The 144,179-nt window shown below is 36.0% G+C and overlaps 3 protein-coding genes across 5 annotated transcripts in view; 1 reads left to right on the forward strand and 2 right to left on the reverse strand.

Annotated features, from left to right (window-relative positions):
* Positions 1-18,676: 18,676 nt before the first annotated feature.
* LOC141437771 (uncharacterized) lies at positions 18,677-89,698 on the reverse strand. 2 transcript variants are annotated; one of them, XM_074101272.1, is made up of 5 exons: positions 89,511-89,698; positions 22,389-22,520; positions 21,287-21,503; positions 20,652-20,841; positions 18,677-19,560 (listed from the first exon to the last, which is right to left on the reverse strand). In XM_074101272.1, the coding sequence occupies exons 1-5, from the start codon at positions 89,524-89,526 to the stop codon at positions 19,453-19,455; spliced, it is 663 nt and encodes a 220-aa protein (XP_073957373.1). In that variant the 5' UTR covers positions 89,527-89,698; the 3' UTR covers positions 18,677-19,452. The 2 variants fall into 2 exon arrangements, with proteins under 2 accessions (XP_073957373.1, XP_073957372.1); XM_074101271.1 differs by lacking the exon at positions 89,511-89,698 and adding an exon at positions 23,338-23,805.
* Positions 34,611-47,689, forward strand: LOC141438383 (xanthine dehydrogenase-like). Its single transcript, XM_074102242.1, has 15 exons — positions 34,611-34,653; positions 35,757-35,926; positions 36,421-36,581; positions 36,660-37,075; positions 37,385-37,608; positions 39,489-39,779; positions 39,881-40,174; positions 42,244-42,743; positions 43,142-43,325; positions 43,720-43,915; positions 44,004-44,773; positions 44,975-45,167; positions 45,360-45,473; positions 47,520-47,570; positions 47,682-47,689. Exons 1-15 carry the CDS (start codon positions 34,611-34,613, stop codon positions 47,687-47,689), a joined length of 3,615 nt encoding a protein of 1,204 aa, XP_073958343.1.
* Positions 89,699-142,116: 52,418 nt separating the features above from the next.
* The window catches only part of LOC141438438 (uncharacterized), a 49,945-nt gene continuing 47,882 nt past the window's right edge, over positions 142,117-144,179 (reverse strand). For both annotated transcript variants that reach the window (XM_074102306.1, XM_074102307.1), the window contains one exon: positions 142,117-144,179. This exon is cut by the window's right edge and continues 775 nt beyond it. The gene's annotated coding sequence lies outside the window, so the exon portion shown is untranslated.

Consider the following 144,179-nt stretch of genomic DNA (forward strand, 5'->3'; position numbering starts at 1 on the left):
TTTGAGATATTGAACTTGAAAGTGACAAAGTCGGGGGTTTTCCAACTTTTTGTTGGTTAGGTTAGGTTAGGTTATGTATGGGCTTAAATAGTGATGTAAGTGGAGTTTCGCTAAGAAGGTTTGGGGAGCTCAGGCTGGGGCCTGGGGCTGTTTTGTGCCGTGGACATTACCCGCCGTGTTTGAGGCTGTCGTGTTACTCTAATTGGCGGACGTCTGGATTGTTGCATCATCTCGTTAGTCATGTTATGTCGCTGCTGGCATTGTCTTGTGTGCACTACGCTGCTGGCACACCTGCTTGCTTTAGTTTGAATATTATTAATTAGGTAGCTTTCTGCTCAACAACTTCGTGATTAACGCTGGTTTTGATATACCTATGTTTCCTTGTATTGTAAAATAAATAAAGTCGATACTGTAATATATTTGTTCATAGCATTGTAGGTAAGTAAAATAGGTATGCAAAATAATAAATGGCAACATTCACGTTCGTATTTGTAACTACAAGAATTGTCCATTTCAAATGTAAATAAACTGGATGGAACCTCACTCGGATATATGTATATATTATTTTCTGGGTATACATTTTACTAGTTTGATTCAGTTTACACAAATTCAATGGAATTGCAGCTGGACATGTGTGGCTCCTACCTTAAATTATTCTTAAATTATTTTATACGAAATAGAAAAAGCTCGTCTGTTATCGCCGGAATTGCTACCCATATATTTTACTTCCAAAGAAAGAAAATGGACACTGTGTTACCGGCAAACATACTACACATATTACTTAAGCTTTTATAGATTTATTTATTGTCAGATAGTTCTTTTCACTCAAGGTAAGCGACTGAGATTATGTCAATGTTTAATTATGTCCATTTACGTACGTTTTTGCCTCAATTTTTTTTATGTTGTTGATATAAAGTGAGATGTCATATTTGTCTTCTAGCTGATTAGCACTATTTGAAATTACCACGAACCGGAGGACGTGCTGTTGACAGGCCTCCCACTAGATGGTGAATCGACAACATTGCGAGAGTTGCGGGCAACCGATGGTTGCAGCTGGCAAGTTTTTGATAATTGTGGCGTTATGATTGGTTATTTGTCTTTTTGTATTTTTTATTTCAACTCCAAACTTGTTACTTTTACGGTCATCCCGTAAAACCATATCAAAAATACAAACTGAGACATGGATTCACAGAAGAACCAGAAAAAGAGACCAGCGCTGGGAATCGAACTCGGGTTCTCCGCATTCCGTTCTGCGTGCCATACCCCTACACTACCACTGGACAGGAGTACAGACACGAATTTCTCCTATACACCCATATCTCAGGTTGCTTATTTCTACTACGCTACTTAAGCAGCAGCACGCAGCACGGAATGCTGAGGACCTGGGTTCGATTCCCAGCGCTGGTCTCTTTTTCTGGTTTTTCTGTGAATCCATATCTCAGTTTGTATTTTCGACATTGTGGCGTTGTAAGGTGTAGCATTTGTTTAACAGTGGAAATCATCCTTACTATGAAGAAGATGATAATGATTTAAATTTTGCTTTAAGCTTATTAATTAATTTTGACTGACGTGGCGTATAACTTTTTACGAACCCCCGAGTACTCCGCTTAGTAACCAACACGCCGATCATAATGACGATATTTATGTGTTCGTAACCAAAATCGTCTCAGAAGCTTAGGCAGCGTATTTACCTAAACAGGTGTAAAATGGATGGTTATGCGGCGAAATTACCATAATGTTTGTTGTCGAAATATTCGCTCGCGAAACGGAATATGTAATGAGCGGGCTAGCGGGAGCAGCAGATTTCGCGCGGCTATACCGGTTGATGTTCTTTAAAGGTAATCCAGTAATTTTATGCAGTGATAAATTTAATTTGTACTTTGTTTGCGGAGTGGTATAAAGCCTACTGCTTTCGGAGTATAAAAGTTTTTAAGAGCCAAGTGCGATCCCGCATTAAGCGCTTCTTGCAAATGAAGATAACAGAATATTGGTGGACTAGCTTTTTGGTATATGTAAATTTAAAACTTTTAGTTTTACGGACTTATTCTCAACTTGGGTGAAAATTCGTTTTAAATTAAGTTAATTTCAAGTTATAAGCAAGATTTTAGTTAGTTTGAGTCACACACTAATAAATGAGCACACGTGAACTGCCTGCTTGATTGCCAGCTGGTCGATAAAAATAAAACATGGACAAAGTGAATTAGTATTCTACTCGTAGGTAGTCAGCGTTAGAAGTAGATGAGCGTTGTGGAGCTCAGAATAATCTGCCTACGTGTGTATTTCTACCGCTACGGTAATAAGAGGGTGTGTAGGTCGTTTTGAGCCCTCACGGTCATCAACTTCTGCTGCTGACTTTACATAATTACGTAGCGTATGCAATTAGTATTTTGTTGACTTTCACCCAGTGCTTGAGTTCATATATAAAAAAAAATGGCCCAGTGCCTTGAACGCTACTGTGATTTCATATAATGTTGCTATGAACCATTATATTTGCGTTTATGCGTTTAAGTTACTGTTTGAAAGTAAAGTTTATTTGTAGGTATTATGCGTTTGAGGCACTGAGCGAAGTCCGTTACCACACGGAAGTTAGAATAAAATACCTGCAGCCTGCAGTAAAATTCATTAATAAATGTAGTAACGTTAAGCATATAACTAACTAGACACTATCAGTGACATGTTTTGCAGTATTTAGTAGTCCTTAGACACTATATGGCAGCATGTTAATGAAGACATGTAGAACGGAGGCTGGAGCTCATATTGTACCACAGTGCAAGGTTAGTTCAAGTCGCTGCCTTCTGGATTTATCATTAGTTGCATCCCTTTCTATCTGACTCGGTGGAAAAGTGATACTACTAGTATGAACGATGAGGGGTAAAATAATGAACGTACCAGCCATCCTGGCGGCAATCCAGCCCCGCAGTGCACGCCTCAGTGGTCTCAGCCTGATTAAGTACTTAATTGCTAAATTCAATACGAAAATCATATTATGAATGCGGAAAGTACACTGTCGAGTAAAAGGAGAGTCGATGCTGCACTGCAGTTACGGAAGTGACTACATGTACTTATGTAAAAATCTCAAGAGGCCCTTTTTGCATTTAGTAGGTGGGCGAATAATTTATTCATCTCAGCAGCTCAAACAAGCAGGTTTTGCTATGAAGAATCAGTGAGCAAAATCGCATTTTGCTCACTCCGTGAGACAAAGTAGCTTTTTAATTATTTTTTTTAAATTATGAGGACAGTGCTGGGTCCACTCACTGAATGCCAAATATTTGAAGTTGACTTTGATCTGTCAGTTTCACTTCAATATGAAAAAAGCGAGAGATAGGATCAAATCGATACTAAGTTCGATTTTCAAATTCTGTAGGCCTAAAAAAAATAAACAAACGTTCGGATACACATATAACCGCAAAATTACAAAACGTAGTAGTAGTAGGTACTTATATAGAGCATTATTAGAGGGATTTAGTACAGCACTTTTTGCTCGAAGCTTGTACGGTGCTTTTCTCAAATATAAACTAAAAAACTACAAAGATAAATTAGCAAATAAAACGAGCATAAATGAACGAATATCCCGCTCAATTTTACTTTTTTCTTAGTTTTTTTTTACTTTTTAGTTAAGCAAGAAGCATTATACCAACCTAATAAAAAAAACTGTGTTGACCTTTAGCATTAAAAATATGTCAATAATGAAGTAATTATAATAAGGACAAATTGAAGAAAAACACGAGGTTAAATTAAAAAAACATAGTGAATTATATGACAGCGAAACATTTCCGAAATTTTACAATTTTCCCACTCTTATAATAAAGTATGCAACCTCGTTGTGCGAAAGCCGCTGCTCTGTTTTTTTTTAATTAATTCGTTCCGTATACTGCCTTAGTCTTAAAGTTGGATCAAATATTTGTCAAATTGAATAAATTTGAAAGTAATCTATTTATATTCATATAACGTTTTAAACTTTCGTGATTCTCACTCATAGTCAAAATACCACAAACGGGACTTATCACGCTATTATTACACAAGTAATATTTACCTCGACGTTTCGGCAACGTTACAGTTGCCGTGGTCACGAGTAGACTGAAGTGTGGGGTGTCAAGTCTGCCTAGCAGCGCGAGTTCTTCGAACTACCCGCACTTGATCACTAATAGTGCCGGCACTCGTATCACGAAGTACCCGCACTTGGTCACTTTTATTAGTCACCCTATCACACCGACACACAACACTAACAACGTCCGATCGTCCCTCCGAACATTCATCCCGACGCCGACACTTATTAATAACAGGATTCCACGAAGATGAAAGCTTATACCCGTCGTCCCGGTTGAAATTCTTATGCTTTTTTATTTCAACCGCTTCACGTACCATTCTTGAGTAAAAATGACGTTCCGTGGACAATAGCTGAGAGGGTCAAGGAACACATTGCAGCTGTTAAAAATCGCCAGGTAAACAAGTCAGCCATAGCCGAGCATTTGTTGGAGTCAGGGCCAAACCACTGGATTGAGCTTCACAATCCCAAAATTCTGTCCACGGAACGTCACTACGCAATCGATATTCCTAGCTCTGTACCGGGCACATAGTGATATGACGAAAAAAAAAAAAGAATGACGAGCGAAGCGAGGAGTTGTTAGTATGAATTGTGACCACAACGCACGAGCCGAGCAAGCGAAGCGAGCGTGCCGCGGCAGCAGCCGACGGAGTGCCAGGACCGATATGGCGGCGTTTCATGATATACCTAGGAATATCATGATCTGCCTAAACTGGCCAAATCATGAAATGGCGAGGATTCATGATATGCTGGGATTCGTGATATGGTGAGTTTTGAACGATATGGCGGATGTCCCTTAAATAAAATGGCGCAATTTCACGATATGCCTAGGAATTTCGTGGGCGAATTTTACGATCGGCCGCCGACATCTGCACTGCAAGCGATTATGATTTTCGGCTGGTTGGACGAATTCCCGGTGGTCTAGTCAGTATTGTCATACTAATTAACCGGCTTCGAAAAAAAGGAGGTTCTCAGTTTGACATGTACGAGTATGTTTGTCCGCGATTATCTCGCGTTTCGGTGAACCGATTCTGTTGCGGTTTTCAGAAAAGTATTTGTTATATTTAGGTGAAGGTATTTTAATCGACTTCAGAAAAAAGGAGATTTTCAGTGACCTGTATGTACCTATGTATGTTTGTCCGCGATTATCTCGCGTTTCACTAACCGATTTTAATGCGGTTTTCAGAAAAGTATTTGTTACATTTAGGAGGTTTGGCATTTTAACCGACTTTAATAAACGGAACTCTGTTATAAAACAATGTATCTAAGCGTGTTTGGGCTTAATGGAATCGTTGTGTGATGTACTTTGGCAACAAAACACTAAAAAGTAAGAAATAAATATTTTTATAGCAGGAGTGGAACTACTATTTCTTGCAAAATTACATGCTCACTTGCAAGCTTGCTTAGATGGTTGCTTGCATGCTTGCTTGCATGATTTCTTGCATGCTTGCTTGCACTATTTCTTGCACATTTGGGAGTATGATTGCTTGATTTGTTATTTGCGTGCTTGCTTGCCTTCTGGCTTGCACGCTTGCTTGCATGCTTGCCTGTATGCTTGCTTGCATGCTTGAATGCGTGCTTGCTGGCACTATTTCTTGCAAAATTACTTGCTCACTTGCAAGCTTGCTTAGATGGTTACTTGCATGCTTTGGTCACTGATGGCAAATCTACCTTATAAGACACCGCTGCGTTTGCTTTTCTCTTGATCAATTCCAGTCAGCAATTACCCAAACAGATCGTTCATCAGTAAATCGCCGTATCTGCCAATGGGTTGTGTTCTCACAGTATATATAATCTAGTTCCTATGTACCGTCGGCAGATGGCGCTAGTAGGCATCAATTGTTAGAAGCAAAGCCCAGATTTGCATAACACGGGCCGGATCATCGGCTCTGATTGTTTCGATGCCAGTTACAGCCCACGTAATTTGTAGGGATTGCGATGAATAAACGGCGTAGATTTACAAAACGATTTATTTCGATTTTCGGGTAGCATCAACTTAAATACTGAAACTTAAATGTTAAGCATATAAACAATACCATGTGTTAAAATGGTAGTATTTTTTGCTCTATCGTATTTCTAATCAATAATATTTTTAGAAATTAATCAAAATTATGATACTGTATAAGTACTGTAACAGTATGTTTAAAACTTCGAACAAAATTAATACAAAACTGACACAGTAATTGAATAAAAACAGGCGTGATGTTTGTGTGTGCGTGCGTGTGTGTGTGTGTGTGTGTGTGTGTGTGTGTGCGTGCGTGTGTGTGTGTGTGTGTGAAAAGACCAATCAACCTACCTACTTAAGTAACTTGAAAAACTTCTTAAATAAAATTTGATAAAATATAATATTATTTTGTATAAATATTTTATTACATCATGGAGATACTCGTAATAATATATATGGGTACGAAAATAATAACATTATGTAGGTACTTTAGAAAACATCTTTATTGAAAATAAAATTTTAAATAAGATAGTCAAGCTACGCATTAAACCATACATGCGTAAATTATTGAAAACACCAGACAAATTTAACGCAGCCAGTGGCGATATTAAAAAGCAGCGTCATTGAATCAATGAAAAAATGTTGCGTCGGTACATAACGCCGATAATACATCACCTCTTTGTTGGATAAAAATGCGTTAATATTTCGCGAGGAATTTCATTACTGCGATCCTTGTTGGCTTTCAAATAAATAGGCGTTTTATTGCCTTTCTTTCGGCCCCGCTGTTCGATACTCTACATCGGGTTAAGATTATATAACATCGGTGCAGTAGATGTTAATCAACAGATCTGATCAAGATGGGGAGACAGAACCCACACGATCCTTAGCTTTTTTTATATACCTTTTGGAGCTCACGATGGCTAACATAATTTTATTTTACTTATATTCCGACCCCAATAGTGAGTATATATACTTATCTTATACCTTTATCTTAGGGGATAATTGAAGGACTTTATAACATATTTTTTTATACATTCCGGAAGTTTATTATACCTAGGTACTCGTGCTTGTCTAAATCCACAAGTTTAATACTTAGACGGTTCCTTTGCAAACACTAGATACTTAAATATGAACTTTCTAAATATCTCTTGAAACAAAAAACTACGATTATTAAAAAAAAACTGCGAAATATTTGAAAATAGTGGTCCGTTTTGTATGCCACGGGTAGCGCCCCGAGCAGCTAGGGTGCTATTATGAGTAAAAAGGTTTCCGCGCCACTGCACATCCTGGCCCGGAAGATTTTTATACATCACCGGGTTTGTCAGGAATTGCATATTATAACAATACTACTTTTACCTTCTTCATTTATTAATAGTATAGGTACCTACTACAAACTGCATAGGGGCGACCCCAGACTTACTTTTGAGATTTATTGAAACGAGTATTCTGTTAATTTTCTTTTGTACAATAAAGAGTTTACATACATACATACGAGTTTACATCAAGGTTTTTGAGCAATAGTCTTATCATTTTCGAAATGTGTGCCTTTAATCGCAGAATAAGTAGGTAGTAGTGCGTAGTAAAGTAAAACAACAAAAACGGTTGTTCTGTTCTGAATTTTACAATAGGAGCCTGGGAATAGAAAACAACAGCTGGTTAGTTCCTCTGCTTTGCCTATTAATTTCGTAAATAAACGTGTGAAATATAAAACATGCTCGCAACCCATAGAATTTGTACTCGAGGGAGTGGCAGAAGAGGGGCGTAAATGAGAAATGCAAATAGGTTGTTGAGCTCTCCTCGCAGCGAATAAGCCTATGAACGCTTGACAAATAGTATTATCCCACGATTGCGCTGTCTTCGAGGGAAACATAAGATTAATAAACCAGCAATATCCACGTCATTTGCCAGGACACACGAAATCCTGTACTATTGGTTCAAGAGTTATGCCACCTATAAGAACTTAGATTCTTCGTTTCCTGACCCGTCGCGTGGTTACAGCCCTACTCGATTAAGATTATATCTTGAATAGTTTGAAACTGATAGCAATAGTTTTGAAATTGATTGATACATATCGATGTAAATACACGCAGGCGCTTATGTATGCAGGTAGATACGAGTATCGTACCATGTTAAGGAGATTACGTGCTACGGCTTGTTTTACAAATATTTCTCAATGGAATTTAACCTAGTAAAGATTCTTTAAAAATAATTGAAATAAAAGTAGTGTAAGTTTCAGAAGATTACTTGAATTTTTTGCTCCTTCGTTGAGCGGGTCAGGCAGCCGGTGCAGGGCAGGCAACCTGAACCACCAGAACTGTATCGCCATCGCAATTCCCCATTATGTTGGTTCATAGTTTTAAATGGTACGTACTCGTATTACCGTTTTGTCACCAAATTAGTTTTAAATATTATTCATTATAAATATGTATTTTATGTTACTCTGTAAGGTATTTATTGTATGGGCCAAGTTTACCTACAGAAATAAAGTATTATAATTATTGTTATTATAGTTAGTAGCAAAATAGTAAATAGCATGCACCTATTTACATCAGTATTTAACAGTTGCTAATTATTTACGGTTCATTACATTATACATACTTATGTATTTGCAACGGGATGTAAATCATAATTATCTTCGTCATAATCTTGAGATCATAATGGATGCAACTTTTGCGAAATATCAGGAAGTAGGTAATCATGATCTGCATCCTGTAACATATAGACGGGTTCCTTAATTAAAGTGTTTCAACTGACGTTTCCGTATGTTACGAAAAAAGGCTTACAATATGTAAATGTTAACTAAAAAATCCACTCACTACCACCACGTGCGGCGTGGTATGTATGGTCTCAGAACTGAAATTGATTTTAGTTCAAGTACAATTAATTCTTTGATTTTCGTAACACACAGGAAGGCCGTTGAAACGCTTCAGAGCCCTATTATGACATATGAAAAAATCATTTATTTAAATTCCGAAAAAAAGCCGTGGTGGCCTAGTGGTTTGACCTATCGCCTCTCAAGCAGAGGGTCGTGGGTTCAAACCCCGGCTCGCACCTCTGAGTTTTTCGAAATTTATGTGGCGGAGTTACATTTGAAATTTACCACGAGTTTTGCGGTGAAGGAAAACATCGTGAGGAAACCTGCACAAACCTGCGAATCAATTCAATGGTGTGTGTGAAGTTCCCAATCCGCACTGGGCCCGCGTGGGAACTATGGCCCAAGCCCTCTCATTCTGAGGGGAGGCCTGTGCCCTGCAGTGGGACGTATATAGGCTGGGATGATGATGATGATGATGCTTTCGATCCTCACAATTCAGAAGAGGGTAAATTACGGCCTAGATTTATGCTAAGTCTCAATCTACCAGAATTAAAGGGTAATAATGTTTTGCCCACAAACCGTAATGCGACCGGGTGCTAGCACTCGGGATGATATTTCAAAACTAAACAAAGATATCGTAGCTTCTTTTGTTCTTTCAGCTGAACAAAGCTCAAATGACCCCTTCACCGTCGGCCACTCCTTTGTTATCAGAGCCCTTCTCTCAAATTGTCGAAGAAGATTAATTACTGCCATGCAAATGAATAGGACTAATTTGAAGCGCAAAAAATGACATATTTAGGTTCTGTTTACTAAAGGGTTGGAGGGTTAAAGGGATTTAAAGGGATCTGCTATGCATTTATTGCCACCCGAGTTTTAATACCTTGGAAATAATTTCATAAATTAAATTTATTTCCTTGTAAGGAGTTAAAATTACAAATACGAGTGATGCGCATATTAACTATGGCAAGATACGAACAGATTCCTGCTTTGCTTTAAATTAACCAAGAGGCACACCACTACAAAGTACAAAGTTGCCCATAATATTAAGGAGCCGCCTTTCATCTCCAAATGTTGATAGTTTAAAGTTTTGCGTGTAATAATTATAAACATGAAGGCAAATATACGAGGGCGCGGTGAAACTGTTTTGCTTGTGCGGCAGTAAACTTGCGTTAACTATTAATAGCTAATTGCAAACAATCAAAGAGCTTACGAAAGTCATGTTAGGCGACACCTATGTTACGAATGTTATAAAAGAAGCTGGTTTCTAATTGGAAGTTACTGTTTCCTGATATCTGTTTTTAGTGTTTAGTAACTCAAAAGAAACCCATCCCTTTTAGGATAATTTTTGTTACTACCCCTTTGCGTCTATGTGTCAAGATTCTTTAGCAGAGGTACTCGTATCAGGTTGAAATAAATACTAAAGCACGCATATGGTCTGCGAGAGTTATTGAAACTGTAAAAACCAGCCAGGCCTGACTCAGATCTGCGACCGAAGGTCGTTTACATTAAATGATGAACCCAAGAAGGAAAGTCTCACAGAATACAAACTCACAGTTATTTATTTCTAATGAATGAGAATAAGCACTAAAATAACTTCGGTTCCACAAAAATGCTATTAAGTTCAAACTTATATTTTACTGACTTTTAATACGAAACCGTCAGCGCGTGAATCCGACTCCCATCGGCTTGTTTTTATATATGGTACCCAGGCAGTACCGCAGTAACTTGCATTGCCTTCAAATTATTCTGATTATAATTATGTTCCATGTGAAGAATTTGAGACGAGAGCCGAGCCCGTGGGTGCCCAGGAATGGCATGACGATAGGCGGGGTTATACACTCTGCAGACACCGGTTTAATTTAACGCCATTTACGCGAGGACCCACCATGGAGACGCTCACCGTTTGACGGCCAATTATGACGGGTACGTTTCGACACCGAAAACATACAGCGCTTATACTCATACGAAGCAAATTCCAAATTCCCCTGACACATCTCTTTGAAACAAAGACGAGCTCTCTTTATTGTATTAAGGGATTTGATGAACACTCGCTATGAAATGTACGTCAAGCGTGCTTCGAGTAGGTACTTGGAAGAATTGGTCTTTATTGGCCAGATATGAACGAGTGGATGCGATAAATGATCGAATCAACGACATAAAATCTGTAGAGTGCGTGTGCGTATAAGAACCATTTTCTAAAAATCTTCTTTTGTTGAGAAAACTTAATACCAGGCGGATTTTCAGTGACGATTAAGCGATGATAAGATGTAAAATGTGTGAAATGTTTTTTTTTTATTGTAGAAATAAAGAAGATTGATTTATTTGCCAACATTTACAATACAGGATACTTAGGCACACAGTATACAAATAAACAATAAACTAATTCAGAATCTCAACACAATGTGTTTGTTGTTTGTAGACGTATGTAAAAAAATCAATGGCATTAGGCAGCATACTTTCCTTAATGGCATAGTATACATTTCTGAGAAGATTTAATTACTGAGAAAGCTCATTCATAATCGATATTAATAATTATTTAAATGATTGACCCTTCTTGGTCAGAAGTGAACCAAGCAACTTTCTTAGGTACCTACCTAAGTATTGAGATTAACTTTAAACGCTAACTTAAAGGCACGTACTTATAGGTACTATATCTTATACTATGATGACATCAAGTTTGCATGATCACTAAATAAATCGGAATACAGGTAGCCTAGAATTCTTGAAAAGAAATAATATCGGATCTAGTTTTTAATGTGTGCGAAACGTAGTGATGTTTGACTTCTCTTGTCAAATACGGAACGAGGAACGATCACTTGGAAAACGTAAACTTAATCATCGAAAACCAACAGTAGGTTGTGTTGGCGATGCGAGCGCCGGCCATATCCAGTCCTAGTCACGGCGATGTGTTTGAGCTTCCCTGTATTTGCGATTCCGGTAGCGTCCAGGTCCTACACTACGAAGTGTAAAATTCGAACTTCGTATCTTGCCGTCCCGCTGACGCTTATATTATTTAAGACGAGAGTGAGAGGGACGACACGATACGAACTTTTTATTTTCGAATTTCGTAGTAACCTCCCAGGTCCGACCGTTGCATCTCACTGTGCTGGTTTTTTTTCCTCTGATATTTTAACGAGGCTTTAGCACACCAAATGTGACTATATGTCAGCCTCAGTGCTCAGTGCTGGTTTAATATCGGTACCTGCGTTGCTTTAGATCTGAATAACCAAATTTAGTGTCAGCACCTACCGTAAAGGGGTGGTGTTCCCTTCTTTCGCAGACAGAAATTTCGCAGAATTTCGTTTCGCAGAAAATGTTTGATAATATATTTGGTCCTTGTATTTTTCCTTAGAATATTATTGTTTCATCGACTATTTACTTGAATGAAACATATTTATTAGAAAATCAATTCAATGAATTTTATAATCTCTTTTTTTATTTAATAAACTTATCAAACAATAGAATCATTTTTAAACATGCATATCAGTTGATATTTAAGCAGAGTTCTGCTTCTAATAAAGTTTTCATATTATTTAATACTATTATTATAAATTAAAACTTCACAATGCCTGTATAATATAAAACAAAATAAAGGTAACTAAAACTACATACAAACTGGAAATTATAAATAAAAAAGTTGCCCAAAATATCACTGCCAGGTGGTAAGGTGCCCAGAAGGCTGGCAGCATTACCACGCTGTATGGCAATGCTTAATCTTTGTGCTAAGAAAAAGCCAGCCCTCTGGTCACCCGAAGCCGTAATCAATTTGGACGACAATGATTTATAAATATTAAAAGCACTCAAACCCCAAGAACCCATGGTTTCTACCCCAAACGGCTCAAAAATGTAGGCACTACTTTAACTAAATCGATCACAATTTGTTAAAGTACATGGTGCAGACGGCTCAACTGCGGCGTAGGAATTACTCCGTATCACGCTTGCTGCCACAAGGTTCCATTCTGGGCCCAGTGTTGTATAGTCTTTATAGTGCGGATATCGTAAATAACATAAAAAATTGCAAATTTCATATCTATGCGGATGACATAACTTTTTATATCATTCAAGCCAGAAGATGTTCAACGTGCAGTGGACGATTTAAACGAAGACCTGCATCGTATTGATACCTGGCTGGTATGAAAGTCTAGTGGAACCCTTCAAAATCTAAATTGAAGTTTTAGGCTCAAAAACAAGTTAACCGTATTACTCGGCAAATCTCGCATGAAATATTTCGGGCAAAAGCGTGGAGATGGTTTCGGAAGCCGCAACTTAGGACTCCTGAGGGATAGCGCGATACGAAAACCACATCTTGGAAACTGTTCAACTGCTTCTATAAATTTAACAGTATTTTACAATGCGTAACTATCTTAAGAGTTGATTCCGTGTGAAATTGCGATACACTTATCCTGGAAACTTAACTATGCGGATACAGTTAGGCAAGTGCTTGTTATGTCTACTAAAAAATTAAACGGCTACAAAATGCAACGTGCATTTATTGGTGCCAATATACCGTATTGATCATAATCAATCCGCAATTCTTTGAATTGATGAATTCTAGAAACTGTTCACATTGAAACTTGCAACGTAATATACATCTAAACTTTTTGTCACTGAAGTTAATCTAAGGTATTTTACAGTTATGTGATCCAGTAAAACACTTTCCAGCGCGAACTGGGAAGAAAATTGTTTTAATTCCATTTCCTATGAAATGGTTCTAAGCAAAAAGGTAAATTATGAGACAGCAAAAAGACCGTTTAAACAAGTTTCTTATAAAGTTCTATATTTCTTGCAAGCGAAATGGAGAAAACGACAACAATATGAAATGCATGAAAAAAATTGAAACTTTTTAAGTGGCTCGGTAGCCGTAGAAGCAAGCAGGCGAGGCTGTGTCACAGTGGCCGTTCGGCCCCCTTGCATACAAATCAGACCAGTGGCTGACTTTGAATAAAACTTTACGAAATTAACTATGATCGCGTTTTAATGCTCGCCGCGCGGCCGCGCCTCTATCGTTTTGTGGAAGGCGCTTTAAGAATTAAACAGTGCTTTATATCTGCACCATCTCTCCACAACTACTTTTTGAATCAATTTAGAGTAAAAAGTTGTCACAAGTTTACAACTGTCTAGTATTTAATTAGAGCTCGGAAAAATTTGAAACACAATTTCTTAAAATACATTATCGGCACCGGTATCCCACTAATACTGAAAATGCGAAAGTTCATGTCTATTTTAAACCACTGAACTGATTTACAATACAATACAATACAACAGACTCTTTATTGTACACCAGAAATAGTAAGCGATACAGAAAACAGATACACAGAGAGAAAATATAGATGAATATAGATGATGCGATTAAGATGAAATTCGGTAAGTATACAGATAGCTTCAGTCCCACATACACACACACATATCACATCGGATAGTTTTTCTCCCGGAAAATTACAGTCCCACATACACACACGATAGTGATAATAATTTGGCGGAAAATTACGGGCAACATCTAGTTGGTACCTACCTAATAAATTTAAGAAATCCCTCTTGCATGTAGGTGGTTAGGTAGTATTTAGGTGTCCTGAGGAAACTTGACGTCCCTAACTAGAAAGATGACTTGAGTTTTATATTATTTCTGTGAAAAAGGAGTTTTACTTAATTACTCATAATAACCTTACAAATAAAACAAACTATAATAGGTATTTTTACCTTTATTCTCCGTTGACCGTTACCAAACGAACACTACATATACGTCTGTGCGACTCTTATATATTTTTTTTCTTCTTTTTTTTTATTCCACTGGATAGCAAACGAGCAAGTGGGTCACCTGATGGTAAAAGATCACCACCACCCATAAACATCTGCTATACCAGGGGGATTGCAGATGCGTTGCCAACCTAGAGGCCTAAGATGGGATACCTCAAGTGCCAGTAATTTCACCGGCTGTCTTACTCTCCACGCCGAAACACAACAGTGCAAGCACTGCTGCTTCACGGCAGGATTAGCGAGCAAGATGGTGGTAGCAATCCGGGCGGACCTTGCACAAGGTCCTACCACCTGCAAAAATATGTAGAGTAAAACGACCTCATCTTCTTCCTCATAAAATACGGACTAATTATTACAAACACCAAATACAATGATAACCGTTTCGAACTCTGTACGGGTTCATTCTCAAAGCTACTAACACCCGAGCATACACCGTTGCCGAACAAAAATAAAGTAAGTACGAGTACACGGTTGGTAGCGGAGAAGCAAGGTAATTCATTAATATCTATAGGTAGTAAAGCTACTCCTGAAATAATCTAAATATTATCTATATTAGCGTTTATCACGAACATACAGTAAGCATCCCTTTCGTATATGCCTACTAGTTAAACAGGGTTATAAATGCTTTAGCTTAGACAGTTATTGGAAATGTGCAAATTATGTTACTTTTCATACAAAAAAATATTTTTCGGTATGTCTAAAAGCGTTTAAGTATTTTGTGGCAAAACCATGTTTTATCTGACAAAACTTAGCGGTAGCGGGGCACACAGCAGACCATTAAGTAGACTTACTGTAAATAGCTTTAATTTAAGCATAGCTAGGATTTACCGTGGAAAATAAATTGTTTCTTGGAAGTGAAATGTTACATGGAACTAATTTTATCTCGAGTTTTCTTTCAGGCACTGTCAAGTCAAGACTGCCGTGACTTTGTTATTTTATTTCCCTAATCGCGAGATGGGTAGCGCGAGTCCGTTGTAACTGGAAAATACCGCTCGTCAAAATTTTACGTACATTTTCATGTCTGTCTGGCCTAGAATATTTCGACATGTTGAATTTCTTTTCAAAAGTTTTTAAAAAACTATATGGGACCATTTTAATCAAGGACTACCTAAACGTAAAAGTATCTTCTTTGTGTGGCAAATATTACATTACAAAACATTACTTAATACAAAATTACAAACCATTACATATTCCGTTGTTTACGTCATTCTCTTAATCCTTTTTAGGGTTCTGTACCCAAAGGGTGCCAACGGGACCCTATTACTGAGACTCCGCTGACTGTCTGTCTGTCTGTCTGTCTGTCTGTCCGTCCGTCTGTCACAGGGCTCTATCTCTGAAGCCAAAAAAATTTGATACTTTAAATTTTCGCAGATTATGTATTACCGTGGCCGCTATAACAACAAATACTATAACAAAAAAGTAAAACCGACTCCAAGAAAATAAAAAAAATTATCAAAAAATGGAACCGACTACAAACCCCTTGGAAATGTTTTTCTAGGTACACGTACTAGCTCGAAGTCGGTGTCTCAGCACGAGCCAGCAGGAGTGGGACAATAGTCGTCTACCTACCTTTTTTACATACTATGGGTTTCAATCCCTCCTGCTGAGTCGTGCTGAGTCACCGACTTCGAGCTAGTATGTAGTACGTACCTAGAAAAATATTTTCAAGGGTTTTGTAGTCGGTTCCATTTTTTGTTATTTTTTTTATTTTTTTGTAGTCGGTTTTAATTTTTTGTTTAAAAAATTTCTTTATTTCTCACTTTTTAGTGATTTGTAGCCAAAGTACATCTCACAACGATTCCATTAAGCCCAAACACGACTTAGTTGCTTTGTTTTATAACAGAGTTCCGTTGCCTACCTTCTGGCTTCAGCATCAGATCAGTTCGAAAGAATCATTAACTTAAAGCTCCTTATTAATCGCTTATCTAGGTATATTAATCATGATCGTTTATAGACGAGCGAGCATTACTTAGCTTCGATGAGTTCCATTGGTCATCACGGTCTTCTTCATCAGGTCCAGGTTACCAAATGATATTTTCTGAATGTAAATGCTCATCTTAATGCTGAAAATGCCAAAATCGCCATAGATGTGCCTATAAAATTTGAGGTTTTCCCTCGATTTCCCTAGGATTCCATCATCAGATCTTGACTTGGTGACAATGGGACCACCTCAGAAGAATACCCTTTTGATTAAAAAAATAATTTTGAAAATCGGTCCACAATTGACTGAGTAATCGGTGAACATACATAAAAAAAATACAAACATTGGAACATAAAACCTCCTCCTTTTTTGAAGTCGGTTAAAAAATAAAATAAAATTACAAATTAAAGGGGGTCGTCATACAAGAATCGTGTTTTTTTCAGCGTTTTTTGGTTGCTAGGCGTTATTAGCGTTATTGTCGTTTGACCTTTAAGTATGCGATTTAAATGATGTTTTATAAAAGCTTCGATAATATAATATACAGACTGTCTGATTGTGTGGTTTATTCGTTTTTGTGCAAAATTAATAAAGCAATTTATGAACCACAAACATCAATGAAGCCAACTTTGTAAAGCGCTCGCCAAATCCACACGGTATTAATCACTATGTTTACCTATTGTTTTTTACACTAAAAAAATCATACTAAGTATTTAACACTACTTACAAGGTTTATAATACAGCTTAAAATGTATTCACACTAATCGAGCTTCTTATTATTTAACTACACAACATACGAAGTCCGCCGAATTTGCCGCGAATGAATCGCGCTGACAGACAGCCTTTTTTTTTGAGCAGGGCGCGGCGTGGCGGGCAATGGTTTCAGAAGCAAACAGCCAGAACCAAAGAGGATGAGAATTCAAATTGTTTTATATTCGAAATACTTGCACAAGTTTAGTGCTTACATTTCGGCTATATTTTTAGAAGCTTTTCTTTAGCTTGCCCTGTTTGTTTATTTATTTATTTGTTGTTTGTTTGGGTCAAATCTTGGAAGCTAAATTTGACCCACTTCCAGTGGTCCGATCGACTTGAAATTATGCATACTTAGTGACATCTTGCTAGTCCTGCCAGGATCGTCTCTGCAGGAGGGAACTCCTCAATAGTTAATAGTACCGACTTTAAATTTGGTACAGATATTTAGCTTAGACGACAATGCAAGTATAGTCAACAAAACGTACATTCGACAAAAAAGCTTGTATTAAAAATTACATTTTTAACAAAAATTTATTACTTAAGCATCATTATATTTATTTGCAGTGTAATGTAACTATGTTTGCTCGGGTGGAATCTTTCAACTCAAATTTGAAGTGGATATCTTCAACCGATTGAGCTGAAATTTTACACGCATGTATAAATCCGATGACAATGCAATATTATTATAATATTGATCTGATGATCTGATGTTGATGATAGTTGATCTGATGATAAAGCTAGCGGGTGACCATAGGAACTCTGTGATAAACGAAACGACCGCATCGAGTTTGAACTCGTTTGTCGTCTTTGGTAACCAGGGGCATAAAGTACAGTCAGCAAAAAAAAAACTTATATTAGAAGAATTTTAAGAAAAACTTTTACTGAACTGTTTACGGAACCCTTCATATACGAGTCCGACTCGCACTTGAGCAATTTTATTTATTCGTCGCCTAAACCACTTAGCTAATAATTGTGATGAATATCTATTGGCATAAAAATAGATGGCTCTTGATAAAGGACATAGGATAAAAATTGTACCTATTGCAAAAAATTGTGTACATAGAACAGTTTTTTCGGGATAGCGATAACTAAATTTAATACATACGAAGTTGCGGGCTACTAGAATGAAATAAATATCGAAAAACTTCAAAAGATCGGCAATTCACCTCACACGTGGGGTTTACAAACGCGCAGAGTACATAGTATGAGTCAATCGCGTTTCCTGTATTATCCAAACAGGACACTGGAAATAGTCAACAGAGGGTTGCTTACCCTTTCTGGCACTATACTTAGTTAGGAACAGAGATGTCTAACGGATGGAAAGTATTCCTCTGTATTGGGACCGACACAAAACTTGTTACGCATGCCGCAATTTATTTGCAAAATAAAAATAAAATTAAAATACAGTAATTGGTTTAACATAAATATAATATTACAGGTCTGTGGTCTAATTTATACTTACCTAGGTGTAATATACTCAACGCACCGTCGCCGACTGACTGACTGACTGCTTGACAACACGCTATCAATGGACCACTGGAGCTACAGACTAAAAATTCGGTAGACATATATTTATTAGGCTTTGAGTGGGTAGGTATTATAAAGGGATCTTTTTACTCGCATGGAATAATATTTTTATGCTTCCACGGGGGCAAATTGCGGGAATAATACAGTACCAGCACCGATACCTGACACAATAAAACGTAAAATATATCTGATACGGTTCTATTTTTGCACGCAACCGCTGTGGAAGATATCAATGCGGGTGTCTGTACGTATACATAATTACTATGCGTTTCAAGTAACATTAGGAGTGAATTGTAATCAAGTTCAAACAATCTTTGTATATTTAATATGATACTTTCCTATTTACTATAAGTAAATAGGTAAGTTTTTAATTTCTAAAAACCCTGTGTCTAGCGCACGCACCTTCGTTCATGCCACACAGGCGTATCTACAAAATTAATGTATGCTCAAAAACAAAATTAAATACAATACTTAAAAAAGGCGAAAATACTAAATAAATACAAACTAAGTAAGTAGCAAAATTTGATACTGACAGGAAGTAAAGTTGTCAGCAAAACCAACCCCAATTTGGAACTCTTAGTATGGGTTTTCGCATGAAAATCAAACAATTCTAATAAATGCTACATTATTTATGATTAAAATTATAATATTAAAAAATAACTACAGATCATAAAATACTCATAAACTTGTTACTGCTAGTCGGTGTTAGCGACGAGGTCCAATTTAGAAGATTTGAGGTATACTGCTTGTTCTCCCATGTACTGGCTGTGACGGATGCCAAACGATGGAGTCGGGATCGGGTTCTGCATTCAAACATATTGTTAAATTAAGGAACGCTTCGTGATATACGAATAGCTTAGTTGGAAAAACAAGAGATGCGACGGTCATTAACTTTACCTACCTCGAACATAATATAACTTTAACAATAAACAGATTCAACATAACAGGCTATGTTAAGGGCTAAAATATCTCGCATAGGAGCGATCGATCACTAAATTGGAGTGAGTTTGTGTGCCGCGCAAATATTTGCTATTCATGACAATGTTCGTGCAAAAAGATTAATAAGTTTATTAATGATGAAGTAACGCTCACTGAAATATATAAAGTTATGGCCTACTCCAAACTTCATGACGTAGCGTTAAAAATGTCTTGGAATTCCGCCAAGACGACTCATGTTAGGAACATGCCTTAATGTTAAGGATTATGGATTTATGGTAAACAATATTCCTCAAAAACGTGATGTAAAGTACGTGCCAAGTCTCGATTGAGATGATTTGCTAATAAAAAAGTAATGAAATCTTGCAAACAGCCAAGCCTAGGAGATAGATGTAACACAAGGAGTACATTTGACTAATAAAGTTAGTAAAGGAGTAAATACAAGGGTACAGGTTGACAACGAGAATATAATATGGTCAAAAGCGATGAATACTTGACGGCTCACTTTATTCTGCCCACTGCATCATTGCTCCGCCACCTTTGTGTTTTTTTCCTAAAGCCCGTCCCTTTTTTTAGTTCATCATCATCATTATGTATGTCCACCTGCAGGGCACAAGCCACCTCTCAGAATGGGAAGAACTGGGCCGTAGTTCCTACTTACTAAAAGCTGACCAGGAATATAAAAAACCTGACGCGAGGGCAGCACTTCTACGTTTTATATTGCAACATTCTTTACACTTACTATACGATACCTGTTCTACACGGCGAGGTTTTTTATGATTCTGGTCAGCCTTTAAGTAAGTTGTTACTATAGCTATTTTTTTCTGAGCGTTCTACTGTTACTGCAGCTTTTAGGGGTAAAAGCCTTCAACGCTCGCAAGAAGGTGTTTTCACCCAAGTTGAGAATCTATGCTGTAAATAGAAACCAACTTGTTTTCGTTGTTCTATAGTGTATTACCTTTTTAACACAGTATCGGTTGGGTGGAGGAACTGTTGGTGGTTTCGGAGTCTTGAACGGGTGACCGAAGGTGTAAGCTGGTTTTGTTCTTTTCACATAATTGAAATTAGGTTCATGCTCGCCAGGACCGGGCAAGTCTTGTGGTTTGATGTCTCTTGCCATGTAGCCAAGAGTGTATGCAGGGGCTTTTCTGTGGTAAAAAGGAAAGTATATAATAATCGCAGATGACTGATTAACAGAGTATTAAATAATAGAGCCGCGAGAAATTATTATAATAATATGGTCGATAAGAATTGAGTAATCAATTTGATAAAGTTTTTTTAAGGAATGAAGTTTCACTGGTAGTACCGAGACAGGTCAGAATACCACGAAATTTAAAATTAAAATATAGACAAATATTTCACAACAGAAATATGTTACACTTTTGTATCGGTTTTTAATTTAGCTCAATATTTTCGCTGTATTGTAAAACATCAATTTGTTGAAACATATTTTAATATCCCTGGATAGATATATTTTTTAAAATGAAAGCCCAGAGATATACTAAACAGTGTAATCGTGTATGGGGTGTCGTGTGTGTCGTGTATCGTGTGTGTGGGTGTAAGTCGTGTTAGAGTTCCCTGTTTTAAACGTACTTGCTCATCATAGGTGGCAAGTACATGTTGGGCGGGGGCGTCCACTGGTCCCAGGCCTGGTAGGGCGGGCGCGCGGGTGGGCGGCAGCTGTAGGCGGGCGGGCGCTTGTAGCGCGGCCCAGTACGCGGCGCGTACGCAGCCGGCCCCGGCTTGCGCCCGCGGTCGCCCGGCGTTTCGAACTGACACGCCACTACCCCGTGGGTTACTTTGAATTGACCTGTTGATAGATGTACAATACTACACAATTCAATGAGACACCACAATAGTAAGCGATATGTAGGCACAGAAAACGGGCACATGGAAAGAAAATTACAGAGTAACCAATACCTACACAATAGGATATATACCTGAGGCTATATTGTGCAACTGACTCGGAATCACAAATGTTTTCACCACTTCTTTCGACCAAACGGTATGAAGATAGAAATGGAAGGTTGTAAATAGGATAGCGAGCACCCGAGTATTACACAAAACAACTTCAGGTTTTTTTTTAATGCTCCATAATGGTAACACTTCTATTTGCAAGTCGTGTTTGTGGTTCACATAACGCGACAAATCGGGCGGAACGCGAAAACGACACACAATATACTGGATTGTTACTAGAATAAAAAACGTAGCTAATAGAATTTGTATGAAAATAGAGTGTGTGTCTGTGTATATTAATTATAATTACAGATGTTGTTCATGTAGGAGACCAAATATTTGTGTAAATTCGACATGCTATATACAATAACCATTTCTTATTTATTTATAATCGTCACAAAACTCTTCTATTTCATTTTACTATACCTATGTTGTTGACTGGTTAATAAACTAAACAAATCCGAATTCCCACAAAAACGGCTAAGAAATTTGTCCAAATTTCGTAAACGGATAATTAAGTAAAGCGATGACAGTTGTTTAGAGGCGTAACATTTTTCCCTCTTTCTTTTTTATCTTTTTACGTCTTTTATTTAACAGAAAATTTCTTTCCGACCCTGATTTAGCGGTGCCGAGAGTTTTGTAAACGTAAAAACCTGCAGAAGTAGGTGTTCTTTTGTATAATGAACAAAGTTGAAGATTAAAGACTTTAAAAACACTGCGAGTTCTTATTATTTTTTACCTTTTCTGCCCATTCCTCGGATGTTGAAAATCGGTGCGTATGGCTTGGCAACGGGTTTGGCAAACGTGGCCGGCGTGACGTGACCGAAAGTGTAGGCCGGAGCACGCTTGATTTTCCCGAAGCCCTTGCCACCTGGAGCGATTGAAGGCCATTCAAATATACGGCTTTCTAGTAGGTAGCAAGCGTATCTTCAAAGGAGATCTTAACCTAAAACGACTACAAGTAGCGGTTTCCATAAAAACATTACATTTACTGCAGCCCATTCTTCTTTATGTTTGACATACGTAGGTATCGCCAAAAACCCAAGCACATAATACAATGTAAGTTCATTGCCATCAGGGAATTAATTATGTGCCTTGCCTATGAATATGAAGCCATTATTTGTAATTTAGCAGTAAGCCGTGAGCTGGGTAGAAGGGCCGGACACCCGTCTGTCTGGTTCACCGCACGGTTCGCTGGGGCACTCGGGATTGACGGGTTTTATGAATATATTGTCTGATTATGCATATTGGCTTGCACTAAAGTAGGCACAGCACTTAGTTTCAGACCAAAGCGATAAAGCCATTAGTAGGGGCCATCACTATCATCTCACTACTAAATTGGTTTTAAGCCCGTTTGCTGCACTAAAAGTCGAGCAAGTTGCATTACATTGCGAGGCTGTAAAGCGAACGAGTACGAAGTGGTTTATCGAGTGCCGCAACGTAATGTAACTTGCACGATTTTTAATGTAGGTCTAAACTGACCTGTCTAAACCATTGACATCTATGTACCTTACGGCAATTTACATAGATGACGATGACTTGAACTAAAGAACGTAAACAAGCATGTATGACTTGTATGACGTCAGTATTCTGTGACGCGATTGTGGGCGATTTGCACTAGTTAATCAATAACATAACTGAAAGTTTTTTTTAACTGTACCAATGATATTAGGTATAATTTATCTTACAAAATATCTCCGGCAAGTCATATTTCTGTGGGCCAGGTTCGCGGGCGACCCCAGAGGACGGCACGCGCGGCTCTGTCGGCTTGGCCGGCAATTGCTTCACTAACTTGGCTCTGCACTCCCAACCCCACGGCATCACTTATTACTTAGCGTCCACGTATATAAATAAAATGAGAATTGTGTTCGAAAAGATGTTTCCTGTAGTAAAATATCAATAATACATTTGACAATGACGGTAAATGTGACAGCCATGACTTTTTACAAAACTGTCGTTAATGTTTTTCCATATAGTTTTCTCTTCTTTGACTTGATTTTTAATGGAAGTAAGTTGTAACAGTAAAGTGTTGTTTGTTAGAATGTAACGGTTGATTTTTTACACACTCCTATAGCAGAATTTAGTAGCGGGAAAAGGCTACTTTTAACGGTAGGTACGGTGCTAGAGACAACATTAAAAATGAACTTTAAATTTATGCTAACGGACGTACCTACACATTATTATGTTCCACTTAATATGTGTGTATATTTATCACACACATGCTACATTACCACATGATTACCACCAAGATTTCAAAGATCTTTTCAGTGTTCCCGTCGCACGAACAACCTGCAATCTAATTTCGCAAAATGGCTTATCTCAGCGCGATTCGTCGTTTAAGTTTATTGGGCAGCTGGCGCTCCACGTCCCGGTGTGGTCTCCGTCTGAAAAGAAAGTAGGCCAGCGTATTGTAGGTGCTACGAGCCTATACGGGCTTCTCGAATACGCATCTCGTGATAACAGTCGAGATAAAAATGGCATGGAAAAAGAGTCTGCGGCAAGGGAAGGAAGTCGCGCGCCATGAGTTCCGTATTATTGGTACACATAATATCCTCTTAAGACTAGTGTCAAATTAAACGTAATTATAAGAATTTGAAATTTAATATCAATCAGGAAAGGTTGACATTTGTATTGACATATCCCCTTTTGTAAACTGGACGATGGACCATAAAAATATTTAACAAAAACATGTAAAATTTTGTATTTATCTTCGGTATTTCTGTAAAAATGTTGCCTGGAAGACCGATTAAGCCATAAGGCCGCCTTCCTGTTTTCTGTATCGCTTACTATTTCTGGTGTACAATAAAGAGTAATAGTTTTGTATTGTATTGTATTGTATTTATGCTGGAAGTGAGCGACATAAAAGGATTTTTCTGCTCTAGTACATAGGTAAAACGTTTATCTAAGAACAAGGCAATCAAGCGCCAGCAGCAACTAACAATTAAATTTTATAAAATATTATATCAAAGTCCAGTTTGTGTTACATAGCGACTGAAAATGAGTTGTACACAAATAGGACTAAAATTACGGCGACTGAAAATACGAGACTCACAATTCAAAAAAATACGCTCGTCTGAGTTCACCCTTAAATATATACAGACAAAGGGCGTGTAAAATGGTTAAAATCCTATTTGAACGGATTCTTAAAAATCAGGAGGGCAAATAAAAACTGGTAGGGAATTTGAACGGTGCAGGAAATTGAGCTGCACCGGATATCGTCGCACCGGAACGGCGTGCGACGGAGGAATGGCTTCCGGTCGAGGTGGGCGACCTTCATTATTCCCTCATTCTCTCACATTTCTATTCCATCCAATATAACGTTGTTTATATTTTAAATCACAGTTTAGATTTTTTTACGTAATAAAAAGCAGGCACAAATTTTGCAGAGGTATGTAGGTCTCGCTACGTAGACGTACGTACTTCGTAGTAGAAGGAAATTGCTTCATCAATTTAAAAAATTCTTTCACCTGCAAAAAGGTAAGTAACATGTTAAGGTAACATGGGTTACTTTTACTCGCGGGAAAATGGACAGTACTCGGGGGACGCAGACAATGCTGCGGCCATACTTAGTAGTGCATGTTTTCGTATTCGGTAGAGTTAAGTACTCAATTCGTTCTGTTTCAGCGTGAGAACTACAGCCTTTTACCTTTCATGATAAGAGGCGACGTGTGCTGAAAAGTCTAACTTATAATTATGTATATTATCAGGGGGGTGTCACTAGGCCATTCCGCCGCCGAGCTACAAGTACATACCGGGCCTCCCCAACGTTGAGGCGATTCAGTGCGACTCAACGCGTGCGAGTGAACACGAGTTATGCGATAGACAGAGAAGCATAAAGTAGGCACGATTCTTATGCCTAAATGTCACTTTTGTACGGCAGTGAAGCTTCTGTACTTGTACTATTACTTATTCTGTGATATTATACGCTATAACATGGAAAGCACAGGGATAAGTACTAAATGTGCCTCAAATTGTGTCACACTTTTAAAATGTAGGGCACACACTGAACTTGAAATATTAAAAAGCGGGACAACGCGGCCTGCGTGGTGAGCATTCATTATTCAGCTTGTTCTTGGGATAGATAGCACCGCGGAATCTTCATAAGTATACGAGATATAATCTGTCTGACAATGATGACAAAACATACCTAAAGCATCTTTTGTCTATTATCGAAAAATGAAACTCCACTACGTTTATTAAAAATGAATGAAAACGATGAAATAAGAAACAGTTTTCTCAATTTCAGACGAGACATAACAGCGTAATTGTCCTCTTTCATCGCTGTGGAACATGCAAGTTGTTATTCTATTTCTGAATTTTATTCTCGGCTAAGTTTAGCACGGCAAAACACTAATAGGTTTTTTATTTATTTACCTACTTGCCTATAGACTGATGAAAAATCATGATTTACGGACAAAAATACCCTTTTAATGTCACAAAAACACTTTAATAAGTAGGTAGCTACTAAACTGACACTAACAAGCATCAATTAACCCTATTATTTCCAAATAAGCTATGAATTACATTGACGATACAGCGTTATTTGTTGTGTTTGCTCCGCGCATGGAATATGAAAGAAGTGGAATGCTATACACGTAATTAATTTCGTGATGCAGGGATCCACTGTTGATATCTCGTGATCTCTTTTCTTCTCTCCCGACTAAGCCCACGTAATCATTAACCGATTCTCAAAGCTTCTTTATCGGCGTTAAGAGAACTGAATTCTAACAGAAAACTATGTAACTACCTACCTTTACATGTTTACTATTAGTATATTAGGTGTTTTAAACTTAATTGGGATTATTTGAGAATGTGCTTTTTTATGATGATTGAAAAACTTTTACATGCATTGATCGCTGTTCAAAGTGTACAGTGTAAAAGGCGTCTTTACATTTAAATCTAACCTTTTACAAGGCGGTTAATTCAAAGAAACCCAACAATCTCTAGAAATATTCCAGATCAAGTTACTTTAAAACACCTTATGAACAAGAAACAAAAATCTTTTGACTGCACAATAACTAAATATTAACTAACAGTAGGTCAATAATAGTTTTGCAGGAAATAATTCGGTGCCACTTACCTTTCAAATATATTTTGTTGTCTCTCGTAATTGTAATACAGCCAAATTGTTAACTTAAAAGGTTCTAACATTTTGTATGAGTAAATAGATGGGACGTGTGATGCCTCGTTGACTTTCGGCAGGCTTTGGTTCACTAAATTTTATTACATCTTTTGTTATAAGAACCCTCAAGGAGTAAACTTGAAATTTGGGGTCAATATTTAATTTCTAAAAATTTAAATACCATCTAAAAACAAAGCCCTGTTTTTCATAAATATGTAAAAGGTTACTTGCCCGAATTTCATGTGCTATAATATTCAACCGCCATAATATTGTTTCTTATATATTCATTTGCACTACTCATTGTTTACCATATTAATCAAATGACAGAATCTTTGTTTCACATAATATTAATTTCAATAATTTTATTTTTCCTAATCATTGTAAGCCATAAGTCTTACATGCCATAATGCCATTTGCCATCTATGTAAATGGTGAGTATCGACACGATATACTGATAAATCCCATACGTCAAACAAGCCTTTGAATTAGGTAAATTTTACCCACATAGGTTAGGTTTGGTTAGAATTGCGACATTTGATTTGTGCGAGCGAGCGAAGCGAACGAGCAAGACGGTTCGGAGCAGAAGCGCCTCGGATAGGTTAGGTTCAGAAGGTTTAGCCTTCGATGTTAGGTATTTTTTATAGCAGCCCGGATAATAAAGATAAGAGATAGATTAGTAATAGAAAAAACCAATTCGTATCATTATGACATCTAATTTTAAATAATTTATTGAATCAAGCGTTACTTTGCGGAGGTCCATATCAATGAACTAAAATAATTTCCTTGCTCACCCGCGACCTTACAATAGCTAAGCTTATGCAAAATATGCGTGTTCATGCAGTTCCTCCACCTCCACACTGTAAGAACACACACAAATCACATAAACCCATCTATCACCACCACCACACTACACTGACGCGTTTCGAACTCAAACAGAGCTCATCTTCAGAGTGACACAACCGTTACTAATGACCAGGTAAAACCGACCTAACCCCCCGAACCGTTATTAATGAGCAGGTAAATTTAGTTTCATCTCCCTTGCTACGGCTTGGATCTAATTTCAGCAATGGTAGTTAATAAAACATGCCTTGACAGTAAATAAATAAAAATCAAGGTAGTTTTGAAGGACGGCTAAAAAATTTATTAATAATTTGTGGGTAGTTTTGTTTTGTTTCATAAAACGTATGTGGGTACTTGGGGAGTTACAGTGACAAGTTAAAACGGTGGTTGTGGTTCGTTAGTCTAACAACTGGTAGCATGGTGTACGGTTGTGTCACTCTGAAGATGAGCTCTGTTTGAGTTCGAAACGCGTCAGTGTAGTGTGGTGGTGGTGATAGATGGGTTTATGTGATTTGTGTGTGTTCTTACAGTGTGGAGGTGGAGGAACTGCATGAACACGCATATTTTGCATAAGCTTAGCTATTGTAAGGTCGCGGGTGAGCAAGGAAATTATTTTAGTACATCTAATTTTCTAGTAAACGAAACATTCGGGCAAATGAAGTTTCGGGCATATGAACTTCGGAAAAATGAAATTATAGCATATAACTTTCGGGCAAACAATACATAACCAAAGGTAAGCTCATTAATCAATGACTTTGATATTGCAAAGAATCGGGCCTTCACTTCTAAAAAATGTATGAAACCCGTGGGAATCTAAAGAATCGGCAACAAATAAGTCCCTTAAAAAAATAAGATCTCGAAAAAATATTAAAAGTCGGGACGAAACAATAATGCAGAGCGTTCAAGTTGAAAATCAATGGAAAGGGTCCTCTCAGTACCGCATAAGCTCTTTGAAAAAAGTTGCCAGTTTGAATTGACTTTCCCTGTTCGGGCCGAAGTTTTGGTATGCCTCAGTTGGTCGTATCGCGGGTGACCCATTTCAAAAGTCATTGTTAAGTCGACATGTAGTCTCCTCGACGTATACACCTTTACATAAAAGAGGATCTGTCGTTACTCACAAACTTTACTGTTACATGGACATATCAGACCTTTTGAATTGTTAAAATTGTTTCTTTGCATGGAAGACCTTTATTGGGTATTTATTTGCTCACCGGGATAGCCTGAGGCTTCTGCGAAAGTTCAAATAGTTCTAACTCAGAATGTTTAAGGTCGTGACAACATCGTGGCAACACCTTTTATTGACACTTCCAGTCCGGGGTTAGATTGCGAATTTAAGATAAACATTAGAACCTAGGTACTATCTCATTTTATTTGGATTTAATACGGATTAAAAAGTATTTTTGTAGGTATTCTAAAAATTTAAGCAAAGTAGCATAATAAAGTACCTACAAGTAAAGAGTATTACCGATTTTGTGTTGAAATTCAATTCACTATTGCTATTTGATTGCCTTTTATTACGCCGCTGGGCCTTGATGATTATAGCAGATTTACAAATTATAAACATTGCATGAAAAACCTTTTTTAGAGTCTCGTGGCCAAAATGGCAAAACGGAACCCGAAACTATAAGGGTTCCGTTTTGCCATTTTGGCTACGAAACTCGAAAAAAGGTTTTTCGTGCAATGTTGTCCATGTCTGTCCTGTCCGTCCACCCGCGACTTGTCTCAGAGACAGTTTTAGTGTTAGAAAGCTGTAATTATACTCGGATATATGTAGCAGCTATGCCGACAAAACGATAAAAAAAATGAAAAAAATCATTTAAGGGTATACCTACCTTCCATAGACGTTAAGTGAGGGGTGATTTTTTTGCTCATGTAACCCTATAGTGTGGGGTATCGTTGGATAGGTCTTTTAAAATCATTGCGAGATTGTAAAGACAATGTGTTCGCGAAATATTCAACTTTTAAGTACTTATTTTCATTAAAATCGACCCCCTCTAAAAGCTAAATTACTGGTTTTATATTTTGAAAAATTCATTGTACGTTTATCAAACTTACAAGGAGAACTATAACGGTTAAGTCTGATTTAGCATTATTAGTAGTTTAAAAGTAAATAGCAGCCTAAGGTATAAAATATGGTTGTACCTTGTTTTGCCTAACTTTTTGCCTATTTTCAGTTTGCGTAATGTTAGATAAACTAATATTACTTAACTTAATGTGTCATTTTACCTAATTTTCATTTTGTATAAACTCATTTCATATAACGTTCGACTGATATAATTATTTTTTGTCCAACATACATGTAGCATAATTTCATTTTGTATAAACTTATTTCGTATAATGTTTGACTGACATATTTATATTTTGTCCAACATACATATCGCATAATTTTATTTATTTTAACTTCGGTTAATCCGAATACATTATGATAACGTTTGTTAATTATAAAAAGTTTAGTATTATTAAACAAAGTCGGTTCTGGCGCTACGCCGGCCGCTACCGCGGCACGCTCGCTTTGCTCGCTCGGCTTGCGCACTGTAGGGTCGCAGTTCTACCTAACGCTCCTCCTCGCTTCTCTCGTCGTCGTACCTATTCCCTGTATGTTTAGTATTGTTATTTGCTTGAACCAAATAAATAAAATAGTAGAATATATGGATCAATTTATTTCAATTTTAACCTACCTAATTGACCTTATTTTATAATAAACATTTAGGCACCAAAATTAGGCGTAACGTTAGTAAGCAAAACAAATATTATGATAATTCAATATTAATCAATCCAATGTTAGTTAAAACGACATTCGGCTATATGATGATTAGTTTAAATGAGGATCGACAAAGTGAGTTTTCGATAGAATAATATTCAACAAAACAAGAGTTATGCAAATGATATTAGTTAACACGTTATTCGGCTATATGATGATTAGTTAAAATAAGAATCGACAAAGTCAGTTATCGATAGAATAATATTCGACAAAACAAGAGTTATACAAATGATCATTTAGTAAAATATTGTGTACAATAAATACTATCTAACATCCAAGACTAAAACTATTTATAAACTAAACTATGTTACAAAATAAAAACGTCATCCAAATTTTCTGCCTCAGGCATTGACCCCAAGACAATAGCAGCATTACCTCAGAACTGTTATTCGAAAAATGAAAATGAAAATTCAACAAAATAAAAATTATGAATAATGAAATTATACAAATTGACTTTAGACAAACTATTCATTATAGTAAAAGTAGTTAGACAAAGTGAAATTAGGTAAAAAAAATTAGACAAGTCAAGGGAATACCGTAAAATATATCTAAACTTGCAAGATTCCCCACAAAATACAAAATTCTTAGAAAAATATTATTTGATTTCTTCGTACGGAACCCTTATATTGGGCGTGTCCGACAAGCTCTTGGCTGGTTTTTTTTGTTTGTTGCGAGCTATATCTACCATCTCATTTCATGCATTCTTGTATAGTTAATTTTGTTTATTTAACACTGTAAAAGAAGGGGTAAATATATCAATAACCAGCAGTTGCCCGCGACTCCGTCTGCGTAGAACTATGAAAAATAGTTTACGTCATCTCAGACCTACTTCTCGGACTTACTCGAACTTACTTCTTTTCTTTCTTCATGAAAATCGTAAATAAAAAAAAACGGTCAAAACTATGTGTGATACTTAAAGCCCGCTGATAATTTATTCGACCTTTCATGAATGCTTGAGGAACTTCAAGGAGCAAGTAAACACACCTGAACACGTTATTAGGGTCCTTATGTACAGCTCAAACATAAACAATAATCCTTAATTATAACCATTAAAAGATTAGGATCACAGTTTGTCGCAGTAAATGAGAGAATAGGTACACAATATTGGATTACATTATTTATTTTGATTATTCAGCTATCGCCACTCTGGATGACACAGAATTGTACTTTGATTCCTGACGGCCAACTATTCGCGATCCAATTTTAGAATTTTTAAGTATATTCGTATTACTTTTCATGCTGGCACAAGCGAATTTCTGTTAGCTCACTTAGTATCGCGCGATTTCTAATAATGTCTTCGTCCACGTATCCGTGAAACTTAAAAATATTTCATCAATAATTTGAATAAAAAAACATACCTTCTATCCGTATTTCAAATAAAAGCAGTGTAAAGTTTACTTAACAAGTAACAAGTATCAATTTGACATACTAGTTTTTCTCAAAGCATTTACGAAGTGCGACAAAGATTGTGTGACTGGTCAGTGTTCGAAACCTTTCCAATATTCCCAGACCGCGGACCACGCTTCATGTCTGATAAAGTAATCATCTCTTTGTGGGTGTTAATCCACAGTTAGACGAAGGTGCTTGTCTCCGTATGGTGTCATGTCATACCTACAGCTATATGTTTGTTTCCCTGCACGTAATCCGTATATTAATATTCATTGTCACTGAAACATCTCGGTTTGAACAACCTAATGGGAAAGGTTCTTGCGTATTTTGCTGACTTGACATGGTGCTGCGGATTTTAATTGAAATACTTTCAAACATTACAGCGTAATAATTTTTGCTGTTGGAAAACACGCGGCGAAAGCGAATTTAGTTGATTTTTCTTAGAGGGTTTTACACCATCTAAAATTTAGCAAACCCTAAAAACTAGAGTACCTATAGCTTATGATATGATGTAGCGGGAAAAATAGTATTGCACTTAAATATCTGTATACAAAAACGGTGGAAGACATAAACTCTCCTTTAGGGCTCCGTCGCAATTGAGTAAAAGGTGTCTAAATCGAATACGTATCAGAATTATTAGTGTTGCAGGCTTTATCTCTGAATATTTCAGAGTGAATTTGTTTATTTTCGTTAAAAAAAAACAAGTATTTTGCGGGTTTCATCTGGATTTGGATTACTTTTACGACCTAACATCATTTTGAATTACTTGTTAGCCTGTAACTTTATTTACGCCTAAAACTATACAAAAACAATCCAGAAAAAAAGGTTCCATAAATAAATTATTTTACGACAAATAAAAAGTATATAAAACGATACATTATTGCATTCGAAATTCGGATAAACAATCGATAACCATTATTCCTTTTAGAAAATTACAAAAAATAAAAAGAAGTACTCTTAGGTTGCCTTAACTAACTAAATTTGGCTAACTAAACTCAAACATTGTGATGCACGAACAGAAGAAGCAAAAAATGTTCCAGCGAGCTGAGTAAACAAAGAAATGCATTTAAACTGTAAGGCGAGAGCTCGTAATGATCTTTACACAGCTCTCAAAAACCGAGGGTAGACACCTAACCTTTTAACAATAGAGATAAAATTCTTTTATTGTCCGCCTCTCGCCTCGTGTATTCAAAGACACTCATTAATTAATTAAAAGCCTGATAAAAGCGAGGCCAAGTTTCATGTTTGTGTTATTCTTTCACGATTTGAAATTAATTGCAATGAAACAAAACGAGGACATTTCAAAAATCAACCGAGTGCGAGTCGTAGGTACTTCTTATAAAGTTCAAAGCAAGCAACAAATTACTATTTTATATATATTATACCATATTATTTCTACGAAAAACAAAGTTATTTTTTTCGCCTATTTATTTGTACTAACTGGTAATCAATCTTAATTAATACACCCACAGCAGTTATTTAAATGTTTTTTTTACTTTATAAAATGTTAGTTTCTGACAATATTGCCATAATTTCAACCTTTAAATTTCGTAAGCACTGGTGATTTCAAGGACTATAAATTGAAACAATTAAACGAGTTAATTTTGAAACTGTGGTTTTAAACCTGCAGCATTCTGACTACTCTCATTCTCCTCTAACACAATCGAGTAATTTTTATACTAAGTATCTAGACTACTATAGTTTTCTTATAGTGCTACTGCATTATTGAAGCTTGGCAGTCAACTCCTTAAATTTCGTCCTATCTATAGCCAGTATAAATAGATATTCTACTGCAATGTCCTTTGCTTTTATCACATTCATACAAGCTATAAGGAAATAATTCGCAACATAGTAACGAAATACTATGTAGCATATTATTTCCTTCAATCAATGCTAAATGAATTGACTTACCTTCCAATGATAGAAAATAAAGTTGGTAATAGTCTGATATAAGTCGACAGTAATTCTAGGGAAAACAAATTACTTTTCGATATTTTCCACTTTAATAAAATCATTTTAGTGTTCCCGGGCAGGGCGATCAGCGGATCCTTATTACTGACGCTTTACTGTTCGTCTGTTTGTCTTTTTGTCTGTCTGTCTGTCATAAGGCTGTGTCTCGAGAACCGTAAAAGATGAAATTTACAAATTTGTATTTTTTTGTCGCTACAACCATACTCCATACATGAAACATGTATTTTTATTTTATAACCAAAGATTAAAGTCCCTAAGACCAACTCAGGCTTGACTGGTTTTCATTGTTTGTTGAGGTAGGTAAATATAATGCATATAGGTACGAGTATATTTATCTCTATGAGTATTATTATTCCGAGTTGTATTTTTAACCGTTAAAGAAAAAGAATGAGAACAAAAAAAAAATGGGGGTCCTATACAAGAAGCGTATTGTTATCTAAGTGCTGTACAAGAGTACTGTACTTTATGAACTCAAACGGGTAACTAGTCAGTTTGATTTTTTAACTCCAACTCACATACATGGCTGTTTTTTATTAAATTTACGCCAAAACAAAAACTAATTGTTAAAACATTATTAGGAAATATCATCTAGCTGGAAATTACTCAGAAAACCTAATTTTAGATTTAAAAATTTTATAAAAAAAAATAGGGAACCCTAATTGATTAAGTATTAGGTAATGGATTAAGGGAATGACTTAATTGATAATAGTACATGGACGTAAACTAGTGAAGTTAATTCGGATAATTGCGCCAATCATTTTTTTCCTGTTATTAAATATTTTTACCTAATTAATGATTTTTAGCGCCCACCACTTACATGTATATATTTACTGGTGTTGTTAACGCGCTTCTTAGCACGTTTGTGATATGTTTTTAAAATGAATAGAGTGCTCTTCACTATCAACGGAAAACAATATAGTGGTGTGTATTGATACAAATTTGCAGACCTGTTTATTTATTATGTATTGTAAAGTTTTGCTTGTGTTTGGCCAAAAACCATCAACGTCAGTGATAAATATAAAGACTAAAAGTAACTTGTGTTTTTCTGACATACCTATGCTTAAAAATAGTTTATGAAGAGATTAGTTTTTAGTACGGCGAGGGTGGATAGACACGTCGAGAGGAAAATGGGTTTAATGCTCGAGTTCTACACTTTGTTTTTCACTTCGATTGCGAGGAGATGAAATAACAACAAAGAAAAAATTATTCACTTACCTACCTACCTTTTATTTTTCATGCATTGCTAATACAATTATGAATATTTAGTTATATTAATTTATTTTATTAATTTTTGGTTTCATACAAGTTAAAAATTATTAAAAAAAATATATAGAAACATATTTGTTTGTGGCTGTTAACACCTAATTGCCTTGGTCTTAGACGAAGATTTTACTTTATGCACTAGAGCATAAAAACTCATTCCATGTCGCCAAGATCCAGCATAAACACAAACTTTACGAGCATGAGAAGTGAAAAAGTATTTCTTTTGCATCACTCGCCTGAAAAAAAATATTTAATTGTGACCATCCAACTAAAGCAGCGAGTTATTTCAGATTAAAATGTGGACGTAGTATAACGCCGCGAAAAACATAATACCGTAAGACGTAATTGGCAAAGTTGGCATAAGTACCTCTCTTTTTAAAGTTTTTTTAAAACTTGAAAAATGTGACATTTTCAATTTTTTTTGTTGTACCGTTTACTTTTTCGAATTCTTTCATCGATTCATCGTGGTTGTATTTCTATGCGCGAGAGCAAGTACCTATATTGATAAGTAAATACTTATCAATATACTTAGTATTGATATAGATAGTTATTACTTGCGCGCATAGAAATTCGACCACGGTGAATCAGTACCCGGTACCTAATTTATACTTATGCGTTTAAGAGTTCTAAAAATATTGAAAAAGCATAGAAATCTGTCATTGTCATTGCTGTTGTGCCATTAAGCGATTATGGTACCGCATAGACGTCGTAGACTTAATTTTAGTTTTACTTTTGATGCTTACTGCTTCCTTTTGTATCAGCCGGACATGAGTTATCGGTTGACACAACGTTGACCGAGTTCATCCGACGGTATGCGGAGCTGCGCGGGACCAAGTACATGTGCCTGGAGGGCGGCTGCGGCGCGTGCGTGGTTAATGTGCGCGCGCGCCGCCCTCCTACGGGCGAACTTGTCACCTTCTCCGTCAACTCGGTAAGTTATCATTATCTCATTATCATCTATATACGACCCACTGCTGGGCAAGGGCCTCCTCTTAGAACGAGAGGGCTTGCGGCCGTAGTTCCCACGCGAGCCCAAGTGCAGATCGGGAACTTCACACAAACCATTTTTTGTGCAGGTTTCCTCAAGATGTTTTCCTTCGCCATAAAACTCATGGTAGATTTCAAATGTAATTTCTCAGAAAAACACAGAGGCGCGAGCTCGGGATCGAACCTACGACCCTCTGCTCGAGAGGCCATAGTATTAGGTCAAACCACTAGACTACCACGGTTTTATAAGTAATGTTTTCCTAAAATAGAAGTATTTACTGACTTCAAATGTGAAACTTAAACACTTCCACTTCCACCCACACAGACTCCCACTTAAAACCAAATACAGATGAAAGAGGAATCAAATTAAATGATTACTACAAAAGTTATTCATTGCCTTAATCAGGTTTCACATATTGTATCTCGTCACATTTCCAGTGCTTAGTAGCAGTTTTATCTTGTGAAGACTGGGATATTACTACAGTTGAAGGGATCGGCAGTAGAAACAAAGGCTACAATATTATCCAAAAGCGGCTCAACAACTACTTCGGCTCTCAATGCGGCTACTGCAGCCCTGGTTTTGTTATGAGCATGTACAGGTCAGTTCAAATGGCAGCTAGTGAATTTATAGCTACAAGAAAAAAACATTTTTGGCTTAAAGTACATTTTATTTCCAGTTTAGTGCAAAGTAATGAACACCATCTGACTGAAAAGCAAGTTGAAAAATCATTTGGTAGCAATCTCTGTCGATGTACGGGATACCGGCCAATTCTTGAGGCTTTCAAATCGTTTGCGGTAGATCCGGATCCAAAAGTAATAAATAAAATAAAAGATATTGAAGATGTCGATAATTTGGTATGTCCTAAATCAGGAAAGAAATGCGGCGGCATTTGTGAGAGTACCAGCAATTATACTGATTGGTATGTCGTTAATACAGTAACGACGAGCTCAGACGTTGCTTTTCCTAAGAAAATATCACTCTCTGATGGCAGATTCTGGTATGCAGTGAATACTATCAAATCTATTTTTGAATCTCTTGACCAATTAAATGGTTATGGCAATTATATGTTAATTTGTGGTAATACGTCTAGAGGTAAGGAAGGTTCCCTATCATTTATCTGAATTTCATATGTAATAACGTATCGTATTCCATAATTTTCCGTTGTCAAAGTGAAATAAGTATTTTTGGAAGAATTTTACTAAACTTATCAAACCTGCTGCATTTAATATATATGTGAGATAACATTTCGAAAAATCCTGAATACGGCACGGTACCATATTTTATGACAATTTCGTTATGACAAATGAAATTATGAAGAACATATTGGAGACGGATAAGGATTGCTCAGTTGATCACTAATGTCATGATTATTATTCTCTAATGTGTCGTATCATTTTCCAGGGGCATATCCTATAAAATTTTACCCTAAGTTGTTGATAGACATAAACAACGTGACTGAGTTGCGCTCTCACTATGTGGACGTGAATTTAGTGCTTGGAGCTAATATGACTCTGACGGATACTATAAACCTTTTTAATGAATTGAGTAAATCAAATGAAGATTTCTGGTACTTAAACATTTTAAGAAGACATTTGGAACAAGTGGCTCATATTCCGGTTCGAAATGTGAGTTCACATTTTGAATAATAAATAATGTTTAGTTAAAAATAATAGCTCTAAAATTGACATATTCACTTTTTTAACTTTTAATTTATTAGCATCAAATTGCAAAGTACAATTTTACCTATGAGGAGTAGCTAAATATTGAACATATGTAAAAAAGAAAAAAAAGAAAGAAATTCTTCATTGATTAAACAGCGTAGAATTATAAACGGTTCGGCTATCCTGATTTGGTTGCTTGTATGTCTTGTATGTGAATATGTCGTCAACATAAACGTCGGAGCCGTGTAGCTAGGTGCTCATCAATATTTTCACAAGACTGTATTGTCATTCAAATACTTAAGTGTGTTTTCAGACCACCTAGGCAAGTCCAATGTTTGCGATGGAGAATACAAATGCTCGTACTTAATCATGTATTAATCTGCCAGAAATAACAAAGTTTTTATTTTATTTTGTGCAGATCGGCACATTGGCTGGAAATTTAATATTAAAGCACGAACATCCTGATTTTCAGTCAGATATTTTTGTCCTGTTTTCATGCATTGGAGCGGTGGTAACACTAGGCAAGTGTTTTTAACTTTATGATTACTTTTATGATTTAATTTAAATAATTGAAATTTAACGTCGTAACTAGCCAACCAAGTATTTTTTGGTATCGAGTCTTACAATATATTTTACATTTACAGTGGATCGGACCCTTAAGCAGACAGATATGAACTTAACAGAATTTCTTAAAACAGATATAAAAGGTCGAGTGATGATTCAAATCAAATTACCTCCTTTATCCCGACATTACGAGCTGGTTACATATAAGGTAAACTTCATTTTTAATAAATTATAGTGTTGAGAACACATTCGTTAAATAATCAAGGTGGGGGAGACCGGGGAGAAAAGTTACAGCGGGTTGAAATTAACAACGGCTTCGTAGAGTTATTCAGTGATCAGAATATCACATGCAGCCATCCAGAGCAGGCAAATAATAATATCATTTCTCTGCTTGTAACCAGGTATCAACCCTACATCTCAACCTCAAGTAAAATTACAGGTCCTAACATGATTTTGCACCCCTAAAGTAACATTTTAAGATTGATCTGTTTGGCGCTTATTGATTATAAGGGCGATAATATCCACATGACTACTAGAATTTGTACTTCTTTATTAAATTGCTTATAGATTCTTTTAAGTTATTTTTATGCAATACATTTAGTTTTTTGCTAAGGATGTATGAAAAACTGCGATGGGTATAAAAGTAACATAACGCCTAGGCTGAACCAAAAAACCTGCCAAATTACATTGAGATCATAAAATACGCCAAAAATCATTAACTTACACTCAAATTCTCCCTCTAAATGTTCACAGAAATTGAGATTAAATGGCGCTTATAGGACTATACCGAGCAGAAAGCATTTTTTGCAGAAAAAATTAGACATCATAAATTCCAAAAATTAAAGTACCTAAACTTAAATTAAATAGAAAGAAGTGACCAAAGATTATGCAGATCACTTCCGTAAAGTGGTGTTTCATGGGTTTTACTTTCGATTCTAACCATGTTACTTTCATCCTACCCCTAGAGGACAAAAGTAGCAATCGTCAATTAGTTTTCAAATACTTGTAACTATAAAAAATCGAACTCAATTTAATAAAAATGGACGCATATATATAATAGATATAGATAGATATCAAATACATAATAGATAGCGAGTAATCGAAGCACAAATGCAAAATGTTACTTTTGTCCCCGGTCTCCCCTACTGCAGAATTATTTTTATTTGTCTGTAATGCAATAACTTATCACGGCACCATGCTACCTACTGATACTTAATAGGTATCGTATAGGTATTAAAACACTCTAGAATGAATCAATGAGTATGGATTATGCTTTTCAGATTTCACCAAAAGAACAAAACGCGCATGCTGAGGTGAATTCTGCGTTTCTCTTCAAATTGGACCCCAAATCTCATATAGTTCTAAAAGCATCAATTGTGTACGGAGGCATCAATCCTTCGTTTACGCATGCGTATGATACAGAAAAAAAACTAATTGGATGCAATATTTTCTCAAATAAAACATTGCAAGAAGCACTGCATTGCTTGGAAAAGGAGATTAACCCAGATTTTAATCCGCCAGAACCGCTGCCGTTTTACAGAAAAAAACTGGCGCTAGCTCTTTTCTACAAGGTAATTTATACTTAGGAATGTAAAAAAACGTTAAAACATTACTAATCAGAATTTGTTAAACCTTCTTATCTATTTTTAATCATTTAAATTTTCTCCACCAGTGTATCATCAAACTTTGCCCACGTGAGATTTTGGATCCAAAATACGCATCAGGCGCAACCACTGCGTATGAAGATAGACCACCTGTAAGCCGCAGTTATCAGGAGTATGACACGAATAAAGCGGATTACCCCATTACCCAACCACTTTTGAAGAAAGAGGGTCTTATTCAATGTGCGGGAGAAGCAAAATACACCGACGACGTTCCCACTATTATAGATGAAGTTTTTGCATCATTTGTTGTTTCTACTGTTGCGAAAGGCGAGATCGAGTCCATCGATTATTCCGACGTCTTGGTGAGTTTATCAACGTAATTTTTTGGAGTTTCAGTCCAGTTGTCTAGTTTTTTTTTTATGTCTTTTTTTCTCAGGAAGGTGTGGAGCTGGAGGGCAGCCAGTAGAGTAAAATTAAAAAAATAATAATTTTAATTAAATATGAAACAAAATATAGAGTTGAAATTGAAGTTTATATTATGATTTTGTTGTGGAAGTCAGGAGGGGAGGCCTTTGCCCAGCAGTGGGATACTATACAGGCTACTTAAAAAAACATGAAACACTTTTAGGGCTGTGATCTATTCCAATGAGGGCTATCTTTTTTTGTCTCACTAGATGGCGCAATGTTGCATGAGGTTTTTAAGTATGGCTTTCAAAGTCTGTTATTACGGGCGTGAAAACAAAGTTTAAATTAAAAGCATATTTAATACACCTTAAAACCGTACCATAAAATATCGAGCATGCTACAGTGTTGCATAGTCCCCGTTTTGTTCGGAAAAAAGGGAGGACAATGGTTTCCGAAAGACAATAATTTCAGATATTGCAAAATATTCACAAAATTAGTCTAATTATAAATAAACCCGCGTAGCTCACCCAAAAACTATGAGATTTGACATTTCGGAGACCTCACGCTACACTAGCGCCTCTAGTGGCGAATTCATACGCGATAGCCCTCATTTAAAAAAAAATGTTCTGAAGTCACGTAATCAAATATACAATCTCTTGAATGTGTGTTTAATATAAAATCTGTGGGAATACTTAATAATACGTTCCGTTGATGAATTACTATAAAATTTAACAAAAAGTAAGAGCTCACCATAGAAATACTGTGACGTGTAAGGGTGGAGTTAAAAAAGTTCACATAGCGTCGCCCTAATTCGTTCTCCTGCTAAGTCCACTTTTGGGCGAAAATTACTTTTCATACTTGTCAAAAAGTGCACACCATTCTTTACCGTTTGGTAAAGGAATAATGGCGATATCAGCATAAAATAAGTGTCCAATCTTATGCTCGAAAACTACTTTCTGACCTCCACACAGAAAATCTGCTAAGTCCAGTTCGGGCGTCAGTTTTGCACTGACAGTTATATGCCATGTGCTGTGCCGGTTGGGTCATGCGACGTTTAACTGAAAATTCGGTTTATTTGAGTATGACAACAAAAAAATATCAACAGCGTAAATTGATTGTGTTATTTCTCATAGTTCTATATATTATTATTGAACGTCCAGACCATATATTTTAATCATTATTTGCTTGTTAATTACCTATTGCTGATTGTTCAGTAAAAAGAGTGTTGTTTAGGTATAAGTACATCTTATAATTATTAGAGTGATTGATAAACACTAACGTCCACTTGCAGGCTTTTTAATCTAGGTTTAAGTGGTCTTAAGTCCTGTCAGATCCATACAAGGACTGTCAGTATAAGCCTTAAATACAATTTTTATTACTGGCTCAATTCGTTTTATCGTAAAATAATAATAAACAAAATATTATGGATATTTTCTCCAGCATACTCAATTTAAGTCTAATGTAATTACTGCTAAGTCCTATATTCAATTTAACCTTCAAGACGAAAACCTGCTAAATACTCATTTTTATTAATTGCCTGTCATTTGTGTAAGATATGCTGATTTATATCTTTAAAATATCAAGTTTAGTCATAGCTACAAACGGGATTTCAAAATTTTGATTAGTTAACGATTGAAGATTTTATGCAGTTTTTTTCAATGTCCTGTAAACTTTGTCAAAATGGACTTATTATAGAAGATTAACGAATTAGGTCGACGATAGAACACCTTAACGCTGGTGGTTAAACATGAAATGTCCGTTATGACATGAAAGTTAAACAATTCTATGAATGATTATTTTTTGATTGTATTGAATTCTACAACGTCACTTTATCCAGTCCGTTATTTTCTATGGTTTAAAAACTACCATTTAAAATGGTCCAACGTTTTGGTATCCACCCATAAACGTATTTTTCGCAAGTTTTTTAATTTGTATTGGAACCCTCATCTGTCCGACTCACACTTTTCTGGTTTCATTTTAATTTAATTGTATTTAATGTTTGATATTAATACTATGTTAATTTCAGAAAATCGATGGCGTGATTGCCGTGTATACTTCTAAAGATATTCCAGGAGTAAACAGTATCGTTCGTGGAGATTTTCAATTGCTATTTGAAAATGAAGAGGTCTTAGCAAGCGAAAAAATTTTCTACTACAACCAACCTGTCGCGATAGTCGTGGCAGAAAGTCAGGTTTTGGCCGATAAAGTGTCATATTTAGTGAAAGTGAAATATAAAAATTTACCGAAGAAACCAGTTATCTTTACCATCCAAGATGCTATTGAAGCACCACCACTAGAAAACAGGCTTGTTCCTTATCCTGGAATAACCCCAACTGATAGAGGGGCGAACGTACAAAAAGTGATAAAAGGAAAATTCTGTTCACCGCGACAATACCATAATATGATGGAATTACACACCTCGATAACAAGGCCAGTAGATAACGGATACGAAATCGACACTGCGTCTCAATGGATGGATATTACTCAGGCAGCTATTGCGCAGTTTCTCAAAATTCCCGAAAACTTGTAAGTTTATATAAATTGATGCTTCAATGTCATGAAGAATACTAACTATACTGAGCGGCAAAAATCTAGCCCTCAATTGTATGCAGTAACAGGTAATTTTGTATGTAGAGTGGGACAAATATTTTTATGGAATCTTAAATGTTCTGTAATAAAGGTATATATATATTTTTAATGTTTAACAAATATTCAAGTAGGTACGGGTTGGTCTCGCACACCAAGGATTTCATAACATCTTACACTTTTATAAGGTATAATTGGCAACTTTTGGGCACGAAACCTTATAAAAACTAAATAAATATTTTTACTTAAAATGAGAAGCACAATAAAGTATTACGAAAAATGTATTATTACGTTATTCCTGTAAATAAATAATGTAACTTCATTATGTTCCATTACAGAATAGTTGTACGGACAAGACGCTGCGGAGGGGCTTTTGGTTGCAAAATTGCTAGACAAATGTTTACTACATGCGCAACTGCTCTTGCAGCATACAAATTAAATAGACCTTGTCGGATGGCAATGCGAATGCCCGATATCATGCGAATAACTGGAAAAAGACCAAACTCAAGACTAGATTATGAGGTAATTTAATCATGAAATAAAGCATGAGATAGTTCACTTAAAATAAAAGCAAAATTTATTAAAAACAGGAATAAAATTCGGGTCGCCGGACGAATTCGAATGACTAATTTGGAACGTAATAGGAATCGTAAGGGCACCACACTCCACTATTGGCGTATGCAAGTGGTAACAATTTTCGGCTGTTTGGATGATTCCCCGGTAGTCTACTTAGTTGGTTTGACACCTCTGGCGCGTAAAGCCACAGGATGTCCGAATCCCATCCGGCGATCCAACAATATTTCTCGTTTTTTAATAAATCTTAGATTTTGTTGAACAAGGTGTATTGCTAAAAAAACAAATATTATTTAAAGCAGATAGACCATATTCATAGTCATTAACAAGTAGGTACTTTTAGGTCGGTGTAGATGGAAATGGTCAAATTCAATATATGGACGCAACAGTTTACGTCAATGATGGTATGTCTAAGAATGAGAATGAAAATACATATGTCACTGATAGTATAAAAAATTGTTACAACCCTGATCGCTGGAAGGTAGATTCGTTTGGCCCCATTACTGATGCTCCCACGAATTGTTTCATGAGAGCTCCTGGTAAGTCAAAATAAATGTACGATATGAAAATACCTAAATATAAAATTAAACAACATGTTTTCAGTCACATAAAACGTTCTTTTTTTAGGTGCTTTTGAAGGTATCGCAGCCATAGAGCATATAATGGAACATGTAGCTGCGGAATTAAAGAAAGACCCAATTCAAGTGCGTTTTGCTAATTACCGGATAAATGACAATCAGCTGCCAGATTTTATTCCAATGTTTTTGAATAAAACTGAATACTACCAGCGACAAGAATATATCAAAGAGTTTAACCTAAAGCACCGTTGGAAAAAACGCGCTTTGAGACTCAACAATATGGCTTTCCCAGCAGCATACCTCGGCAACTATGGAGCCTTAGTTTCAATATGTCACGGCGATGGAAGCGTCGTAGTAAACATTGGAGGAATAGAAATAGGACAAGGAATTAACACTAAGATAGCACAAGTAGCTGCTAATGAATTTAAAATACCAGTTGAAAAAGTAGCTATTCTAGCGCATTACAGTTTTACAACTCCCAATAACTTTGCGACGGCTTCGAGCATTACAACTGAGTGTTGTGCGTTAGCTGTCCAAAGATGTTGCCAGCAAATTCTACTAAGATTGGCACCAGTTCGAGCAGCGATGCCAACAGCCACATGGGAAGAGGTAGTTTTCCAAGCCGATCTTCAGGGTATACTCCTCCAAGCTAACTACCAAGCCAGCCCAAACGATCCCCGTTTAGTGGAATACCCAATCTTTGGTATTGCAACAACCGAAGTCGAGATAGACATTTTAACCGGCACAAAATGGATAGTTCGCGCCGACATATTCGAAGATGTAGGACGCAGCCTTAATCCGGCTCTAGACGTGGGTCAGGTGAGAATATACTTTTATCATTTACATACGGGCTCCATGACTGATAATAGAATAGAAAATTTTATATCTACGCGCATTCATCCTTCGTCCCTTCTTATATACACATATGTTATAAGATTTATGGATGGATTACGTTGTGACGTAGAGTAACTTTGTAAGTATATAAATGAAATATATTTTTGATTAAAACTATGCTTTTAGGTTGAAGGAGCATTCATACAATCTTTATCACTATGGTCGGTTGAGCAAATGGTATTTAATAACCTTTCGGGAGAGATTTACACCGATCGAACATGGAACTACCACATCATAGGTGCTAAAGATATCCCACACGACTTTCGGGTGTATTTGAGTCGAAATAGACCAAATCCCGTTGGAATATTGGGTTCTAAAGGTACCGTTTTCTGTTAATATTGTATAGTTATCTCATATCAATCGAGTTGATTCAACTATTTAACTAAAAAAATCCGACAAAAATCTATCGCATGTTTTCTCGAGTCAATAATAACGCATGGAGTATTAAATTAACGCATATTTCTTTAACTGTGTGGTGATGGAGATGAATTTAATATTTCAAATGGTTTAGCCACTGGGGAACCTCCAATATGCCTGGGTCACGTGCTCGTTGATTCTGTCAGGGAAGCGATACAAGCATCCAGACAGGATAGCGGATACGATACCGATGACTTTCTCACTATTGGTAAGTGGTTTAAAAAAAAACAAAGATCTTGTTTTGATGTTCAATAAAGTTTTCTTTTAGAACACGATTTTGTCCAATTACAACTATTACACGATTTTCGATATTATCGAAAATCATATCAAATCGATCATTGAAAGCGGGTAAAATTTAACTTGCAAGAATTAATTACAGAAACGTGGTGAGGTTAAAATATATCAAAGCTTATTTAATGGCTTCACTTAAATGCTCTGCTATTTTATTATCTACGCATAACTGAAATGAAAACAAGCTTTTTCCGAATTTAAAAAAATAAGCTAATATGTCTATCCAAAATATGCAAGTTTCACGAATGACGATTCAAGTGTTTTTTTGTAAAAGGGCAACAAATAGGATAGATACGTAGACTATTCATATTTATGATAATAAATAAGGAGTATGGATGGGTCACTACATATATTCAGAAGATAATTCGAAGGACTGTTTGGCAAAAACTTACAAGAAGACACAATATGAATTATTTACACGACATGTGTACGGTCAAGCTCAAAATTAGAAATAAAGAACAATTCTAGAAAAGTTTTACAAAAAGAAAGACCGATTAACTTAACTATATTATATGTATACTAGATTTTGGCCGCTAATTTGTCTGCCAAAAATTCCATGGGAACTATGTCATTTCCCGGGATAAAAACTATAATTAAGTCCTCAGGGACTCCAACTATTTGCCTTGGCAAATTTCATTTAAATCGTTTTAGCACTTAATACATTGCATTACTTTATGTCAATTACATATCATGTATTTTTTGTTCGTTGTTTCCTTTTTTGATTTTGAGAAAAGCACCAATTGTCTCTTAGGCCGGTACAACAGTCAGATCAAGAAAAGATGAAACATATATATCTATATTTGGATAGGTATTTAACTAAATGTAAACAAAACAACGTCAATTGGTGTCTAAATATTGAAATTCTTCCATTAAACTATCTAAACATTTACTTACATTTCTGTATTGAAATACACTAGTATAGTTTGTAGGTATTACAATGATAGATAAGTAAAATATTTAAAATCCTTGAATTTACCAAATCTGGCTCCTGAAGTTTGTTTATATTTAGTTAAATACATATCCAAACCAAGTATAGACTAGACGCAAGTAAAACTGTTTGCTAGGACTCAAAAATGCACTTAGGGAAATTTTCTCAAACAGCCGCGAAGAATGAAATATATTTAATGATAGCTGAGTATATAGTTATATACATTTCATTAATCGGGTACAATGAAATATGTAGTTAATTTCGTTACTTATCTCAAACATGCTCGGAAATTTTTGCTTACCATTTGAAAATGGAACACGAGAAGTGCCATATTTCTGTTTTTCGAAATAAAAAAAAACGAAGCATCTCCTACCTACGAGTATAACAAATGTACCAAAACTCATTTCGCGCATCGCTAACTTTTCAATGATACTTCAGACAATTGCATGTAAGACTGATTAGTGTTAACTGACGGTTAAATGTGATACCGTCTCCGTCTATTCGAAAAAACAAATAGAGACGGCATCACAATTAACCGTCAGTTAATACTAATCAATGGATGGTGAAACAGTCCCTAAGAATAATCCCATACAGTCAAGCCAACCGCTTTCATTATCGTAGTGCGTGCGCATTTTTTTTATTTTTTCAAAATGTCTATGGTTAAAACTAAGTTTCTAGAGGGCAATCAGTTCAATCTAACGGATCGAATCGTCGAATATTTTTCTTCATATTTTTATTAACAAATAATTGTTCTTTTGCAAATGAGTTTTTATTTAACGTCCAATATTTGTTTGTTCGGGTCGAACACTGCCAGTTGAATTCATCTAGTCTAGTGAACGGATTGATTTTAAATTAACAGATATGAAGTTTGGATAGCCGTGAACTTATTTACTTATTATTTCCACGACGGACACAATGTCAACTACAAACTACCTTGTTAGGCAATAAGGATACTTTGAAATGGATTGGGCCTTATTGAAACAGTTGACAAACAATTAAGTTTCACTTCTTATTTTTATTTCTTTTTGCACACAGATGTTCCAGTTACTAATGAGAGTGTTTTGGAAGCTGCCGGTGTGAAAATAAGTGAGTTTCTGCTTAATTAAGTATGACAACACTTTTTCGACCCGTGGAGCTCTCTATTCTCTTGTACAATCCTTAACACGTACAGGTATTTATGTTTTTATCACTCAATAGGTGGCTAAGTTCGCAAAGCGTTTCGTTCGTAAAATCTACGAAAGTGTCAATGAACTAAAATGTCAGTGCTTTGCTTTCAATGCTTTGTACCTATCCATCTTCCATCTATATTTTCTTCTATCATATGGCCATCTTCTTCGCAAGGTCATTGGTTTTGGGTCATAGATAGATAGATAGATACCATGGCGTGTTCATAAACTTTGCGGCCTTGCCGAGGTATTTATTTTTTGGGCTCACACGATACAGGCTCGACCTAGTGTGTGAACCACAGCTAAACTTTAGTTCACACGATGCATGGCGATTAATATTGTATTGTACATCTCTATGACTGTGTTATCTTAATTTTGGTAAATAAATCATTATCTTATCTTATTAAATTATCACATTCATGATGTTATAGCTATTATTCTTCGTACGTGTACGTATTTATGTAAGTAAGCTGGAGAAGGATTTGCTTTGTCGGTCGTAAATCCGTTGGCTGTACTCCGCTTATTTGATTACGTAGAGCAAGGCCCGGTACTGGCCAGCATAACCGGGTTTATTGCCTTCTTTGTATAACTACCGGCCGGCAGAACACCACAAATGAGATAGGTTGATCCATTTTATTGCTCCCTTATAATTATCATAATGTTCATTCATAATTCATTTCGGAGGCGTTATTTTATTCCTGGGGTGCTATTTTTGACGGTAGCGTCGAAAGGGAATCAAGGATTTTTTTAGCTCTTACATAGGTTTTTCTGTTTACTCCGACATTACTTTATGTTTTGTAAAACATAATCTTTTAGTGATGTTGCTATGTGGGGTGCATATTGACTCGCATAAAATTCTTAGTCCTATTTTATTCTTTCGCTTTGTCTTCATAATCAGCACTGCTCATTTTTTTTTCATCATAACTTTTATGTATAAAAAATATTTATGACTACCATGGCAGCTCAACAGACAGTTATCATATTTTTTATTAATAATTTCATCACTAACAACGTACAGTCACCAGCATTAATATCTGCCACAGCGGAGCGTGCAAAAATATCTGACACGTCCTTCCGGCCCTAGAAATAGAGCCGTATCAGATATTTATGCACGCTTGTTGTGTCAGATATTGGTACTGGTGACTGTACGAGAATTCTTAATCCTGGAGTGATAAATGAATAGTGATAAAACGTTTTGAAGTCATAAATAATTACAGTCATTGGTGTTTTCTCATTCATTATTTGTCTAATGGGACTATATTACAAAGTCGACGGAGTTTCGCTTCGCGGAGCTCCTATTCCGCGTGGTTGTGCTTCGCGTCTTGACGCAATTCTCACGTTTGTTAGTCATATAACTTAAAAACACATGTTATTAAAATATATATGAAAATATATAGTAGTACCTACCTATAAAAAAGATGTATGATTATCGACATTATGAAACACCATTTATTTAAGAAAAAATGAAATTAATCAGTCGTATAAAAAAGATGTCAGATTATTGATCGTTAGTAACAAACGCTACTCATGAATAAAAATTATGATGTAAATTTGTATTAGAAACACTTTCGGACTTATAATAATAGAATTTAAAAAGTTATGTGAGAAAAAGCGCACCAAGTTTTGTTTCTAGTGCAGACTTAGCTTCATTTTATTTCACTGTTAATTTTTGTGGCTAAGTGTGTACACATTATGGTATAAATTAAATAAATGGACTTTATAAACAGCTTAGATTATTTCATATTTTTATTAAAAGTTTGTTTTGAATGTTTATTTTTTACTTTTATTTTTTCCTGCGCCGAAGATCACAAAAAGAAAATTTATAATTCCTATACCTACCTATATTTCTGTCGTGTGTTATGTAAGTTTTATATCCGAAACCATGGGCTGAAGCTATAATAATGCTTAATTATGAAAAATTAAGAAAAAGTAAACTTTCGCATAAATTAGATTTAGTTGTAATTAATTATAAACTTCTGCTATATACTGTGTGTACTTAGTGTTTTTTTCCTTTAGTGACTTCTTGCAGTAAGCCAACGCTATAGGTTTTACACTCACGATGCTTTAATTCATTTTACGCTAAGCTAATAAGTAGACATTCCGCAATAATAAAATTAAATTGGACTTGGATGCCACCTGAAATTTGTTCGCTGACCGGTCGAGGTCTGAATGCATAAATGCAGATAGACAAACGGTCAAAGGTCGCCATCGCATTTATTTCACGTGTCTGTGTCCGAGCGGAGCGGTAGAGCTAAATAGATTTGGTTTCTCGTATTGATCCGGGCTATTCGTAGCTTCGCGCTGGACTGCCTGAAAACGCTACATTTATTAAACAAATTTTATAATTCTCGCAAATTAAAGCGATGGTCTGATTCTATCTCTTTTTAAAAAGTTGGCAGTCCAACGATTCTCACGGAGTCGTGAGTGTCTATGGACAGCGGTCATTACTTATCCCACCAAAACATAAATGTGAAATGAGAACCAAGTTCAATATTATGATTATGCTTTGATTGTTGACTTAAGCGATTTGTCGTTGTAAGGTGAGTCCGTGATGAAAATTTTCATTTTTGGATGTTAACATCTAAATAACCGTTTGAGGTACGTTTATGAAATTTGGAGCACATAATAACATGTATCTCACGTCTCAATATATGAGCCAAATTTGACATGCTTATGTGAAATATTTTTTGAGTTATGAGCAGTGGGCGGATGCGAATGCAATTTACGTCAAATCAAAATTATGTCAAACTATATACGTAATATATACAAAGAAAACCCCTCCTAGTTAATTTGAAATATGTACTATCAAAATTACAACAGGCTGACATAAATCTAAGTCAACTGGTTTATACTTGCAAAAGAAGGAAAACATTCGCGTCAGCTAGCGAATCGCATAAAGTGGTGACATCCGAGTGGGCCAGGTGCTTCTGTCAGTGGGCAGAACTCGCTGCGAATTATTCTTTAAAGCTGCTGAGGTAGCGCTTTATCATTCTTTTGATACGAGGATAAAATACTTTTTGTTTAAAAACCTCGAATATACTTGGTTTTACTTGATTTTAAAATCAAGTAAATATATATGTATATATATATATATATATTCTAAGTTCCTCCTGTTTTTGAAATCAATTAAAACCAAACCAGTCCTACTGATCTGATCCTAGGAAAAACTCTTCGAATATTGAATTTGTAGGGAGACATGTTTTGATTTTGGTATATTTAGTAATAACTTGTGCACCTGTTTGCTCTTGGAAATCAGCGTTTGGTTTAGTGAAACTGATGAGGAACACCACAGTTGGCTACTGAAACTACTTTCTAATAGGTATTTCATGGATGGAGATTCGATTACTTCACACCGTGACTAAGTAAGAAATGTATGCTCGTAATATGACGAAGTGAAACGAACGGTGAAACACCGCGAGCACTCCTCAATAATTAACGTCTCTAACGGTAACGATAATTGCAACAGATAAATTACATTAAAAAGAGCGAAAAAAAATATCACAATTTAACCAACTACATAAAACCAAAAAAATAAGACGTCGGTTAAATTTTTTGTTATATTTTTTTACCGTTATGTTACCATTAGGGTACAGGCAGTAAGTATTTACAAATGCGTGTCATCTACGTAACAGTATTCCTAATTGCTAGTGTCCGGGAAAGTATTCGACAATAACCGTTATGCCTCAGTTGTCAATCATAAAATTGGGCTCCCAGTTACGACTTGAACGCCTCGCAAATTGGACCAAAATAATTTTGGGTCTGCAAGGCCATTTCAGTCGACCGATCCACAATTTTAGGTCGCTGGTGTGTCACAATTTACGATGAATATTATGGCTGTGCCAGAACAGCGGCAAATTCTGCATACTTACTTAATTTACGCATATTGTCTAAAATTACATAATCAACTCATAGGTTTGAATTATATTTAATTTCGAGATATTTCTTCATAAAGTGAGGTGCGGTTCAACCAAAAAAATAACATTGAATGTACCTAACTCTAAACTTAATATAATGCGATTTAATTCAAAAAATAAACTTTCGATTTGATTTGATAAGCATTGGTTATGTTAAATAGTCATATTTTATAAATTAAGCGTTCCTATAAAGCTTAGCTCATCAATGGCAATGTAATTGCACCATCATAATACCCCCCTACCTACCTACCTGCCTACCCTACCTACCTACCTATAGATAACCCGGGGTATAGGTACCTACTTATAGATAAATAGCTTTAATAATAATAACCTTCTGAAAAAGACATTATAACCACAATGTCAAGTAATTATTAGAAATTCACAAAAGGATCATCATTATGTATACAAATTAAATAATGCATAATAAATAATATTTGGAATACAATAAAATGACAGCCAAAAATAAAATTAGGTACAATATCAAAATAGATTAAACTAAACATAATACTAACAACGACGAACAGTGAATTCAAAATATATTCATGTTGATAACTATAAATGTGTCGATTATTACACACCCGTTACCGTGCTCGCGTACATATTTTTTAAAAGTCTGACCACATTTATCAATACAAGCACATACTTACTGCAAACGTTTATCTACACTGTTGTGTCTCAAATAAAGGAATCTAGACCGTTGCCAAGAATTTAGCAAGTAAAACAAGCGGTGCCGTATGTCCTATGTGATTTTCATCTTAGCACTTCGAGCGACGAGCGCTGGATCCGACGATTCCGACGTACCAGCAGGGCTACTACGAAACTCTAAACTCGAAGTTCGTGTCGTGCAGGGACCGCAAGACACGAACTTCGAGTTACGAGTTTCGTAGTAGCCCTGCAGATTGTGGCACGTAATTTACAATTTAAGATTGCGTGGACGTATGATCGTTTACCTCTCTAACTTTATATTCAACAAGAATTACGAACTTAGGGATGTCAGCTAAGATTTTGTGAATGTAAAAATCGCAAACTTTTTTTCGAATTTTGCTGACTTAAATTTCTCAAAGCTACCCACCTAGCTTTAATGCTAAAAAATTACTCGGAGCGCAGCGGAGGCAAAATTAATGCATTCGTCCGAGAGCAGGTCGCAGGTGACACGTTTGCTCTAGCTAACTGATGTGTCTCACGGTTTGTGCCGAGCAAATGAGCATAAAAGGAAAAGATTAAGTTTCGTCTATGCATTAACGTAAACGTTTCTTGATAAGGCAAAAAATGGTTGACGAATTCTGATTCTAACATTAGTAGTTTTTATCAACATTCAGTTTTAAACAAAGCTAACTTTTGATATGTTGCTCCTCGATTATATTCAATAAAAAAGTTATATCAAAAACTGACAACAAAAAATAAAGGAAAATCCTACCCATCCTAAGTAATGTCAACGAACAAATTCTATCATCCGAACTACCGAATTCCGCCAACTTTACGACAGTTTTTTTGTTTAATTCTGTTTATTTTCCCTCTCGCCATCATTACGGGGAAGGTTTTGTATGTATCTTTTTAAATGAGACTTCTCTGATTTACTTATTTTGTATGTTTTCATTTCCAGGAATGTAAATGTAGGTCAAAGGTTCTTGGCAACACTTTCTGCAGTTGATGTATTATTCACCTTCGGCGACGTTTAAGTAGGTATAATATCTCAAGGTGGCGTCTAAAAACTCTTCTCGTCTGATTTGAATTTAAAATACTTTCACTTCGCCGAGAACAATGAGATGCTCATCATTTTCTCCGGCGGCACAGCTCTTCTATCCATCATGGAGCTATCAAAACCTGGCGCACTGCGCCCTTCTTTTGCTTACTACTAACACTCACGTAGAGTGTACGCCAGACGATTGTTGATTGTGTTGTTGAACACAGTTTAAGTAATCTGTTTTATGCTTTATTTCGGGACTTTATTAGTAGAGTATGTCAAATTTGTAACATTCAGGCTGCAAGCGAAACATTTAAAATATCAAAAAAGAGCAAAACGGGATAAGTATTGTAAAGTATCTAAATTTCAAGTTGGCTGCAGTGTCGCATAATACTTATGTACTCGTATAATATGCCATATTAAGGCAAGGGTTGCGGAAAACTACGCAGCCATTAATATTTTTATACCAACCTTTCCGTTTTGTGGAAGGCATTATTTTTCCCAACATTCCCGGCGGCTATTGCAACATAATAACACAGGTTATAGCCATTGCCACGTTTACGACCTTTTTACTGGTACAAGTGATGGAAAAAGCTAATCGTAGACATAATTGAACAAAATTGACCGAATTAATGCCTACTAAAAGGGATCATGATAAGCATATTTTACAACGTGTACCCACTAAAAAGCTTATTCCACGTTTAGTGAAAATATGTAATACTTCAGCTCAATCAAATAATATTGAAATACGTTTTAGATTTATGTTAAAGCAATCTTTAACCCGAGGTGCAATGTTAAAGTGTCGGATTACGAAGATAAATTTTCGCAGACGGTGCGCGCTAGGTAACTTAAGGTATGTTTATGCGTCTTCAATTTCAGTTCAATTAACCGCGGTGATTATGCTAATATACCAGGCAATTGCTTTCACGGTGGTACCGCTGCGGCGTTGTAATTAAAGTTCATCAGGCAGTCGCGGCGCGTCTTCAACTCTCCGGTATATTGGCGTGGCAACTATGTAGCCTCACCAGTTATACAGACCTTGGCCATTTAAGATCACCCCCCTCTGTGGCCGTTACTAACCAAGGTGCCGGGGGAGGTGTGGGTGCAGCTACAATGGTGTTGTCCACGTAGGTAGAATGCAGTGGAGGTGTATAAAGTAATTGATTTTCTAAAAATATTCGTACAGCCAGCCACAACCTCAGACCTAGTACCTTCCGGACGTTATCGAATAGCTCTTATCACTTTGAGACGAATGCCAAAAGTTACATTCAAATAAAAGACATGCGATTGAAGTAGTTATCCCATCTTTGCATATATTTGTACTCCATGGCGTTACCTGTTTGCGAGCAGAGCTGCGTTGGCCTAACTATCCTCATAAATCGTCCAAGTGGCGAAGCGGTTGGAGATTTTCGTAGCAAGTCTTTAGAGAGCACTCCTGGGAACGGTTCAGTTGAATATTTCCTGTGCATTAAGACGTAACATTACACTTTGAGATTTTTTCTTCCAGAACAAACGTATATAAGTAGAGCGTACGCATCCTCATTTCACCGAATGGGAAAAAGTAATTATAAGACTCAAATTTTAAGACACACCTCGTTAAATTTATTTAAAAAAGGTTAAAATATATTTGCCACGTTAAGGGCTAAGGGTTTAATTAATGTTTTAAGTATACATTTTGAACGGGAAGGTAATCGAAATGTTTGAATTAACCTATTTTAAATTTGTTTCGGCGAAGTTTCACTTTAAGGTATAATTTGGAAGCTAGCAATTGAGTTTCCGTTTAACATATTCCCAACTTAATATACACATGTTTTCTCAATAACGTAAACCGTGACTCTGTCTGGCGACTGCACCGCGTTGCATTCGAGCTGGGTTTAATTCGAAGTCGGTGCAGATTCTACTACTGTCGAATGATTCGATTGCGCCGGGTTTTACATAATGCATGGTGGTGCGGAGAGGAGTAGGATGGCGCTACCCGTTATCTAACAGCAGGATTTGTCTCCCACTGAATGGTCGTGAATAGGTCGGCTGGTACCGAGCATCGGGTTGGGAATATTGTCTCAAGACAACGAGCTTCATAATGAGACGCGGCCCGGCAAATTGCTGGCTCAGCCCACCCGCTACCCGGCTCAAGGGAAATTAAAACCGTTTATTTAGAGACATCCAGACATACATCAGCGAACAAAATGTGCTTGAAATCGCTGTATGAAGACTAATGAACTAATTAATGTACGGGTACGTTTGCGTGCCTACTCATTATTAGTTTGTTAGTTGCCATGAGCTTTGAGATTTAAACATTTGATTGTCTCATTTAAGTCATTGTTTGGCTTCGTTACTCGAAACCTTCAGAAGGAAGTTACTTTCAAGTAATTTACGAGTATATTGAATGCAATCTATTTATTCTTAACTCGCCTGTTGCCCGCGACTCCGTCTGCATAGAATTCGTCTGGAAGAAAAACTATTCTACCGGGTGTGGCCTGTAATACGAGCAAAAAATTAAAACGTAGATCGTCCTCGTCAATCTGAACAAGGTTAGTTCAGCGACTTTTAAAAATAATGGAGTCTTTGAATTTTTCTTTTTTCATACAAATTAAATACTGCTATCAATGTATGCCGTCCTAAAATACAAATGACGTCGCCTGCCACGCTACAAACATCAAGCATTTTGCTTAACATTGCTTCTTCGAATAAACTTAAAAGTGTAATAAAAATTTGAAAACTAATTATTTCTAAAAGTCGCTGAACTAGTGTTGTTCAGTTTGACGAGTATGATATATGTTTTAATTATTTGCTCATATTACAGGCCACACCCGGTATATCCCTCCTCGGGACTAACACTATCTGTATTCCGAATTTCACCTAAATCGGTTTAGCGGTTTAGACGTGAAAGGGTAAGAAACAAATAACTTTCGCATTTATAATATGTCTTACGCTTACGTAGATACCTATATATGCAACTGAAATAATTGATGGCTTTGAAACCTAGTACAGACGGGATTGCTACGGAAAGCGTCTACCTGCTCTTTGTCAATAAATACGATAGCAACTGTCTAAATCACTTAATGGTATTCTAGAAATAACCATTAACCTGTCCTCTCCCAGAGGCACAAATTTGTGCCCAAATTCCTTTGATCCTGTTATCCTGGGAGATGACAGATTAAAGCAACCGTTATACTGTTGCGACGAGATTAAGCTGTTAGAAATGAATTGTCGAGAAGCAGCAGATAAAGTGAGCAAATGTTATACCAACCAATAAGCATAAGAGGAATATCATTTCATATTAATCCAATGTCAGAATAATATAATTAAGATATCTTAGGTTAGTTCTTTTGGTTTTAATTATGTATGTAAACAATAATGTACGATTAAATAAACTATGCCAGAAGTGAAAACTTGTAATGTAGTAACAAAACATTTATTACTATAAAAAAAATGAAGATACTTACATGTTTTTGCCGTTAATTTTCTAAACTAGAATAAACTAAGTAGATTGGATTAGCTATACACTACTACTGCAATAATACTGTTTACATGCAACAAAAATCAAACATCATAATTATTTTCTGCTTATATTATGTCGGCAAATATTAAAGATATCCATCAATGACATGTTATTATGTGAAGTGGTTCACATTAATATGAAACGTGATTGCAAATTCTGTGAAATGAATGATCAGGCAATCAAATAAAATGTGGAAACCTGATTGGTTAATTACGCCTGGGGCAACGAAACTTTATTGTAATATTTTTACTTGTTTCATATTTTTTACTAGCTATTGCCCACGATTCCGTCCGCGTAATTTGCGGCTATCGCTATCCCGCGGGAACTATGCAATTTTCCGGGATAAAATCCTTCTTCAGGACACAATCTGTCCGTATATCAAATTTCGTGTAAATCCGTTCAGCCGTTATTGCGTGATTGAGTAACAGACATCCAAGGATCTTCAAAAACTTTCACATTTATAATATTAGTGGTTCGTACTACGAATAATTCGTAGGGTTCGTAAGAAAAAATCGCAAATTTCCTGCAAGATATCAATCTTAAAGAAAATTTGCAATTCCAGAGAGTGACACTTAGGTAGTACCTACATTCAAGAGATGAAAAAAAAAATATAACAAAAAATAGAACCGACTACAAAAAACCATGAAAATAATTTTCTACCAGTCTGAAGTCGGTGCCTCAGCACGAGCCAGCAGGAGTGGACCTATAATCGTCTACCTAGCTACAACTAGAAGTATATTGGGCTTCAATGACTCTTGCTGGCTCGTGCTGAGGCACCGACTTCAGACTGGTAGAAAATTATTTTCATGGTTTTTTGTAGTCGGTTATATTTTTAGTTATATTTTTTTTCACGCTTTTTAGTGTAAAAGATCTAAGATACAATAGTTTAATGTCAACTGCTCATCACCTTTTACCAAAAAAAGCTTTTTCCGATGCAGACGTTCATTATTGAGGAGTCCTGGTGCTTCATCACCCGTTCCATTTCACCATATGAATTACGATGAGCTTAAATTGCTTAGCAACTGCGTTAAAGTAATTGAAATTCAAACCGTGAAGTACTTGTTTGTTATTGAGTTGTCGCTCCATTGGTCAAATATGGTCTTCATCATCAGTTCCACTTCACCAAATGATGATTTTCAAGAGCAAATGCACGAGTTACTCCTAAATATATCGAAATTACCATAGGCGTCCCTAAATTATTTGAAGAGTTCCATCGATTTCCTTAGGATCCAATCATCAGATCCTGATTTAATGCTTATGGAACCTAATTGAAAGCATTCCTAGCCGAACGAAAAAAAAATTTCAAATCGGCTGATAAATGAAGGAGTTCTGAGGTAACAAACATTAAAAAAAATACAACCGAATTGATAACCTGGTTTACTAATGTTTCGGCGAATAACGTTTGGCAACCTGTTTCATTTCACAACTTTTCATTTCCCAACTGCTTAATATATCTGAAACTGTAAATATTTCAGAATTTCTATAAAACTAACCTAACCTAACCTAAAGGGTTCTACACGATGGCCCTGAAATAAATCCTGAAATATTTACAGTTGTAGTGTTTGCGTAATGAAAAGTTGCGAAATGAAACAGGTTCCCAAACGTTACGTTGCGAAAAGGCAGTACTCGTGATAACTCCTTTTTTTGAAGTCGGTTAAAAACAAATGATATTGTTTAAAATCGACTGTAATTTAAATTTTATGTGGGTATCCACACATACATATTGACATATTGTGTCTGCAAATATCAGTTTCAAATGTCAACATAAATTTAGTAAGTATTTAGTAGGTACCTGCTGAGTCTATGTGGATCTAAACAAAACAAATTCGAAGTATAAAAAACCGGCCAAGATTGTGTCGGACACGATCGAAATAGGGTTCCGTAGCCATTACGAAACAATTAAGTAATATTTTTTCTAAGGATTTCGTATTTTGTACGGAATATTCCAAGTTTAGGTATATTTATTATTTATACCTTGGGCTGCTATTTACTTTTAAATTACTAGTAATTATCAAAAAAACTTATATCCGTTGTAGTTGAGATGTTATAGTTTCCTGTAAATTTGATATACTTACTACCATCCTAAATTTTTTCAAATTTTCCCCCCTACCGGTTTAGATTTTACAGACGCTCGATTTAAATGAAAATTTGCACTTTAAAGTTGAATATTTTGATACGAATCACTGAATCGAAAATCGTTTTAGCAACTCCCTAATGGTTTTACAAGACCTATCCAACGATACACTACACACCAAGGTTGAATGAGAAAAAAAAAACACCATCACTTTACGTCTGTTGGAGGTACTCTAAAAAATATATTTTTTTAATTTTTTTCAGCATACATATATTTATATTCGTGCAAAATTACAGCTTTCTAGCATTGATAGTCCCTGAGAAAAGCCGCAGACGGACAGACAGACATGGCGAAACTATAAGGGTTCCGTTTTTGCCATTTTGGCTACACATTAAAAAACCTTCGACAAAATATTTATGTAGGTACATGTTTAGGTATAGGTACCTCTACAAGCCTTTTTTATTATTATAAATTTCGTGCATTTCTTTAGGTATTTATTTGTTTCTTTCTTTTAAATCCTGCAAATTGAATGTACAATGTAATGCAAAAATCAAGTAGGTAAGGTCAGCAATAACTTGTGATACCTACTTCTTCGCTGTCGACAACCTTCACTAAACGTAATCGAAATATGCAATATTTTTTGTAAGTTACTTGTGTTAGCAAAGTTATAAACAATTTCTTGCAATTCTAAATTATTTCAATCCGTAGACTTAAAAGTACTTTGTTAAGGTACAAAATATAGTCGTCAATCGTCGTTCCTTTTAAAAGCGATAAATTGCAAAGGAAAATGAGGAAGGCCAGGCCCTGTACTACGAAGTGCAAAATTCGAACTTCGTATCTTGCCGTCCCGCTGGCGCTAATATTATTTAATACGAGAGTGAGAAGGACGGTACGACACGAACTTCGATTTTCGAATTTCGTAGTAGCCCCCCAGAGAAGTCATGACACTGTCGCCTTACAATCTGCACTCAATCACTCAATACGTGCGACTGGTGACGACGGTGAGCGATTTACGTGACGGGCCGTGATTAATATAGATCTCATCTCGAATCGCAAAAAACAATGTATGTCCCACCCGATACCGATGGACCTGTTTATTGGTGGACAATGTTTAGCCTAAACTACCTTAATTAAACAGAACGCGCTGGCTTGTGATTATGATACGCCCTTACAAGTATAACAGTATTTGTAAAAAAAAATCTAAGGTTCTGTAGTCATAGCGAGAATCTTTTGGCGTCCACCCGCAGTTTAGCTTAGACAAAGTGATATTGAATGTTAAAATCTAATTCTGATCAGATCACTATAAACTGGGTGAAATTCAATTGGCAAAATATGACACTTATTGTTAAAGTTGACTCTTACAAAAGTGGACATCTTAAGGGTTTTAAAGTAAAAATAAGTTTATTAAAGTAGGTGTCTAAAATGATAATTAAAGTTGAAACAAAGTATTGCTTAAGTTACCTCGACGTTTCGTTTTGACCACAATACAGCGGCCTATACATAACTATTAGTGAAAATCGCGAAAGTTTAAAACAATAATTTAAGTTTAAGTTTATTGTGTTGCAACTTTTCGTAAAGAAACAACGTTATTTTCTGATATAAATTGATCGGTAATTTTGTTTTCTGAATTGTTTCGATCTCAGAACTAGCTCTAGTGGGCCGTTACTAATTTAATATTTATAGGCTCAGCGAAACAGATCCAGACGAAGGTTATAAGGAATTACAAGTTTTTACGATATAATTATGTTCTATCTATAATCCATGTACACCTACATTATAAAATCGTTTATCCGGACTGATTGATCTTGATCTACCAAACCACAATCAAAAATAGAAAGCCTATTTGTTTTGTAATTTTAGAAAAACCGGCCAAGAGCGTGTCAGACACGCCCAAAATAGGGTTCCGTAGCCATTACAAAAAAAATAAGTAATATTTTTCTAAGGATTTCGTATTTTGAACGGAATATTCCAAGTTTAGGTGTATTTTATACCTTAGGCAACTACTAATAATTCCCAAGAAAGTTAACCGTTATAGTTGTAAGTTTGATTTACTTACTACTATCCTGATTTTTTTCAAATTTTTCCACCCACCAGTTTAGATTTTAGAGGGGGGAGGGGAACGCTCAATTTTAATGAAAATTTGTACTTTAAAGTTGAATATTTTGCAAACAAATCACTGAATCGAAAAATCGTTTTAACACCCTAGTAATGGTTTTAAAATAACTATCCAACGATACCCCACACTACAAGGTTGGATGAGAAAAAAAAACACCCCACTTTACGTCTATTGAGAGGTAGGTAGTCTAAAAAAATGTTTTTTTGTTTTTTTTATTGTACCATTTTGTCGGCATAGTTTACATATATATTCGTGCAAAATTAAAGTTTTCTAGCATTGATAGTCCTATAGCAAAGTCGCGGACGGACAGACAGACGGGCAGGCAGACAGACATGGCAAAACTATAAGGGTTCCCTGGTCCCTGACACAGACGACAAAACTGGATATCTTATGGGACTAAAGCCTACAAGCCAATCATTATTAAATTGCAAACTATGAATTGTCATTTTGTTTATTTGTATAGATTTGTGCTGCTAGTGTATTGCTATTTGATCATTAAAAAGTATGACATCAGTCTCTCACTCAACAGCTCACTCATCAACAGCTCACCAGCTCTTTAAATGAAAATTCAAGTTTTATTTAATATTTTAAATGAATAATAAGGTTGGGCCAAACAATCGCGTGAGGAATGGCCGGAGATGGTCGCGACGCGCCTCCTCCGGGCGACATTTTTCACTCTCCCTTCAATTTACCTGCTGAGTTCATCTTGAATAATTTATATCTACAGTGCGCGAGTGCTAAACGCAGCTATACCCGTGCATGCTACGCAATGGGATTAGAGTTTATATTCGGATGAAACCACATCCCGAAGGGAATGAAAAGCAATCATTTTAATATATACCGGGATCCTTACGCGGATTTCTCACTAAGCGCATTGTTATGTTGCCTTTCTAACAAACTCGTATACTATTTCTATTTTGAATAAGATTTATCTTTTGTGTATTACGAATATACAAATGAATAAGCTACTTTGCGCTTATTAAATAACAGCATCTTTGTCGAAAGTTGTATCAGTAATTATTCTTTTGAAGTTAATCACTGTACCTAATAGAGTCATTTTACGATGATCTCTGTTACTGGGTATAGTAGTAAGTCACGTAATTTTTGTCTAAACGAACATTAAGTATCGACTCTTTTTATATTCAGCACTCGAAGAATAACAAACGGAACCCTATTAATGTCGCTACACTGTCTGTTCATCAGTATTTCTGTCTGTTAGTCTGTTTATGTATATTGACCCCACACTGCGTATGAAACCGTCGAGTCACTCGCACTTGACCGATTTTTATATTCATTTAACTTAAAAGTGCTATTATGGCAAGTATTAATAATAAGAATAATATTTGTTTATTCAGATTATATATCCATTTTGTTACTAAACGTTAAAGGATCATCGCAAAATTATTTACACCTACTCCAATAAATTCAGTTATTGTAAGTATTATTATTTTAGTAGTTACTACTTTCACACATTAGATAAAAATGTTTTAACGGTAGTAGCTACATACATATAGGTAGACAGCAATATTAGCAGTGGTTCAATTGAGTCTTTTCTTTTAGATATTTAAGTATTGTTTTTTTCTCTTTGTTTGTGTGCACCTCATGGTGCTCACTGATATAAATTGTGTACCTATTAGTATAAGTTCTCATTAAGTAAAATGGAACAATTTATTTTTAGAAATAAAGTTCTATAAACATATTATTATATACCTATCATTTTATTTTGTAAACGAATATTGTGCGTTCGGCGAATAAAAAACGTTATCATGATCATTATTTGTCTCCCCTGTCATTCGAGAGAACGACCGCTTTATTAACCGCACTTAGCAGATAAACAAATTGCCGTGTTCCATAAAAACATTGTTATTGTTTTCTATTATTTCAAATTCTTTATAACGCACTTAATTTTCCGTTTTGTTTACTTCTTTATCTAAGTAGCTTTTTAAGGAATTTATATTACTGTATCGGCCAAAGACTAAGTTGATGACGAATAGCATCAAACGTAGGGTAATGGTAGATGAGCATGTGATTCACTATGTCAACGAGTATACTTATTTGGGCCAGATAGGCTCCTTCGAAAACAGACAAGGCAAAGAAGTCGACAAACGTATCGAAAATGCCTGGAGGAGCTACTGGTCTATGAAAGCACTAATGAAGGGTAAACTTCCACTAGCCTTAAAACGCAAGCTTGTTGACAGGTGCATCCTGCCCATCCTAACCTACGGTGCTCAGACCTGGTCTTTGACTGAGGCCCAGAAGTCCAAACTCAAGGTTTGCCAGCGGGCTATGGAGCGCAGTATCCTAGGTGTTCGAAGAGCCGATAGAATAAGGAACACTGAACTGCGCTCAAAAACCCGAATTGTTGATGTGGGGACGAAAACCGCCAAACTCAAGTGGGACTGGGCAGGACATGTCTGCCGGATGCATCCGGATCGTTGGGCCAAAATCACCACTGATTGGGTTCCAAGCGACGGGCACCGGAGCAGAGCTAGGCCTAAAAGAAGGTGGCGGGACGATTTGGAGCGACTCCAGCCGGACTGGCAACATTTTGCCGAAGCCAGAGACGAGTGGAAGGAGAAAGGGGAGGCCTTTGCCCAGCAGTGGGACACTATATAGGCTATTTAAAAAAAAAATACTGTTATTTTTTTACGTTTTACTTTTAAAATATTGCTTTTATTTTTCACATACGTCTTACTTAACGTCTTACTGGTTAAAACTGCACGAACAAAACACACTTACTTATACTAACATATCGATGGTGGAAGTCTCAATTGACGTAAGGGACAAAATGCTACTTTTCAGGAGAGCGAAAAGAAGTTTTTGGTAATTTTCAAACCCTCACAGCATTGTTAATGTTTAACTTAGCAGGACGTTATAATTACGTAAAATCTTGAATTTTCTTGCTTTTCAACGTGAAACTATAGTCATTTTCGTTAAAAGCTTAATAAGAAAAATAGCTGTCCCTTACGCCCGTGACACACGGGTGTCATAGCCCCTTACACCCATAAACCGTAAATAAATAAATAATGTAGTAACCGTTTTTTGGCCTTATAGGACATTTTATATTTTATTTGCTACATATTTAGACGTAAGTTCCTGTAGAAAAATTAAAAAAAATAGTGAATTAACTCAAAGAACCACTTTAATTACTTAAAATAACGCACAAAAGCCATAATTTTGCACGTCCCCTTAAAAAATATGTAATTTGTAACATTTTCTTTAAATGGACATTATAAGTTAAAAGTTAAATAAAACTCAAATAAATTTTATAACGTTTTAAACTTTCGTGATTCTCACTCATAGTCAAAATACCACCAACGGGACTTATCACGCTAACACACACGAGTTATTTACCTCGACGTTTCGGCAACATTGCAGTGGCCGTGGTCACGAGTGGACTGAAGTGTGGAGTGTCAAGTCTGCCTAGCAGCGCGAGTCCTTCGAACTACCCGCACTTGATCACTAATAGTACCAGCACTCGTATCACGAACTACCCGCAATTGGTGATTTTTATTTGTCACCCCATCACACCGACTCACAACACTCATCCGACGTCGACACTTATTAATAACAGGATTCACGAAGATGAAAGCTTATATCCATCGTCCCGGTTGACATTTTTATGCTTCTTTATTTCAACTGCTTCACGTACCATTCTTGAGTAGAAATGACGTTCCGTGGACAGAATTTTGGGATTGTGAAGCTCAATCCAGTGGTTTGGTCCTGACTCCAACAAATGCTCGGCTATAGCTGACTTGTTTGTTTATAGCTGAGAGGGTCAAGGAAGATATTGCAGCTGTTAAAAATCGCCAAGTAAATAAGTTTTTATCCCGGAAAATAGCATAGTTAGCGATAAACGAACTGATGATGTTGTTGATGACGATGATGATGAAATGATTTTCACTACCACCACTGGCGTACTAACTCTGCTTGATTGCATTATTGCTTACATGCTTGCTTGCTTGCTTGCATGCTTGCTTGCATGCTTTACATGATTGCATGCTTGCTTGCACTATTTCTTGCACATTTAGGAGTATTCTTGCTTGATTTGTTGTTTGCATGCATGCTTGCCTTCTGGCTTCACGTTTGCTTGCATGCATGCTTGCACTATTTATGCTTCCTCTAACACACTGATTGCAGCTGTGAGGGAGTGGGACGCCAGCCCGCTTCATGAGCGCTGGAGGAGATACCATAGACCGGTCATCGCGGGATCGGGGTAACCCGCGATGTTCATCTAACCCAGGCCGATAAAATTGCATGTTTGTTGATTTGATTGACAAAATTACATGCTCACTTGCAAGCTTGCTTAGGTGGTTGCTTACATGCTTGCTTGCTTGCTTGCATGCTTTCTTGCACGCTTGCTTGCACTATTTCTTGCACATTTGGGAGTATGCTTGCTTGAGTTGTTGTTTCAATCACTACAAGTTCTAAAAACCATCTGTTTTGATGCCTCCTACGACCTAACATTAACAAGGTATTTTAATGAACTAAAAGAAGCAAGCAAGGTATTTTACTTTAAGTGCCCCTTACACCAATAAAGTAACCTCAATTTTTAATATGTTTGCTTGTTACTGTCCCTTACGACTTACAATTTACTCTAGTTTTAGCTTTTGATGTCCCTTACGCTCATAAAAGTATTCCTTATTTTATAAGTTGCTGTTGTTTAATGCCCCTTACGACGTACCAATTACACTTTTTTTAAAATGTCTGTTTGCTACTGCCCCTTACGACCGACAATTTACTCTAGCTCTTGCTTTTTATACCCCTTACGCCCATAAAAGTATTTATTATTTTATAAATTGCTGTTTTTTAATGTCCCTTACGACGATTCGATTATACCATTTTTAACCCTCAACATACATAATTAATTATACAGGCCAATTATTATTATGTATGCATCATCATCTCGGCCTATATACGTCCCACTGCTGGGCACAGGCTTCCTTTATTGGGATCTGTCAGGACAGCTTAAAATAAACAAAGTAGCTAAGAGAAATTTACCTCAACATCCTTGACTGAAATTCCATTACGGAAATGTTAGCTCGACGTCAAGCCACATCCATCAACTTAATCTTCTTTTTTTGTTTTGCTTTTGGCATCTTATAAAAAAATACGCGCGTTGACAAAGAACAAACGTAGGCAATCAAATACTTCCTCCGTGTTTGACGTGTCTGACACGACTGACCGAATGTTCAATGCGCAAACGCTCGGCGCGTGGAAAGTAGGTAGACGCATTAGTATTTTGATGTTAGGTACAAGAAATAGGTACAGGCGGTAAGGTTACGCCCAACAACTTCTTGCTTTTTTATCTTATTCGTTATAAAATGTTGGGGTGTAAAGGGCAATGAAACAATAATTGACCCATACGCCCTTTTATTATATTTGTTGGGTTTTTTTTTAACGACATGAGCCGAGTCGTAAAGGACATATGAGACTGCCACAGCCCCTTACGACCCAAATATTAAAAAAATAATACATTTACGCCATTTTTCAGCTCAAATATTTTATATCATGTCCCTTAAGCTATTTTATTTTAAAATAATAAATGTTGATAACAGGAAAAGTAAGGGGCGTATCGTAACTTGAATACTACCAATCGACAGAGAAAAAAAAACTCTAATTTTCTATGTTTAAAAGTGATTTTCGGTATTTTGTCCCTTACGCCAATTGAGACTTCCACCATCGATATAATAAATAATCAGTCTGTGCTAAAACGAAGTTTTAATTATAATTTGTTTTTAATTACAGACTTAATTAATCAAACAATTATCAAAGGTGAAACTTTCGATGGAAATTCGTACTTAAACAAAATACCAAACACGTAAGCATAAGTGACGTCAACAATGAGCAAGTTTGGTGTTACAGGTTTGCCAGGTCCCCCGCTGCACCGCTCAGCGATTGCAAATTGAATTCCTAAGTTATTCCTCAAGTTGTGAAGGCACGAATGAAGTGAGGTTGTTCCAAGTTGTTGTTCCCGACTCGGGCTCGATGATTGCAGCCAAGTACGAGCGACTTTGCTTCTGCGACGGGATATTGATTATTACAGATGTTTAAATGTGTATGACGTAGGCTTGGTATTTATATGTCGCAGTAAGACTGTTACACGGTGATATATATAAATTCCCAGGGATAAGACCGCCTATTGTCTATCCTGCATTTTGTCTCTGTACAAAATTATTCTACTGATTTGAGGTTCGAAATAAAAAATATTTGTAACATTCATGTAACAACGTATTGTTATATAATTATGAAATGAGAGCGATCTTATTTAACTATAATACTAGACTATATAAGTAATCTAGCGGACGGCATTGAGGGAGCGAATCGAGCGAGATCGATGAGGCAGAGTGGAGTCCGTTTAGTTTGAAATTCGTGGTTATTGATCGAGCAAGCGCAAAGCGCGAGCAAAGCGTCTCCGTTTCATCATCATCATCATCATGTCAGCCGAAAGACATCCACTGCTGGACATAAGTCTCTCCAAGGCTCTCCGCTCAGACCAGTCTTGTGCTTTCCGCATCCACCGCGATCCCGCGATCTTAACCAGGTCGTCGCTCCATCTTGTTGGAGGCCTACCGACAGCTCATCTCCCGGTCCGCGGACGCCATTCGAGAACCTTCTGACCCCATCGGCCATCAGTCCTGCGAGCAATGTGCATGTGCCCTGCGGATGTCTCCGTTTCAGGTTGATGAAAAATACTTACGTAAATATGTCCGTTCTCCTCTACAGGTCACATTTATCAACCAGATAATTTTTAGCATCAGTATTTACTACTAGATCGTGCGTGTATCATAATATTATGTAACTACTCGTATTATTATGGCACCCTTCGTCATACCGTAGTTATATTCCTAGTCAGACAATTGATATGAACAACATTCATATAACTACCGATATAACAGTATAATAGCTATATTCGTGGAGATACAACCATATCACGGCTTCAACTATGTTACTGCGACATATACGTTATATAATATATGAAAGCAAAGTGCAGTCTTGTAGAGCATTGGAACTATAATTATAAACAGATTAGCCGTTACCCGCGACTCCGTCCGCGCAGAATGCGGTTATCGCTATCCCGCGGGAACTATGCAATTTCCTGGGTTAAAACTATCCTATGTCCTTCCCGGGACTCAAAACTATCTCTATACCAAATTTCATCTAGATCGGTTCAGCGGTTTAGACGTGATGAAGTAACAAACAAGCAAACAAACAAACAGACTTACAAGCTTTCGCATTTATAACATTAGTGGGTAGCTTTTGTCCGCGGCTTCGCCTGCGTGAAATTCGCATTTATAATACTAGTATGATTTCGACTTAAGTTTCCGCTTTGACTATCATTAAATAGTCATTACTCATTACCGATGTCAAAACTTAACTTTTTATGAATGGAACATCACAGTTATTGCGTGGCTCTGAAATGACATGTTTTGTGGCTAAATTAAATTATAGATACCTTATCAAAGTCTCTAATTCCTCTAACGTAATGTAGTAGCGAACGTTTCAAGGGCACGAATTATGAGGACGGGTGAATAGCGCACACAATTCAATGGAATGTAGTGAAAGGATGTATCTCGCAACCATGCGAGACGTCAAGGATACGGGGTGTGTCGGGCTAAAATTAACCCGTTCATTGTGTAGGCACGTCTCTACGTCAAACTGATGAAATTCCGGAGGCAAGGATGGAGAACTACGGGACACAATGTTGAAACAACGCTGAACTGTAATAAATTTTATATAGGTTTTGATGTCAGCGCTATATAACATTACAAGATACCGTAAAAATTATTGATAATATTTACGCTGCTAATTCAGAAAGCTGTAATTTTAGTATTTGAGGGCGTAAGACTAGTTTTAATTGTTCATCCTCCTTCTGCACCGCGTTATCGCGAGCACAATATTATGCACTAACACGCCCCTTGCCCTCTCCCTATACATTCGTTAACTTCCTCACGAACATGCAACGAGAGCATAGTAGCCCTAGCCCCCATTCCATATTACTGACTAAATAGCATCAGCACCCACTCTATCAAATTACCAAAAGGAATGAATAAGTTAACAAGATTTGTTACATCCATACGTATGGGCAGCGAGTCCCCGTCCACCGACAATTAATATAGCGTTCTGTTAGTGTCAGCAACTTGTGTCGCATTAGTTAAACTTTATACGATTTCCGACAGCTAGGAGATCCAATTAGCAATATCATCCGGCCTGAGTGTAACGAGGCCGGAGCGGCAATAAGCACTGGCGGTACAGTTAACATACTGCAAATTGCTGTAAAATTTACTTAAACTCCTTGTTACATCTGAGATAGAATACGGAGCAGGGATTAAGCGAATCGTTACAGACTGGCGCCGTCCCAACAGGTAATCACTGTCTATAGGACTTTCAGTACCTACTTCATATTAGCTTCACATACGACGACAATGAACACAGTACAGTCGAAGCAACTGAATCCTCTGAACCACGTAGACCCTTTTTGCAAATAATGCAATCATCACTCAATGCCATTGCATGGAGTGCAGAGAGAAGCAGAACAATATCTTATGTTGGGAAAATTGCAAAACTGTTCAGCTTTAATTAAGCAGTAATATACCTACCAGTCCTAAATCCCTTCATAGCATCGCTAGCGAAGAAAGAGTGTCTGAAATACCTTATTTAGCAAATATATCCTAAAACAACTGCCTTAAGAAAACCTGGACGATGATTGTATTTTCGTGATTATACACACGCCCACAAACACATACAAGCTTTCGCTTTTATAATTTACTGGGATATACTACCAGCATTACAAACGCATGATTACATAATTAGCTCGTACCTATTTTCATTTATTATTGTATATTGTAACTCAACATATTTCCCATTTAGCTTCATTAGTAGCATCACATCGCTCACGCGAAATAAATTTGTGAGGAAATAATTTGGGCATGCCGTAGTGCCTACAACGAATCCCTTGACAACAGTTCATATAATTGGCAAAGAGGAGATCATTCGTCTGTCGCGACACGTAATTGCCCCGCCGGAGATCATACAATCGCCTCGCCTTTAATGATTGTATCCACTCAAGTATGTCACTTCACTTCGGGTCGGGTAGAGCGCAGTTTACCTTGATTATTATCAGCCTCATTAAGTAATGCCGGGCCTGAATACTCCAATATTTCCCTTCTTGCTTACACAGTAATATTTAAACATGGTCATGGTTATTTAGTCTAAATGGTAAAAACGGAATACTTACTGCAGTTTCTAGTGCTTGCGGTGCACCCCGAAATTCAGCAAAAAGCTGCACATGGTGTTAAAAGCATGAAAATCGGAATGATTGATCTTTAGGCCATACGAAGCAATTTGACCCGCAGCACGAAAAAAAAAACAAAAAAGGAGAGGAATTATGACGTCATCTTTTTTTGCATGGGAACAATAAAAATTTTGTTCTGAAACCTATCGTGGCTAATGAATCATTATATTTCAGTCACTTGTTTTAAATTAAAATAAAGGTCATTTTCGAAACATACCAAATTTGGGCTCCTCCAGATATGATACGGTTGAATCATTATTTGTAAAATATAACTAAAATGATTATGAAATAGGTACATATCCAACCCCAAGAAAGCAATTTTGAAAATATTTCCATTTAGTATTTTTAGGGTTCCGTACCTCGAAAGGAAAAACGGAACCCTTATAGGATCACTTTGTTGTCCGTCTGTCCGTCCGTCTGTCAAGACCCTTTTTCTCAGGAACGCGTGGAGGTATCAATCAAGCTGAAATTTATATCAAATAGGGCACTCAGGGCTACTGTCCCTTGGAGCTGTGAAAAAATCGAACTTCTAAGCCAACGCAATAAAAAAATACAGCCGTTTATGCTGCAAATTTTCGACACTCACAAGGGAATCAAAACCTGCAGTATGAAGCAACGTCTTATAGCAAAGATAAAGGAAAAATAGCGAAAAGCATAAATTTTTAGTTACGGGTAAGGCCGCGAATTTTAACCAATGTGACATAGAAATAACATAAAAAAAATACGTGACGTTACCATAAAACGTAACGCAAATTTTTATAAAGCCTAGATCAAACTGGTAAAAATTCCCATTAGATAACGCATGTATGAAAAAAAATACATGTCATATAATAAAGTGAAGTTTTTATTTTTACTAGAACTTTCTGACGATACTGATCTTAAATCTGTCCTATATGAGATCTATAGAGCTAAACATGAGAATGTGGAAGTAGAAGTACCCTCTAGTTGACGAACATCTTTCCAAAAGTGTATCTTTACATGCCTCTCTAACACTGACAATAAGGTGCACATTTATAAGCATAACGAATTTGGATGTGGTTTTTTTTTATTCGACTGGATGGCAAACGATCAAATGAGTAAGAGATCACCACCGCCCATAAAAATCTGCAACGCCAGGGGTATTGCAGACGCGTTGCCAACCTAGAGGCCTATGATGGGATACCTCACGTGCCAGTAATTTCACCGGCTGTCTTACTCACCACGCCGAAACACAACAGTGCAAGCACTGCTGCTTCACGGCAGGATTAGCGAGGAAGATGGTGGTAGCAATCCGGGCGGACCTTGCACAAGGTCCTACCACCTAGTTGTGAGCATGCTTGTGACTTCGACTGTACAAGCTATTAAATACCTCAAAGAAATGGCCAAAACCCTAAATCACAGGTTTTACCAATTTAGGAAGTAGTATCTTAGTTAAGTGGACAATGTAAAAAGATGTTTTTGGAAATAAATTATTATGATTATTAAGTTTAGGTAACAAATGAACTAAGTAGGTAAGTGAATTTCTCCGTTTGTCTCTCACTTTAAATACGCTATGCATGTAGCAGGACGTGAACACAGAACTCGCCACAATTCTCTTGTGCCGATCCCTGCACCTACAGATTAAAATTTATTTAACTTCAAAATATCCATCTAACTAACTTACTGTGCGTGCAGTCATTGGAAACCTAATAATAAACTGGTGTAAGTTAGAATTTTTCTGTGTGAACTTCCCTTTACCACATTTTTTCGTTACGTTATGTACAAAATACGTAGCATTTTGTAAAAATGTAACGTAATCGTAACGAAAGTGTAACGTATTTTATACAAAAAATCGTTTATCATGGTAAATAACGACATTTTGAACATAATAACACATGCCACTTACATGGAAAAGATTACCCTATCGTATGAAAAAACAACCAGTTAAAAATAATCACTACTTACCCTTAAAATCGAACAAGCACTTTCGACGTTTTTTCGAAAAAAAACCTCCCCGTCACTTTTGATGGCTGTTTGTCAACAAACTGATGAGATTTATTTATCTCATCGATGTTGCCCTATTAGAGTATTAGTTGCCAGTGTACAAAAACAAATTTCTACCGAAATTGGCGTTAAAGGTAGCTTAAATAAGCGTCACCTAAGTATTCGTAACGAAAACGTGGTTTTTTGGCACGTGAAAAGAAATAAATATAAAACATGAAAATTATTTGATTATCATGATTCCGCAATCGGTAGGACTATCGTTATATCATAAAATTTTGTTTAAACAAAATCATGATCATGAGAAGTTAAATAGCATGAAAATAATAAGGTATTAAGTACTCGTGGTCAAAAAAATAGTCAATTTTCGTTACGTTTTGGACGGTAATATTTTTATTATTTTTTTAAAAGGGTTGAAATCAATTATCTCATTTGCGACCTTGAGAGTTTATATCGTGTCATATAATAAAAAAAATTAAACCTCTAGGTGTTATCAGTTTTTTTTATCAGCGTTCCAAATTTGAAACGTCCAAATTGGTCAAAATTCGCGGCCTTACCCTTACATCATATAATAAAAATATTTTTAATATATGTTTTTAATAATTTGTACGGAACCCTCGGTGCGCGAGTCCGACTCGCACTTGTTTTATTATTTTTTAATATTACAAAATGTGATAAAATCACAATTAGTTAAAACAGGTATAAAAAGTTATATAAATAATAATAACCCCAGCCTATATACGTCCCACTGCTGGGCACAGGCCTCCTCTCAGAATGACAGGGCTTGGGCCGTAGTTCCCACGCGGGCCCAGTGCGGATTAGGAACTTCACACCATTGAATTTCTTCGCAGGTTTGTGCAGGTTTCCTCACGATGTTTTCCTTCACCGTAAAGCTCGTGGTAAATTTCAAGTGTAATTTCGCACATGAATTCCGAAAAACTCAGAGGTGCGAGTCGGGGTTTGAAACCACGATCCTCTGCTTGACCACTCAAACCACTCGGCCACCACATAAAAAGTTATTTGCTTATTATTAGCAAAAATATTATTTTTGGTTTTCTTTTGATTAAAATGTTTGTCGTGAGCATGTACCCCGCCTCCGCTCCTTGCCTGCTTCCCTTTCCCCCTCGCTCGGCACTCACGCGCTAAATGTAAATATTTTCAAAATTGCTTTCTTGGGGTTGGATATGAGGCTTTTACATATCATTTTAGGTATATTTTACAAATAATTATTCAACCGTATCATATCTGGAGGCGCCCAAACTTGGTACCTATGTTTTGAAAATGATTTTTCTTTAATTTAAAAAAAGTGACTGAAGTATAATGATGTGATATATTTTTAGAATCGACTTAGTAAGCCCTTTCATTAGATGGGCCAATCAACTTTTTTACCGACACTAATCCGTCCGCGACATTTTTCAAACAATTGCACATTTTTGTAAGTAAACATGTTTTTTCTGCGATAAAATAGATGGTGTACATGAATACATGCCATCCTACGTAAGTTCAACCTATTAAACCGTGAAATATCTTGTTGGAAGTACGATTTTTTGGTAACGCCAGAGACAATTTTGGTAACACAGGAGACGCCCAAAGTGTCGGTAAAATAGTTGATTGGCCCAGATACCACACACGATAGGTTTCAGAACAAAAAAAAAACCATACATAAAAACGATGACGTCATAACTCCTCTCCTTTTGAGGGTTCCGTGGCCAAAATGGCAAAAACGGAACCCTTACAGTTTCGTCAAGTCCGTCTGTCCGTCTGTCTGTCTAACCGTCCTTCCGTATGTCACAGGCATTTTATTCGAAAACTACAAGATGTATATCAATGAAATTTGGAGTACAGATGTCCTTGTCAAAGCCGCTATTTAGTTTTGTAGTTAAATTACAAAAAATAATATTTATAGGGGAGCAGTCCATACACGTAACAGAAACTGAAAAAAAAAATGTAACTCGCATCAACGTGTGGCACATAGTTTGACAGCTCTTTTGAAAAGATAGTAAGGTTTCTAAAAACTTTTTTGATTAAGTGAAGATTTCCGGAAATAATCGCTCCCAAAGTAGCAAAAATTGTGTCCCCCTCTCTATCTTGTAAACCGTATGTCAAAAAAATAAGCAAAAAATATGGAAAGGTAACGCTTAATAAATACTTTCAACGAAAATTGGTTTAAACATGATCGGATATACCGTTTTTGAGTTAGTGCCGAAAAACCACGCATCTCAACAAAAGGACGTAAGTGCCGTGAAGATACGCTCTTTTTCTGGTAATAGATTTTAAGACTGTAGTAAGTGTTTTAATTGTGTTATAACGCACATAATATTACTTGATTTTTTTTCGTAATGGCTACGGAACCCTATCTTGGGCGTGTCCGACACGCTCTTGGCCGTTTTTTTTTTTTTTTCGTGCTACGGGTCAAATTGATTCGTATGGCCTAAAGATCAATCGTTCCGATTTTAATGCTTTTAACAACAAGTGCAGCAGGGCTACTACGAAACTCGAAGTTCGTATCGTACCGATCTCGCTCTCATATTAAATAGTATAAGTGTCAGAGGGACCGCACGACACGAACTTCGGGTTTAGTTTCGTAGTAGAACTGCAGATTTTTTTGGCGTACCTTGGGCGTACCGCTAGCACTATTCATGTTATGATGTTCGTGCGTTGGTCAGAACTAGAAAGTCCTATTTTAGCACGGATCATAATAATTTACGCTGACAACGTGGATGAATAAAATTTAGACAAAATGATATACCTAATAGGTACTAAGAAGCAACCGTGATTGTATTGTTTTTGCCTACCTAGTACCAATATACTTTTCAGTAGAGTTTTTAGTAGTGCACCTACTTTGTGTTAAAGTAAAAGTAAAGTACCTATCTATAATTTGTTTTTGGCCAAAAAACTACGGCTGTAAAATTCTCCGTAAATTGTCGGCAGATTGGGTTAGTTTTTAACCGACTTCAAAAAAGGAGGAGGTTCTGTGTTCAACTGTTTGTATTTTTTTTAACTATGGACACCCCATAGAAAGTTTTTTTATCTGATTTTTTTAATTTTTCATTCAAAATGAATTCAGAATATCGGTATGCAAACATTTTTCAACAAAATCGTAAAAATATTTAAAATGGTGTTCGGTCGAACCTCAAGCTGGAAATTCTGGATTAATTTTAAAACACCTCGTACTCTTTGTTTCTCGTCAGAATGAAGGTAAAAGAAAACAATACTCAAGAAAGAGTGAAATGATATACCCGCCCGCATCTCGGCGTAGCCATTACTACAAGTGGACCCAGAGACGTCTTTACATTTTTTTTGCCGTATACGGTTCCGTAGGCATTAAAGGATTGGTAGACAAAATCAGGAATATTGTTGGTCAGCCAGACTCAAAGCTAATTGCTTGGGACTTGCGGGTCCTAAGTTTGACATGCCTGTAGTTGAACATAGGGCTAAGTGAAGTGTGGCCATTTATCTATACTTATATACTCGTCTAAGCGGTCTGTTTGTCCTCTATTTTGGATTATTTACAGCGTTAAGAAAGCTCTCTGTATGTAAGGTAAGAGTGTGACTCGACAGAGCAGCAAAACGACATTAGGAAAAAAAACGCCTTTTTTTTTCAAGATTGAGCCTTTTAGTTTAAGAGCGATAATGCAGATAACGAGTAGTACTTAATCGATAACGAATAATACTAGTATTTAATTAATAATTACTTACACACACGGAAATTAATCGCGCCTTTTTTACGCTGGACGTTTATGTGATTGATTGATTGTAGCGAAATTAGCGGAAAGGGTCAAGGAACATATTGCAGCTATTATAAAAATGGAATATAGAACTGCCATGGCAGGCAGACAAACGCGCCACATCTGAACTTTGCTGAAATAAGGATCAAACCATTAGATTGAGCTTCATAGTTCCAAAATTATTTTCACACGATGCTATTTATAATTTAGAATGGTACGTACAGAAAGCGGTTGAAATTAAAGGAGCATAGGAATTTAAACTGGGATGATACATATATCTTATATACCCCATGGGGTTCAGTGATAGACAAATGTAGGGAACGAGACGTATGATACTCGTATCTTCCAAAAACCGGCCAAGAGCGTGTCGGACATGCCCAAAATAGGGTTCCGTTTTTGCCATTTTGGCTCCGGAACCCTAAAAATGGTCAGATAATCGCAGGTGTCGGTATGATAATAAAAATAAAAGCAATTAAGAGCGGGTAGTTTAAAAAACTCGCGTGGTTCAACGAATGTGATACGTACTTCTGTGGTGATACGCTTCAGTCTATTGGTCACCACAACCGTTTAAATGTCGCGGAACCATCAAAGTAATTTTAGTCACAGGCCCCAGTTGTTATTAGTGAAAATCGTATAATTTTAAAACATCATTAATAAGTTAGATTAACAAAACATAAAATTATTATACCTTTTTACAATGGAATACTCTTACTTCAATAATTAATAATAGTTAGTTAAAATCAAAAGCAAATCGGTTCGCAAAAGTTACTAAAACATTTAATGAAGTCTGATTAAATTAGAGGTTAAAACGGAAAATCCAATCCGAAACCGGTAATTATTGGCAATCGTAAATCAAATATAAATGGTCCCATTTTCGTTTTGGTGTGTACGGAAACACTAAAAGGCCTTGGGCAATGCTGCTAAATGAAGATTTGTAGCGAGCAATAAAATACCATTGTGTTGTGTGTCCCATGGACTTCGTGATAAGTGTGTGCTTACTGGCTGGCATGTTCGTGGATTAAAGGGAATGACACATGATGAGATGATACCTAGTTTGATCCACTGGCTAAGCTAAAATTGTGCTTGCATGCCATTCAGTAATTACCTGCCTGTACATTTTAATCAATTGATTAATTTAAATGAGAAGACTAAAGCAAACTCTAAAATAAAAATAAAGCAATCTATAAAATAAAATGTGTAATTTGTTGTGCTATTGAAACAAATGATTACAACATAAGCTTGCATTATTTGATTCTAATAATTAATTTTATTTCAAATTAAAGCACAAGTCACAGAAACTACCGTATGAAAAACGCCTAAAACGTCTCTCAAGTATTTTTTCACAAAGTGTATTTTACCGACTTAATGATTGATTGAGCTCTATTTGCATTGTACAAAAGCTGAACAAAACAATGTAAGGAAAACTGTTCTTTCTCTTAAAATTACACGATACATAACTTTAACCTCTACTTAATTGTAGATAGTAGGTATTAGTAACGAAAACAAAACAATACGCTGCTCGATTTTATAACCGCTAGCTTGTTTTATAAGAATAAAATAATCAGCGTTTGTCTACATATATCTTGTTTAAATACATAGAAAAAACATCAAACCTAAGTATTGCTGTTGCTACAAACTTGCATGATACATGCGCCAATGAAGGCCTAAAGGAAGGAATAAAGTAAAGAAAAAAAGAAAGAAGAAAAGAAGAAAACATAATGGAAGTTGTAATATATTTATTTGAGAATTAAGATATCTAAAAAGTAGTACAGCTTTTGGCATTTTAACACAAATGTAAACAATTTTTAAAAAGTTGGTATTGGGCTATCTTGAGAAGCTGGTCGCTGAAGATGGCCCGAAAAATATTAATGAAAATATATGCATTATAAACACTGAAACACTTTTAACATAAAACATCAAAATAAAAACACATCCTTCTCATAAAAGGTAAAAAATCAACCAAAACTTTAAATGTGGGCTATCTTGAATCTATCAAAATAAAAATCAACTATAAAATAAAAACAAACTACTAAATAAAATTTAATTTAATTTTGAGATCAACTTTGAAAGTAACATCAAAAATAAAAATAAATCGTTTTTTTTTTCTAAAATATATTTTTTTAATTTCTCATTGGTGGGCTATCAAAAGAAAACTGAAAATTAACTTTGAGATCATTCAAAATATACTTAATTAGTTTCTTCGGTCTTTAATTGAGTGTGTACACTCCTAACAAAAAAAATCTGAAAAGAATCTCAAAGGTGAATTTACTTACTTAATGTTTGGGAATTATATTATAGCCATGATAGGAAATTACACCTGGGTTGAGTATAATCTCGTAAAAATACAAAAAGGAAATAAAATAATAACACACCTGTAATTTGCTGATAAATAGATTAAATATGATTTTTCACAGTTTAGAGCAAAGAGATTTGTTTTAAATTTGTTAATTTTCAAAAGGGCTTAGATAATGGAGGCTATAAAACGCGTATCGTCTTGACATGACCAAGCAAACTGTCATCTGTCTTTAAAATGGCGACGCGCCGGTAATAAAGTACAGAACTATTGTCTATGTTTATTAGTAGTATAAACGCGCGAAATTTCAAATGTTTCGAATAATCATAAGTGTATTTTTTTTTAAGTAGGCTATCCTAGGAGCCGGGCCATCTTCGGCGACACTACCTAAAAAGTATTTTTCTGACTAAAAACAAATATCAAAACTACTATGTTTAACTTTTTAGCCTCAATCCTGAACGATTGCTGTTACTTGCGAGAATACCTATTCGCTGTGGATTAATAAATCCGGGATATAGGAAAATGCGGCTCGCAGTAAAATGACAGCGAGTCAAACTAAAATTGTCCTCTTTTAATTTTCCCCGTTATGAATTTTTCATTAGGTGTGTTGTCAACAAAGATGCAGTACCATTTGTCGCTTATGAATGGTTTTGATGAGTTGAAACATCACTGAACAGGGACAAACGAGCTGTCGGCAGTTAAAAGCTGATGTTGCTCTTGTTTCAGTGTACCGATTCAGTTCCGTAAAGTAAAATTGTGTCGCTGAGAACCTCCATATCGGTCTCTTACAAACCTGATGAGTGCGAGTGTGACAACAACATCTCTTTACATATCAACGACAATGCGCCCTAGTGGTATTGCAACCAAATGAGAGGCTTTAAGTGCCGCGTTGGCAAATCAAAGATTTATCTATTCAAGTATACTGAACTACCCTCCCGCGCGAGTCCCACGGGTAACTCGAGGGATGATACTTAAGTATCATCCCTCGTACGTATATAGTATACGGTTTCAATTGAGACCGTCGCTGGCTAAGGAGCGTGACTTTGATATTATAGCTGCGGACATTACTAACGTACCTAATTTAATATTACTTTAAATTTTAAACTTAAATCGCCACCCGGACTGCCTGCTGTTTGTCGTGTTTGTTGCATATTAATATATGCATTGTACTGTAACTACGAAGTGGTAGGTAAAGCGAACGAGTCTGAAGTGGTCAACCGAGCGCTGCAATGTACAACCAAGGAAACTGAACTATCACACTATGCAAATTTTGTTACTTACGAGGTTTTTAAATGGCAGTGACGATTGTTTTTCCATCTGCCAAAGAAATCATAGCGAAATTGATAATGGAAAGGCCCCATCCATGTACCTATGCCGTGCAGGTCTTAACTGGGCTTAAGACCCGCTTCATGTACAAATTTCCATTTCTCTTATTTTATTAGTAGTTCAGTGCCCTTAGTGTAAGTTTTCGGTTACAAACTACGTCTCGATCGCGTTCGCGATAAATCTCAATTTGTATGCAAACACGAACAGCGCCTCTAGCGGAACGTTTGAGATGTTCGTGTTGTGTTTTACAAATTGAGATTTTAACGCGAACGCGATCGAGACTTATTTTGTAACCGAAAACTTACACTAAGAGTACTGTGCCAGCTACTTGTAAACTTCTGTCTACGATATTGTCAATCGCGTAGTATTTGTGATATTTTTAGCCAACTTCAAAAAAAAGAAGGAGGATATCAATTCGGTTGTTTGTTTTTATTACTTAGTCAGCTCTAATATCTATGATGGCTACTATACAGATATTTCCGAGCGGTGAGGCTTTGTGAAGTGAAATGGTGGGTGGAATTTTCAGTTTCCACCAGGTGTCCACGTATGCCCGTGAGCCCCGGGCTAGGCCGAGTCTCCGGCGCAAAACTTTTAATTGCCATTCCGCTCTGCTTGCTGTTATGAGGAAGAGGATCGGTAACTTGAAATTAGGCCATGGAGACAACTGCTAATCGTGTTTGTATCAAATCCTTTTGGATTTTATTGTCTGTCTAAGTACTAAGTGAGTTTTTTAAGATTATGAATATTTTTTCCTATTCGGAGTTTATTGTAAGGGATTTGCTAAAACGCCTATTGTCTCTCTTGGTTTTATATTTTGCGAACTCACTAATTTGTAGTGTTCAATAAAGAATATGTTCAAATATACCAAATTAGGCCATGGACACAAATGCTATTCGTGTTTGTATCGATTTCTTTTCGATGTCATTGTTCTGTGGGAATAACTGCTCAATCATGCAGTTTATTATAACCAATTTTGTCATTAAGATGTGGATTCATTTGTTTCTCATTCCTTACAAACAGTGTATTATGATTAAGCTGATTGATAAGTATGAAAAGAGTTAGCGGATCAAATAAGAAAATAAAACTGTCCAAGTGCGTGTCGGGCCACGCATTGTATCGGGTTCCGTACTAATGTTTTTTCCCTTTTTTACTGTGCCCAGTCTAAAAGTAACTAAATTCGTTCAATGCACATATTTGAATATCGAAATTTAAAATACCTAAAGTTAAAACGTCGACGGTCAACATATCGAAAATCAAAATATCGAATGATCTAAATATCTACTATCATATATCGACGTCTGAAATTCCTAAAACCGAAATATCGAACGGCTAAAATATCTAAAATTCAAAATATCTACAACCGAATGATCGGATCGATATATATATATATATATATATATATATATGCTAATATCGAAATACAAAATACCAACTGTAAAAAAAAAACAAATATTAAAATATCGAAAATTGAAATAAAGAAGTATCGTAATATCAAGAAAAATGCATAGAGCTTGTTTTGGTCACGGTTGAACCTAACAGCTCCTCCTCGCTGCGCTCGTCGTCGCACCTAATTTATAGATTAGATTACTTAGTACCTAAAATTTAAAACGGAAGTCTTATTAATTCAACCAAAAAGTTTAGGTGCGACGACGAGCGCAGCGAGGAGGAGCGTATTAGGTTCAACTGTGGCCAAAACAAGCACGAGCCGAGCGAGCGAAACGAGCGTGTTGCGGGAGCGCCCGGCGAGTGCCACGGTTAAATTTCGTATCAGTAGGTAATCGACTATTGTACCCATCGGTATTATAGACATTCGATATTTAGAATTTGGACCTTAGAATTGTTCGAAATTTCAATTTTCCAAGCTCTAATAGTCTGTAAGCTAACCCATGGACGGACGGAAATGGCAATACTAATAAGGGTTTTTTGTAAGACTATGGGGCACTAAACATCAATACCCCGATTTTACACATTTTTAGTGAACCAGGATTTCTGCTTCCAAATATTCATGATGATATTTATTTTTTAATGAATCAAAAAACTCTTCAAATTATAAAGAAAAGTAACATACCTAGTATTAACAAAATATTGACCCGTAAAATAAAAACCTGATTGAAGTAGCTAAGTGAATCGAACCCACTCGGGCGGCTCCAACTAAATCAATTATGAACCGCAATTACCGTGGTAATTACATGCTTTGACAGCTCCCTGACGGCAGGCACCGCTTGTCTGCGTCTCTACTGGCGCAAGACATACGTAAATAAGTTGATTTAGCATAAAGTAGGTACTCAAGCCATAGTATCGTAGCCTATTCTACAAAGACACCCTAATCGTAAGTGGAAATGTAAGTTGGTGAATACTTACTTACTTATTTACCCCGTCAAAACATTTTGGTGGTTTTTGATTGAATTAGGTGTGGAGCATTTGTACAAATGTAATATTAAAAGGAGGGTTATGTGTTTGATTTGTTTATACATGTATGTATGTACTCCTATAAATGCAGGTATGCGTGTATGTATGTCCGTTTCGTAACTTTTAAACGGCGAGCCGTTTAGATTCGATTGATCGATCGATTTCCATAAATTATACATATTTGAAACATTTGTAAATAAAATATACTTTTTTTTTAAGTCATACTAATTCTTTATTCAATACACGTGAAATAATACAAAGAAAAAACAACTTAAACCTATACCTACAAACTAAGGTTTAAACATCTAAACTATAAACTAAGCTATAAACTTACATTTCACTAAAGTCAGCCGCAACATGCTTCGTCATAAAAACTAGCCTAAAACCCTCCCTCGTGCATCGTACTCGGTTCAAACTTACCCCTAATACCAGCAGCGCTACCCCGCTGAATGGCCATGGAGACCTGTTGCACCAAGTACGACCCAGAGCGAGGGTCGGAGACCCTATCACGCAATCGACGGCCTAACTCCCTAAACAACTCAAAAGCCTCTAAACCCCAGGATCCAGCCGTCTCGACCGCAACCGGCACGAAATCATACGCTGATTCCAAAGCAGAGTATTTAGCGTGCTTTAATTTCGCGGTACTCTCCGCCGCGGACCCCGCACACCTCATGGTCTGTCCCAAATGAGATGCAGCAAACGTGCTGACCGCAAGTTGCATCCCAAAGGAGACAACGCCCCCTCCGCCATGGAACCAGCGTCAGACCATCCGGTCTTTTACCGTCCGTACGGCTCAATCCGGGGGGTTCCAAAACGCACGGCACAGTGACACCATGGCCCGCCGAATAATCTCATTGATTGAATGATGCCTCGGGAAACGCCCAGCACACCTCTGGCAACTAAGGCCGTGGTGACCATTCTCCTCTACCATGACCCCACACACACAACGATGCACCTCGCAAACCTTCGCGCCCAACCTAAGCGCCGCTGCTATCCTCAGAGAGTCGTTATCTAACAACGTACCTAGCTGAGGCGAAGCAGCGCGTGCAGCCAAACAGCTTTTAATCGTGTCAAATCAGCCCCCGATGCACCCTCTAACAACATACCGTTCACCTTTCTGCAACATAAGTCATCCCACTGTCTCTGCACAGAAGGATTTTCAGGACGCTCTTTGCCGGGAAACAGAGTTGACCACCTCGCGAGCGCCTCCGAAACAAATGGAACGTGATATTGCCACCATCAATGGAAAAAATGCGAGTGACAAAGGTCGGCCGTCCCATGCGAAGACGCTTGTATTTTTTTTTTTTGCAGCACCTAGTCCTTGTTTCAGACTGAGCTGGGATGGGAGTGTACGAGTAAATAATATTATGGTTTCTTAGTCACACAGGCACCTCGCGTTTAGGACTCGATTGGCACTTTTATTCCTCTTATTTTAAGCTCTGTATTTTTATAATTTTTACGTTTTATGCGAGAAAGGTTTTTAAATCAAATTAATAATTAACAAGAATTTCACACCTAAGTACTCCATTATATGTCTCACAATTCCACTTCAGTGAAAATTAATTCGTTCGCCGTTTCGTGGGGAATATTAAACCACTTACAAAGTACAAAAGAGCCCATCCCTATTTCAAATAAGCTTGTCAAATCACAATCCATTTTCCGTAGACTCAGTAGTCGAGCGCTTGTTATGTGTTCAAGCTAGGGACAACAGGATATTGAACTTCTTACGCCTTTGTACGGATTCACTCAAATTTAAATGCTTTGTGGCAAACCGTTGTAATCATTCAGGATACGGGCGCCTGTGCAAAGTAGCCATCGATCGCTAAAAGTGGAGAACAACACATATTATTATGTAAATCAACGTAATGGTATGGTTAGATGGTGTAAGTGAAACTGAAAGTGAGTAAGTTAAACAAAAGTTCATTTTCAGTTAACCATAAAGCCAATTCTACGGTTTTTGATTCACAAACTACGTTTTACTTTCTCTGTAGGTTTCACCATTTATTGTATTATTCACCTATGAGTTCTGTGACACTTGAAAATTTTCCGAATTACGCATACTATGCTCGCAAAATATTTTTTAAATATAATTTCTAGCTTGAAGCAAAATAATCATAAAAACTTAAAACTGTACATTTTAAATATATATAGCAATTATCAGTGTCCATTAAATAGTCTCCATCGAATACGATAGAAAAATATTTATTTTTCTAAATGACGCAATGTGTGAAATGGAACAGAGTAGTGACGACTGACGTGACACAACATTATCGGCAAATTCGGCAATTGCCGCGGTGCATTATTCAATAATATGAAGCCGTGGTGGCCTCTCAAGCAGAGGGTCGTGCCTCTTAGTTTTTCGAAACTCATGTGCGGAATTACATTTGAAATTTACCACGAGCTTTGCGGTGAAGGAAAACATCGTGAGGAAACCTGCACAAACCTGCGAAGCGATACAATGGTGCGTGCGAAGTTCCCAATCCGCACTGGGCCCGCGTGGGAACTATGTTCAAAACAACGGAATAGTATTTTTGCTATGCCAACTTGGAATCACGTCTAATGGACGATTTTAAATTCATATTAAACGATATTGTAACGGATAACTCGTTTCGGGCTATTTCGTAGTCCTTCTTCTCAGGAGCACGCGACTCGGCGGCTGCACGACTGTGGAGTGTGCGATGTCGAGCTAAACTCGGTTTAAGACGTGAGTTACCCGTTACAATATCGTTTAATATTCCGTTGTTATTGTTAAGTCTACGCAGTGTTTAGTCTAGCTGAAAAACAACTGTTTTATAACGTATGGTACTGCTCTATACTGTATGGTGCGAATGAACTCGAAAGTCGTCGCGCAAGACCCGTTCGCCTAGATCAGAGGTTTCCAAACTTATTCTTCTCGTAGACCACTTTCAAAGTTTTACTGTTTTCTGTAGACCCCCTGTTATTTACTACATTTCTACTATACTCCCAAAACTGCTAAAACTCCCATTTTTTTGTCACGCCAACGTAGACTCCCGTCTGGTCTCCCGTGGACCCCTGGGAGTCCACCTGGACCACTTTGGGAACCTCCGGCCTAGGTACTTAATGTTTAAGCACGTATAATTCAGTGGTCACGTAAAAATAAGAATAAAAGTGGTGCTTAATTGTCGTACAAATAAAAGTCGTAAGATGTTTCAAAGTTAGCAAGTAACATTACAGAAACATAGTAACGTTTGGTTCATCAGCAAAGTGGCTTCAAGACATTCGTACGTCATTAAATAAAACTTGCGCTTCTCGTTGATCACACTTAAAGTCTAAGTAAAATACAATGTTCTGTCATAATAACTTAAATTAACAAGTACGTTGTGTTATTTTATGAGGTCCCGCCTGACTGATGCGGCTAGCCTTATACGTGACGCTGCCGCGGACGAGTGTCATCTAACTTGGCCCATAAACAAGTGAAATGGCCGCTTCGCCGCTGCAGCGAGTTACTGTTGCAAATGAATTTGAAAGCATTTTCGTGCCAAAAGATGCACGTGCTTTGATGAAAACGTAAATGAATCATTACCTGCCTGTTTTTCAGATACCTACTACGATAGTAACTAGATCACCTCCCAATTAGATTTTTTGATACTTAGTTTATGACATTTGTCCACGTCCATGTATAAATAACCGATAAACACGTGTATTTGATCATAACAATATTTTCTTAACTTTTTTTCTAAATGGTTCCTCAGGAATTTATTAGCAAAGTGAAGACTTATTTGGGACGATTACAAATTAGACCATCGTTTATTAAGTTGAATAACTGTTGCCCACGACTTCGTCTCATCCGTCCGCTTTTCTCATGATCTCAAACTATCCGATTCATGCGTGAAAGCGAAACAAATATTAAACAAACATACTTACATTCGCATTCATAATATTAGTTAAGATAAGTTTCAAGATATAATAAAGTAATGCAATTTAAGGAATGGTGGCAAGATAGTTTGTTAGTCGTCGCGAGTCATAGGGCGGAGGTTTCGTCAGGCCTTTGATGTTGGAGCTGAGAAAGGCTCGATGTCTCTTTGGCCTTATTATTGTATCAATCAAAAAGCTAAGGCAGCGCTTTTGGAACTTGCAAAGTAATTTATGCAGAATAAACGTATTATTCTTGAAAAATATTTGGAACTGCTCCGATGGAGTTAACAGTTCGAAGACAACCCAGATAGCACTAAATCGATATTAACAGTAACTTCGTGATGGGTTAGCAATCAAGTTCAAAAGGAAAGTTTGCGATAGTTAGAGCTGTTTAACATTGAGTTTGAAGTCAGTAATCAGGTGGCACCCTTGACCAATATTTGGACATTTGATTAACTAGCGATTGCTGAAGGCTGTTAGAAACAACTTTCGGTCACCAGTTTGCTTTGACGGGATTGACAAACACTGAGGCAAAGGGTTCGAAATATAGTATGACAGTAAACTAAGTTGAAGTAACGAACGATATTTGAAACAATTGTGAACTTGGACGCAAATTGACAGGCTTATAGCAGGCTGTGGGCGAATATTAACAAATCAACATAATACTCGTAGTAACTAGCTAACCATGGACATATTCACATCTTCATGAGACAATAACGTGACGGTGCACTGGGGTGATAATGTTGATAAAAAACCGGCCAACTACGAGTCGGACTCGCGCACCAAGGGCTCCATATAAATTTGTAGTTAGGTATCTATCTATAACGATATAAAAATTATAACAAAAAATTATCCGACTACAAAAAACTATGAAAATAATTTTCTACCAGCCTCAGCACGAATCAGCAGGATTGGACCTACATACCTACCTACTACTCGTACCTACTTACTGGGCATGGCACCGATTATATTTCGATTCAGAGAAAATTCTCTATAACAGGTGGACAGGCAGACAAGTTATCCCATAAGGAATTCGTTTTTTATTCGAAAGCATGAACTCTAAACCTAGTGAGCGAAAACGAGCCTAAAAGAGTTATAATAAAGCCGACGCGTGTGCGGCAGGGTGGCTATATACACGGCAAGAAGTATTTGCAAACAGCAGAAGTTAACAATTTCATTTTTATAGGTGAACAACCCAGGATATTGCAGACGTTTCTAATTTCCGCCGGCTCGCCCTCCGCCTGCTATGCTGAGTTATCACGTATTTTACAGTAAATATTTTCCTTGCCTCACCTGAATATATGACGAAGAAACTCTGAAACGTGCAACATTTTAGCTTATGTTGTTTAATAATAAAAATGATGGTAGTATTTTGTGTATTATAAACCAGCCATGCGAGTTGGATTGGACCCCTGCACTGAGGATTCGGTGCTTTTTCCGGATAAATGGAAATTTTCCTTTGCTTGGACTGTTGAGGCCTTCCTTTTTGCCGAATTTCATAATTCTGTCTCCGGGAAGTACCTACCGGTTAGTATGGGTTTTGATATAGACCTATCTTCGGTCTGTCTTGCTGGTTGTATTTTTGGTCAACGCGGTATGTGTTGTTGGTTGTGTGAACTTCTCAACAAGCAAAATACCCTTGTAAACTATTTAAGGTTTGTAAGAGCTATTCTCTCATTATAAGGTTAATACAATAATACATATGTTCTAATTAAGCCAGAAATACTACTAGTAGCATGTTATTGCCGAGACTAATAATAAAGCTTTTCTCAAAAATTGTGAAGAATTCCAAATTTATTATATCTGACTTTCTCAAAACATATTATGACATTTATATTTATTCAAATTAATTTTTTGCTTTCCCGCCTTTTTTTCATGAAATAAAACTGCAGGTGTATTTTTTCGCCAAAAACAACGTTTGTTGTGGTTTGTTAGTCTAACATCTGGTAACATGGTGTAAGGTTGTGTCGCTCTGAAGATGAGCTCTGGTTGAGTTCGAAACGCGTCAGTGTAGTGTGGTGGTGGTGATAGATGGGTTTGTGTGTGTTATTACAGTGATGGAGGGGGAGGGACTGCATGAACGCGCATATCTTACATAAACTTAGCTATCATAAGTTCGCGGGTGAGCAAAGAAATTATTTTAGTTCATTAGGATAGATACTAGTTTGATTTTGGAACAGTGCTTGCTGATTTCCGGTAGTTATTTTATATTCTGTGTTAATGGTTTTACATTCTTCTGCAATATTATCAATTTTTGTTAAAATATTATATGTCATAGCTTGGTTCATATCAATCGTATTGATTTTAGCAATGCAATCGTTGATGATACAGTTAAAATGTTTTCTATGACCGGTGCCTGGCAATTGTCAATAACATTTTCTATGTCAGTAGATATAATTTACAATTGTGTATCTTGTAGGTATTAATGTAAATGTCAAAATTTCGATTTTCATTCCCTTTTGTTACGTATCATCTTTCACTGCTTGATTTTGAAACAGCGCTTAATGATTTTCGGCAGTTATTTTATATTCTGTGTTAATGCTTTTACATTCTTCTGCAATATTATCAATTTCTGTTAAGATATATGTCACAGCTTGGTTCATATCAATCGTATTGATTTTAGAAATCGTTGATGATACAGTTAAAATGTTTTCTATAACCGTTGCCTGGCAATCGTCAATAACATTTTCTGTGCCAGTATAATCTTCAATCGTGTATCTTGTGTTCCAGAAATGTGAAAATGTTGATTTCATTCCCTTTTGTTACGTATTATCCTTCACTGTTTGATTTGGAAACAGCGGTTCCTGATTTCCGGTAGTTATTTTATATTCTGTGTTAATGGTTTTATATTCTTCTGCAATGTTATCAAATTTTGTTAAGATTATATGTCATAGCTTGAAAATATCAACCGTATTGATTTTAGCAATCATTGATGATACAGTTAAAATCTTTTTATAACCGGTGCCTGGCAATTGTCAATAACATTTTCTATGTCAGTGTAATTTTCAATTGTGTATCTTGTGTTCCAGAAATGTCAATATTTCTAGAATATCTTGATTAAAATTACCTAAAGTACAGATTTTGACTAACATTTGTGTTCGCCGAGTTTTGTTTTCCTTTAAGAACCGCAATAACGTGCACATGACCGTGTTAATAGGGGCAACTCATGTTCCCATACAGTGCACAGCCATTAAATAATAATTCACATGGGAGCGTAGCACAAACAGTTTAATCTGTTTCTATTAATGATCTCAATTAGAGTCGGAGTAGGAATTAACAGCTAATGGATCCCACGGCACTGAGATTTCAGGAACCCACGTATAAAATAAGGAACTTTCTTTATACCGCACGTCGGGTTATCCATTTAAAATTTTATCTACAATAAAATTTCATTGCATGTGTACTGAAACGGGATAATGGACTCATATACTTTTGATAATTGCTTAAGTACCTAGGTATGTATGTACACTCGAACCAATTGAATAGTGACCCACTATGGAACCATTGCTTGACAAGGGAATTTATTATAAAACTTACTATGAGACCCTGTGAGACCGTTCTACGGTGGGTCAGGAATCAAATGGTTTAACTGAACCCATTAAGGATTCAATTAGCAAAAAAGCATATTTACGAATTTTAAATTGTACTTATCCCCTGAAGAGTGAAAGCAAAACAATCCATTACCTTGTGAATGGTCCATTAAGCCGCATATACCGGCTGAACTGGTGATTCGGTGCTTCTTCGCCGAAATCTTGCAAGTCGTTAGTAGAGCGGATAGGGCGTAGTGCGAGAATGCGTTTAGTTATGCATCATTAGGCACAGTATCGGGCTAGTGCTAAGTCGCATATTTCACGTCCGCCTTGCCGGCTCTGGCCCCGACACACTGGCGGTCTGACCGACGAGCTCGACCATGCCATTGCATCACGAAAAATAGTGTTGAGTTGTGTACCTTACACGGTTGATACCAAGGTATACAAGGTTGAGAACCGAGATCTATCTCAATTGTAGCCGTAGCATGCAAGTTGCATGTAATGTTGAATATTCAATGGCTAAAGCATTAAATCTTTCTCTGTATTTCAGGATATAATTAAAGCATATGGTTGAAGTCGTGATATAGCCATATCCCTAGAGATATAGTTATGGACTGTAATATTAGTTATGACAAAGGCTAGATCTAGGCTAGAGCTATGTTATCCCTAATGATATATATGTATAACTATATCACAGATCCAACCTTCGTACCTACTGCGGCCGATAAAATGTGGTATGGTATTTATTGCACTTTTAAGGATTACTTTTAATTTGTGACGCTGTCAGTCGTTTTTTAGCCCACGACACAAAAAGAGGGGTGTGGCTTCAAACTTAAGCCAATGTCTATCTGTCTGTACAGTAGCATCGTAGATCTTAAAATGAAAGCAAGTTTTCTTGCGGTGGTTTGAAGTTATGTTTCAATAAAATCGGTTGAGCTGTTATTGAGATATTGACCTTTGAAATGACAATGTCAGGGGTGTTCAACTTTTCTAAGTTGGTTAGGTTTTTCCTCGTATCGTTATTTTGACAATTGTATGTCACTTTTGCAATGTATAACTCTTGAAAATAGTACACCCATAATTATTTAAAGAAAGAAGAAAGAAATAAATAAAAAAGCAAGAAAAAAATAAAAAACCCCAAATCTGATCCCTTATCTTGTCCAGCTAACCTAGTTAGGATGATAATTGGCCTCGTAAAAACCGAAAAAAAAATATAAGTAAATTAGTTACTTATCAGAGGTTAACATTTTGCCAATAACCGTACGACGTGACCATTCAAGCGTTGTGTATCAGGCGTGTAGCTGGAGCATGCGGTATTTTGTTGGCCACCGTTCAATTAACTTATTTAGAAATTTCTGCTGAACACAGGCAAAATAATGGCCGCCGCGTTTACGAGCATTTCATTAAGAGGGCAAACGGGCGATACAGGGGAAGCAAAGTTTAACAGAGTTTAATAAATGCGTGGTCGAATTACCCTAATTGAGGATTAAAGTCCGAGGATTTTCCGCGACATGGTCCACGATGTTAATTGTCTCCAGTCGGCGTTTATCGCGGCCATCGGAAATTCAATTATGAACCTTCGCCGGCCACCATTATGGCGCGGGCGCGGCGCCTCCGCCGCCTCTTGGCGGCCGACATTGTTGTGGCTAAATGGGCACCTGTACTTAATCCTCGACACACTCACCTACCCGTAATTCCATGAGAATTAGGTACCGTTATAATTACGTTAGTGTAGGTACCCCTTACACCTAGGGTTGCCATACGTCAGGATTTGTCCGGACATGTCCGGATTTATGAACTATTTTCAGGATTGCAGCCGAACTTCTCAAGTGTCCCGATGTTTAGGAATTACCTCACTGAAAATAAAATTAAACATATGTTTCCATGATACATTGATTACACCGTTTTTATGAGTAAATTGTTAAATTAAGTAGTAACTAATCAACAAAATTAATAATAATATTCTATTGTTTGAGAGGTGCACAAACTTTTAAATTTCTTTCAACAGCCGGGAAGAGGCTCAGCCATCTTGTTTTGCTATGAGTCCGCTGACTGCAGCGCCGCGCTGACACGTCCTTCAATCCACGTCAAATCTCTGTTACAAGAAATGTCAGGACTTTTAGGATGGTGTACAGATTTTCGTCAGGACTTTTCATTTTTAACCCCCGATGCAAAAAGAGGGGTGTTATAAGTTAGACCGCTGGCTGTCTGTCTGTGGCACCGTAGCTCTTAAACGGGTGGACCGATTTGAATGAGGTTTTTTTTTATTTGAAATCAGGTTTTCTAGCTATGGTTCTTAAATATGTTTCATCGAAATCGGTTCCGCCGTTTTTGAGATATTGAATTTTGAAGTGACAAAGTCTTGGGTTTTCCAACTTTTTGTTGTTTAGGTTATTTCATATGGCAAACCTACTTAATTACACCCGACGACGCGCATTCTATAGTTTACAATTTATTCCTTAAGCATAAGACTATAATCCCATCCCAGATCCAGGAATGAGGTGTTATTATGGATAAAAGAAAGAAAGAAAGAACGAAGAAAGAAAGAAAGAAAGAAGGAAAATACTTTTATTTAATGCCATAAAAACAAACATAGAACAACTACAAGACATACATGACGCTAAACAAGTCCAGACTCAGCAAAACCTCATGGTCAGTTAGTAGTAGGAAGATAGGGGAAGAAGGTTCTGTAACAGGGTCCCATTGCCCCCCATTTGGTTACATATTCCTAAAAATGGAGGATTAGGCTTTAGATCGTTACTTCATACTACTCAAGTAGAGCTCTGCCAAAATTATTTTAATAAATCAATTTGAGTAATAAAATGAACTTGTACATATTTTACCAAAACTTAAGCTGTATATATATCATAAAGTTGGCAAGTAGTTAGTTACACATATTTCAAACGGACAAAGCAAAGCGACAGAAACGTGATAAATTATAGAACGAATTTAATTAAATTTTCCATTACGACAGTAACTACAGGCTGAAAATATTCGGCCAGCAAATTAGATTAGTGAATAATAATGATACCCATAAACAAACGTAAGGGTCTTAACTACACTAGGTAAGGGCTAAGCATGAGTTTGTACCTATACTAGAGGTTTACTTAAATTCAAATCTGACCTTCTCCTGTTGTTTACTGTACAAGTTATTTTGTATGTATCCAAATTGTAGAACATTGTCATGATGAAGTTGGCGACCTTCAAGTATCTAGTTAAGTGGTTCTCAACCAGTGGTCCGCGGACCAAAGGTGATCCTTGGACACACCCAAAAATCAAATGGTCCCTCATCACTGAAAGGTTAAGAACCATTGACTAGCTACTTCGGTTTCCTTGTTTACGACTCATCATTATTAATATTATACTATTGATTGGTACCATACTTTGAATTTATAAATACAAAAACGGTGAGATTTAGGGTGGCGCCTTCATATAGCGTGAATACTAGAGCAATTGAAAACATCTACTTTAATTGCTCAACTTACATTTATAGCTATCTAAATGGAAAGTTGCCAAACTGCGAAAACTTCCAAGCAATTTCGTCCTTCGTACCTTGTCCTACAACAAATCAAAACTTTTCTGTACTGTTTTGTGTATCAGAAATGTGAAATGTTTCTCGAATCTCCAGTTAATTAAAAGCTACTCACCGGATCCTGCTGAAACGCGTTCAGAAATATAATGTTTGTCGTCTGCCCGAACGTATTACGTAGATGAAAATTTAACTTTCATGTGTTAGGAGCGCCGGCCATACCGTCATGGCACCATAAATGACATAGTACGTCGGTCGCTTGCCACCGCGTCAGTGCCTTCGGCTTTAGAGCCGGCTGACATGGCAAGGGACGATGACAAGCGTCCAGACGGGGTCACCCTAGTGCCATGGAAGCTCAGTAGGGCCCTGGTGTGGGACGCTACATGCGTTGATACTTTCACTCTGTCCCACATCCAGGCAACTAGCTCACAATGCCGGCGCTGCGGCTTATCAGGCCCAACTCCTCAAGCGCCGCAAGTACTCCTCCTTAATAAAGGATTACGAGTTTGCGGCGCTTGCAGTTGAGACTTTAAGGCCTTGGTCAGCCGTCATGAAGTCTTTCATAAAGGCTCTTTCTTCCCGGTTGATCGATATCTCTGGGGACCAAAGAGCTGGCTCGTACCTACTTATCCCAGCGGATCGCACTTGCGGTCCAAAGGGTTAATACGGCCAGCATCATGGGAACCGCAGGCAGATCTTTAAAACGGGGTATTCTTTTTATAATTTTTATTTTTATAGTAACATGTATATTATATTTGGTGTACTGCCGTTTCGGAAAAATATTTTTCGCCAAATTTCACTTCCCAAAAAACTTATCCCAGCAGTTTCACTTCCCACACGAATCTTTAGCATAATTGGACTGCGTTAAGCAATAACGACCTAAGCGACAAAATCGAAGAAAAAAAGTTATGAATGCAGGTCGATTCTAAGCATGAGAAACTATGTACTCGACTATTTTCCGTTACAAAAATGATTTCTACTGCCTTATTATAAGAGGTAGAATCAAGCGACACATCAAAATTTGTATGAACCTAAGCAAACATTCGTTATGTTGAAAAGAATCATGCGACAAAGTTACTTTTACAAAATAAATGAACAGACATTTATAATCTCAATAACGAATGAAGCGTCCAAAAGTTGTCGATAATTCTTTTGGTTTTACCGTTCTCGTTATTTTAAAAACGCAATATCGAATTAACATGTACATTAGAAATTACTTTCGTCTTGTCCATGTTCATTTTCAGGCCAACTCAGTTAGATATTACTGCAACACCCTTACTGGGTTGTACTAATGTAACATGTATGTATTGTGCAATTTCACCCAGCGAGCATACTGAGGTCCTCCAAGGTCTCAGCCATGACTACAATATCGTCGGCGAACCGAAGGTGAGTGAAGTACTCGCCATTAATGTTGATGCCTCGTCCTTTCAAGTCCAGAACCTTAAAAGCATCCTCCAATGCAGCGATCTACAGTTTCGGAGAAATCACATCTCCTTGTCTAACTCCCCGCTGCAGAGGAATAGCTGATTTTGGTATTGGGCCCTTGGCAAAAGTTATTCAGTATGATCGTCTTTATCGCTTTTTCATATTTCTGGCCACCAATTAAAAATCACTGTGTATATATTATTTTTGGCTTAAAACCAAGCCATATTGACGCTTTTCACAAAATTTGTCGGAAGGAGATTTTTAAGTTTACAAATCATACATTTAACAGTATTTATTTGACTTTCATTAAAAAAGTGTATCGAAATATTTGGATATAATCTTATTCTGTTTTATATTCCACCTTAAACAAAACGCATTAAAGAATCAAGCGACAATTCTGTCGTAGTACGTTATTACTAAATAAATTAGCCTGATCATAGATTTAGTGCTATAAAGAATTAAGTGGAAAAACGTAATAAATTTAAAAACTTAAATACATATCGCAATTATATTTTAACTTGTAATTATTATCTACGCTTCTACAATTGTACTTTTAACTCAAAAAATGCACTTACAGCAACTGATTTAAATTAAAAAATTTACAAACTCATTTTCTCGGTTTCAACTCATTGTCGCTTAATCGCTTATTGCATAACGCTGTCCAATTAGCATTTTGCATTTTATTAATTTGGTCAAATTATCATTTGGCATAATTTTACATTGTCAAGTTTTTTTATGACAAACGTTTACTAAGCAAACGTTTTCTTTTGGTTAATATTATATTCCAAAAAAATGCTTGTTCAAAATGACACTTCACACACGAACCAACCACAGAAACCAACTACTACCAGAAAAGTTGGTTAGGTTTGGTTAGAACTGCGTCCCCAGGTTTTTGACTAAATAATACCTGGTTACATGAAACATGACTAAGTAACTCTTTTTGAAACAATAATTTTCCAAAAAAAAACTTACTAACTGTAAAATTGCGATAAAGTTGTTTTATCAAATGATTTTTTGGCCAAATAATAATTTGAGTAAAATATTTTCGGATGTGATACTTTGGGAAAACTTTTTTGCCCCTACATTAGTAATCCATATATTTAGTTAAGGTTTCTTAGGTAAGTTCTCTTTGTCTTCTTTCTAACTGTTAATTTCATGTGTTTTATGTTATTTTATGTACAGTTGTTAAATAATAAATTAAATGTCAACAGACAGAATATATACAAGTATACATATATTCTATTTCACGAAGTAGGTTTTGGTTGTAAAAGTGCGTCAACGTAAAAATAGGACGCGGGCGATAAACTTTTTTTGCAGCAGCACGTCAAAATATGCTAATGTTACAGGATTAAGCTATGGAAATTCTAATACCTAAGTGCCTGAATGTATTCAGAATTATTCATTCGGGGCAATTCATGCAGTTTGTGAGGCGGTCGGAGATTTATGTCCCCAACTTTACCTAAGTAACGTACGGTCACGACGGAATTCCATGTAAATAAATCAACCGATTCCATCCCCGCTCTCTTGACACGTTAGCCGCGCCGCCGCGCCGGCTGCTTCCACCGATCACGATACTTTCGGGAATTAAAAAGGTTTAAAGCAAATAATCAAACCGGTAAATCACTTTTGGGACTCAGTGATTTCATTGAAGTGGATTTTACAGTCGAATAATAATATTCGCTGCTATGTACCTTTATATTGTTCTAAGCTCATTGACTTGCTAATGGACTTGAATATAACGTCTGAACTAATGTTATTTTGCGGGGTGCACTTAATTCTATGTACGCATTGACACATAAATATTAAACCTGCCCTAGCAGAGTTGCTACTTTTGAGGGTTCCGTACTCAAAGGGTGCCATGCGAGCCAATGGAAATCTATTACTATAAGCTCTGTTGTCTGTCCGTCAAAAATTTGTCTCAAGGCCGTATCTTTTGACCATAAAAGGTAACAACAAATTTTCACAAAGTACAAAGACTGCTGAAAGAAAACCATGATTAACTAGAGGTTATCCGCGGCTTCGCACGCGTAAACTATTGGGTCTTGTAGTTACATACACTTGAATTTCCCGGATTTTACAAAATTCCCCTGGGATTTCCCAAAATTTATATCATGGTCTTCATTGAAGTTGAAAAGTTGTGCTTGATAACTGTAACCTAAAAAGAGTATCTACACAGTTTTAAATATCAGGGCCATGTTTTGATTCCTGACCGGAAAGACGATCTGGAGATTGAACGTGAGCGGAGGGCGTTGTCGGTGCGAGCAAATATGTTGGCACGCAGGTTGCGGTGCTTGAGTACAATGACGTGTCACATATTGATAATGACAGCTTCTTTTTTTAGAAAAAGGAGGAGGTTATCAATTCGGTTGTATTTTTTGGCTGTTACCTCAGAACTCCGTCATTTATGAATCGATTTGAAAAAAAAAATCGTTTGTATAGGAATACCTCTAATTAAGTCCCACAGGCACAAAATCAGATCTGATGATTGGATCCTAAGGAAATCGAGGGAACTCTTCAAATATTGTAGGGACACCTATGGTAAATTGGATAGAATAATATTTAAAAATGCGAAAATTTGACGTGAGCTCAATAAACTTGCAATAAATAAATGTCAGTCAAAATTAAATGACTCGCATGCGCACCTTAGCGCAGGACACACTTAGGACACAGTTTCCATTTTTATAACGCAGTTACAATTCCTGACTTATTATTTGTTCGTAGCCTACTTAGCGTCTAAACTAGGCACGCGCCGTCGACATATGAGACTCATCATCATCATCATCATCCCAGCCTATATACGTCCCACTGCAGGGCACAGGCCTCCCCTCAGAATGAGAGGGCTTGGGCCATAGTTCCCACGCGGGCCCAGTGCGGATTGGGAACTTCACACACACCATTGAATTGCTTCGCAGGTTTGTGCAGGTTTCCTCACGATGTTTTCCTTCACCGCAAAGCTCGTGGTAAATTTCAAATGTAACTCCGCACATGAATTTCGAAAAACTCAGAGGTTCGAGCCGGGGTTTGAACCCACGACCCTCTGCTTGAGAGGCGATGGGTCAAACCACTAGGCCACCACGGCTTACATATGAGACTATAATGTAATATATATATCAAATTATAAAAAGAAAGAGCTTTATTGCTCCATATATTACATTACACCTTCTAAGAGCTCAATAGGGAATATTTTATAAGATCACCGTATTAGACAGGACTGTGGGCAGTATCTCACAGTAAAATAATGTAGCTAATGAAGATTGGTGGCCAGGTAAAGGCCGTACTTCCTCAAGTCGTTATTTTTCGCAGAGAACTTAATTAAAATGAATCTTTTTAGGACGCGAATTTTCGGACACCAAACTTAAAGAGTAAAAACGGCTTTTAAAATAATGTTCGTATTTTAGTACGCTGTTTGTTGTTTAATATTAACGCACTTTGTTATACTTTGTTCTAAATATTGTGTCAAAATTATCCAACTTCAGTGACCAGATTGTCTTGAGTATATGTGTACATACGAGTATAGAGCTTGGATGTAGAATCAGTTTTTTTTTAACTAAATCTTATTTTTGTTTAAAAATATATAATAAAAAATATACACATAATTTTAATAGAGATTTTATTTTTTTATCCACTATTCTAACGACATTAAATAAAAAATGTGTCAAAGTGAACAGCTAGCTTTACGCTAACTTTAGTACATAATAGGTGCTGCATCTACATATTAGATAAGTTTTATTTTCTCAGGTAAGTAAGTATTCGAGTAGAGTTGAAAACGTTCATGAAATTCTACATTCCATTTTGAAAGGAAAGTTTAGCAGTCAACTCACTAGTTTCGCTGTAAATGTCACGTTGAAATGTTATGCGTTTACACCATAATGATGCTTATAATTATACTAGAGTTTACCCGCGGCTTCGCATGCGTAAACTACTCGATCTGGTAGTTACAATTGAAATTCCGGGATTTTACAAAATTCCCGTGGGAAATCCCAAAATTTATATCCTAATCTCCATTAAGGTGTTGTGTTAAGAACAACTATCCCGTGGGAATATTGGAATAAAAGTAGCCTATGTGTTATTTCAGACATCCAGCTATCTTTGTACCAAATTTCATGACTCTGAGCCCAGCGTAATCTGGCGTGCGACAATGAATGGGTAAAGAGCTTTACAGACTAATGCAGGACAATTAATAGATTTCATTTTCCCTGAATGGCAGCACTGGCATAGATAATAGATATCTCGTTTTTAGTTCGAAATTCGAACTTGTGATTTTATTTTGCTTAATATACAAAATGTACACACCCAATATCATATTTTCACAATTTTTTCGTGATTCCCAGGGTCAAAGAATCGAATTGCTTTAAAATACCAGAGAAATAATGTGTTGTTTGGGAGAAACGTGTAAAAATGGTGTTGTAGAGTGCCATCCTGTTCAGTCTCGTTTTTTACTTTTATATTATAGATGCTTAATTCAGTTCTAAATATTTAATATGTGGTTAATTTAAAAACAGCGTACGACCAGATATTGAAACATTTTACAAGTAAGTAACGTTGTCTTAGAAGTTCTTGTACAATTTCGCATATGGGATTAAGCAGCCATAAGTACATGTTAAACGCCTCGAAACGTTGAGAATATGTACATATTCGCAAACAGAATTAATTATTTCAATTGAAATTGCTGTTTGTAACAATGTTAATTACTTGGCTTAGAAATAAACTTCAAGTGAAATAAATTCACACACAAACATAATTCCATAATGTAAACAAGTCAAGAATCCGTCCCTTTCACCTACCCGTAAACTTTAATCAACCCTGATTACGTTGTGCTTACGGATTTGAATGTAAAATTATTTCGAACCAAATAATTCACCAAAAAACCTTTGTACAGTCAACAGTACTTCTGCTGTTTGTGGTTGAGTGGTTGTGGAGCTTACAAATGTTTTAGTTTCTTAAAAATCTATCTCGTTGTTCCGCGTACCTTGATTTTAGAGAAGCGACGTCTCGTCATCACGCGCGTATTCAAGCTCGTATGCAACTGTGCCCAAATATCGAGCTTCTCTAAAATCATTTATCTTAAATCATAAAATCCTTAAAAATCGTCTCCAATCCCTCTTACTCGTATTTCGGCAGCAAAATGATCATCAGCATAAACCTTATTCTATTAATTTGGGTTCGGCTTTTGCTGTCCGTTCCTTCTATTCAGCACGGTTCAGTACATAAGTTTAAGGATCGCAACCATTCAATAACTTCTACTGCTGAATACGCGGAGTGACATGCAGGTTTTATATTTAGTCAATTAAAATATAGTCTTTCAGTTAAAAAATTACTTTGAACCTACCTATCTCAATAATGTAGAATTTGTCAGTCAACATACAGCAGCATCATACATGGACAAAAATTGTGTAAAAGTACGTGTAAGTAGAGCAGTCGTATAGAAAAGGGTAAAGCCGTTTATTGCAGTTCATAAAATAAGAGCCCATGTATTCTATACGTGAGCAAGGCCAGGGCGGGCGCCATTTCGCCTAATGATGAACAGAGAACATTCTTCCCGAATATTACGTTGTTTATTAGACCGCTTCCTTCGAATGAAACAGGATTCAGTTTTAACTTCACCTGTTTACCAACCATATTACAATCTGTACCACGATTTGGTACTTCTAGCCTATTAGTTGTTGCTCCAGCATTACAACAGACAATTTTATTGTTATTAGTTGAAAGATTCCCAGGTATATCAATAATCGATAATTATTATTATACAAAATGATGTATTTAAGTATCAATACTTAATTACAATTTTAATAAACGGTATTTAGCTATGTTGTACCTCCTTCGCTCGCATTCAAATAATATCAAGTTTCTGGACAAATCAATTATATGTTTTGCAACACTATAATTATTTACATAATATTTGCAATAAATATAATATTTCATATTGTTGTTGCTCCCTGAAACTTTGCACAATTTTCGAAACATATTACTACTCATAGCTTATACATCAGCCTATAGTCCGCACAGATTACCATATAAAAATAAGAATTGCTTATTTGTTTTCGATTTTTCGCTCGTCTGCGAAGATCTGCATTTGAACCACGTCTTTGAGAGATTTATACAGCATTAATTTTCTGAGGTATTAAATTAATTTGTAATCCTTGACTTAACGTTTCAAAATGTTTGTTACATCATTTTCATGCCTACGTTTATTGATTTGATTTTTTCTTTGTTTGTGCATACTAATTAACAATTTGTAATGAACACTTTTGCTGCTTGTAAAAAAACTGTAGTTAAAGGTCCGGTGGACTACAAGATAAGCAGTGCTATGCAGTAATGGATTTCGTGTACTCTCTTGATTTAATAGGAATTTTATTTCGCGTAGAAGGTAATGCCATTTTCAGCATTAGCCATGTATATAATCTTAGGCAGTTACTTACATCTTGTTTTATTACTTATTTTCGATGTATATTTTGCTATTTTTATTTTATTATATTTATAATTTCATAGTGCCTGGGCAAATTGACTTAGTCTAATTGTTATATTCCAAAAAATATTTATAATATATATCTAGGTTTTGATTCCTGAGCAATTTGTACAGAAACGCTTTTTTTAATTACTGTTCTGTGTGTGTTATCTTTAGATTGCACTGACTTAGAAGTTTGGTTTTGTCACTGCTCAATGTCAGCTTGATACCTTCACGCGTTCCTGAGAAAAAGGCTCTTGATAGATGGACGGACAGATTGGACCTAGTATACGGGTACTTACCTTTTTTGTCGACGGAGGTAAGTAAACCTAAAAAATAAAGCATTAACTTTGTATGGGTTGACTACATACAGTCAGACTTTCTATTATATCAAGTTATTCGCAACCTTACTGTCTAATTATAAGTAGGAATTTCAGTGTCAACGAGAGTAAACATGTAAGCCACCCAAGACAGCTAGTAACTTCGTCTTAACTTTGCATGCCTAATGCGACCACAAAATAAGTTGAATTGAGTTAATTAATATAATTATCTCCTGTTTGCTCCTTGAGTTAGCTATTTCAACTTTTGAGGTCTAATCTCGCGGGTCTTTAGCGCTTAAGTAAACTCAGGGCACTGATGGAAAAACTTCATCCAAGTGGGTTTACGTGCCCGGTGTGCCGAGCGGACCCCTGTATTGAGACAGGTTACGTGAAAACAATTTAAAACTTCTTGGTTTCACTAACGAACATCATATTTGCTAGAAGGTAAATCATTTAAAAGCATGTCGACGTAGAAATGGAAAATACATTATATTCTACAAACATTTTCTTATCTCATTTATTTATTGATACATTTTCTTAAGGGCTTACAGTATAAATAAAAGCGCTCACTAAGGCTAACTACATAACTTATATTATTATGTAACTCTATATAAATAGAGCTATAGAGCTGTAGCTATAAAGCTAATAATTCTGAGTTAAACACAAGCAATAACAACTAGGTAGGTATGTTTTAAATTAACAAAACAACTTAAGGCCGCTTTCAAATACAGATTACCACTTGCCCGCAAACACATTGAATTGACGACTTCTGAATCTGAGCAAGAAACTCGTTGAGTAACGCGACGGCTTTCGTAGTAGTTAGTTTCGTGCGTTTTAGGTTTTAGCCAACTAGAGTATTTTCGTAGGAAAACCTATGACAGCCAAAAGTGTTGCGGATTCCTTGAACATATTCATTAATACATATTTATATAGTTATGAAGAGCTTGTTGAGATACAATTAAATAGTACATTCTCGCACTAACGGAAATCAATATCGGATTCTAAATAATTTGCCGTGCTCTAAAGATGACAGGTTACATTATGCTGTCAAATTTTGATATGATAAGGAAGTGATAAGGCTTTCGATCTTAACACAAACGACTCATAGAGCAACATATCATAGCTTCATACCTAACACGATAAAGGTGTAGGCTACATTGTTCTAGTATAATGTCTCCACCATCGAATTTATGGGGACTCTCATAAAACGGTCGTATTTATTCATGTGCACGTTTATGTTCATTGATATGACTAGCATAAATGTAGATAACGTCTGACGATGTAGATATCCGTTGAAATTTGTCACCGTTTTCATTATATGGTTTGCTTACTCTCAGGTCTTGACAGATCTTACATCATACGAAGCTAAAATCACTGTCAAATAATAAGCTTTTTTCACTTCTCATTCGGTCATCGTTCATCCACCATTACCTCTCATATTTCGTTTTCTAGAATTTTTTACCGTACAACGGCAAAAACTACTAGACACTGGCAAAATTGTCCTCCGATGGACAGAGCCATATTTTTTTAAAGAAACAACAACACTTCTCATTCTCGTAAAGTTCGTGTTTATGCTGGATCTAGGCGACATAAAATGAGTTTACCAAGGTAATAAGGTCTCAACAGTCACAAACGAAAAAGTTTCTAGGTACATATTTTTAATTTATTTCACTATTTCACTTTTCACTAATATAATAAATGCGAAAGTTTGTAAGTCTATTTGTTTATTTGTTTGTAACTTCATTGCGTCTAAGCCGCTAAACCGATTTAGATGAAATTCGGTATACAGATAGTGTGAGTCCCAGGTAAGGATAATGGATAGTTTTTCCCCCGGGAAATTGCACAGTTCCCGTGAGATAGTGAAAACCGAAAATTACGCGGATGGAGTCGCGGGTAACGGCTAGTATAAACATAAAAATCTATTAAAATCAATCAAAATAAATCAATAAAACTAAAAAAATATATAATTATGCAGAAATGCATGAAAAATAATGAATGTCTTGGTTAAAATGGCTCGTTTTATGCTCTTATTGTACAATCTACTATTTTATTAAATGATTAAATTACAGAGCTTCATTTAAAGACAACAAAGCAATTGCTGGGGAATCAAGTCGTAAAATATAAATGTCTGTGCTCACTAAAAAATTTGTTGCCTCTCGTTTCTTGCCAGCAGTCTACGCAGCGCGAACTAACAAATTGCAGTCTCAGCCACCGTCCCGCAAAGTATTTCCCAGTAAATATCTCGAAAAGAAGCTTGAAAATGTTCCGCAGATGTCAAACTTCGTCCGCTAAATTTATAGTCGATACTTCGCGGCAAGTCTGTCAAATTATATATTTAAAGAATTTTCCGCATCTCTAGACAAACAAGGCACTGTTTTACTATCGCTATGATATTTTTAGTAGACTAAGCTTTTGCCTGCGACTTCGTCTACGTAGATTTCGATATTTATACAATACTCCATAGTCATAATGAGATTTTCTCGGGTCAGGCTACAATAGGTACACTTTCTCAAAAAGTGCATTTTCTCCATCGATATATTTTCTCAGAAGGCACAAAAAGGCGATACGTGTGAATATTAATACGATAATTACGATTACGAATAATTCATGACCGAGTAAATTAAAAATTTTCTTTTATTTCGTAGTATATTAAATAATTATCTATGCAATTATACGTGTGTTGATAAGTGTGTTGTGTTTAAGATATTTTACCACAACTTAACTATGTAAACTAATTTTTAGTCTACTCGAGTACTTAATGTTTATTTAGTTCCCCAAAAGTTGACACTGTGCAATGTGTGGCAATCAATTTATTGTCGTTTAATAATGCTGTATTATTAAATCAATTATTCATTTAAATTTATTGATATCCGTATAAGTATAAGAGGGGGTCCTCTTCTAAACTTAGAGTTAATTTGGCAAAGTCCTTCCTCAGTAGCGTATTCATGTCACAACGTATTTATTTCAGCGCTATCTGTTAGTTAAGCAGGGTACTCGAAGTCATTGAGAAAAAGTGTAGACACAGTAAATTAAAATTCTGTGTATTACGTAAAGATTGAAAATAAACTATCGTTAAAAACGTTGAACACAGTCCATTATACGAGTACGAGTATAAGTAATTTTTCTGAATGTGCGTAAATACCGAGTAAATGCACAAAATGTAGTTTTACAGAGGATGGTTTTAATTTCATATGTGTTTGTTTTATTTTAACAAATTTAGGATAAAAATTAGATGAATTCGTCAGATACCTATACGCGTATACGCGGAATTATCCCGCTTTGATTTTACATCCTTAAAATAGCTATGATGCACGTAATTACTTAATACTATTTTTGCCTTTGAATGTCATGTCATCTAAAATGATGTCTACCGTGATTACTGTTCAAAAGTGGAGTGCGGTGACTCCGGGTTGACAGCAAAGCCGCGTTGCAAAGCCTCGGCAAGGACTCCCGCGGGACTCGCTAGTGGAGTCGTAGTCTGCGATCAGCCTCAACTATTTTTGCCTGATTATGCCGCGAAACTACAAGAAAAATCGATTGAGCCTTGATTTTCAGTACACAATTTTCATGATATTTTTACGAAAAGTTTGCAGATGATCTTTTGTTTATATCCCATGTGTTGCCTGTAACAGTAACAATCCCACTTATATAATAAATGCGAAAGTTTGTTTGTCTATTTGTTTGTTTGTTACTTCATCACGTCTAAACTACTGCACCGATTTAGATGAAACTCGGTATGCAGATAGTTTGAATCCAGGGGAAGGACATAGGATATTTTTATCCCGGAAAATAGCATAGTTCGCAGTGGCGCGTATATAAGTACTCGTGATTAGTCAATTTTTGTTACTAGTTTCGATCACCCTTTAACATCTAGCCCAAAATTACCCAAAAAAGTCGTCGGTCGCGCGACGGGTCAAGATTGGATGTACAGTGTGTTACCGGCAGCCAGGCTTTTTTAGGGTTCCGTAGCCAAAATGGCAAAAACGGAACCCTTATAGTTTCGCCATGTCTGTCTGTCTGTCCGTCCGCGGCTTTGCTCAGGGACTATCAATGCTAGAAAGCTGTAATTTTATACGAATATATTATAAAATAAAAAAAAAACTTCAGCCAAATACCTATGTGGTCTATCACCCTAAAGTTAATAATCGTTTGCATGTCATAAAACAATAATGCCAATAGACGTGTCTGTCAACTTAAAAGTTCGACTTTAGCGACATATTCATTTGATAGGAACTTGTTTAAAAATTGATAGACCACTTATTTGGCTGATGGTACCTCCCATAGACGTAAAGTGGGGGTGAATTTTTTCTCATTCAACCTTGTAGTATGGGGTATCGTTGGATAGGTCTTTTAAACCATTAGGGGCTTGCTAAAACGATTTTTCGATTCAGTAATTCGTTTGCAAAATATTCAGCTTTATAGTGCAAAATTTTCATCAAAATCGAGCGTACCCTCCCCCCCCTCTAAAATCTAAACCGGTGGGTGGAAAAATTTCAAAAAAAATCAGGATGGTAGAAGTTTATCAAACTTACAAGGAAAACTATAACGGTTAAGTTTTCTTGAGAATTATTAGTAGTTTAAGAATAAATAGCAGCCTAAGTTATAAAATACGAGTATACCTAAGCTTGGAATATTCCGTAGGTACAAAATAAAAATTCCTTAGAAAAATATTACTTAATTTTTTCGTATTGGCTACGGAACCCTATTTCGGGCGTGTCCGACACGCTCTTGACCGGTTTTTTAAGGGAGGTTATAGTAACGTATTTCTGTAACTTAACCATGAGATAAATTTAATTAAAAAACTAAAATTCAGACTTTGTTAACTTTCTAACAAAATTATAATTGCCAGCAATATACAGCAAATTACATTGACAAGTAATAATTAACGTATCTGTCAGCTGTCATTTACACTTACTTGTCAATTTATTTTGCTGTACATTGCTGGCAATTATAATTTTTTTAGAAAGTTAACAAAGTCTGAATTTAAGTTTATTTACCTATTCATTAAATTAATGTCATGTAAATTACAGAAATACGTTACATTAACCTCCCTTAAAAAAAAACCTGGCTGCCGATAACACACTGTATATATCTAGTATTATTTTAAAGTTTCAGTTTGAATACATAAAACCTTACGTGTTTACGAGTACCTGTCGTTTATTTTAAAATAGTTACGCCCCAACCGGGCATCATTTTGTAGGTACCTACAATTTGTATTTTAAGAAATGTAGCATTGGATTTAATACTGAAACACACGTATAGAATTATATTTCTAGACTCAAGCACGAGTATTTCTCTTTAAAAGTATTTTTCAAGCGGAAATTTCTCAGCTCTAAGAATCCTAATAAATATACGCAGCGTAGTACTTATTGCTAGAGAGAAAATACCGCCATGAATGGGTGACGGAGCTTCACAACAAGGTGCACCCAACTTAAGTTTCCTTGGCATCTAACGTATCTATTTTAATATTTAGGTATTTCACGTATGAAATCGTAGTTATCTTTTTTTATATTGCATGAACAAAAATAATTAAAAATGGTTACTGAAAAAATCTAACCGTATTAACAACAACTTCCTCCAGTTTTGAACTTTAGCATTTTTATACAGAAAATTAAATGACATGTAAGATTTCCGTGCCTTTATCATACAAAATTAATCAGACGACGATCATCATTGAAACTAACATACTACGTGTGTGATAAGCAAGAAGTAATAAGAACATTGGCCTTGCCAATGTACATTCTTTCCGTAGCTTTACGGCCTTTTCATGCCCAAGTTTAATATTCGTAGTTCCCTAATGGAACGCAGATATTCATTCGAGATGTTGAGTCACAGAGGCGTTGGTAGTTTCCTCTGTTTTACATAATAGGCATCTTGGCGGGAAGAAACCACACGCAATAATGAGCGATCCTTTTTTTTTATCGCAGTTAGAGTTGTCTTTAATAACGCCCGATGCCAAGATATTAAGCTGAAGGGAAAACAAAGTCAGTTCATTACTCGTTTTTTGTGTACGATGACTTAAATTCATGAGTTTCGTATCCGTTGCTGCTTAATTAAACTTCGAATCGGGGTGAAAGTGTGAATTTTAACTCATTAACGCGATTTCCACGTGTTTACTCCCAGTTGTCAGTAGATATTCCTGAGAATGCGACGTGTGCTTCACGCGAATCAGAAGTGGATTCGACAGAATTCCCCGCGAAAATTCAGCGACGAGATCAGAATATCAATTGCTTTTCTGCCCAATTTTCTCCTAAATTGCTACGGAATATTGTACCGTAGAATATATAATATTTGAATAAAACGTCATACACATTGGAATACAGAAAAAGTAAAGTGAAAGTGAACCGCTGCTGTAGGTAAAGGTGTCATTGATTTTGTTTGGTTTCATGAATGTTTGCGGGCGTGGATGTACACATGTTGTACGTTGTTTGCTGGGCAAGTAAATGAATTTTATTTTGAAACATAGTCCGGCGCTCAACACAAAACGCATTGTTGTCATAATTTGTTTAGTAGAAAACAGTTTTTAGAAAAAAAAAATATAACATAAAATAGAACCGACTACAAAAACCATAAAAATAATTTTCTACCAGTCTGAAGTCGGTGCCTCAGCACGAGCCAGCTAAGATACAATAATCTCTAAGATACAATAGTTTAATGTTAACTGCTCGTCACCTTTTACGAAAAATTGCTTTCTCCGATGCAGAGACGTTCATTATTGAGGAATCCTGGTGCTTCATCACCCGTTCCATTTCACCATATGAATTACGATGAGCCTAAATTGAAATTCAACCCGTGAAGTAAAATTGGTCAAATTTGGGCTTCATCATCAGTTCCACTTCACCAAATATGATGATTTTCAAGAGCAAATGCACGAGTTACTCCTAAATATATCGAATATTTTGACGATCGGATGGCCAAGTGGTTAGAGAACCTGACTACGAAGCTCGAGGTCCCGGGTTCGATTCCCGGCCAGGGCAGATATTTGTATGAATAATACGAATGTTTGCTCTCGGGTCTTGGATGTTTAATATGCATTTAAGTATGTATTTATTTATCTATATAAGTATGTTTATCCGTTGCCTAGTATCCATAGTAGGGTAAACCCTCCAGTGAATGAACACTTAAGAAAATTTTCTACTTTAAAAAATCACTACTCTGTACTTATTAATAATTGTAATGGTTTTATGTAATTTAATCAATCGTTATTTAATAAACAAGAATTCAATTTCTGCGATTTTTTATTACGTGTATAGTTTTTGAGTTATGGAAGAATTTATAAAAAAGTACCCAAAAACCTAGTAAATGAACGAAAAAGTTAGTGAATGAACACAGTAAAACCCAGTGAATGAACATTATTTAGATAGTTTAAAAAAAGCATTTTTAACATAAAACGAAGCCTTCTTCTTCAGTTATTATTATATAAAAACTTGAGGTAGGTACAGCACCTTCAGTATTCCAATTATATTTCTGTATTACAAACAACCGTTTCGGCAACGTTATAGTTGCCGTGGTCACGAGTAGACTGAAGTGTGGGGTGTCAAGTCTGCCTAGCAGCGCGAGTTCTTCGAACTACCCGCATTTGATCACTAATAGTACCGGCACTCGTATCACGAACTACCCGCTCACTTTTATTAGTCACCCTATCACACCGACACACCACACTAACAACGTCCGATCGTCCGATTTTTAATGTTCTGTTTCTGGGAAATTGCATACGTTTTTATAATAAAATTCCAAAAAATATTATAAATGAAACGGATACAAAATTCAGATCTATTGTCAGAAGACATTAATATCAAAGGCGTATTATAAAGTTAATGATTATATCATGGACAGGATATTTGAAATAATTCCGATCCGCATTAGCGATCCCTTCAAATAGCGAACCTACTGTGTTAAAATAAAGTTGTGTTAAATACTTGTTGATGTATACATATCATTTAATAATATTGTAAATCTGTTTTAAAAAAATATATATATACCTCGTTGAGTTTCTTGCCGGATTCTCCTCAGCAGAGGTTTTTCCGAACCGGTGGTAGATTTTTTTTTGACATTCATAAGTACTTGTTATAGCCTAAATTGAATAAAGATATTTTGACTTTGACTTTGACTTTGACTTTGATATGCCTCGCGACACACCCAAGGATGTCATTCCCTTCCAAACACCGGGTGTTTATAGGGTTGATTGTAGTTGTGGTAGTTCCTATATCGGACAGACGAAAAGAATAATAGCTGAGAGGGTCAAGGAACACATTGCAGCTGTTAAAAATCGCCAGGTAAACAAGTCAGCCATAGCCGAGCATTTGTTGGAGTCAGGGCCAAACCACTGGATTGAGTTTCACAATCCCAAAATTCTGTCCACGGAACGTCATTTTTACTCAAGAATGGTACGTGCAGCAGTTGAAATAAAAAAGCATAAGAATTTCAACCGGGACGATGGGTATAAGCTTTCATCGTCGTGGAATCCTGTTATTAATAAGTAACATTACAATTAAGTACAGGCTAAAGAAATCAAAATTGCAAGTAAAACATACAAAGACTATAATCAGTATCTAATCAGTCTCGAAAAGTATCACCATTTGGGACAAAAAGTCTTAAAACCCCATTTTTAATTCTAGGCTGTAGCTAATAATAATAAGTGCCTTGCTACAATCTCTATCAAAAAGGAAAAACAACTTATTACAGTTTTGTTAACTAACATTACAATTAGGTACAGGCTAAAGAGATCAAAATTGCAAGTAAACCATACAAAGAATAAAACTTTCTTATAAAAAACAAATGACGTATTCGTGTACGATAGAGAATCATAATTCTTATTGAAATAGTTAAATCACAATATTGAGTACAAACAACAACACTTATTCTAAATTCTATTCAATATCCTTAAAACTCAGATCAGAAAGATCAGAAAAAGAGATCAATATTTGCAAGTAAAACACACAAAGAATAAAACTTTCTTATAAAAAACAAATGACGTATTCGTGTACGATAGAGAATCATAATTCTTATTGAAATAGTTAAATCACAATATTGAGTACAAACAACAACACTTATTCCAAATTCTATTCAATATCCTTAAAACTCAGATCAGAAAGATCAGAAAAAGAGATCAAAATTGCAAGTAAAACACACAAAGAATAAAACTTTCTTATAAAAAACAAATGACGTATTCGTGTACGATAGAGAATCATAATTCTTATTGAAATAGTTAAATCACAATATTGAGTACAAACAACAAGACTTATTCCAAATTCTATTCAATATCCTTAAAACTCAGATCAGAAAGATCAGAAAAAGAGATCAAAATTGCAAGTAAACCATACAAAGAATAAAACTTTCTTATAAAAAACAAATGACGTATTCGTGTACGATAGAGAATCATAATTCTTATTGAAATAGTTAAATCACAATATTGAGTACAAACAACAACACTTATTCCAAATTCTATTCAATATCCTTAAACTCAGATCAGAAAGATCAGAAAAAGAGATCAAAATTGCAAGTAAAACACAAAGAATAAAACTTTCTTATAAAAAAACAAATGACGTATTCGTGTACGATAGAGAATCATAATTCTTATTGAAATAGTTAAATCACAATATTGAGTACAAACAACAACACTTATTCTAAATTCTATTCAATATCCTTAAAACTAACATCTGCAAAAGACAAAAATCCACGTCTGGATATGTTAGGATCACTAAGGATACGATAAATATCAGCGAAGTCAACTTCAGAAACATCCGGCACTTGAGGTCGTACAAAACTTACAATGTTTTCTGACACTGACTTCTTTCGTAGGAAGTCAATTTTAATTTTTTTTTGCAATTTATTTAATTTAAGCACTTTTCCTACAAAATATCGAACCCTTTTTTCTGTTTTAAAGCTAACAATAACATATTTTCCAGTGATGTCTTCATTAATCATGGCCGTTGGTTGAAGTGTTTCTTTTTTGCATGGTTTTTTTGGTTTGGGCGGACCAGATTCTACGTTGGCTTTTTTCAGCTGGTTTTCTCTTTTATTTGCGAGTTTTCTTTTGCGTAGTTCTGCTTTATCACTCCTATTTTTCTGTCTCTGTTTTAGCTCTTCTTCTTTTCGCTGCTTTTCTGCGTCTTGTCTTGCAAAATATTCTTTGCACTTGAGACCTGTTAATCCAAATGGTACCGATTCTCTGTTTGTCTTAGTCGCTTTTTTTTTTGATGATATTTCAGGATAATGCAAGAATTCTGTCAACTTCATCGAAGCAAAATTACAATTTGTAGTGACAGCAGTCACAGAGTCCAGATTATCATTGTTAGTATCACAGATTTGACCAATGCCATCTTCCTCAATACAATTTGCCATTGGAATATTCTCATTGCCATTAGACATGGAATCTGTACGAGTGGTCGTGAAATCAGTGGCAATTTTTTCAGTGTCGTTTAATCCCATATTGCTGGAATGAGCTTGAATATCTAAGCTCGTACTAATCGGATAATTTGATTTAGTATTGATCGAGTTGATAGGATCTTCGGCAAGATTATCGTCTTGAATGTCGTCGAAAATTTGATCTATTGATACAATATTCTGAGGTGGAGTTGATATTCTCAGTAATGTTGAATCTTGTTCGACAATGAAGTTAATAATATCGTCAGTGTTTTCTAGCACAGTTTTAGGTGTTTTCTCAAATAAATTTGTCGCATTCAAGATTAAATTGTCACTATCAATTTGTGCGTTATTTATATCTTCATTTTCGATTACTCTTGGTTCCGTATGTACTTGAGCAACAGTTTCCAAGGTTGTAGATATTTGGTTCTGTACTATCTGTTCTGTTGATCGATTAGAATTTTCATTTTCGGTGTCGACTCTGTCAATAATCGCATTCAGTGATATAGTACTATTTTGAGCCGAAGATGCTTCAACGGAGGACGTGTTGGACAAATCAAGTGGAATCTCATTTGAAGGTTGATGTTGAGTAGTTATTTTGTTATCCAGTTTTGCCTTGCATTTAGCCCAAAGAGTATATAGATTATGAGCATGTTGTTTATTTTCCCTGTAACAATCTGAAAATTCGTTTCTTGTAGTACGATTGATTTCACTCTCTATTATTTTTATTGTGCTTCTTATGTCTTCTTTATACTCTTCAGACTGCATGTAGTTTTCATTTCTGTTTTCAAAAATCTCCTGTCTGCGTGTATTAATACATTTTGAGTAATCTACGGCATTAGCATTAATAGGATATAAACCACATACACGAAAAGAATTTTTTATTGTTTGTGGCTTAATTGCAGCGTCGTAAGCTTTTTTGAATATTGGAGCAAAATTATTTTTCGAAACAGGTGCGGTCGTGGCCTGTTTATATTTTCTAACTGCTTTTTTCCAGCATTTCTTAATAGGCCCAAATATACCGACGTCACAGGGTTGCAGAATGTGAGTTGCATTGGGGTGCAGACAAAATAATAGTATTTTCTTTTCTCTGCAAAACTCTGTCATTGATCGATTAATGTGCGATTTATGCCCGTCTAAAAAGAGAATAACGGGAAATGTTTTGTTATTTTCCACTAACCAGTTATAAAATAACTGGATATACGCAAAAAATGTATCTGAAACCATCCACCCACTGTCTGATCTACCAATAAACCAAGAATTAGGAAATTCGTTTGCAACAGATGGAGGCATTCTTTTGTATGGATATACCACGAAAGGTGGCACATCCATTCCATCAGCAGAAAAAGTACACAAAACCGTTATAGATTCTTTTTCCTTCCCATGTGCAATTTCGTAAACATTCTTGTAGTTTTTCGGCCCTAAAATTTTACCACTTTTTGGACACATTACTACACCGGTTTCATCAGAATTAAATATTCTGCTCGAGTCATTTTTAATATCTAGGGCATTTTCTTCAATCAGGTATTCATCTAACTCTTTAAACCATTTCCTTATGCCTTCCTCTGTAACCGCTGCTCTTGCTTTAGATATCATTTCTGAATTTCTTTTAGTTAAATCAGGATGTCTTTTAAGGAATAGTTCAAGCCATTTTAGTCCAGGCTTATTTGCAGTAAACTTGGTGTCACGATTATTTGCATCTAAATAATTTTTCACACTGTCAATGACTTCATCCGGATGCATTGGAAAACCAAGTTTTGCTTTATTTATTATCCACTGAACTAATTCTCCTTCTTCGAGACTAGAGAGTTCAGTCGGTGGCCCCATTTTTCTCTCCCATGGAACTTTGTGAGTGATTTTATTGTGAAGAGTAGATTTAGGCACATTATACTGTATACTTGCTTTGTTTAATGTTAGTGAACCATTAATAACAGCACGTAAAGCTGTTTCCAGGTCTTTTTGAGTGTAGCGAAAGCGTTTATATCTTTTTTTTCCGTCCATATTAATCTAAAATAGAATAGAAATGGAATAGAATAAATGTTAGTCACCAATAACATAGGAACGATCAAAAAATCTATCTTTCAACCAAGAAACAACGTGCATTTTGGCAAAAAAAGGCAACTCAGCAGGTAATAAACTACTTATTAAGATTTAAGAATAAAAGAAAGAAAATTTTTCACTTCTCATGCTCGTAAAGTTCGTGTTTATTGCTAGATCTAGCCAACAAAAAACGACATTTTATGCTCTAGTGCATAAAGTAAAATCTTCGTCTAAGACCAAGGTAATCAAGGTAAGGCAAGGTAGGTGTCAAGCCACAAACAAAATAATCTACATCATGTTTTCATCATTTTTAATTTATATAAAAATAAAAAACGATCAAAATAAATCAATAAAAAAATATATAATTATATAGTAATTCATGACAAATAAAAGGTACACATTAACTGAACAATTGTTTTAACTGTATTTCCTTTCCTCGCAATCGAAGTGAAAAACAGAGTGTAAAACTCGAGTATTAAACCCATTTTCTCCTCAACGTTTCTATCAACCCTCGAGGTACCGGCTCGGGTGACTATATGAACGTCTTGGGTAAAATGGCTTGTTTTATGCTCTTGTTGTACAATCTAATATTATTACCAAGTCCAATTTAGAAAGTACGTTGTTCATACATAGGATTAGTAAGTAAAGTAAATGAACAAAGCCAAATTTCTATAGTCCATTTACTAGATTTTTCATTCCTATGAATGAACACTAGTGTCCCAATACTAGTTCAAAGAAACAGAATCGTTTTCTATGCATAATCTGAAAACACAACCTTAATACGAATTTGTTAACAGAAAATTTTAGGAAAAAAAAATATATAAAATAGAGCCGACTACAAGTAAATGAACAGACTGTTTCATTTACTGGTTTTAGAACATTTAATAACCAGTAATGGAACACTAAAAATATCAACTTAACCGCAAAATAAGCCACCAAAGAATACATTTATAGCAGATTTAACTCTTAATCTAACCAATAGCTAAACTTATTAGTGGTATACATGAAATAAGCCAGTTCAAATGTTACTCCAAACATGCACTGTTCTTACCTGGGATCTAATTTTTCCATACAAATCTTCAAATCTGGAAACACGCTAACTTTAAACGCCGGCCATGTTGAAATTGGTCGAAAATAAATTTACCAAGTGTTGCCATTGCATAGGAAATCGAGTTGCCGGTAAGAATAAAATACGAATGTTTGGTAGAAATGGCTATATTGCTTATTTTAGGCAAAAAACGTGATTTTGTTCATTCACTGGGGGGGGTTCATTCACTGGAGGGTTTACCCTACAAGCTTTACTTAGTTTGGGACTAGGTCAATTTCGTGTTAAATGTCCCATGATATTTGATATTTAATTACCATAGGCGTTCCTACAATATTTGAAGAGTTCCCTCGATTTCCTTCGGATCCAATCATCAGATCCTGATTTGGTGCTTATGGGATCTAATTGAAAGCATTTCTAGACAAACGATTTTTTTTTTCAAATCGGTTCATAAATGACGGTGTTCCGAGGTAACAATCATAAAAAAATGCAATCGAATTGATAACCCCCTACTTTTTTTGAAGTCTATTAAAAAGAGGAGCATTAAGGAAATAAAGAGCAAAATGTGATGCTAAAAATAAGCGCGACAAAAATGTCTTATTAACCGACTTCAAAAAAAGGAGGAGGTTATCAATTCGGTTATATTTTCTATTTTACGCAACACGCTACTATAAGCACTTGTCTATTGTGAATGTAGCAACCAGCAATGGAATAAAACTAGGTACGTAGTGGCGACGCCATAAGCAGAAAATTCTTGAGTGTTAATTGCTGTTTCCTAATAATTTTCCCCGACCCGCCGCCGCAGGACAACATTTGGACCACGATGCACGAATCTAAGTAAGTATTTAGACATGAGCATGCAGTACCTACCCACAGAATTTTAATTACCAATTTTTCTTTTTTATAATAAATTAAATTGAACGGCTCAACTCATTATTGTAAATCGGAATCCTCTCAGAGCCCTTTTCGAAATAAGTACCTTCTTCGAAACATTCTGCCAGTCAGTATGTGCGTCTGCGTCAGCTTCGCAGGCGCATATCGCTTATTATGTATTAACCAATGACGAACGAAGGGGCTAGCTAACCGTGTCTTCGAAATTATGTCCTTGTTTACAATCTTTGTACTCGAAGCCTTCCTTGTTAAAGCGAGAAAAAATGTGACTTGCCCGTACCGAGACCATGGTCTGCCAGCGTGGAGTTACTGATCTTTTAACGCTCCTGGAGCCTCGTATATAGGCACGCTGCGTGCCGCAGTACGGAGTTTAGTGAACAATAAGAAAACGATTTCGAAAAAATTTACACCAATAGGAAGTCATCATCATCATCCTCAAGTTCCTATCAAATGAATATGTCGCTAAAGTCGAACTTTCAAGTTGACAGACACGTCTATTGGCATTATTGTTTTATGACATGCAAACGATTATCATCTTTAGGGTGGTAGACCACCTATTTGGCTGATGGTACTCAATAATAATTTGTATATGAGAACTAACCAAGTCCGACCTTAGGCTTCAATATATCCTAAGTTATAAGAAGAAATGATATTTTATATTTTTGTCAATAAATTTCAGGACTGACCATTGAACTTGGCACCTTGGCACTTGGCACCCATTTAGATCTCACTTCTTTTGTGACCCAGGCATATATTATAATATTGAACTTGGCTCTCATTTCACATTTATGTTTGGATGGGATTAGTAGGTATTTACCGCCGAAATTTACTACTGTTACGCTGGGATGGAAAGCCACACAAATTCTAATTAATATATCTTTCATTAATCATACCTGGTAATAATTAAGCAAGCTTACATTTTCTTAGTATTTATTTTATTCTCCACGGCATAATAAGGATGTAACAAGCTTGTCCGATCCCCAATATTCCGCACAGGTCTTGGCGAAGGTACAATTTCAAAGTTGGGGATGGACGTGGACAGGATGCCGCCGACAACCTCGGAGAGAGCTGTATTATCCGAGTGTCCACTTTATATCCTGCTATAAGCTGGAATATCCACTCAACGTCCTACTTAGTCGGGTTATGTTTACTTTAAATCTCGGAAGCCAACTACTTGCGCCCTTTGCAAGAAAAATCTGCTGAAGTAAATGTACGCTATTTTGTTTTACGGGGATCGTTTTATTACGCCACGTACGAACGCGTACAACTACCGCATAGTCTGGAAGATATATGTAGTTAACTATGTTCTTGAAACTGATTTGCCTTGCTATACGATGCGTTCCAACAAAAAATTATTTTTATTTTACATTGAGCTATATTTTTACAATGACTCCAAAGTTTTCGTATTATATATTTCAATGCACACACGATACCGTCCGGAACGAAATCTGAGCGCTCGAGAATATTAAATTTGAGTGTAAATCAATTATTTACGCTTCGTGTTTTTAGGTGCAATTGAAGAAATATTAGATTAAGAGTGGGCCGTATGCAACCCTACCTCATCGAGTAGCAAGATGCGACTTATCTAGGGTGCTGCATATTAAAAAGGTATGTCTTAAATTACAAGGTTGCCTGGCATAAACCTGGAAACATTTTGTACAGTGAGCAAAAAAACGATCATTTTTTGGCTGTAAATTACCTCATCGAGTAGCAAGTAGGTATGTAGTGCTTATCAAGAAGTGCCAAAATCTATAGGGTTGCCTTGCCCAATCCTGGCACTTTTGTGAGTCAGCCTAATTTTAAGGTGGCTAAATATTGAAAAAAATATGTCATCGAGTAGCAAAATGAAACTTATGCCATTCGAGGGATCTATTCATCCTGATAATAATTAATTTAGGTTGCCGGCTTCATACCTGGAGTTTTTCTTAGTCGGCTAAATTTTTATGTTTAAACGTAAATATTAACTTGGAAATGAGTCCAGTGAATGGTTTAAATGATATTGATTAGATGTAATGACAGAGTACCTGGGCGACCCAGCTATGCTCGGGCTGTAACTCGATAATAAGCATTTTCCTAGAAATAAGACTAAACTAGATCGATTTGTCTTCCCCAAAAACCCCTACATACCAAATTTCATTGAAATCGTTAATCGTTAAGTTACTCGATGACGTATTTCTTTTTCAATTTTTAGCCACCTTAAAATTAGGCTAACTCACGAAAGTGCCACGATGGGCGAGGCAACCCTATAGATTTTGACACTTCTTGACAAGCACTATCGATTGTACTACGTACCTACTTGCTACTCGATGAGGTAATTAACACCCAAAAAAAATATATTTTTTGCTGCTCACTGTACAAAATGCTCCAGGTTTATGCCAGGCAACCCTGTAATTTAAGACATACCGTTTTAATGTGCAACACCCTAGATAAGTCGCATCTTGCTACTCGTTGAGGTAGGGTTGCATACGGCCCCCCCTGTCTACACGTGTACGAGTAAAGTGAAGTGAAACATTGATATATTTTTTATTATCTTGAACCGGCAACAATAAGAAGACATCATTCTCCAATATATTTTATTATAAGCAAATGCAAAGGTTTGAAAATAATTAGATAGTAACCATCAATTGAAACTTTTGTCATTGATTGTTCCAATAAGCGCACTTATTATATACACTGACTTTCTTTTCAATTGTTGTAATGTTTCTGTTGTAAGAATTTCTTTTCGCTGCTTAAGCTGCTTGAAGAATATTTCTTGTAGGACCCTTTCGGTATATAATGAAATTCCAGTCCATCCATATTGAACAAGCTAATCTTCATTCATGTAAAAACAGCATACAGTTGTGTATTTTTAAACGGTTTATGAAAATAGAAGAAAGTAAAAAAATAAGTTAAACTGTTTTATTTGTGAATGTGGATGTAATGTTTGGAATGTGGATGATGTACTTACTAAAAGCTTTTTAAAGGATTTCGTACCCAAAGGGTAAGAACCGGAGAGGTGCTAAGTGGCCGTCTGTCTGTCTGTCCCCATGCTGTATCTCATGAACCGTGATAGCTAGACAGTTAAAATTTTCACAGATCATGTATTTCTGCTGCCGCTATAACAACAAATCGTCACTACTTTGAAAAAACCTCGTATCTAAAATTAATATGTCAACAAATTTGAACCTTGAATCAATTTTTTAAAGTTCACTCAGAAAAAATATCTATTTTGAGGTACGAGTTCTTTTTAAGTAGTGACGAAATACTAAAAACAGAATGGGGCTCCCATACAACAAACGTGTTTTTTTTTCAGTTTTTTTCTTTATAAAAATAATGGCAACAGGTGGACGCTTGAAATGTTCACAGAATATTTAGTTGTGTATTCACTTTAAAATAAATATTTAAGGCGGGCTCCCATAAAACAAACGTCATTTTTCCCGAAAAAAAAAAGATTCTAATATAGTGTCCAATGTTGTATGTTATGTTGTACCAATAAAACAACTCTACCGACTTGCACTTGGCCGGTTTTTGTTTAATCAAAACCCCATATTGATGAGGAGAGTGGTGTGATGACTAATACCTAAGACCTTTAGCTTATATTTATTTGTTTATTATTCAATTTGTTTACACGGCATTACAGCGAACTAATACGTCATTTTTTGAATTTTTTTATTGTTTATTTGTTTTCTGACGTTTGTATCAATCAGACGAGTGTAAAAGAAAAAAAACTAATATTTAATTCAGGTGCAAAAAACGCAGTAACGCAGACGGCATTAAGGTAAGGTGGATAAAAAAAATCATTATTGTCACCATTTACCCGTTGTAGAAGATCGGCTTTCATAATGTCATGATTGAACAAGAAAAGGCAAAAGGTCCATGACGTAGCAATTTCGGAACAGGCTATGACCAAAAATAATCATATTTCATTTCCTTGCCGCGTAAACTGACATTTATTAAAGTCCCCGACGTCTTGATTGCCTTGTTGAATTCTTCGATATTTGGATGAGGCGGACTTTTATTTTATTTATTGATGAGCTACTTCGTTCCTGTAGATTTTCTCAAGGGGAAAATTTTGTTACAAAATGTACCTACCTAAATTAGAGTAGGTACTCATCGATTCTTATTTGGAGTATTTATTATACCTACACACCGTACTTCATGAAGTATTTATTTAAATATGTTTGTAAGGACATCAAAATCATCCAATATTATGAATCAATGAGAAATTAAATAAAGCAAAAAAAAAACTTAGGAAGGAAGATAATACCAGAAGTATGAAAAATTGGAATTGATTTTGTTATAATGTTTGATAGCATTGTGTGGTTTTATAGTGCACAAATATAAAAAATGTTAAAAGACAACAAATTAATTAAACTCGCCTCCCTACCCATGACATAACTTTACTAGATTAACCCCCTGTTTCACCATCCATTGATTAAATTTATTTGACTGATGAATATGATGCCGTCTCTGTTTGTTTTGTTCGAATAGACGGAGACGGCATCACATTTATACGTCGAATAAAATTAATCAATGGGTGGTGAAACAGCCCCTAAATCTCACCAAAACGAAATAAGTATCGAACATTTTTCAGATCAAAGTATAATTTTTCTGCTCTCTAAATTGAAGGGTTCATCTATCATCAGATTAAGTAATCAAATTATAGGTACCGCAATCTCATTATATTATCAAATCGAAATCTTAAAATTCTTCCTGCGGCTTTATATAAATAGGTATTACGTAATTGACATGACGTTTAATTTCCCAATGGGTTCGTGAAGTAGGTACGATGCAAGTTTGCAATTTGTTTTTAATTTTGCAAAATTAATTTGGAATCTGTTGAGATTGTAAATATTTAATAAGGCACGGACGGAGATGTCTTGGGATTTAATCAACGAGGCTCGGCTTAAGTAAATATAAATAATTTCTTATCAAGAGATTTATTGTTTGGTAAGTAATTTAATTACGTTACCACCATTCCTTTCAGAACTTACTTCAGCGTATACCTAATTATATAGTTATTGGGATTAGTATATACACAATACAGCAATAAGTTCTAATATGGTTTAAAAATCTCACGGCTTATGCCCACATATTTTATAATACATCTTATTTTACCTCAGCTAATTTATATTATCTAATAATGAGGAAACAAACTTTGCGTTTGTGTTCTTAATTCTGCCAGAAATAATAAGCAAGTAATAAAATGAAGTCACCTAAACGATCCCCATTAAATGATTCCGGCAGGTATACACTTGACTTATACCATCCTAAATGAAACGAACGCAAAGATATCGTCTGTTCAAAAGACAATTTATGTTGCAGCAATTAAACGGCGCTAGATCTTCTTAAATTGCTGGAACTTCGTAATTGTATTCCCTCCTTAATAAGGAGTACCGTCTTACCTCGTAAATATAAAGTGCTTAATCTCATTTAATTTTCTTGTTTACAAGGCTGGCAAGGACGTAGGTATTGGTTTCAGTGCTCTTAACATCTAACCTATACGATATTGATGTAGCTAGGGTGAACGAAAGGAAGAGTTACCACCTAAGAGATCGAAGTTTAGTCAAATTTAATTGCGTGGTTTGCTGATTTATCCTCTCAATAGTTTGTTAAAAATTGGGCAATTTTCTTTTTAAGTGTACCTGTGTTTTACTTTGTGATTTTTTTTCATACAGTTTGTAAAAGAGTTTGTATGGGTCGTCACAAAATGGACACATAGAAAATTGAGGGTCATTTTTTTTTCATCATCCTAATCAACAGGGCTCATGATTCTGAGTAAGAATCCAAAATTACCTTATCCTGAAAAAAGCAAAAGATACACTTAAAATGAAAGTCCTTAATTTACTTATGTGGTATAGTTTCTTGTACCTAATTGTTTTGTGAACGTTCAAGTACAAATCAGGAAACAACACATGCGACTGTAAATTTACTGTATATAAAGCCATACTAAGTACGCTTATTGTTGTTGCAAATTATTATGTTCATAGTGGGCATATTAATTGCTTTGATTGTATATGCCGCTTAACACACAATAGATGCTCAGTTGGCGAACGTGGCGCCGCTCGGACCATCAGCTCTCTAACGTAGCAAGCACTCTTGATAAATGGCACGTGGCAACAACACCGAGCCTCTGCAAAATGCAAGCAGTTTTTGTGTGGTGGACCACAGAAGTTAGAAACTTTAGTAACAGGAATTTACAACGATTTATTGGCCTTTTTAGGGTTCCGTGCCTCAAAAGGAAAAACAGAACTCTTATAGGATCATTTTGTTGTCCGTCTGTTACAAACAGACAAACCGACAGTTGACAGACGTCAAGACCCTTATTCTCAATGCGCGGAGGCATCAAGCTGAAATTTGTATCAAGTGCTCAGGTTTGCTACCTGCAAGGGTCCGAAGTGTGCTGCTACTTATTTAATTTTTATCCTCAGCTTTTCTCACTGAAATTGCATATTGTATACCTACTGCAAAGTGCAGGTGTTAATGCGAAGAGAGTTGCGTGTAGCTCGAATGAAATATACGTCGAACGCAATATTTATGGGAAAGCTTCTCTCGCTTTGCGCTAGTTTTGCCGTCAAACCTATTCTGTGACGCATTATAGGCAAACCTACAAAGTCATGAAGCCATTAATTTCATATTGTTTGAAGTATTGGAAGTAGCGAAATAATGTAACATTAATTATGATGAAATAGTCTTTGTTTATATTGTATAACGGGTCTGTTGAAAACAAACAAATTCTTGAAGCTTCGTCGATAACCACGCAATTACTTACCTACCTATTTACACAGTAGGGAAATTTCGGTCTGTGAAACATATACATCATGTTTTCTGGCTTGATTTAGCACTAATTACAACAAGGATTGTTTGTATGTGTATTGAACGATTATTTGCAATAAATTTGTTAAGTGACCAACCCGCTGTCAGGAGTGAAGTGTAGGCACTCCGCAGCACTGAAGTGTTACACAGGACCGACACTTGCGTGCCGTGCGTACCAGCCATAAAGCGTGACAATTTGATTTGATTTGTCACACGCGATCTTTACATCCCCTCTAATGTTATAATTCAACTAGAAAGAGATAGAAACTTCGCCTACGGCCGGGAGAAGCCTTCCGCTAGACTAGTACCTAGGGACCGTTATTCCAACCGTGAAATTGTAAGCTTTCGTCTAGCACGGTCTACCGTTAAATTATAGCAGTCCTCAAGATTGCAAGCGAATCAAACTGAATTTTGCATTAGTCGGCTACTACGCTACGTTTTGAATAAAGCTGTGCTCGTATATTTATACTGAGTGAGGCAAGAGATTGTCGAATGTTGGCATCTAACGAAAGTGCTATTTGTCATGTGTCTTTAAGTGACAACAATGACTCGAGGACGTGCAACGGCTACTCGCAGCTTCAACTGCTAAGTCTGCTCGATTTATGACTGCGACGTGAAGGTACACTCAATAAATCTAGATCGCCACCGATTTTGCTGCCGGCACAGACTGTTACAGGCGCATGAAAATCAAAATTCCAAGTCAAGTACCTAAACAATGCTGTGGAATGTATTAACCTACTTAATCAACTGTTGTTTTATTTTTGATTTTAATACTATTTTTCAGGAAAATACATTGAAGTTTTGCTCATTTGTCATTGAAAGAAATAAATGTACCTACCGATGATCAAATAAAAGTAAAATATAAGAATGTGCAATGAATAATTCTAGTTATTCCCGTCTTTATAAATTCTTGCACATAAAGTTGAAGTATTGCTTTCACATTTAGTTGGTTTGACTTGAAGAACTGTTTAAACCAATTAAATACTGCGATACTAGGTCATAATCATAACCAAGTGTGAGCTGTGGGGCTATGCGAATAGCCTAGATTAAATATGTTGCTTTTAATGTTATTCAATAAACTACGCTAGCGCGTGTACGAGTACGCCCTAACACTTACAGTCAGTTCATTATTACTTACACTTGAGATTGTAAGGTACTGCAACAAACAGAAATTACGTGAACTTTTTTTTCCAGTGCCGAGTGCCAGACAAAGGAGAAAAGGTTCTCTCCTTTGTAGTTTAACGAGCTGATGAAGTCCATACGTCCCGTACCTACCTACTCGTATTTCCGAGACCGTCTTCGATTGCAGCCGTTTGAATCACTGTGCTCTATTATTTATTCAATCGATACAGTCGCGATACAATAACGGACGGGATACTGACAACGAAGGGTAAGCCGGTAGAAACAAAAAGTTGTGCTGATGTTAAATAATACTTTTAATATTAACAAATGGAAATTTGAAATATGGGAAGACTTAGAAGCATTGGAACAGCACTTGAGTTTCAGTTTCAACACTTCCGGAAATGTAAATGATATTCATCAAGATAATCTTATTCGTATTATTCATAACAACACTATTTCCGAAATATTTATACAAAACTAATCAAAGTTCGCGCGGGAATCAACAAAGCTAGCTTTAATCTAATCAAACGGGGGCTAAAAAAAGCCTTCAAACCCCTTAAATGCTGGCCGGACTATCAGCGGCTCAATTTCTGATCCACAGTCAGCTCGACTTATATTTTTTCACCAGCTTGCTCTATCTCGTTTACTCGGTTGTTGTTTTGCGTTGGTGTGAAAAGGATGACTTATCTTGGTAAGATAAGTTTTGTATGCGGGGTAACGAATTGGCTGGGGAAATCGCGGCGGGCTTGCGCCGCGTGCCCATTAGATGGGCCATTTGTTTGGCTACTGCCGGCAAAGCCTTTAATCTCGCATCGCACTTCGCTACCCCGCTCGTCCACGCATCCCATCGCGTGCTATTTGCGTTTCCAATACGAAACCCACATGTACAAAGATTGGAAATTTGTGTGTACATGCTTCTGCTTTGGCCAATATGAATTTTCAAATTCACTTGTTCACTTTGTGATAGTAACAAGCAATAGATATTTTAGTTGGTATTAAGTAACATTGTTTTTCTTCTTTATCCTCAAATTTCTTGCCGAATCGAGAGACACTCATTATTGTCGTTTTTTGTTGTATCGTGAAGTTATAACTATTACCACAACCGCGACTTATCACGTTAACAACGGGTATAATAATTACCGCGATGGTAATAAGGAGTGAAATGCGAATGTTTGAAACATTAAAATTATCATGAAGTTAGTGCAAAATAGAAAATACCACGAATAAGTCCAAAAATAATAGTTTAATTTCATATTTTAAAAAATACATCAAAGTATTTCTTTTGTATTCTTTATAGCGATTCGAGATGAGTAATTGTGTAGAAGTTGGCAGTCGATGTTTCAACAATAAGCGGTTGCCAGGTGTCGGCACCAACAAATAGCACCTATTTTTCGCTCATGCACCCCCTCCCGAGCCTGTTAACCGTGTTATTCCAATATTATTCTCACTTGAACCGAGTATATCCACGTTTATTTGTACCTACACCGCAACCCGTGACAAATGCGAATGTGAAATTATTATTTGCAGGGTTAAATATGGTCAAAAGTTTTGGGCACCAGTACCATAAAATTGATGCGCTACATTCACTTATTGGCGTTCAGTTTATGTTTATTAATTTGATACATTTTAATTTTAGTATGCTCTTGAGATATTGAACTTTGAAGTGACAAAGTATTTATCCGTTTTTGAGATATTGATTGACGAAGTGACAAATGTCGGCAAAAAAGTTTTCCAACTTTTTGTTGGTTAGGTTATTGACGCAAAATACTTTAATGCGAAAAACTGCAAAATATAATGTAGGTACGGCCTTATTGCGTCGGAATAAGAGTCCGTGGTACATATTTTTGAAACTTTAAATAAGTACATATTTGTACACTTGACTGGCCTACTTATAGTTTTAGTTCCTTTCTGAAAACATCGATATTTTACATATTTTACAAAATATTATTATTTACTATTGTTGGTTTGACTGAATTGCCAAACTAAGTGGTCTTCATTTACGTTGGATGAAAAACGCCGATCCAAAATGTAATGTTTCTAGATTTAGCTGTTATGTTAAGATTATGGAATTTTACTCGTACTTAGATCCTGTGAGAATAACCTAATTTTAGATAAATGTTTGTAGTAATCATTTTACTTATATCTACTGTAAATGAAAAATGTGGTTAACAGTTGCTGACAGCAACCTTCCTCATTACTTAGTCATGACTACAGTCCGACTGCGGTTTAGTAATAATCTAACGTGAAACTAGACCAAAGTCTTAGTCGAAACCAGCGAGAATGTGGCATCGATTACAGCTCTACACTAGGCGCTTCCCTTTGTCGATAAAGACATTCCTGTATTTATTCCACCGAAAACCAGATTTAAAGGTCTGAAATGTAGCTTTGCCGCGGTCACAGCTATTGAGCCGCTTGTAGGTACTGGACCTATCTGCTTCATAACTTAACTAATTGTGCGTTAAATCGAGCTTCTGTTGACTACGAAATAATGAAAAATTTCAGTATCACAAGTCGCTTGTCACTTTAAAATATCGCATTCACCATCTCTATTTCTACCCCCTTTTGACAGAAAGAAGTGGTGAAAAAGAATGTGATGCCGATTGCAGTTTTCAAAATAATAGATTGTTCAACAAGGGACTAAAACAAGCCATAATGACACGAGATTTTGACCGAACAGAGCGAGGGTGGCTATAGTTCGAGTGGCATTATGGTTGTTTAGTCTCGCGTTAAACGCTCCACTTTTCACTTTGGATGCGAGGAAAAAAAACAATGTTTTGTTCAAAATTTCAATATTACTTTTTAAAAACGTACGCTCGACTAATGGACAGGCCATCTGGTCAAAATTCAAATAGCAAAAAAAAATGTTGCGTGGTTTTTTTTTTTTATGAAGTGACGCTTTAAAATGTGCATATTTAGCCAACAGTTTCAAAATTGAAAACTGTTTTAAAACTAATTGGACTATGCATAATAAAATGAATTAATCCTTAATATAATTGAGTAGATTCATATTCGTAATCAATAATTGTGTTTCACGAAATTAAATCGTGTTTTTTTATATTTTTGCACAGTTGTCATTTTGAGGTTACTTCCACGCCTAAAAATCCTCCATTCACAAACACCGTGATGGCTAAACAGCCCACACCCTAAACAGAGGTTTCCAACGTAAATTAAAAGAAAATTACTTTAATCCCTAGAGAATAAAAAGGAGTTTTAGACCCGATATGCAGAGACTAAAGTAACATTTTAGGAGCATGAGAAGTGAAAAAAATAAAAAATTAAATAAATATCTCGGGACACTTGACACCAATTGACCAATTGATTGATTGATTTGATTGAAGTATATAATATTATACAAATGAATAGGTACATATTAAAATAACACCGATTTAATGAGCATCTATAACTAAGCGGTTATTATGTAATTTCTTATACAACTGTCAGTGAAGGTTTTCAATTGCGTTTTTTCCAGCAAGTGGGCGTTTTTTAACTTTTTATCTTATTTATGCAAAGGATTACTATCGACAAGTACATAAACATCACATTTAAAATCGAGTAAACGGATAGAAAGTTATAATAAACTACGGCTAGATTTATTATTAGTTAAGCTCCTATTACCACAATGCGTGAGCAGTAATCATTGGTTGCTAATGCTATGTTTGTAGGTGGGGTTGTTGACAAATGCAATTATTTAAACACACGACAAGGTTCACTAAAATTACACACGTAATATATTTAAGCTTATTTTTTAAAGCAGTCACGCAATTTGAGTTAGTTAAACTTCGTAGGTTAAACTTATCGCTTTTTTGGTATACATAGAAGGCCGATGCGTAGGTACCTTTGTTCGAAATCAGCCAGCAATATTGTAATCCTTTTTTCAATAAGAAACATGATTGAAGACCTTTTTGAAAAGAAACCAGAGGCCTTTATTGTCTAACGCATACGGAATTTCAATCGCTTGCACCATTTTTTCTATCCCACGGTGTAGGATGAGGGTAGAAAGAGATGGTGAATGCGATTTTAAAGTGAAAATGTAAATCCCATTTATTCCCTATCCCGTGAGAATTTTGAAAAATAATTTCTTAATGTACCTTTATGTCACTTAATGCATATGTACTTATGCCAAATTTCAAGCTAGCTTCAGCGGTTTGGGCTGTGCGATGATATATCAGTCAGTGAGTCAGGACTTTGAATTTTATATATATAGATAATATATAAATAATGTGTTTTCTCTTTGATACATTCCAGGTTAAATTTCCTAAAAATCAACTTACCCCTTTTATATTTAACTTCACTTCATATCCCACTAATCCCACTAATATTATAAATGCGAAAGTTTGTAAGTCTGTTTCTTTATTTGTTACTTCATCACGTCTAAACCACTGAACCGATTTACATGAAATTCGGTATACATATAGTTTTAGTCACGGAAAAGGACATAGAATAGTTTTTATCCCGGAAAAATGCATAGTTCCCGCGGGATAGCGATTAACGAATTCTGCGCTGTTTGTTGGTTTGTTCCAAACATTGCAAATTAATTTTGACCCACTTTCAGTGGTTGGGTTAACTTGAAATACATTATGTAGTTTGAATGACGATGTAAGTATACATATACACAATTAACTAAAAATACATCAGAGATAAAGGCTTGTATTAAAAATGAAATTTTAGTAGAAACTTATTAAAGTACAACACTTGAATATAACAAAATTTTATAATATGATTAAGTAGCTGTTGCCTTCGACTTTGCTAAGAATTCGTTTCTCGCGTATCTACCCTCAATTATTCTAAAAAGCTTTCTAGTACTGAGAATCTTTGAGCGAGGAAGCGGAAAGACGGACGGGCATGTTCAAATTATAAGTCGTACTTTTTTGCCATTTTCACTACAAAATTGTAGAAATTACATTACTATGTACATATATCGAGGGCGAAAGCAGATTTTTCTTTTCCTTATTTTGACAGCACAACATCCTCGAGACACCGTAAATTTGGCCATGTCGTAAAACAACGCAGTAATCAGCTGTCCCTGGGAGCAAAACATTTGCGAAGCAGGTCTCGGACTCGCGTCCCGGGTTCACTAATGTTTCGCAACTAACATTTGGCAACCTGATTCATTTCGCAACTACTTATTACATTATTATTATTATTTCTGAAACTGTAAATATTTAAAGATTTTTATAAAACTAACCTAACCTAACCTAAAGGGTGCTACACGATGACCCTGAAATAAATCCTGAAATATTTACAGTTTTAGAGTTTGCGAAATGAAAAATAGCGAAATAAATCAGGTTGCCAAATGTTATTTGCGAAATGAACGGATACCCGCGTCCTGCTACATTTTGCCAAATTTTGCATCACATTGCCATTAAAAAATTACTGATCAATACTCCAAGTGTACCGCGTCAAAGGCATATTCATGAGCTGCAAAGATATCTTTGTGGCCTATTTGCAGAATAAACTGTTTGATTTTAATTTATAAGTTATTATAAACAAAATGTGGAGGTTAGCAGCAGTCAGCCTCAGATCAAATAAAAAGTACTTTTTATTTGATCTGAGCAATCAACATAATCAAAGTCTTAGTAAAAAACGTGTCACAATGATTTTATTGAGCCCTGATTATCGGAGTTAACTTAAATTCCCCTTGTCCTTTGCACCCTACCCGCAGTGTGGAGGTTTTCACAATGTAAAGCTATTATTAGCAGTCTCTTTGACAAAGCCCGGATTAAATTTGAGATTCACTGACAAAAACGACAAAAATAACCGGGCTTTCATCTGCCTAATGAAATCTTTCTTACTAAGAAAAGGCTTATTATGTAAGTGTATTTCATTTCCTTGAAGTTAATAAACGAAACAATGAAAATGTTTTTGTCAATTTCCGAATGTAATAATAATTAAGCGGCTTTATAAACACAAAATGTACCTACACATATATGAGATATTCTATCTTAGTCCTCTAGTGACACAAGTAGTTTATTTATTCATTCAATTTAATATTACATTATAATTACCATAAATATCAATTTACAAGAATCTATTCCATTCATCTAATACTCACTTACCGTCACGTTATCACTGGAGAATTTTCCACCCTATTTCGTAAAGAATATATTAATTATCTACATAAAAGGTACGATAAAGACGTAAAAACCCAGACCTACATACACAAGCTGCTCCAAATTGACGAATTAAAAATCGCTGATTTATTTATTGATAAGGAATTTTAATGAATTGTAACTGAACCTCATGCACACCATATGTCGTTATATAAAATTCTTCGATTAAATAATAAAGATAAAATTCTGATTGCAGGTTGAACAGAAGGATTTTATAAAATGACGTGGTGTCATGTGGTACAGTATCTTCAGTATGCCCAAGCGACAGGAAACTGATAGCGGTACAAACGCTCGTAGAATTATCCAAATAACAGATCTATTACGTAGCCGTTTTGTTTTCAATGCTCTACTACCTAAATTAGCAATATTCGTTTTTGTCCAGTCCAGAGATTAAGGACACCTCAATGGCGTGCATTTAGGGTAAGCAGCGCTAGTGTTACCTACCTGCCCTGCTGCGGGAGGGTGGCGTGCTGCTCTGCTGCAGGCGCAAAATATCTGCCTACCCTGGAAGTGACTCACTGCACGCCAATGGAGACCTGTGTATAAATTCACAAGAGTAATTAGACGTTAAACACATGTTTAACATAAAGATTTTTTTTAAATTGTTTCGATTAAAATTTCAACGTTAGCTCCTGTTATGTCTTTGATGAAATCGTTATAATTTGTTATTGGCTTTCGGTCTCCAAATGGCAAATTGGTGCAATGAAGCAGAACACAGGTGTGTCCGCCTGAAGGCACACTCTTGCGCCTCATTGAGTGGCAGAATTGCCTAACCACTAGTAGACCTTGCTTCACGACTGCCCAGTGTCGAATCCCTATTTTATTTCAATTCTAGTTGACCACTGCCAAGGTACTATGTATTGTTTCCGTTGTAGACTGTGACCGGTACAGAAAACAAAGTAGAGGTTAACTAAGTACTTTTTTTATTTATTTTTTATTTATGTAATTATGTTAGACTTCTACATGCTTTTACATTTTTATAGCCACTTTTAAAAACCTATTATTTTGTAAGAAGGTCTATGGTATTAAGAAATTTATATTAATTATCTTTTACTATTTCGCGGCGTCGAAAGATTTTAATCGCAAACAGAATATTAATGGTCTGCTAAGTTCTGTCTGCGGTATACATATGTACCTATACCGCAGACATGTATATTATATAATTGTGTAGGTGTAGAACGAAGTTAAGTATAGTTAAAGAGAAAGATCACAAAGCCAGCATAAAGATTAGTACATTGTGTCTTAAGGGCGGTAAACAAGGAATTACGAACGAGAGTCTATTAGAAGCCCGAAGTCAAAGTCAAAGTCAAAGTCAAAATATCTTTATTCAATTTAGGCTATAACAAGCACTTATGAATGTCAAAAAAAATCTACCACCGGTTCGGAAAAACCTCTGCTGAGAAGAATCCGGCAAGAAACTCAACGAGGTATATTTTTTTTTTTTAAAACAGATTTACAGTATTATTAAATGATATGTATACATCACAAGTATTTAACACAACTTTATTTTTAACACAGTAGGTTCGCTATTTGAAGGGATCGCTAATGCGGATCGTAATTATTTCCAAATATCCCTGTCCATGATAATTATATCATAACTAACTTTACTACTATACTAAAACTACTACTACTACTATACTAACTATAACTTTATAATACGCCTTTGATATTAATGTCTTCTTGACAATAGATCTGAATTTTGTATCCGTTTCATTTATAATATTTTTTGGAATTTTATTATAAAAACGTATGCAATTTCCCAGAAAAGACTTTTTGGTTTTAGCCAGTCTGTAAGATGGAACTTTAAGCTTCCCTGTGTTTCTAGTAGCCTTTGGCTTATCGACGTTAGTGGGAAAATCACATTGATTATTTCAAAAACATAAAGTCGAAGACTGAGGGCTTTAATGAGTCGATGTTCGTAATTCTAGTACCGCCCGTGAGACATACAATGTTCTTCATCTCATTTGCGAGTAAAATTGTATATTTGTAAAAGAAAAACTAATATTTTTTCAAAAGTTGCCGATACCGCTGACTACGTTCTCGGCAGCGCCAGCCTCCGCGCCGCCCTACCCCAGCCTGTACCCCTAGTGTAAGTTTACGGTTACAACATACGTCTCGATCGCGTTCGCGTTAAAATCTCAATTTATATGGAAACATGAACAGCGCCTCTAGCGGAACGTTTGCGATGTTCGTGTTTCCATATGAATTGAGATTTTAACGCGAACGCGATCGAGACGTATTTTGTAACCGAAAACTTACACTAAGGGCACTGACCATGCGCGCGACGTGCCCGCGCCGCGCTCCTGCACGCCATGCAGTATCACACTCATTTACCGACCTTGGGCTGCATGACAACGAAATTAGTACGGGCAATGACTCATTTACCGACCACGGGTTTCATGACAAGCACATGAAGGTCGAGGGTTTTATTTGGGGGGTTGCAACCAAGGTAGCCTGCATGTTACGACACTGTTTACGAGCAAGTGTGATGAAAATTTTATTTTCTGAAGGTGGAACTGGGGTATGCAGTGTAAGTAGTATATACTTATTGAACGCCTGCATACCTGCTATGTTGGGTAGACAGCCAATTTAACTACAGAACCAATTGAGAAAGTGGGTTAAAATTAAAATGTTGTTCCCTTAACTTCAATTTAAATGGCTGGATGATATAATGTATTATATACAAATATCAATGTATATTGTAGAATATGATTATAAAACAGTTTTAAACACTTCTAGTAAATTCAGCCGGCCCTAATTTTGCCAGACTCTTAAAAGCTCGCAAAAATAATGATTAAACTTTACTAACTAACATTCTGACACAGAATAGATAATAATACAAGTACAGAAAGGTCTCTGTTTTAATGCATAGACGCTTGACAGGGAAGAAAATGAGCTACCGTAGGTAACCTATTGAAGTATTATAAAATATCTTCCCTCGAAACTAGGCGTAACGTGTCGGACGCGGTAACATTGTACAACATCTGTAGAGGGCACTACAACTACAACAGTGCAGAGCTTCTATCGCAGGTCAGCTTTAGAGTTCCTTCACGTTTCAGTTCTCGGTCCGCCGCCTTGTTCGCCGTCCCGTTCTCTTCCAGCAACGCTGGTCATCGCGCACCTTTGCGACGCTTGTGTAACTCTTATAATAAATTACCTCTGTCAGTGGATATATTTGATATGACGAGAGATAACTTCAAAAACAACATTTATGAAACCTTGAATGTATCACAGTGTATAGTGTAAGTAATCACTTATACCATATTTCTTAGTGGGGGCTCGTTAGGGAGTAAGTGAATTTAAGAATGTATCTATTTTATAAGTGCATATTGTATACGCTTGCTTCTGTTTGCTCTCCTTAAAATAAATAAATAAACAATGACGCCGCAAATAAAAATAAATCGTTTCATGTTGCCTATTTCACAATTGAACTGGAAATTCTGACATACTTCAAAACAACGAGATTATCCGGTTTAGCTTTGTGAAATCCATTGTTTCCTATAGTTAGCGAATATAAACGGCCGGTTTCAATAGCATTCGAACGATTATCTACTACGTTTAGTTTAATAGTTCGGTAGGAATCCTAAAACAATATACCTATTCGATGTAAAGCAAACCTAATTGCCCAATTGGCGATTATATTGTAATAGAATAACTGTTTTAGACAAGCATCAATGACAAAAACGAACGGTTATATTCAAGCATATGATCATTTTTTTGGAGAACCTGCATGAAACTTATAAATTGTTGTTCAACTTACCACAAACACACTTTGAAAAGATTTTCGATTTGATAACCCGGAGTTTTTACGGAGATTACATACCCGGAACAATATGAAATAAAGTTTATTCCACACACACACACAATATACACACAAATATTAATAAAACGTGGAAATCCAAAATGTCATAAAAATATAGTTAAGCTATATTTAGGATAGTTCAGTATAAGTACTTCAATTGTACCTTTTCAATAATGCGTTTGTTTAAATATAAAGTAAAATAAAACAATAGTACCTACATTACTGCCGAAGCCGGGAAACAGCAATTCGTGGATGAGTAGATAAATACGAATCCACGAATTGACATTTCCGCTGAGGCATGTATGTATAGTGCTTTTCTCCAATATTTAATGCGAGGAAATAAAACAAAATCGTTAAAATATCAAATTAAATGCTCAGGCACGGCTTTAAAAAGTTGCCCTTGTACTTTCCCGCCATACATGTTTTTTTTTTAATGTACACGACACGACTCGTACTCGTCGTTGCCATTTCAGTAGAAATAATAATTTAATAAAAAAAAAGTTAAATGCAATGAAGCTTGTATAACTAGTAAGTAGGTAAGTCTTAATCGAATTCTAAACTCCAATTAACGAGTGTATAACTTCTGCTTCATCACAAGAATCAATTAGGTAGGCGACGTCGCGCGAGCGAGAGCAACGTGATAATTGTTCTGTACGAGTTAAATAACATTTTTAATGAGAAACATACCTTTAATAATGAATGTAGCAGCTAACAGGCTACTATTAAATTTGGTGACAATGGTTGATTTTTGCCATCATGAAAATTAGTAGTTAGCAACAAGGCTGTCCTTTATTTCTGTATATTATTTCACAAAGTCGATACTTTTTGAATTTTTAGGGTTCCATATCTCAAAAGGAGAAATCGGAACTAACTCTTCTAAGATCACTTATATGTCTGTCCGGCCGTCGAGTAAATCAATGACCGAAAGATGGACGTGTAACGTATGGAAATGAATTCCAAACATAGCCACTTTTGGGAGGTAGGTAAGTTCGAAACCAAAAAATGCAACGTATAAATCGTGAAATATCCAATGAAGTAAATTTTTGTAAGAATCTCAAAAATATATTTTAGTATTTTTAAGTTGCATAGTTTTGAAGTTATTTCGGAAAGTATTCGAAAATTGACCATTTCCCCTACCTTCCTTAGAGCCTTACACGCGACGTTTTTTTTACGCGCTGACGACGCGCGTGTTTGATGCGCGTTTGTAACGCACCGCGGCAGAGAGAGGAGGGACAGACAGACGCGATACAAACTCGATACTCCACGTTTTTCGAACGCAAGCGTTTGTTTTTATCGTTACAAACGCAAGGATCCTGTGTAAGGTTCAAACGTGCCGGCTTCCTTGCGTTTTCTGAGCGTTCGACTTGCGTTTGTATCGATACAAACGAACGCAAAAAAAACGTCGTGTAGAATGACCCCATGCTGCTTAATTAGGAACAAGGATCTGCGGCTTAGGCTGTGCGTTGATCCGTCAGTCAGTCATTCAGGACAAAGCATTTTATATGTAGGTATAGAAGATAACGTTCGATTACTATAACAGTTGTTTTATATACTTTCATAAGAAATAACACGTTTATGGGCTAAATTTATATTCTATAACATATACCTTTAAGGGATCTCTACCAGTCAACCTTTGAGGAGCATTCAGTCAGGGACAGACAAAATGTGCTCAAGAACCATTGAGAATGACCTGCATTAACGAGAACTAGGTAGGTATTTCTGCCCCACAAGCTGCGCCCGCTGCGCGCGCGACGTGCTGCTGCTCGTTATTATTCAGTCAAAGTCAAAGTCAAAGTCAAAGTCAAAGTCAAAGTCAAAGTCAAAGTCAAGTCAAAGTCAGTCAAAGTCAAAGTCAAAATACAGGCCATATCTGAACATATTATAGAAAACTTATGATATGCATGTAGATAAAGTTATGTATGCGGCTATACATAATTAGGCATTAAAACACTCGTGTAATCTTATTATGAAACTCGCCTTCGGCTCGTTTCATAAAACCACACTCGTACTTTAATGCCTCTCATTATGCACCAGCCACATAAATAACTATTATGTTTTGGTTGTAAGAGGTTGCATAAATTATATTATTTGATCGTCATACTTAATGTATTTATGTCTATAGCTCATTATACATTATGAAATTATATGTTTTATTATTATACGTTATGAGCATTATAGCAAACGTATGTTATATTTAAAATAATATATAAACTGAACTTATACGTAATGAATATTATTATGTTTTGTTTTTATATATTCTATTAGGTACTTACCCCGGTGCAAGAATTCGTTCCGTTCGTGACAGTTTGTGTTATAAATCATCCTATCAATGGTAATCTATGATTAAAGACGACATTTCAAGCTTTTTAACTCATTGAGATAAAAATGTTTTTATCCTATTCAAGAACGATGTCCATTAATCAAAATAATATTATGTAGAATCGTCCGCTGGTGCCGCAGAATGACAAAATATATTGTGTTGGGCTCACTGCGAGCAATTTATAAAACAAACTGATGAAGCGAAACTTTATGAACCGTATTTTTATGTAAATACGCCAGTTTAGTCCTTTAAATTATGACAACAAACAACAATAACGGTGAAGTGGCCGAGAACACAGCACCAGTCATTATTCTTGGGTCGAGTTCAGCTGGCACCAACTTCTACCAGCAAAACTTATACTGAAAATGAAATATAGGTCTCTTAGGATTATAGCCACCTGCAGAGCCCCGAGAAATACTGAAAAGTTGTTAAAATAGTACATAAATCATAAGAATAAACTGAAAAGCAGATATGATAGATACTTAAATGCTTAAGGAGCATTCCTAACTGACTTAATTATAATTGACTAGCGACCCGCCCCGGCTTCGCACGGGCAAAATAAAAAAACGGCCAAGTGCAAGTCGGACTCCCGCGTGAAGGGTTCCGTACCTGTACAACATTAGACATTAGCAAAAAACGGCAAAAACACGTTTGCTGTATTTAAATATTTATTTTATTTTAATTTAATTATGTATTTTTAAAGTGAATCAATATACAAATAAAATTCTGTGAATATTTCAAGCAAGTACATGTTGCCGTTATTAATATCGAGCAAAAACGGCAAAAAAAAACATGCTTGTTGTATGGGAGCCCCTCTTAAATATTTATTTTATTTTGTTTTTAGTTGTTATAAAGGCAACAGAAATACATCATCTGTGAAAATTTCAACTGTCTAGCTATCACGGTTCATGAGATACAGCGTAGTGACAGACAGACAGACGGACAGTGGAGTCTTAGTAACAGGGTCCCGTTTTTATTACCCTTTGAGCACAGAACTCTAAAAAGGTCTCTAATCAAGGGCACTTCACACACATTTTTAACCGACTTCAAAAAAGGAGGAGATTCTATGTTCCAATGTTTTTTTATGTATGTTCACCGATTACTCAGTCACTTGTAGACCGATTTTCAAAATTATTTTTTTATTAGAAAGAGTACTTTTCTGAGGTGGTCCCTCAGAAAAGTACTCTTTCTAATAAAAAAATAATGATAAAGTGCTTGTTATAGCCTAAATTGAATAAAGATATTTTGACTTTGATTTTGACTTTTAATGGGATCCTAGGGTAATCGAGGGCAAACCTCAAATTCTATAGGCCTATGGCGATTTTGGCATTTTTAGCATTAAGATGAGCATTTACATTCAGAAAGTATCATTTGGTAAACTAGACCTGATGAAGAAGACCGTAGATGACCAATGGAACTCATCAAAGCTAAGTAATGCTCGCTCGTCTATAAACGATCATGATTAATATGCCTAGATAAGCGACTAAGAAGAAGCTTTAAGTTAATGATTCTTTTGAACTGATCTGATGCTGAACCCGGAAAGTAGGCAACGGAACTCTGTTATAAAACCACGTAACTAAGCCGTGTTTGGGCTTAATGAAATTGTTGTGAGATGTACTTTGGCAGAAATCACTAAAAAGTGAGAAATAAAGAAAAAACTTAACAAAAAAAAACTGACTCCAAAAAAATAAAAAAATAATAACAAAAACTGGAACTGACTACAAAACCCTTGAAAATATTTTTCTAGGTACCTACTAGCTTCAAGTCGGCGACTCAGCACGACCCAACAGTAGCGATTGTATGAAGGTGAGGTAGACGACTATTGTTCCACTCCTGCTGGCTCGTGCTGAGTCACCGACTTCGAAATAGTAGTACCTAGAAAAATATTTTCAAGGGTTTTGTAGTCGGTTCCATTTTTTTTTATTTTTTTGGAGTCGGTTTTACTTTTTTGTTAAAATTTTTTTCAGCGCCATTTCCCAAAAACTACACCCGATCCGCACGAAGCCGGGGCGCGTTAACGTAGAGTAAATGCATTTTTTGGTTAGATTGATATTTTTAATTTCGTAGTATCTTTTGAATGGAATGTCCGATTTGAATAGGTAATTCAAATAGTAATCTTCAGGTGTTGAAACCGTCTTGAATATAAAATTATTTATTTGGATAAGGATTAATACAAAGGTATGGATAACATGGTCTGATTTTAGTTGGCATTTCTGTCAACTTTTAAAACGTAAAAAAGGAATTATAGTGACATAACTACAATAGTTGGACATATAGTATCGTTAAGTTTTTTGTAGATCTTGATGTATTCTTTAATATCGTTAAAAAAAATTGTTTTATAATCAATAATTTCTACAGCGCATGCGATGAAAGATGTTCTATGGCAACTTTTTTTACACTTGGAGTTACATTATTGTCGTTTTAGTACGGAACCCTTTTTTTTTTCTGTTAATAAATTTAGACTATGGCACTTTGGGATAATTTAGCATTCTAATAGTGAAAGAATTTTTAAAATCGGTTTAGTAGTTTTTGAGTTAATTCGTAACAAACATCCAATAATCCAACGCTTCCTCTTTATAGGTGATATTAGTATAGATATTATTAGTATTAGTATATATTTGTTCAAGTTTGAGAGTAGCTATTTAGATAATTAAATTTTCAATAACACTTTGTCCTAAAAGCTTCCATCGTGAAAATTTCTGTTCTTTCCTTTGTTCGAATTTCGATTAGTTGCGAATTTTACCGCAGCCAAGGAACTTTCCGAAGATCATTAAGGTATTACAGAAAATATGAAATTTATGTTAATCCTTTGCCGAGTTTGGCATTTGGTGATAGCTACACGTCCGTTGTTTAAAACCCCAATTACAGAGTTTTAACGATCTGCATATTTAAGAGGGAAAGAAAATTTTGCCTTAATCAGGATTTGTTTAATTGTTGGGCTTGTTTCATCGCGGGCTGGCGAGGAAGAGTTGGGGTCGGGGGCGGGATTTGAATATTTGCTGTGCCCGCATGTAGTTTAAATCACGTTTCCTTTGAGAGGGGCACAAAAGACGTCTGAACGGCATGGATGCGAAGATCTTGAGACGCCTTTTCCGGGACGCAACTTTCCGCAAACTGCAGCGGCTGACGACAATCAAAAGCGTCAAACTAGAACGTCGACTTGAACAAATTGTATTAGAATAAGGTATGCACCGACTGCTGCCGGAGTGCGGCTTTGCTTTAAAGAAAGAAAGAAAAAAATATTTTGAAATAATATTCATCTCATCATGTAGTTGCAGGTTTTTACTTAAATCTAAACAGACAAAAAGGTGAGTGTTGAATTATTACAAAAAAAGGGGTTACCACTCAGCATATTTCGGAGCACATAGGTAGGGGAGACCGAGGAGAGTTGTGACAACGTCGATTTTTTGGAACTTATTAACTGCTAGCGAGTTCACAATAGCACGCGTGTTTTAATTCAAGTCTCGAAGTATCAAACGCGTGCTATTGCGAGCTTGCTAGCAGTAAGTAAATTCCCAAAAATCGACGATGTCACAACTCTCCTCTGTCACAACTCACCTCGGTCTCCCCTGGTGCAGTGCACCGACGCTGATTTTCAGTGGGTCCACGAAAACAAAAGAAACATAACCTAAATGAGCCATAGGTATACAAAATATACAAAATGCAGTGTCAAGCTTACAATTATTTATACACGGTGTTTGGTAGCTAAAAGCTTTAAGGGGGTGATAGCCGAGGTATTTTTGAACATTTTTAGCCATATATTTCTTAGCCGAAATTTGTTATTTTTTTTTAAATTGAAAATTTAGAAATTTTAATAAAATACCCATAGAATTTGATAGTCTCGAGTCAATATTGCCCCAATGAGCGTTAACTTGTAAACAAAATCTTTTATTTCGGATAGTTTAATGTGTATTGGACAAAATGAAATCATTTTTAAGTGTCTTTCTTGCCACAAAAACAAAATGGAGGCCTCCATACACATTAAACTATCCGAAATAAAAGATTTTGTTACAAGCTAACGCTCATTGGGGCAATATTGACTCGAGACTCGAGACTATCAAAATTTGGGTATTTTCCTAAAATTTCAAAATTTTCAATAAAAAAAATCAAATTTCGGCTAAGACGTACATGGCTAAAAATTTCAAAAATACCTCGGCTAACACCCCCTTAAAGCTTTGCACGTAGCTACCAAACATCCTGTATAAAATTGGTGCAAATGGAAATCAGTAAAATACTTAAACAATTAATGAGTAGGTAGGTATAGGAAAAATATAAATGAAACAAGCTAGATAAAAAAATGCAAGTAGGTACTTAAGCCTAGGTACCTACAAATAAAAATCTATAGATTACCGTTAAAAATAAACTTCAGCTTTTGGTCGCCTACACAAGTTTGGACGTGTTGTGACTAGTTAAAGTGGACAAAAATATTAACCAATTCATAGCTGTAGCGAACGCATGTAAATCCTTTAGCCGAAATATGGTCCCAATACTAAACTTCACTTCATTCTAACACCCGGCTCAAGCACTAAAGCAACACGGCATTGCGCAACATAAATACCTACACTTAATTAGTCAAGTTTGACAGTCAACAATCAGTTAAACTTGTGTTGCATACATTATGATGCTGTATCGTTCTAATGAACCGAGGACCTTACGGCAAACCAGGGCTTTAAATACCGTTAAAAGGTGGTAACGTTACCAACTGCGTATCGTCATTTTCTTACACCTATAAACACACAAAAAAAAACTCAAAAGTTTATGTAGGTATATTAGGTAAATGATATTGTACCGGATTAATCAAGTCTTAAATCGAGAGTTTAGGTCGATAGTTTATGGCTAAAGTTTAGATATTATCTATTTATCTACAATAGCAGGAAAAGCTAAATAATTATGAAATCAATTTTGAAAGGAAATATATTGCATTACTATTCCTCGTATTATTATTTCTGTGGGCTTGGACTAAATTGGAAAGTTCATATAAATTTGGCTCACTTAAATCTGTTCTCGAAAGCCAGTTGCAATAATTCTCTGTCGCAAAAACTAAGTTTCTATCAGAAACCTCAAAGCCACCAGCTAAAGTTAAAAGTAAGGCAGAGGAGAACATTTCCAATGAAAAGTTTAGTCGAGGCTCTGCAGAAATGACAAGGCTCGATATAGCTTGGTTGACTGCTCCATAATTTATTAAAAACCAGAATGGTTTACGGTCGAGAAAAATCTTTCAAATAATACCTAGTTAGTAGGTTTTGATTACAATGAATCTCGAATGTTTATTCGACAGTGTCCAGGTAGGAACTAAATGGCTACAAAGATATTACCTATAGTATGCCACAAGTTTGAAAGGAAATAATTGCACACAAGCTCATGAAATTTGATTGTACTAAAGACGTATGAATTTGGTAAATAAATAAATGAAAGGGAATAATTTTAAAGTAAATTTTTTCTTAAACGCCAATTGCACAAAATGCTTTAAAGTTTTTTAAGTATGAAAAAACCACAAAGCGCAGAAGGCAGGACATGACGAGGATGACGTTTATATTTTTTAAATAAAGAATGGTTTACGGTTACGAAGAAAATCGTTTAAAAAAATATTATCATTAAAAAAACTAAATGGGGGGAACGCGTCTTTATACGTACCTATAGGTAGTGCCACGAGAGTCTGATTGAATTAGGTTGAATGAATATCTTTAAGGAATGACTTTTATAAAGTGTTTTTTTTTCTTAAACGCATAATATGCACAAAATGCTTTAATTTTTTTTGATATGAAAAAACGCCACTGCAGCGCAGAAGGTCGGACATGACGAGGATGACGTTTATATTTTTTTAATAAGTATGTGGTTGGGTACTGAACGGATTCGTTTAAAATGTCATAAAAGAAAAACTAAAATGGGCGGGAGCAACGCGTCTTTGGATTTTTAAATTTGTTTTTGTGAATTTTTCGCAGTGGTCGTGAAAATCACAATGTTTAGTCTCTGCCAGAAGTGCAATAGATGGACTCGTATTATCGAAGGCCATCCCTTCGGGTCGGCCTTCAAACTAACTCGTTCATCTATTGCTTACTTTCCAGCCTCTACGTAACGCGTAACATTGTTGTCGTGTTTTGTGAGCCATTAATGAACTGTTAAATGTACAAATATAAACTTTGTGTACTGGATTTATAGGTTATCTATGGCCACATTGTCAAGCAGTATCGTAAAAAAGGTATTTGAAATAGATTGCATAATTTTTTTGGGTACATTAATCACCTATTTAAAACTCAGATGCAGGGAAAAAGGGCAGTAAATAAAAATTAACTAACTCGTTCATCTATTGCTTACTTTCCAGCCTCTACGTAACGCGTAACATTGTTGTCGTGTTTTGTGAGCCATTAATGAGCTGTTAAATGTACAAATATAAATTTTGTGTACTGGATTTATAGGTTATCTATGGCCACATTTTCAAGCAGTATCGTAAAAAAGGTATTTGAAATAGATTGCATAATTTTTTTGAGCACATTAATCACCTATTTAAAACTCAGATGCAGGGAAAAAGGGCAGTAAATAAAAATACGAAATGCGTTCAGTTTATCTAATTCGGTGTAACAAACGTTATTAATAATACCACGGAATCATCTTTTAAGATGAGAATTTCGTTAGGTTATTAATATTTAACTATGTACAACTACTAGTCTAAATTAAAAATAATTCAATAATGTAAAATTTGCCACAAATTTGCTATTATAAATAATCACTAAGAACATTGAACATCGCCGTAGACTTATATGCATAGGTTCGATGACAATAATTTGGAGTTGAGATTACTCCGAAAACTAAACAATTTCCTTCTGAAAGCGCTTTGACGATCATTAACAACACTTAAACAAGACACAATATTGCCTCTACAGCAATCTATTTTCTCATAAATTACGAACGACCTTATCAAAGCTTTAAGTCCATTTAACTGTTGAGAACATTCCCTAAAGCGATTTAGCAAAAACTTCCGCTGCTAAGACATTGTTGAAAAATTAATGTCTATGTTTTGAGTTGTATTGTTTATTCCGTGGATTTCAGGTTCTAGCCTAGTATAGTCAGTACAGTTCCGGGGCTGGTCATGCTTACATCAACTAGGTTCCTACGTTTATAAGATTTCTGTGTATTTTTTTTGCTTAATTCTTTGGAACTTGTTCTCTAAAAAAACTGTGCAAGTGAATAGGTAATATTTAAAATGAAACTATTTTTATATATATTTTGCCTATTCGTTACAAATCTGAAATCGAGTGCACATTACGTATTTAAGAATAACAGAGTTTAACTCTCAATTATATACTTAAGTGGTGATTATTATCCTTTTGTAACTAATATTTTTTATTTCAAACGATTTTTCTATGATAAAAGGAAGGCAACAATAAATATTTGCAGTAATTAACACTGAAATGCAAACAAGCAATAAGTACACGTTATTCATTCTTCGGTTAACCCAGAGGCTCAGTATTTCAGTATTTGTCCTCTGAGAAGTAAATCGTTCTGTCATTCATCAGTCGTCAATATTTGATAAACATACCTTTTAACATATCCCATAATTGACATCGAGACGTACATACAATATTTTAACTTTATATATGAATGTCTAACATTAACCAAAAAAAGACATTTATGGTCTTACCACAAAAACATAAAATAACTTTAGATAAAACTAAAAAACCGTTTTCTATGAAAAAAGTTAGGAGAGTCAAGTTTTTGTGGTAACACAGTCAGTAAAATAGTCAATATTCGGCACTAAACATTCTAAAGAACAAATTGGTTTGACAATAGCATAGCTATTAGTGACTAGAAATGTGGTTAATGTTCACAAAGGAATGAAAAAAGTGTACCACTGTACAGTCGAATACGAGGTGAACGTATGTTTTTTTTTGTTTTTAACATATTCCAGTGTAAAAAAATATATATTATCTTTGTGTTGGACTAAATATACCTAATTAGGTATATACCGGCATAGTTGACCAATAAATTGCTCCGCTTCAACCAAAAAAGAGACTATTTTAAGCCGGTATGTAACTTATAATGTGCGTATGTATATAATAAATTACCACCAAATAATTATTTCATAACAATATAGTAATTATTATGCTATAATTTGCTTAGTTTAGGTAACTCGCACCATTACACTACTTTAAACTGTCTACCTACTTATGCTTTGCAACGCTCATTAATTTACTCGATAGATTTGGTGAAGATTTTATTTTTTCTTGTTAAATTTTAATTAACCCTTAAATTGACAAAATAGAAAAAAGTTCATGATACAAGCCTCGTGTCGGTCTAATAGTCCAAAAAATTCTACATTAAAAAAAATATAAAATGATAGTCTGAATCATAGTCACTTTGGTGTACACTATCAATTTAAGGGTTAAGCAGAATCTTGCTGTCAAAAGTAGTAAGTTAGCATTTTATTGGTTAACATTGCCAAGTAGAATGTTCAGTGCCAGAAATTTCCATTTCAACGAATATCTACTACTGTACACTTTTTAACAGACTGCATCTTTGACGCACTTATCGTTGGCTAATGTACATTACAAAATGTGATATTACTTAATTTAAAACTAAAAGACTGCGTCATTCCTGGAGATATACTATCGAAACA

This window comes from Choristoneura fumiferana, chromosome 18, assembly GCF_025370935.1.
Source record: "Choristoneura fumiferana chromosome 18, NRCan_CFum_1, whole genome shotgun sequence".
Classification (NCBI taxonomy): domain Eukaryota; kingdom Metazoa; phylum Arthropoda; class Insecta; order Lepidoptera; family Tortricidae; genus Choristoneura; species Choristoneura fumiferana.

Bases quoted from the DNA above. Each gene is read 5' to 3' on its own strand.
- LOC141438383 (XM_074102242.1), top strand. From the start codon at position 34,611: ATGAATAGAGTGCTCTTCACTATCAACGGAAAACAATATAGTG. The intron at 44,774-44,974 runs GTGAGAATATAC...CTATGCTTTTAG, and splicing joins CGGCTCTAGACGTGGGTCAG to GTTGAAGGAGCATTCATACA. The intron at 45,474-47,519 runs GTAAGTGGTTTA...TTTTGCACACAG, and splicing joins CGATGACTTTCTCACTATTG to ATGTTCCAGTTACTAATGAG.
- LOC141437771 (XM_074101271.1), bottom strand. From the start codon at position 23,470: ATGCCGTGGGGTTGGGAGTGCAGAGCCAAGTTAGTGAAGCAATTGCCG. The intron at 22,521-23,337 runs GTAAGATAAATT...CAATCGCTCCAG, and splicing joins TGACTTGCCGGAGATATTTT to GTGGCAAGGGCTTCGGGAAA. The intron at 19,561-20,651 runs GTAATACACTAT...GTTTGAATGCAG, and splicing joins ACCGATACTGTGTTAAAAAG to AACCCGATCCCGACTCCATC.